Raw genomic sequence first — 144,179 nt, forward strand, 5'->3', positions numbered from 1 at the left:
TGTTTTAAAAAGTATGTTATTCTTTAGGCCTGTTTCATTGATGCAATAGTATTTTTAGCAATGGAGTATGAAGAACTTTTGTGTATGTTTTGGGGTTTTAGAAAACATTACTAGTGATGTATATATATATATATATATATATATATATATATATATATATATATATATATATATATATATATATATATATATATATTTATATATTCCTCCAGGTGCCCCAGAACATGAAGACGCCACTCCACGGAGGATGATTTACAAAACCTTTTATTGCAAACCACGGAAAGCAGCCCAGTCCTTGCTGTCCCTTACGCGTTTCAGTGTAACAAACACCTTAATCATAGGGGGAGGGGGAACTTGGCAAGATCCGGTGAGTACTTCACATCTTTTTATCCCATAGCGCAGTCACTTTCCAGTAAGTTGCATGCTGGGTAATGAAGTCAAAATTAAACCTTCCAGTAGGGTCCGTTTTCTTGCCAAAATGTTTTTAACCCCAATTTCTTTATCGTTTTGCACAGCCCTCCGGTGGGCTGCTGGGTTGCTTTCCTGATTCAAATTCCGCATCCCTCGTGCTGGCAGGCAATGAAGATTCACGGCCTCGCAGTCCTGTCATTTTCAGGTGGTGCATCTTCCGCGGCTTGGAGCCTGCCGCGTACAACATTCCTCCAGGTGCCCCAGAACATGAAGACGCCACTCCACGGAGGATGATTTACAAAACCTTTTATTGCAAACCACGGAAAGCAGCCCAGTCCTTGCTGTCCCTTACGCGTTTCAGTGTAACAAACACCTTAATCATAGGGGGAGGGGGAACTTGGCAAGATCCGGTGAGTACTTCACATCTTTTTATCCCATAGCGCAGTCACTTTCCAGTAAGTTGCATGCTGGGTAATGAAGTCAAAATTAAACCTTCCAGTAGGGTCCGTTTTCTTGCCAAAATGTTTTTAACCCCAATTTCTTTATCGTTTTGCACAGCCCTCCGGTGGGCTGCTGGGTTGCTTTCCTGATTCAAATTCCGCATCCCTCGTGCTGGCAGGCAATGAAGATTCACGGCCTCGCAGTCCTGTCATTTTCAGGTGGTGCATCTTCCGCGGCTTGGAGCCTGCCGCGTACAACATTCCTCCAGGTGCCCCAGAACATGAAGACGCCACTCCACGGAGGATGATTTACAAAACCTTTTATTGCAAACCACGGAAAGCAGCCCAGTCCTTGCTGTCCCTTACGCGTTTCAGTGTAACAAACACCTTAATCATAGGGGGAGGGGGAACTTGGCAAGATCCGGTGAGTACTTCACATCTTTTTATCCCATAGCGCAGTCACTTTCCAGTAAGTTGCATGCTGGGTAATGAAGTCAAAATTAAACCTTCCAGTAGGGTCCGTTTTCTTGCCAAAATGTTTTTAACCCCAATTTCTTTATCGTTTTGCACAGCCCTCCGGTGGGCTGCTGGGTTGCTTTCCTGATTCAAATTCCGCATCCCTCGTGCTGGCAGGCAATGAAGATTCACGGCCTCGCAGTCCTGTCATTTTCAGGTGGTGCATCTTCCGCGGCTTGGAGCCTGCCGCGTACAACATTCCTCCAGGTGCCCCAGAACATGAAGACGCCACTCCACGGAGGATGATTTACAAAACCTTTTATTGCAAACCACGGAAAGCAGCCCAGTCCTTGCTGTCCCTTACGTGTTTCAGTGTAACAAACACCTTAATCATAGGGGGAGGGGGAACTTGGCAAGATCCGGTGAGTACTTCACATCTTTTTATCCCATAGCGCAGTCACTTTCCAGTAAGTTGCATGCTGGGTAATGAAGTCAAAATTAAACCTTCCAGTAGGGTCCGTTTTCTTGCCAAAATGTTTTTAACCCCGATTTCTTTATCGTTTTGCACAGCCCTCCGGTGGGCTGCTGGGTTGCTTTCCTGATTCAAATTCCGCATCCCTCGTGCTGGCAGGCAATGAAGATTCACGGCCTCGCAGTCCTGTCATTTTCAGGTGGTGCATCTTCCGCGGCTTGGAGCCTGCCGCGTACAACATTCCTCCAGGTGCCCCAGAACATGAAGACGCCACTCCACGGAGGATGATTTACAAAACCTTTTATTGCAAACCACGGAAAGCAGCCCAGTCCTTGCTGTCCCTTACGCGTTTCAGTGTAACAAACACCTTAATCATTGGGGGAGGGGGAACTTGGCAAGATCCGGTGAGTACTTCACATCTTTTTATCCCATAGCGCAGTCACTTTCCAGTAAGTTGCATGCTGGGTAATGAAGTCAAAATTAAACCTTCCAGTAGGGTTCGTTTTCTTGCCAAAATGTTTTTAACCCCAATTTCTTTATCGTTTTGCACAGCCCTCCGGTGGGCTGCTGGGTTGCTTTCCTGATTCAAATTCCGCATCCCTCGTGCTGGCAGGCAATGAAGATTCACGGCCTCGCAGTCCTGTCATTTTCAGGTGGTGCATCTTCCGCGGCTTGGAGCCTGCCGCGTACAACATTCCTCCAGGTGCCCCAGAACATGAAGACGCCACTCCACGGAGGATGATTTACAAAACCTTTTATTGCAAACCACGGAAAGCAGCCCAGTCCTTGCTGTCCCTTACGCGTTTCAGTGTAACAAACACCTTAATCATAGGGGGAGGGGGAACTTGGCAAGATCCGGTGAGTACTTCACATCTTTTTATCCCATAGCGCAGTCACTTTCCAGTAAGTTGCATGCTGGGTAATGAAGTCAAAATTAAACCTTCCAGTAGGGTCCGTTTTCTTGTCAAAATGTTTTTAACCCCAATTTCTTTATCGTTTTGCACAGCCCTCCGGTGGGCTGCTGGGTTGCTTTCCTGATTCAAATTCCGCATCCCTCGTGCTGGCAGGCAATGAAGATTCACGGCCTCGCAGTCCTGTCATTTTCAGGTGGTGCATCTTCCGCGGCTTGGAGCCTGCCGCGTACAACATTCCTCCAGGTGCCCCAGAACATGAAGACGCCACTCCACGGAGGATGATTTACAAAACCTTTTATTGCAAACCACGGAAAGCAGCCCAGTCCTTGCTGTCCCTTACGCGTTTCAGTGTAACAAACACCTTAATCATAGGGGGAGGGGGAACTTGGCAAGATCCGGTGAGTACTTCACATCTTTTTATCCCATAGCGCAGTCACTTTCCAGTAAGTTGCATGCTGGGTAATGAAGTCAAAATTAAACCTTCCAGTAGGGTCCGTTTTCTTGCCAAAATGTTTTTAACCCCAATTTCTTTATCGTTTTGCACAGCCCTCCGGTGGGCTGCTGGGTTGCTTTCCTGATTCAAATTCCGCATCCCTCGTGCTGGCAGGCAATGAAGATTCACGGCCTCGCAGTCCTGTCATTTTCAGGTGGTGCATCTTCCGCGGCTTGGAGCCTGCCGCGTACAACATTCCTCCAGGTGCCCCAGAACATGAAGACGCCACTCCACGGAGGATGATTTACAAAACCTTTTATTGCAAACCACGGAAAGCAGCCCAGTCCTTGCTGTCCCTTACGCGTTTCAGTGTAACAAACACCTTAATCATAGGGGGAGGGGGAAGTTGGCAAGATCCGGTGAGTACTTCACATCTTTTTATCCCATAGCGCAGTCACTTTCCAGTAAGTTGCATGCTGGGTAATGAAGTCAAAATTAAACCTTCCAGTAGGGTCCGTTTTCTTGCCAAAATATTTTTAACCCCAATTTCTTTATCGTTTTGCACAGCCCTCCGGTGGGCTGCTGGGTTGCTTTCCTGATTCAAATTCCACATCCCTCGTGCTGGCAGGCAATGAAGATTCACGGCCTCGCAGTCCTGTCATTTTCAGGTGGTGCATCTTCCGCGGCTTGGAGCCTGCCGCGTACAACATTCCTCCAGGTGCCCCAGAACATATATATATCGCGCGACCGCCACTCTATCAAAAGGATGATGTCATCAGTGATGTCATGAGTGATGCCACTGACCATGTCATGAGTGATGTAATATGTGACGTCATGAGCAGTGGATTGTGGGCGCGCGAGTTATAGTTATCTGAACTAACTATAACGGGGGAATTTCATTCGTTTTTTACGAGTGAAATGTCCAGCTAACTATAACATGTGTGAAACTGATGGTTTGTGAAGTGAATTTGCAAGGTTTTTTAAAGGCTAATTCCTAACTATAACGTGTGTGAAACCTATGGTTTTTTATGTGAATATATATATATATATATATATATATATATATATATATATATATATATTCATTCAAACGAAGTCCCACTCGCGCTCTCGGATGGCAATTGGCAAAGAAACAGCGAACTTCAATCCAAACAAAGGGGGTTTATTCAATTCATAGACCCCCCGTGACGCGTTTCGCCACTGTCGTGGCTTGTTCACACAGCGATACACCGTGAAAGGCACCATTACATACTATTACCTATCATAAACATGAATGAAACTAAAAAAGTGGCACAAATTGAAGCCCCCAAAAAATAAAGAGACACTTCAAATATCACGTAATATACAGGAAGAGGCACTAACCATTGGTGATATTGATACTGTGATAATCTTGCATGAGCTCCAAAACAATCCAGATGGAACAGGTATGAGCTCAGACTCTCTAACCATCTTAAATGAATTAGAAGTACAACATGACAAAGTAGCATGTAGTAACTTCAAACCTCAATCCACTTTTGTCCCCAGAATGGGCCATGATAACATCGATACATTTCAGGAGCTAGTTAGTGCAGACATGTTGAAATTCAGAAAGAATAACTGGATGAAAAAAATGAAAAAATTCAAATACAACCTCACTGCAACCCAGAAGGAAGCAATCAAAGATCTAGCCTCTGATGATAGCATCATAATCAGACCTGCCGATAAAGGCGGTAACATTGTTATTCTGCCTAAAGATATGTATATTAACGAGGCCTTAAGACAATTGAATGATGGTAAAACATATACCAATGTAACACGGGCTGAGTATAATGAGAGCATCAACAAAGGGTGGGAATTGCTCAATGATTGGAAAGACAAAGGCCTGGTGGAGTGGGAGGAATTCTGTTTCCTGAAAAAAGATTGTCCCATCTTACCGGTTATGTACCTACTCCCAAAGGTTCACAAAAATAGGAACGATCCCCCAGGTAGGCCGATCGTTTCATCTAGAGGAAGTGCCCTTGAAAATATCTCACGATATGTAGACCATTTTTTACGAGAATTTGTCTTTACCCTCCTCTCCTACGTAAAGGATACAAAAGATTTTCTCAATAGAATCTCAGATCTTGTATGGTAAGAAGATTACATCCTTATAACTTTGGATGTAAACTCACTATACACGATAATAGATCATGAACAAGGGATCCAATCCTGTGCTGAATTTCTAAAACATAGGAGTCTTGATTTACTGGAACACACAGGTATGATTTTGGACATGATTAGATTCTGTCTCATGAACAATTTTTTCATGTTCAATGGCAGGATCTATAAACAGGAACACGGGACCGCGATGGGTACGTGTTTCGCGCCAAGTTACGCGAATCTATTCATGGGGGCATGGGAGAAAGAGACCCAAGCCAGAGCAGATCTACAACACTATCTCACTAGGGTCATATTGTGGCTTAGATATATCGACGATATATTTTTGGTATGGCAAGGAGAAGAAAAAGAAGCTGTACTCTTCATCGATAAGCTAAACCACAATAATAAGAACATCATCCTAACCAGCACTATTAGCAGAGAGAAAGTGGAATACTTAGACACATGTGTCCAAGTGAAGAACAACATTGTACATACGATTTTATATCGTAAATGTACAGCTGGGAACACTTTGCTCCATGCTCTGAGTAGTCATCCTGACAGTTTGAAGTGGAGCATCCCTTATGGGGAATTACTCAGAGCTAAGAGGAATTGTAGTTTAGCATCAGACTACCAGAAGGAAGAAAGAATAATGATGGAGAGATTCAAAGCAAGAGGGTATCCATCATGGGTTCTCAAAAAAGCAACAGAAAGAGTCAAATCAGTTGAAAGATCCAGTACTCTAGCACCTCCAGAAATGATTACAACACAAAAGGAAGAAGAGGAAACAGCTAGGCTGAATATGACGTAGAATGGACACTCTACCCAAGTCCGTAAGATTGTACAACGTCATTGGGAAATCTTAAAAAATGATTCCATCATAGGCAAAACTCTACCAACACAACCTATGATTACATACAGAAGGGGACGCAGCTTCAGGGACGTTCTAGTACACAGTGATCTCAATTCTAATCTAGAAAATAGAGGTATTGACTTACCAGGTTTTTACCCGTGTGGCCATTGCAAAGCCTGTGGGAATAGCAAAATGGTCAAAACATATTTGAACACCAGCACGGGGACTATGATGAGTATCTCACAATTCTTGACATGTACCAGCACTTTTGTCATTTACTTGTTGGAGTGTCCTTGCAAGCTCCGGTATGTGGGTAGCACCACGCATATGGCAAAAAAACGAGTGCTTGAACATATGCGTGCTATTACCAACCAGGACAGACAATATCCCATTGCCCGTCATTTTGCAAGTTATCATTTCTCAGATCCCTCAAAACTCACATACTATGCCATTGAACAGATCACACCCAAAGTCAGAGGGGGTAACAGGGTTTCAAGACTTAGACAACGTGAATCTAAGCATATAATAGGTATGTGTACCCTGTTTCCGAATGGCCATAACCTTGACGAAGAAATGGCAATACATCTTCAAAATGAATGAATGTATATATTGTTTGAATTTGATGTCAAATTTTCCCAATGACTTATTTACATTTGTATGTATTATCTTCTTAACAGGAAGAAAGGAAGGGTGGTATGGCTGACCCAGATTGAGATCTCTACCCCTTCTCCTCAGATCATCCGACGGTTCTCTCTGTGTGAGATAAGACCATATGGTTCTTAATTTTAATATACAGGTGAAATAAGGGACAAAAAGACACCATGCTATGATAGCCTTACATACATTAGAAAACCATAAATTTCGCAATCACCCACTAACAAGGGTCTAATTATAATTTGCCTGAGAAACAATGTGATCATAAAAAATTCCGCAATACCATGTGGAGTAAGGGGCATTCGTCACCAAAGGGCCACAGATACGAAATCAATACTGGACAGCAATGCTCTAATGTCGATTTAAATACTGAACGTCATAATTTTATTAAAGTTATGTTAAGTTTGTTCGTTGAAAATACAATGTATTTCGACATAGGTGAACGAATTATTTCCAATATACTGACACGAATTATTTCTTATGTACTGACATGTTCATGTATCGTATAGAAATGTTCATATAACTTTATTGACAATTTTGTCTATGTGTAAACGCCCGTTGCTACGTAAATACTGGTGCCATTTGACGTTTATACTTAGGTTGCAACCATGTATTTTGCACTTGCTAAAATGGCGACCGTTTTGCTCATGTGTTTCTTAGCCAATTTCAGAGGTAACAGTCCTCTTTCTTTGTTTATGATGGGTAATAGTATGTAATGGTGCCTTTCACGGTGTATCGCTGTGTGAACAAGCCACAACAGTGGCGAAACGCGTCACGGCGGGTCTATGAATTGAATAAACCCCCTTTGTTTGGATTGAAGTTCGCTGTTTCTTTGCCAATTGCCATCCGAGAGCGCGAGTGGGACTTCGTTTGAATGAATATTGAATTGCCGGTTTTGCTCCGCCGGTCTCGCGCCACCCTGTAATTGATTGAGGATACGGAAAGGAGGATCTTGGTTTATATATATATATATATATATATATATATATATATATATATATATATATATATATATATATATTATCTACTGGCAGTCGCCAGTAGATAGTTATAGTTAGGACCGTGTTTCCATAGGAAATCCGCAACATTCTATTTGGAATAACTTTGGCGCCGATCGACGAATCCTCGCGAAATTTTCAAAATAGGTGGGGCGCTCCGCTCCGGTTGTACCCTGAAAGTCTCGGGGGGATTCGTCAAGCAGGGGCTGAGAAAAAAGGGGGGTCACAAAACGCGTTTTTCCCATGCAATTTTCCATAGGGACCTTTAGTCCAAGGTACAGCCCAAACGGCTGAACAGAATTACTTGAAATTTGGCAAAGAGGTAGTCCTCAGGTCAGGGATGTGCCTTTTGCATATCTGGAGTCAATCTGTTCAGTAGTTCCTGAGAAAATCAAAAGTAAAATCATATACATATCTGGGCGGAGCCTAACCACACATGTCATCGTGAGATCTGATTGGCTGTCAGCACTTCATCAAAGAAGTGTTGGCAGCCATCTTGGGACCAATATACATGATAGCACCTCATTAAAAAGCCTTGCAGTTAATAGAAGGTTTTAAGACTTTAGTTACATTATAAATCATTTGTTGATGGTACCATACTCATTTTAGGAATTGTGGTGTGTTCTAAGGTGATTTTACCATGTGAAAAAGCCTTCTGCTGTGATATCATGAATCATGTTTGAGAGAAAACTATTTTCTCATGCTTTTCCCACAGAGGTTTGGAAGGTGATCTATAAGCTAAACTGAGAGCATACTTTCTGTAAATTCACATTATCTTTCTCAGTCATGGGAGAATGAAGTCTGACATTCTCAGTAAAACATGTACATCCAGCAAGGGCAGAGACTGTCAGTTGATTCCTTTGTGTTCTACTGCAGCTTCCCAGAGTGTTCTAAAGAACAACTAGAGCGCTAACAGTCCTACTTATTACAAAAGAATGGCACACCTGAAGCCATCTTGGTTGGAATAAAGTGGTAACTCTTAAAACATTTAATTTAAAAAGGAACAAAATGAGGGCGTTCATTTTGCCATAGAAAGTATGATTAGTGCTGCAGAAAGAAAAATTAGGGCACATTTTGAGTGACTTCTCAAATTCTCTTCTATTTCATTAAAAAATTCTGACATGCTGACTGAAACATGCACTTTCAATACCAGCAGCAGACTTCCCTGGTGAGCAGTAGCTTTACTACAGTGATCTAATAAGCAACTAGAGTGCTAACATTTTGAATTTATGACAAATGTGTGACACATCTGAATGCCTTCTTGATGGAATCAAAGTAAAAAACTGAAAGTATTTCCTACTGAGGAGGCTGTAGTAAATGAGGAAATTAGGAAACATCATAACAAATAAGTCTCCCAAAATGGCCACCAGAGACAAAAGAGCCCAAATGTAGCCCAAATATCACCGAGATGTAGCCCAAGTATAGCCCAATGACAGAATGTCCCAGAGTGTTCTAACGAACAACTAGAGCGCTAACAGTCTTACTTATGACAAAAGTATGGCACACCTGAAGCCATCTTGATTGGAATAAAGTGGTAACACTTAAAACATGTAATTTACAAAGGAACAAACTGGGGGGGTTCATTTTGCCATGGCAATTATGATTAGTGCTGCAGAAAGAAAAATTAGGGCACATTTTGACTTCTCAAATCCTCTTCTGTTTCATAAAAGAATTCTGACATGCTGACTGAAACATGCACTTTGAATACCAGCAGCAGACTTCCCTGGTGAGCAGTAGCTTTACTACAGTGATCTAATGAGCAACTAGAGTGCTAACATTCAGAATTTATGGCAAATGTGTGACACATCTGAATGTCTTCTTGATGGAACCAAACTAAAAAACTGAAAGTATTTCCTACTGAGGAGACTGCAGTAAATAAGGAAATTAGTAAACTTCATAACAAATAAATCTCCCAAGATGGCCACCAGAGACAAAAGAGACCAAATGTAGCCCAAATATCACCCAGATGTAGCCCACATGTAGCCCAATGACAAAAGTGTGCAAAACACTTATTTTTTGTGTATTTGCAGTTTTATATAGTGCAGACTTGTCAGGTAGTGGAGTGCTTTACATGAGCATTGGTTACATCACACAAGATCAAATTCATTTTGGTTGTAGACATGGGGAGATTAAGTGATTTGACCAGAATCACAGAATGTTGAGCTGAAGCAGAAACTCCAACCTGGTTCCCCAGTTGCAAAGTCTGCAGCTCTGGAAGTAACACCACATCATCTCCCCTAGGTGCAACATTTAATCAAGTGCTCAACTGGATAAAAAAACATAAAGATTACAAATAATTTAAAAGTTCTTTGTCGCTATTTGAAAACTCAGAAAATATGTCCTCATTTTAGTTTTTTAGAGCACTAACCATAATTTTGATGCAAATAAGACCCTCTCATATATCTAATTTCTAAAGGAAATACTCTAGGTATTACAGTTTTGATTACATCAAGATGACGTCAGGCATTCCACACTTTTGTAATAAATATAGAATGTTAGCAATCTAGTTGTTCATTGGGATACTGTTGAGAGGGAGAGGCCAGGGGCACGGACTCTGAAAATTGAAGGCAGGTAGGAGAGTGCAGAGGCAACAATTTGACCACACTGGGCAGGCAGGAAGGGCAGTGGCAGTACAACAGACTATGGAGGGCAGTGGAAGGGGGGCAGGGGCAACAAACCAACAATCCAGGACTGGCAAGAGAGGCTGTGGCAATATAATAGACCATTGAGGGCAGAAGGAAGAGGCAGTGGTAGTACAACCATACATGCCAACAGACCCGTTTCGTCCAAAAAACGTCCAATGTTTTTAAGCTCAAATGGGCTTTACTTGATCTGTCTCCTGTCTACAATCTCCTCTTTTTTAATGTAACTCAAAGGGGAAAATCAATACCCCAGTTTTTTTTCAAAATCTCCCTCTTACCGAGTTCAAAATGTTTGCAAGTATGGTACATTGGATCATGGTAGGCAGGAGGAATTGGGGTAGGGACAGGGACTCGGATAACCGAGGACAGGAGGGACATGGAGATGTGCACCAAACTGACCCTACAGGGCAGGCATCAGGGTTTACAGCAGCACAATACACCACACAGCGCATAGCGCATGCGGGACGGGAGTGCAGCACAACAATCTATAGAAAGCAATAGGGAGGGGGCAGGACCATGCACATGGACAACAGAGAACAGAGGGGAAAGAGGCAATGGTAGCTAGCTGACCATAATGGACAGACAGGAGAGAAAGCTGCAGCATAACAGACCATAAAGGGCAGGAGGGACGGATCAGGGGCATTACAATGGAACAGGCAAGCCAGGAGGGAGGGAAAAGGGGTCTGCACATGGAAACAGAGGGCTGGGGGCAAGGGAGCAGGGCAGGAGCAGCAAGATGACCATGGAGGTCAGGCAGGATGGGCACTAGAAACAAGACACACCATGGAGAGCAACAATGAGACTATGATGTCATACACACAGACCATGGAGGGAAGGTGGGAGGGGGTCAGGGGCAGCTAGCTGACCACACAGGGAAGGTGGGAGGGGCCATGGCAGCACAGAAGACCATGCATGGCAAGCAGGAGGGTTAGTGGCAGCACAATGGCTATGATGGGCAAGAAGGAGGGTGCAGGGGCATGCACAAAGGACCATGGAGGATAGAAGGGAGGGTCAGGACCTGGGCACAGACAAGAGAGTTCAGGGGAAGGGGCCTCACAACAGACCGCACGGGGCAGGCAGGAGGAGCAGTTGCAGCACAACAGACCCAGGAGGGCAGAAGGGTGTGGCAGTAACATGGACCATGGAGGACACGAGGAAGGGGATAGGGGCAAGGCATGTGGACAGGCAGGGTGGAGGTGGCAGGGACAGGTTACAGTCATCTGACAATGCTAGGCAGGTGGGATGGAAGTGGCAGCTCAACAGAACACTCAGAGTAGATAGGAGTGGCAGGTCCATGGAACATGGTGGGCAAAAAGGATGGAGCAGGGGCATGCACAAAGACATCGGAGGGCAGGGGGAAGGAGAATAGGGGCAGCAAGCTAAGCACAGAGGCTAAGCAGGAGGTCAATGATGGGCCATAGAATTGGGCAATGGAGGGCAGGAGGAGTGGACTGGTACATAATGCTAAATGGAGGGCAGTGGCAGCACATCAGACCATGCATGGCAGGAGGGAGGCGGCTAGTCCATGGATTCAGACAACAGAGGATAGGGAGGAGGTGGATGGCTCAGCAAGCTAACTGTTCAGAGAAGGTGGGTATTAGGAACTTTATTGTTTTTAAAATGTGTGTCTGTGCGAACTACTTAAAATATGAACAAGTATGCAGCATAATCTCACTTTTATTCAGGAAGAAGAGGACGTTTGTGACTGTGACTCCGGGCTCACTTGGCAGAAACACCCCCTGACCCTCCACCCCCCATCGCAAAATGTAATGTCCGTGAAAAGGGTAGGTGGACGCAGTGTTATATAGAGCATAGTCCTGAGAGCACGATTGAAAATGAAAACTAGATATAGTATATGGTCTAAACTATGCACCAAAAAGAGTGATATAAGATGAACCGGGGCGTGAAATATAATATGCAATACATTGTGCGCAATGACAGATTCATTGGAGAGCGCGAGATAGCACAGGCACTAGCTTGTGCTATGCGATATGCGCCTTGGAGTGTAATATGCACAGGGCAGTGTTGTGTAACCTAACTAGTCTCTAAAGTTGTAATATAAAATATGTGCTGGGGAGTGTAACGTTGCATATGCACTGTGACAAAGATATGGATCCCAGATTGTAAAATGTATGGCATAGCGATGTGCGTTATAACATAGGCATCGAGGAAGGCACGTTAGATGGGGCAATATAACCCGTGCGAAGGCAAGTGTGGCACAACATATTTACGGGGTGGTGTTACAGTGCACATGGGCTAGAGAGTGTCATAGCATACGCACTAGCTGGTGGAATACAACACAGAGGTGTGAGGCACTCGGCGGGCACTGGTGGGTGTAACACAGCATTGGGCTCAGCCAGGAGCACGCTGTGACTCTCAAGTGAGGTTCGTCTCCTTTCCAGAGAGTAAAATAAAAAGTATTACACATCCGGCGGTGGATGTGTGTTTTATTAACCGTGAGGGGGGTTTCTTGCATAGTTTGGTCGAATTTTTGTTGAATCCCCTTTGAATGGCTTGGTGTGCGTGTATATTAAATGTGCCCATCAATAGTTACCCATGTTTGTATAAATAAAAGACAAGGGTGTCTACTTGGAGAGTACCCACCGGCGGGGGCGCCGGGATTAGGCACGGTAGGGCGTCAGACACGTCAGAGCTTCACTAGCGGTGTAAATACATTCCATGTGGATTCATTCTATGCATAGTTGCCTTTTAATGATTATCACGCAAATCGTCATGGTGATAGGTACATACGGTTTGTCCAGCATGTCCTAAGTGTGTCTATAAATATATATTTTTTTAAATAATAAAAAACAAAGGCCGGCCCGGGGGGATGGGGTCCCCGGGGCCATAAGTGGCCTCAGGAGGGGGGCAACGCAGCCCCCTCCTAAAGAATAAAAAAAAAAAAAGGCCATGACCCGGGGGTTGGGGTCCCCGGGGCCGATTAAGGCCTTGGGGGGCCACATTTTTTTTTTTTTTTTAAACAAAAAAATTAGGGTGCAGGCCCTGGGGGATGGGGTCCCCAGGGCCAGTAAATTAGAAAAAGAAGGGGGGCTACACAGCCCTCCTTCTTAAAAAAATAAAATAAATAAAAGACCGGCATCGCGCCGGAGGCCACGCCCCCTCCTAGCAGCACTCTGCAAACGCACCCCCTGTCCAGTTGTAAGTTGGGGAACTAATTCCCCTTCAATACTGATGGTCCCTGAGGGCCAACTAGCCCAACAGGTATCTCCAGTGTGAGCCAGGGAGCTGCGTTGCAGACAGGTGTTCTGAGGCCACGCCCCTTTTTACACCTCTATGCAACACAGCTCTGTGGCGCTTACTGGAGGTACCTAGTGGGCTAGTTTAACCCTAGGGCCCCTTAGGATTCAAGGGGACTTAATCTCTCATTATAGAACGGCCACAAGGCGTGTTTACACAGTGGTGAAGGGAGGGGACGGGGCCTGAGGTGACGTGTGCAAACACGCCCTGTGGCACATTTTAAGTTGGGGAAATAATTCCCTTTCAATCCTGAGGGACCCTGGGGGCCAACTAGCCCACCAGGTGCTTCCAGTAAGCGCCACTGCTCTGCGTTGCAGAGAGGTGGTCCAGGCCCTGCCTCTTTTTACGCCTCTCTGCAATGCAGCTCTGTGGCGCTTACTGCAGGTACCTAGTGGGCTAGTTGGACCCTAGTGACACTCAGGATTCAAATGAACTTAATCTCCCAACTAAAAACGGCCACAGGGTGTGTTTACACAGTGGTGAAGGGAAAGGACGGGGCCTGAGTTAACGTGTGCAAACAAGCCCTGTGGCGCGTTTTAAGTTGGGGAAATAATTCCCCTTAAATCCTGAGGAACCCTGGGGGCCAACTAGCCCCCAGGTGCTTTCAGTAAGCGACACTGCGCTGCATTACAGAGAGGTGGTCTAGGCCGTGCCCCTTTTTACATCTCTCTGCAACGCAGCTCTGTGGCGCTTACTGGAGGTACCTAGTGGTCTAGTTGGATCCTAGGGACCCTCAGGATTCAAGGGGACTTAATCTCCCAACTTAAAACGGCCACAGGGCGTGTTTACACAGTGGGGAAGTGAGGAGACGGGGCCTGAGGTGACTTGTGCAAACACACCCTGTGGCGCGTTTTAAGAGGTAGTTTAATCACCTGCCCTATTATATACTAGGGGCTTACAGAGGAGGTCATGCTGATCACAGGGGGACCCCAACGCATAGTGTTCCCTCGTGTATGTAGGTGTTTTCACTGTATTCTGAGTGTCTTTTAACATAGCACTGGCTCTAGGACTGGTTAGTCAGACTCAGTTAACACCAGTATCCGTCTGAAAAAGTTGAGGGTACAGGATGATTTTGCGACAAGGCTTCTTTCTGTTCTTCTGTTTGTTCTTTCTGCACGTTATCCTTCTTCCTGCACTTTTCTTCGTCTTTGAGGACTTCTGTTGCTTCTTTCTGCATTTCTTTTTTTTCTTTCTGTGCATTTTTTCTTCTTTCTTCACATGTCCTATCTCTGTAGCCATAGTAAGAAATTAGCATTTAAAAAACCTTTGAAATTCACTGAAAATACCATAGGTTTCAGGCACGTTATAGTTAGGAATTAGCATTTAAAAAACCTTAGATATTCACTGAAAAAACCATAGGTTTCAGGGGCGTTATAGTTAGCTGGACTTTTCACTCGTACAAAAACATTGAAATTCCCCCGTTATAGTTAGTTCAGCTAACTATAACTCGTGCGCCCGCAATGCACTGCTGATGACGTCACATATTACATCACTCATGACATGGTCAGTGACATCACTCATGACATCACTGATGACATCTCAAATGACATCACTGATGACATCACTGATGACATCATCCAGTGAATGTGTGTTTTTCTGAAAAGTACATATGTTTTATATATGTATATCTCAAGGTCGATGGAAGAATAAATGGGTGTATAAGTGTCTAAATGGATGACTTGTTTTTGAAAAATAGATTGTATAACTGACTGATTAAGTGTATCTTAGTCAATACATGGCTTAGTGAGTAATGTTTAAATATGTAAATATCTGTATCAGTCTCTCACTTTGTGTATAAGTGGCTGCATGGGTTGGTGAGTAGTCTATATAGGTTATTAGTTGGTTTTTTGAATATCAGTATGAGTGTCTGAGTGTCTGTATGGTTCGGTGGGGGGTATTACGTAGTGCATAAGTGAATGAATGAGTGACTCACTGTTTGTATGTGTTGAAGACAGCATGTGTGCAGGACTGTATGGGTGGATGAGTGTGTGCATGGGTGTGTTAGTGAGTGAATGACTGTCTCAATAGTGTCTTTATGATTAACTACATATGTTTTAAACTAGTATATGTGACTATTGGTGTATATAAGTGAGTATATGTGAGAGTGAGAGATTGAAAGAGTTCCTGTATGAATAAGTATGTGTTTCTATAAGTGATTGTTTAAAAGACTAAGTATGTGTAAGTTTCTGTAGATGTAAGTGTGGTGGTGTGTGTATAACTGTATATGCAAGTAAATGGATGTTTGATTCTTTATTAGCATGAGTGACTATGTGTGTGAGTAACTCTATGGATGAGTGGCGTTGTGTAACAGGATGTATAGGTGTATGAGTACATATGATGAGTGAGTACATGTATGAGTGACTGTATAGGACTGTTGGTGAATGAGTGGATGTGTATGTGAATCTTAGAATTACTGAATAGGTTGTTGTAACTGATATTGGTATGTCCATTGTTTTGAAAATGTTAGTTTCGATTTTTGGATGTGTGTATCAAAGGTTATATTAGGGGGAGAGGAGGTCTGCCACTCTATCACAAAGATGATGTCATCAGTGATGTCATTTGAGATGTCATCAGTGATGTCATGAGTGATGTCACTGACCATGTCATGAGTGATGTAATATGTGACGTCATCAGCAGTGCATTGCGGGCGCGCGAGTTATAGTTAGCTGAACTAACTATAACGGGGGAATTTCAATGGTTTTGTACGAGTGAAAAGTCCAGCTAACTATAACGCCCCTGAAACCTATGGTTTTTTCAGTGAATATATATATATATATATTCTGCTCAAAAGGTTGTCCACCAGGTGAGTAGTACTCAATCAGCAGCTTTATATATGATAGGCAGGGGCGAGGATCCCCTTGTAGAAGCCGCTCCGTAATGGAATTGCCTGACGCGTTTCGAAGCTATATATATATGTATATATTACCTACTGGCAGTCGCCAGTAGGTAGTTATAGTTAGGACCTATTTTCCATAGGAAATCTGCAACATTCTATTTGGAATAACGTTGGCGTAGACTGATGAATCTTCGCGAAATTTTCCAAACTTTTGGCCAGCTCCGGTCCGCTCCTATCCTGAAAATTTCACGGTGATTCGTCAAGCAGGGGCCGAGAAAAAAGGGGGTTCCCAAAACACGTTTTCCCCATGCATTTTCCCATAGGACCTGTTGACGCAGCTACAGCCCGAAGTGCTAAACGGAATTACACCAAATTTGGCACAGAGGTAGTCCTTAGTTCAGACTCGTGACTTTTGCTTAAATGGTGTAAATCTGTTCAGTAGTTCCTGAGAAAATCAAAAGTAAAATCACATATATATCTGGGCGGAGCCTAACCACACATCTCATCGTGAGATCTGATTGGCTGTCAGCACTTCATCCAAGAAGTGTTGGCAGCCATCTTGGGACCAATATACAAGATAGCACCTCATTAAAAAGCATTGCAGTTAATAGAAGGTTTTAAGACTTTAGTTACATTATAAATCATTTGTTGATGGTACCATACTCATTTTAGGAATTGTGGTGTGTTCTAACGTGATTTTACCATGTGAAAAAGCCTTCTGCTGTGATATCATGAACCATGTTTGAGAGAAAACTATTTTCTCATGCTTTTCCCACAGAGGTTTGGAAGGTGATCTATAAGCTAAACTGAGAGCATATTTTCTGTAAATTCACATTATCTTTCTCAGTCATGTGAGAATGAAGTCTGACATTCTCAGTAAAACATGTACATCCAACAAGGGCAGAGACTGTCAGTTGATTCCTTTGTGTTCTACTGCAGCTTCCCAGAGTGTTCTAAAGAACAACTAGAGCGCTTACAGTCCTACTTATGACAAACGTATTGCACACCTGAAGCCATCTTGATTGGAATAAAGTGGTAACACTTAAAACATTTAATTTACAAAGGAACAAAATGAGGGGGTTCATTTTGCCATAGAAATGATGATTAGTTCTGCAGAAAGAAAAATTAGGGCACATTTTGACTTCTCAAATCCTCTTCTATTTCATAAAAAAATTCTGACATGCAGACTGAAACATGCACTTTGAATACCAGCAGCAGACTTCCCTGGTGACCAGTAGTTTTACTACAGTGATCTAATGAGCAACTAGAGTGCTAACATTCAGAATTTATGGCAAATGTGTGACACATCTTAATGCCTTCTTGATGGAACCAAAATAAAAAACTGAAAGTATTCCCACTGAGGAGACTGCAGTAAATGAGGAAATTAGGAAACATCATAACAAATAAGTCTCCCAAAATGGCCACCAGAGACAAAAGAGCCCAAATGTAGCCCAAATATCACCCAGATGTAGCCCAAGTATAGCCCAATGACAGAATGTCCCAGAGTGTTCTAACGAACAACTAGAGCGCTTACAGTCTTACTTATGACAAAAGTATGGCACACCTGTAGCCATCTTGATTGGAATAAAGTGGTAACACTTAAAACATTTAATTTACAAAGGAACAAAATGAGGGGGTTCATTTTGCCATAGAAATGATGATTAGTTCTGCAGAAAGAAAAATTAGGGCACATTTTGACTTCTCAAATCCTCTTCTATTTCATAAAAAAATTCTGACATGCAGACTGAAACATGCACTTTGAATACCAGCAGCAGACTTCCCTGGTGAGCAGTAGTTTTACTACAGTGATCTAATGAGCAACTAGAGTGCTAACATTCAGAATTTATGGCAAATGTGTGACACATCTGAATGCCTTCTTGATGGAACCAAAATAAAAAACTGAAAGTATTCCCACTGAGGAGACTGCAGTAAATGAGGAAATTAGGAAACTTCATAACAAATAAATCTCCCAAGATGGCCACCAGAGACAAAAGAGCCCAAATGTAGCCCAAATATCACCCAGATGTAGCCCAAGTATAGCCCAATGACAGAATGTCCCAGAGTGTTCTTAAGAACAACTAAAGCGCTTACTGTCTTACTTATGACAAAAGTATGGCACACCTGAAGCCATCTTGATTTGAATAAACTGGTAACACTTAAAACATTTCATTCAAAAAGGAACACAATGAGGGGGTTCATTTTGCCATAGAAATTATGATTAGTGCTAAATAAAGAAACATTAGGGCACATTTTGAGTGACTTCTCAAATCCTCTTCTATTTCATTAAAAACTTCTGATATGCAGACTGAAACATGCACTTTTAATACCAGCAGCAGACTTCCGTGGTGAGCAGTAGCTTTACTACAGTGATCTAATGAGCAACTAGAGTGCTAACATTCAGAATTTATGGCAAATGTGTGACATATCAGAATACCTTCTTGATGGAATCAAAGTAAAAAACTGAAAGCATTTCCTACTGAGAAGACTGCAGTAAATGAGGAAATTCATAACAAATAAATCTCCCAAGATGGCCACCAGAGACAAAAGAGCCCAAATGCAGCACAAATATCAACCAGATGTAGCCCACATGTAGCCCAATGACAGAAGTGTGCAAAACACTTATTTTTTGTGTATTTGCAGTTTTATATAGTGCAGACTTGTCAGGTATTGGAGTGCTTTACATGAGCATTGGTTACATCACACAAGATCAAATTCATTTTGGTTGTAGACATGGGGAGATTAAGTGATTTGACCAGAATCACAGAATTTTGAGCAGAAGCAGAAACTCCAACCTGGTTCCCCAGTTGCAAAGTCTGCAGCTCTGGAAGTAACACCACATCCTCTCCCCTAGGTGCAACATTTAATCAAGTGGTCAACTGGATAAAAAAACATAAAGATTACAAATAATTTAAAAGTTCTTTGTCGCTATTTGAAAACTCAGAAAATATGTCTTCATTTTAGTGTTTTAGAGCACTAACCATAATTTTGATGCAAATAAGACCCTCTCATATATGTAATTTCTAAAGGAAATACTCTAGGTATTACAGTTTTGATTACATCAAGATGACGTCAGGCGTTCCACAATTTTGTAATAAATATAGAATGTTAGAAATCTAGTTGTTCATTGGGATACTGTTGAGAGGCAGAGGGCAGGGGCACGGACTCGGAAAATTGAAGGCAGGTAGGAGAGTGCAGATGCAACAATTTGACCGCACTGGGCAGGCAGGAAGGGCAGTGGCAGCACAACAGATTATGGAGGGCAGTGGAAAGGGGGGCAGGGGCAACAAACCAACAATACAGGACTGGCAAGAGAGGCTGTGGCAATATAATAGACCATTGGGGGCAGAAGGAAGAGGCAGTGGTAGTACAACCATACATGCCAACAGACCCATTTCAGCCAGGAAACGTCCAATGTTTTTAAGCTCAAATGGGCTTTATTTGATCTGTCTCCTGTCTACAATCTCCTATTTTTCAATGTAACTCAAAGGGGAAAATAATTACCCCAGTTTTTTTTCAAAATCTCCCTCTTACCAAGTTCAAAATGTTCGCAAGTATGGTACATTGAATCATGGTAGGCAGGAGGAATTGGGGTAGGGACATGGACTCGGATAACAGAGGACAGGAGGGACATGGAGAGGTGCACCAAACTGACCCTACAGGGCAGTCATCAGGGTTTGCAGCAGCACAATACACCACACAGCGCATGCGGGATGGGAGTGCAGCACAGCAATCCATAGAAAGCAATAGGGAGGGGACAGGACCATCCACATGGACAACAGAGAACAGAGGGGAAATAGGCAATGGTAGCTAGCTGACCATAATGGACAGACAGGAGAGAAAGCTGCAGCATAACAGACCATAAAGGGCAGGAGGGACGGACCAGGGGAATTACAATGGAACAGACAAGCCTGGAGGGAGGGAATATGGGTCTGCACATGGAAACAGAGGGCTGGGGGCAAGGGGGCAGGGCAGGAGCAGCAAGATGACCATGGAGGACAGGCAGGATGGGCACTAGAAACAAGACACACACCATGGAGAGCAACAATGAGACTATGATGGCATACACACAGACCATGGAGGGAAGGTGGGAGGGGGTCAGGGGCAGCTAGCTGACCACACAGGGAAGGTGGGAGGGGCCGTGGCAGCACAGAAGACCATGCATGGCAAGCGGGAGGGTTAGTGGCAGCACAATGGCTATGATGGGCAAGAAGGAGGGTGCAGGGGCATGCACTAAGGACCATGGAGGATAGAAGGGAGGGTCAGGACCTGGGCACAGACAAGAGAGTTCAGGGGAAGGGGCCTCACAACAGACCGTGCGGGGCAGGCAGGAGGAGCAGTTGCAGCACAACAGACCAGGGAGGGCAGAAGGGTGTGGCAGTAAAATGGACCATGGAGGACAGGAGGAAGGGGATAGGGCATGGCAAGTGGATAGGCAGGGTGGAGGTGGCAGGGACAGGTTACAATCATCTGACAATGCTAGGCAGGTGGGAGGGGAGTGGCAGCTCAACAGAACACTCAGAGTAGATAGGAGTGCCAGGTCCATGGAACATGGTGGGCAAAAAAGATGGAGCAGAGCATGCACAAAGACATCGGAGGGCAGGGGGAAGGAGAATAGGGGCAGCAAGCTATTCACAGAGGCTAAGCAGGAGGTCAATGATGGGCCATAGAATTGGGCAATGGAGGGCAGGAGGAGTGGACTGGTACATCATGCTAAATGGAGGGCAGTGGCAGCACATCAGACCATGCATGGCAGGAGGGAGGAGGCTAGTCCATGGATTCAGACAACAGAGGATAGGGAGGAGGTGGATGGGGCAGCAAGCTAACTGTTCAGAGAAGGTGGGTATTAGGAACTTTATTGTTTTTAAAATGTGTGTCTGTGCGAACTACTTAAAATATGAACAAGTATGCAGCATAATCTCACTTTTATTCAGGAGGAAGAGGACGTTTGTGACTGTGACTCCGGGCTCACGTGGCAGAAACACCCCCTGACCCTCCACCCCCATCGCAAAATGTAATGCCCGTGAAAAGGGTAGGTGGACGCAGTGTTATATAGAACATAGTCCTGAGAGCACGAGTGAAAATGAAACTAGATATAGTATATGGTATAAACTATGCACCAAAAAGTGTGATATAAGATGAACAGGGCGTGAAATATAATATGCAATACATTGTGCGCAATGACAGATTCATTGGAGAGCGCAGGATAGCACAGGCACTAGCGCGTGCTATGCGATATGCGCCTTGGAGTGTAATATGCACAGGACAGTGTTGTGTAACCTAACAAGTCTCTAAAGTTGTAATATAAAATATGTGCTGGGGAGTGTAACGTTGCATATGCACTGTGACAAAGATATGGATCCCAGATTGTAATATGTATGGCATAGCGCTGTGCGTTATAACATAGGCATTGAGGAAGGCACGTTAGATGGGGCAATATAACCCGTGCGAAGGCAAGTGTGGCATGACATATTCACGGGGTGGTGTTACAGTGGACCTGGGCTAGAGAGTGTCATAGCATATGCACAAGCTGGTGGAATACAACACAGAGGTGTGAGGCACTTGGCAGGCACTGGTGGGTGTAACACAGCATTGGGCTCAGCCAGGAGCACGCTGTGACTCTCAAGTGAGGTTTGTCTCCTTTCCAGAGAGTAAAATAAAAAGTATTACACATCCGGCGGTGGATGTGTGTTTTATTAACCATGAGGGGGATTTCTTGCATAGTTTGGTCGAATTTTTGTCGAATCTCCTTTGAATGGCTTGGTGTGCGTGTATATTAAATGTGCCCATCAATAGCTACCCATGTTTGTATAAATAAACAACAAGGGTGTCTACTTGGAGAGTACCCACCGGCGGGGGCGCCGGGATTAGGCACGGTAGGGCGTCAGACACGTCAGAGCTACACTAGCGGTGTAAATACATTCCATGTGGATTCATTGTATGCATAGTCGCCTTTTAATGAATATCACGCAAATCATCATGGTGATAGGTACATACGGTTTGTCCAGCATGTCCTAGGTGTTTCTATAAATATATATATTTTTTAAATAATAAAAAACAAAGGCCGGCCCCGGGGGATGGGGTCCCTGGGGCCATAAGTGGCCTGAGGAGGGGGGCAACGCAGCCCCCTCCTAAAGAATTAAAAAAAAAAAAAAAGGCCATGACCCGGGTGTTGGCGTCCCCGGGGCTGATTAAGGCCTTGGGAGGGCCAAATTAATTTTTTTCAACAAAAAAAGTTAGGGTGCAGGCCCTGGGGGATGGGGTCCCCAGGGCCAGTAAATTAGAAAAAAAAGGGGGGGCCACACAGCCCTCCTTAAACAAATAAAAAAATAAAAGACCGGCATCGCGCCGGAGGCCACGCCCCCTCCTTGCAGCACTCTGCAAATGCGCCCCCTGGCCAGTTGTAAGTTGGGGAATTAATTCCCCTTCAATACTGAGGGTCCCTGAGGGCCAACTAGCCCAACAGGTATCTCCAGTATGCACCAGGGAGCTGCGTTGCAGACAGGTGTTCTGAGGCCACGCCCCTTTTTACACCTCTATGCAACGCAGCTCTGTGACGCTTACTGGAGGTACCTAGTGGGCTAGTTTGACCCTAGGGACCCTTAGGATTCAAGGGGACTTAATCTCTCAACTTAGAACGGCCACAGGGCGCGTTTACACAGTGGTGAAGGGAGGGGACAGGGCCTGAGGTGACGTGTGCAAACACGCCCTGTGGCGCATTTTAAGTTTGGGAAATAATTCCCTTTCAATCCTGAGGGACCCTGGGGGCCAACTAGCCCACCAGGTGCTTCCAGTAAGCGCCACTGCTCTGCGTTGCAGAGAGGTGGTGCAGGCCATGCCCCTTTCTACACCTCTCTGCAATGGCGCTTACTGGACGTACCTAATGGGCTATTTTGCCCCTAGGGATCCTTAGGATTCAAGGGGACTTAATCTCCCAACTTAAAAAACAGCCACTGGGCGTGTTTACACAGTGGTGAAGGGAGGGGACGGGGCCTGAGTTAACGTGTGCAAACAAGCCCTGCGGCGCGTTTTAAGTTGGGGAAATAATTCCCCTTCAATCCTGAGGGACCCTGGGGGCCAACTAGCCCACCAGGTGCTTCCAGTAAGCGCCACTGCGCTGCGTTGCAAAGAGGTGGTCTAGGCCGTGCCCCTTTTTACATCTCTCTGCAACGCAGCTCTGTGGCGCTTACTGGAGGTACCTAATGGTCTAGTTGGACCCTAGGGACCCTCAGGATTCAAGGGGACTTAATCTCCCAACTTAAAACGGCCACAGGGCGTGTTTACACAGTGGGGAAGTGAGGGGATGGGGCCTGAGGTGACGTGTGCAAACACGCCCTGTGGCGCGTTTTAAGAGGTAGTTTTAATCCCCTGCCCTATTATATACTAGGGGCTTACAGAGGAGGTCATGCTGATCACAGGGGGGCCCCAACGCATAGTGTTCCCTAGTGTATGTAGGTGTTTTCACTGTATTCTGAGTGTCTTTTAAAATAGCACTGGCTCTAGGACTGGTTAGTCAGACTCAGTTACACCAGTATCCGTCTGAAAAAGTTGAAGGGTACAGGATGATTTTGCAACAAGGCTTCTTTCTGCTCTTCTGTTTGTTCTTTCTGCATGTTATCCTTCTTCCTGCACTTTTCTTCGTCTTTGAGGACTTCTGTTGCTTCTTTCTGCATTTCTTTTTTTTTCTTTCTGTGTGTTTTTTCTTCTTTCTTCACATGTCCTATCTCTGTAGGCATAGTTAGACATTTGAATTTAAAAAACCTTTGAAATTCACAGAAAAAAACATAGGTTTCAGACACATTATAGTTAGGAATTAGCATTTAAAAAACCTTAGAAATTCACTGAAAAAACCATAGGTTTCAGGGGCGTTATAGTTAGCTGGACTTTTCACTCGTCCAAAACCATTGAAATTCCCGCGTTATAGTTAGTTCAGCTAACTATAACTCGCGCACCCACAATGCACTGCTGATGACGTCACATATTACATCACTTATGACATGGTCAGTGACATCACTCATGACATCTCAAATGACATCACTGATTACATCATCCTTGTGATAGAGTGGCAGACCTCCTCTCCCCCTAATATACCTTTGATACACACATTCAAAAATCGAAACTAAAATTTTCAAAACAATGGACATACCAATATCAGTTACAAAAACCTATTCAGTAATTCTAAGATCCACATACACATCCACTCATTCACCAACAGTCCTATACAGTCACTCATAAATGTACTCACTCATCATATGTACTCATACACCTATACATCCTGTTACACAACACCACTCATCCATAGAGTTACTCACACACATAGTCACTCATGCTAATAAAGAATCAAACATCCATTTACTTGCATTTACAGTTATACGCACACCACCACACTTACTTCTACAGAAACTTACACATACTTAGTCTTTTAAACAATCACTTATAGAAACACATTCTTATTCATACAGGAACTCTTTCAATCTCTCACTCTCACATATACTCACTTATATACACCAATAGTCACATATACTAGTTTAAAACATATGTAGTTACTCATAAAGACACTATTGAGACAGTCATTCACTCACTAACACACCCATGCACACACTCATCCACCCATACAGTCCTGCACACATGCTGTCTTCAACACATACAAACAGAGAGTCACTCATTCATGCACCTATGCACTATGTAATACCCCCCACCGAATCATACACTCAGACACTCATACTGATACTCAAAAAACCAACTAATAACCTATATAGATACTCATGTAGCTACTCACCAACCCATGCAGCCACTTATACACAAAGAGACTGATACAGATATTCACATATTTAAACATTACTCACTAAGTCATGTATTCACTAAGATACACTTAATCAGTCAGTTATACAATCAATTTTTAAAAAACAAATCATCCATTTAGACACTTATATAACCATTTATTCTTCCATCGACCTTGAGATTTTATTTATTTATTTATAGAGCGCGACATTCATCCCAAGAGATATCAAGGTGCTAACAGGACAAACTAGGGTATTAGGCTACTGGAACAGGCAGGAAGATGTTAGTTTATTGGGAACAAATGAGTTTTCATTTTTTTCCGGAACTCCGGATAGTTGGGTGTGAGTCGAAGGTCTGTGGGAAGATCGTTCCATTTTCTAGCTGCCAGATATGAGAAGGAGTGCCCTCTGGACCTTACTTTCTTTATACGTTTAGTTCTGGCCAGTTCCAGGTATGAGGACCGCAGGTTTCTTGTCGGGGCATAGAACTCTAGTCTTCCCTGTAGTATTTTGGGGCCATTTTTAAATAGTGCTCTATGGGCATGGCTGAGTAGTTTAAAAACCGCTCTTTGGCGCATGGGAAGCCAGTGCAGGTCTTTCATGCACTTTGATGCTGAACCTAATCTGTTTTTGTTGCATACCAGCTTGGCAGCGGCATTTTGGAGCACCTGTAACCGAGTGAAGAGAGACTCGTTCATGCCCACAAAAAGAGCATTGCCGTAGTCAAGCTGACTTATAAGCAAGCCCTGCGTGACTGTTCTTCTGCAGTCTAGTGGGATCCAGGGAAAAAGCCTGTGTAGCAGTTTCAAGGTGGCAAAACCCTTGCCACAAAGGGCCCGTACATGGTCCATCATGGATAGAGTATCATCAATGAAGATACCTAGGTTTTTTGCGCAGTGCTTAGGGGTTGGGGCAGTCCCGAGTGTTTGTGGCCACCATTTGGCGTCCCAGATCCCCTTGGCCCCTCCAAAAAGCAGGATTTCAGTTTTCCCTGCGTTTAATTTAAGGCAGTGCTTCTGCATCCACTGTGCCATTTCTGAGAGACAGTTATGTAGTTTTATTTTGGTGGTTTCAGGCCTTTCTTCGAGGGCTACCATTAGCTGTGTGTCATCAGCATAGGAGCAAATGCCAATACCCCATTTTCTGCTGATTTCTACCAGGGATGAGACGTAGGTGTTAAATAACGTGGGGCTTAGTGATGCTCCCTGAGGAACACCACAGCCGATGATCTTGGGTTTAGATTGGAGCTGACCTAGTCGAACTGTTTGTGTTCGGTTTTTGAGAAATGAGCCAAACCATTTTAACGCTGTGGAGTAGATTCCTTTTTTGTAGAGGGTTTCCAGTAGGCTGTTGTGGGAGACCGTGTTGAATGCCGCCGACAGGTCCAAAAGTATCAGAGTGATGGCTCCTCCTTGGTCGGTACAGGACCTAATGTTGTCTGATACTGCCAGTAGTGTAGCCTCAGTGCTGTTGGTAGCCCTGAAACCCGTCTGCGAGGGGTCCAGTAGGTCATTAGATTCAAGGAAGTTGGTTAATTGCTTGTTCACCAGTTTCTCCAGCACTTTGGATAAGTATGGAAGTTGGGAGATTGGACAGTAGTTTTCCGGATTGAGAACATCTGTCCCTGCCTTTTTTAACAGAGGAGTAATTACTGCCTGTTTCCAAATATCTGGGAAAGTGGCAGTGTTGAGAGATTTATTGAGAAGATGGGTAACATATGGGCAAAGAGTAGAGGCTGTCCGAGCAAAAATGAAGTGTGGGCAGGGATCCAGAGGGGATCCTGACTTAACTTCGCCCATTGCCTTCAACACCTCAGTTTCTGTGAGGGGAGCGAATTTCCTCATTTCAGACATTGCTTCTGGATGTGGGGTCTGAACATTCTGGTTCGTGATGTCTAATTCTGTAGTGGGATTAAAAGTGGAGTATATTTGACTAATTTTGTCTGAAAATAAATTGCAAAGGGAGGAATAGTTTGGGACATGCTGGTTGGTTTGCAAAGTTCTTTCACTATTTTATAGAGCTCTTTGGTTGAGTTACAGTTTTCATTTATTCGTAGCACAAAGTAGCTTTTTTTAGCATTTTTTATGGCGTGATTGTACCTTTTAAGTTCAGATTTGTACCGAGATCTATCAAATTCGAGTTTGGACAGTCTCCATTGATGTTCAGTGTGTTGGCACTTTTTTAAAGTATTTTGAGTTGAGGTGTATACCATTTCTCAGTGAGAGGTCTTTTTGAATGACTGGACTTAAGTTTGGGGGCAATTTGGTTCAAAGTAGTTGTGATTTCGGACTCCAGGTGTGCTGCGGCTAAATTTGTTGAGAGCACATTCAGGGATAGAGTGTTAGAAGGGGGAAAGTGTTGTAGGAATGTTGTTTCAGTAACTAGCCTACATGTTCTGTTATTTGTCCTTTCGGGCTTGCTTGGATGCGCTAGTTTGGTTGGCAGTTCCAATGAAAATGATATTAGTGAGTGATCTGTCCATACTAGTGGTTTGATTTCCTGGATGACAGTGGAGTTGTTGTTGGAGAAAAGCAGGTCAAGGGTGTGCCCTGCAACATGAGTGGGCTCCTTGATCCATTGCTTTAATTGGAGAATCTGCAGGTCGCTCTCCAATTGTGAGACCACCGGCTGATCGAGTTTTTCGCAATGGACATTGAAATCGCCTATTACTAGGTAGTTCTTGTGTCTCTTGCAGACAGGTAAGAGTTGGGTAAGTAGCTTGGTGCTTAGATTGGCTTGGCAACCAGGAGGGTTGTATATCACTGCGCCGGCGAACATAGTGAAACCCTTGTGGAGTATTTGGAAGGATAGTGTTTCGAGCTCATCTTGAGGGGTTACTTGTATGGGCAGGCAGGTCAGATGGTTTTTAAACAGTATCGCTACCCCTCCCCCTTTTCGATCTTTCCTGTCTTGGCTAACAATTTTGTAGTTGGCTGGTAGAGCATTAGCAACGTCCGGGGAGTTGTTTTTGTCCAGCCATGTTTCCGTGGTAAATACGAGATCAGGATTCTTTTCATTAAGAGTGTCCCAGATATTGATAGAATGCTTCGGGACGGACCTTGCATTAAAGTATATGCATGATAGTTTAAGAGTGTTGAGTTCTGACTGCTTTCTTATCTGGCTTTGTCCCAGACTACAACATTTACATGAATTGCAAGAGAATGGGCCATGTGTTTCTCCCGGACAAGTTTTAGGACAGTGAGAGCGGTCAAGGCCTGGGTGGTGCGAGAGAGCTAGTAGTGCATCTCTTGTATATCTCTGGGTGCTTAGGTCCGGTTTGTCCCTGGCAGGGTTTCTCGCCCCTAGCCCTGTCCGGTCGCGGACGGGTGCAGATGGGCTTGCCTTGGGCGTGCCTTCGGCGCACCGGCGGCGCGTCCGCTGCGCGCGTCCGCTGCACGCGGCTGCTGCACGCGCCCGCTGCGCGTTCGCTGGCACATCGGTCTGTTGTAGCGGAGAGCGCGGGAGCCTGGCTCCGCCCTCCCAGATACCGGAAATGCTGCGTGATTGGACCCGCTGTTCCCTGGTACGCCCTCCACTCAATCGGCACACAGCCGTGGTGGACCGGGGCAGGGGAGCTAGCGAGGAGCAAGAAGTCACAGATAGTAAGTTTTAAGTTTTAAATGTGCAAATGAGCAAATGAGCAAAGTGAGCACAGTGAGCGAGCAGCAGGATAAGAATAATTTTTTTTAAAACTTGTGAACTTTTCAAAGCAGCCAATAAAATTACCGCTTAGCGCTTGAGTGTACCGCTGTTTAGCAGCAGCTTTCCCCCACTAATGCTGTGCGTCCGCTGGCACATCGATCTGTTGTAGCGGAGAGCGCGGGAGCCTGGCTCCGCCCTCCTAGAGACCGGAAATGCTGCGCGATTGGACCCGCTGTTCCCTGGTACGCCCTCCACTCAATCGGCACACAGCCGTGGTGGACCGGGGCAGGGGAGCTAGCGAGGACCAAGAAGTCACAGATAGTAAGTTTCAAGTTTTAAATGTGCAAATGAGCAAATGAGCAAATGAGCAAAGTTAGCACAGTGAAACATATGTAATTTTCAGAAAAACACACATTCACCGGATGATGTCATCAGTGATGTCATCAGTGATGTCATTTGAGATGTCATCAGTGATGTCATGAGTGATGTCACTGACCATGTCATGAGTGATGTAATATGTGACGTCCTCAGCAGTGCATTGCGGGCGCGCGAGTTATAGTTAGCTGAACTAACTATAACGGGGGAATTTCAATGTTTTCGTACGAGTGAAAAGTCCAGCTAACTATAACGCCCCTGAAACCTATGGTTTTTTTATATTTGTACATGTATGTATATATATGTATAAGGCAAACACAAGGAGATGATGGACGGAGCGCTGAAACTTGTAACTTTTCAGACACTTACCCCCAGTCACATGTCTGGGCTGAATCCATCATCATTCTTTCGCTCACTTTGCCACCTCAGTAAAGACCCAGCTATATGCAAATCAGTCTTGACCCTGTGCCTCACGGGAACTATCCAGCCAAAACTGCCAAGCCAGGTCTTCCCTGAACCGCAAACAAGCATCCTGGGACTGGTTTCTGTGTAACACCCTTCATCAGTGTTATATTTGGGGGTATCTAGTTGGCACAGGTAGGTACCTTTGACCAAATAGGGACCCATGCGTCTAGTCAGGGTAAGGGGCTACACTCCTAAAATAACCCCTCCTCACCCCCTTGGTAGCTTGGAACGAGCAGGTAGGCTTATCTCAGAGGCAGTGTGTAAAGCATTTGTGAACACATACAGTAATACAGTGACAACACTACAAATGGACACCACACAGGTTGTATTATAAAAATAAGTATTTTTATATAGACTTATCACAAAACCAAACAACAAAAATCCACAATACTGTACTCAAAAATAGACTTTAAAATGGTAGGAAGTAGCTCAGTTCTCTTAAGATTATAAATGCGACACTTTAATCTCAAAGTACCTTGGATGTGTAAAGCAGAACAAACAAAAGGGTCGCAGGGAAGGTGATGCGTTGGTTCCTTGCGCTCAGGGGAGTGGATGTGTCGGTTCTTTACTGCTGCGCAGGGGAGTTGATGCTCACTTCCTTATTGTGTGGGGAGGTGATGCGTCAGTTTCTTACTGCTCTCCGGTACGATGCGAGAAGATGGCGATTCGATGCGATACTTCTCTCCGGTGTGATGCGACAAAATGGCGTCTTGGTTACGATGCAACAACATTGATGTGATGCGTGCACGTCCGATGGCCGCGCGGCAACTCGATGTTCTTCGGGGCCATGACAGGCCCTGCAACACGCTTCTCCGGTGATGCAACGGCAACCTCTGCGGCAGCGGCACGCTTCTCTGGTGATGTGCCGTGCTTCAGCGATGCGATGGTGACAGCGGCAGCTGCGACACGCTTCCTTGGCGATGCAACGCTTCTCGTTGTTGAGTCGCGCTTCCAGCTCCCAGCGACGCGCAGTCTCTCAGAAGGTCCAGCACAACAGCAGGCATTTCAATTCCCAGCAAGGGAAATCAGGGGGGAGCTGGTTGGTGAAGTCTTGTATCCCTGAGACTTCAGACAGGAATCAAACTCAAGTTCAAGCCCTTCAAGATCTTCTGCAAGTTGATGAAAAGCACACTCAGTCCTCTTCTCCTTTCTTTAGCAATGAAACAACCACTGAAGGCCAACCCCCAAACACAAAGCACAGGGGTAGTCTCCTCCTTCAACTTCCTGGTTCTTTTCTTCAGCAAAGGTTTGTCTTGATTCCCAGAAGTGATCTAAAGTTCTGGGGTCTGGCTCCCCCCTTTTATACACCAAAATCCTTTGTCTCTGAAGGCAAAGAGTGTCTGTACCTAGTCCAAACCAGTTCTGTGCAGTCCTGGAGCACTTTGTTTACAGGACTCCTTCTTTCCTTTGAAAGTGTGGGCCAGGGTCATCAGACGCACCACAGGAGGAAGAGCCAGCATTGTGGAAGGCAGGCACAGCCCTATTCAGGCCCAGGTGCTACTCCTCCCACCACCCCTCATGTACATAGGTCTATTCAGACTTGTGCTGACTCACCCTGTCTCCTGGAGCCCCCCAGCCCCTGTCACTCAGAAACCAGACATGAAATACACAACCTAGCAGAGGCAGGCTTGGACAGTTAAGCACGAAAATACCTACCTTGTAAAAGTGGTATTTTCAAACACAGAATGTTAAAACCAACTTCACTAAAAGATGTATTTTATCATTCTGAGTTCAGGCATACTAAACTCGAATTTCTACAATGTGCCCTTGGTCAGTTAGGATTATAAGGTGTTATGATCAAACTGCCCATTCTGGCCTATGGGGACAGGTAGCCTTGCAATAGTGAAAAAACTAAAATGGCTATAATTCACTATCAGGACAAGCCACACACATCATGGCATGTCCTACCTTTTACATACAATGCACCCTGCCCTTGGGCCTACCTTAGGAATGACTAATATGTAGAAAAGGGAAGGTTTAGTGACTGGCAAGTGGGTGCACTTGCCAAGTTACCATGGCAGTACCAGACTGCACACAGGCTCTGCAATGGCAGGCCTGAGACACACTTTACAAGCTGCTCCGGTCGGTGGGTGGCACAATTAGTGCTGCAAGCCCACCAGCTGCATTTGATTTACACGCCCGGGGCACACGCAGTGCACTGCACTAGGGTCTGATAGGTAAATCAAATAAGCCAATCATGGAGTCACCAATCCATACATCAATTTAACATAGGGAGCACTTGCACTGTGGCACTGAATGGCAGTGGCACAGTGCCCAAAGCATCTAAAACCAGCAAAAACATCAGTGGCAACAGCAAAAAATGGAAGGAAGACCCTCCAGCTGAAATGTGGGAAGAACTAACCTACCTCTTGGGAGTTCCCATTACTAATGCGGAAAAATCTGGACAGACCATCAGCATTGGCGTGTCCTGTAGGGAAATAGACAACCTCAACAGCTTTGGATTCTCACCCCTCATCTGCATCAACCATCTGAGGGGCCTGTGGTCTGTCTGAACCCGGAAATGAGTCCCAAACAAGTATGGTCTCAACTTCTTCAGTGCCCAGACCACATCAAATGCCTCACGCTCAGTCGCACTGCACCTCTGTTCCTGTGGAAGTCACCTCCTACTGATGAAGGCTACAGGTTGGTCTAGGCCCTCCTCATTCATCTGTGACAAAAGAGGCCCCACACTATGCTCTGAAGAGTCTGTTTGAACAATAAACTCTTTTGAGAAGTTGGGTGCCAGGAGCATGGGTGCCGTGCACATGGCAGTTTTCAGGGCATCAAAAGCTTTTTGACAGGTGTCAGTCCAGTTCACTTTCTTGGGCTGCTTCCTGGAAGTCAGCTCTGTCAAGGGTGCAACAATGCTGCCATACCCCTTGATTAACCTCCTGTAATACCCAGTGAATCCTAAAAAGGCTTTCACCTCTGTCTGGGTCTTGGGGGGTTCCCAAGCCAGGATGATCTCAATCTTGGGCTGTAGGGGCGCCACCTAGCCGCTCCCAACCTGTTGTCCTAAGTACACCACGGAACCCTGCCCAATCTGGCACTTACTCACCTTGATCGTGAAGCCTGCTCTCTGCAGTGCCATCAACACTTCCCAGAGGTGGCGCAGATGTTCTTCTCAACTGGTGCTGAACACTGCAATGTCATCCAGGTAGGTGGCAATGAACTCTTCCAGTCCAGTCAACATCTAGTTGACCAACCTCTGAAAGGTGGCAGGGGCATTCATCATCCCAAAGGGCATAACCCAAAATTGGTAGTGCCCATCTGGTGTGGAGTATGCTGACCTCTCTCTTACCCTATCAGTCAAGGCGATTTGCCAGTACCCAGACGTCAAGTCAAACGTGCTGATGTACCGGGCAGCCTCTAACCGATCAATGAGCTCATCAGCTCTGGGGATAGGGTGTGCGTCAGTCCTGGTGACTGAATTGAGCCCTCGGTAGTCCACACAGAACCGCAGTTCTGGTGTGACACCCGGTGCGGCAGCCTTTGGGACCAAGACCACTGGGCTGGCCCAAGGACTGTTAGAGGACTTGTTAGAACTGAGGGTCTCTAGTTGGCAGAGGTAGGTACCTTTGACCAAATAGGGACCCTTGCTTCTAAGTCAGGGAAAGGGGATTATATTACTGGATAACCCCTGCTCACCCCCTTGGTAGCTTGGCACGAGCAGACAGGCTTATCTCAGAGGCAGTGTGTTAAGCATTTGTGAACACATACAGTAATACAGTGAAAACACTACAGATGGACACCACACAGGTTTTATAAAAATAATTATTCTTTATATAGACTTAACACAAGACCACAAACGCCAACAATCCACAATACTGTACTCAAAATTGACTTAAAGATGGAAGAAGTAACTTAGTTCAAGTTGATGGTAAATGCAATAAAGTTCTCAGAAAAGTACCTGGATGCGCGACGCAAAATAAACAAAAGGCTTGCAGCATTGGAGATGCGTTGGTTCCTTGCTTCGGGGGAGACGAAGCGTCGTGCCTCATTGCTTGCGCAGAGTAGGGGATGCGTCTTGATCCTTACCGGAGAGGAGGTGATGCGCAGATTCTCATGCTGCCGCCCGGTTGCGATGCGGCAAGATGGCGCCTCAATGCGATGCAACAATCTGCTTCGATAAGATGGCCCTGGCAGCCTTGCGGCGACTCTGTACTTTGGAACCGCGACAGGCCCTGTGACGCTCTTCTCTGGTGATGCGCCGGCGACCCTCACAGTTGCGACACACTTCTCCGATGATGCGACAGCAGACAGCTGCGACGAAGACACGCTTCTGGGAAATGGGACGGCGGCACGCTTCTCGGGCGATGCGACGGCTACAGCTGTGGTGGTGACACACTTCTTCTTTTTGCGTCGCGATCCCAGCGACACGCAGGCTTCTGCAGATAGAATTCCCAGCAAGGAAATTCACAGGGGAGCTGGTGGTGAAGTCTTTTGTCTCTGAGACTTCAGCAGGAGGCAAGCACAAGTTCAAGTCCTTGGAGAAATATTCTGCAAGATGATGAAGTACATACAAAAGTTCCTTCTCCTCTCCTTGGCACTGAAGACACCACTGTAGGCCAACCCAGCAACACAGCACACTGGCAGGGGGGGCAGTCCCCTCCAACAGCTTCCTTTGATTCTTCTCCTTGGCAGAGGTTTCTTCTTGTTGTTCCAGAAGTGATCTAACGTCTTGGGTTCTGGGTCCCCATATTTATACTACTTTTCTCTTTGTTCTCTGAAGGCAGAGAGGCTAGTTCAGGTTAGTCCTGGAGCACTTTGTTTACATGACTCCTTCTTTCCTTTCACAGTGCAGGGCAGAGACATCAGACGCACCACAGGAGGTTGAGCCAGCATTGTGGAGGGAAGGCACAGCCCTATTCAGGTCCCAGGTGCAACTCCTCCCACCCATCTGCATGCAGATCTCTCTATTCAGCCCTGTGCTGACTCACCCACTTTTCTGGAATCCTCCAGCCCCTGTCACTCACAAAACCAGGCACACAATACACAACCTAGCAGAGGCAAGCTTGGACAGTTAAGCAAGAAATTTCCTACTTTCTAAAAGTGGTATTTTCAAACACAGAATGTTAAAACCAACTTCACTAAAAGATGTATTTTATCATTCTGAGTTCAGGCATACTAAACTCGAATTTCTACCATGTTCCCTGAGTCAGTTTGGATTATACGATGTAATAATCAAACTGCCCCTTCAGGCCTATGGGGAACAGGTAGCCTTGCAATAGTGAAAAACGAAAATGGCTGTAATTCACTATTAGGACATACAACACACACCAGGGCATGTCCTACCTCATACTTACAATGTACCCTGCCCTTTGGCCTACCATAGGGGAGTCTGATATGAAGAAAAGGGAAGGTTTAGGAACTGGCAAGTGGGTGCACTTGGCCAGTCAACATGGCAGTACCAGACTGCACGTAGGCTCTGCAATGGCAGACCTGAGACACACTTTGCAAGCTGCTTCTGTGGGTGGCACAACCAGTGCTGCAAGTCCACCAGCAGCATTTGATTGACAAGCCCTGGGCACACATGGTGCACTGTACTAGGGTCTGACAAGTCAATCAAATAACCCAATCATGGAGTCACTAATCAATACATCAATGTAACATAGGGAGCACTTGCACCGTGGCACTGAATGGCAGTGGCACAGTGCCCAAAGCATCTAAACCAGCAAAACATATCAAAAACAGAGGAGGCAATCAGAAAAAATGGAAGGGAGACTCATGCCAATGGTACCAGGTCTAACAGGACTCAATCACCCCCAACGCAAGCATCTTGGAGACCTCCTCCTTGATGCAAGCTCTCACCCTGTCAGTCACTCTGTAAGATTTGTGAGTAACAGGAGGACTGTCCCCAGTACATATTGGACGCACCAATCAGTGACACTAGGACTCAGGGAGAACATATCAGAAAACTGTCCCAGTAACTGGTGACAGTCATTCTATTGCTCAGGGGTCAAAGTGGAAGAGAGGTTCACACCGTCCACTGACCCATCTTGCTGTGTTGCAGACAGGAGGTCAGGAAGAGGCTCAGTCTCCTCCTTCATTCCAGGATCTGTCGCTAGGAGCATGCCCACTTCGGACCCCTCTAAGTGGGGCTTCAGGCGGTTCACATGTAGGACCCGGAAAGGGTTCCTTGGAGACCGCAAGTCCACCAAGTAGGTGACAGGACTCTTGCGCTCCACCACCTCAAATGGTCCGATCCACTTATCCTGGAGCGAACAGGGCTCCACCGGGGCCATGACCCACACTTTCTGACCAGGCTGAAGCTCAACCAGAGTGGCATTCTGGTCGGACCACCGCTTCATCTCCTCCTGGCTTGCTTCCAGATTCGCCTCAGTGAGTTGTCTGAATTGCCTAGTCTGGTTTGTGAAGGCCAGCATGTAGCTATTTACATCCTGGGGAGGTTTCCTGGGAGATTGCTCCCAGCCTTCCTTGACCAATCTCAGTGGCCCTCTCACTGGGTGACCATAGAGAAGTTCAAAGGGGCTGAACCCTAGGGACTTCTGTGGCACCTCACAGTAAGCAAAGAGAAGGCATGGTAAGAGGACATCCCATTTACACCTCATGGGTTCCTCAAGACCCATAATCATGCCTTTGAGGGTCCAGTTGAATCTCTCAACCAGCCCATTACCTTGGGGGTGGTAAGGAGTGGTGAACTTGTAAGTTACCCCACACTCCTGCCACAGGGACTTCATATACTTGGAAATGAAGCTTGTACCTCGGTCTGACACCACCCCTCTGTGAAACCCCATGCTGGAGAAAATCCCCGTCAGTGCATGTCCCACCCGGGGGTCGGCACTGTCCTGAGAGGGATGGCTTCCGGGTACCGGATGGCATGGTCCACCAAGACCAGGATGAACCCGTTGCCCAAGGCTGTCTTGGGATCCAGAGGCCCCACAATGTAAATGCCCACCTTTTCAAAGGGGGTGCTGGCCACAGGGAATGGCTGGAGAGAAACCTTGTGCTTCCTCCCACTCTTTCCACTTGCCTGGCAAGTCTGACAGGTCCTGCAATGAGTGTTTGAACTCTTGCGCATTTGGGGCCAATAAAAGTGGGTGACAAGCCTTTCAAAGGTCTTGTCCTGCCCCAAGTATCCTGCTAAAGGCACAACATGAGCCATCCCCAGTAGGAAGGCTCTGAAGCGCTGGGGTACCACCAGCACACGGGCTAACCCAGGCTCAGCAACCTTAGGCTCACTCCCAGTAGATCCAATGTGATCCATACTGATCACTTGATGCCTGGTTTGCAGGCTGTTTCGCAAACCCACAAGAGAAGGACACTTCCTCTTCTCCTCGCAGAACTCTTCCCTGGAGGGTCCTCCTTCCTGCTGCCAATGGGTCAGCTCACGCAGGTCTCCCAGTTCAGCTACCTCTTCCCCTGTAGGTTCCAGGGCATCCCCCTCAAGGTCTGCCTCCTCCTGGACCGTGGGAACTGTGGGGGTGAGTTTCCCGTGCCCCCGGCTTCTTCTCGTCAAGGCAGGCACCTTGCCCACTCTTTCAGGCTCCAGGTCCTCTTGAACACCCTTACTGGCTGCCATAGACTGAGTGGTCATGCATGCCCACTCAGGCAAACCCAACATCTCTAATGAGCTCTTCGCTCCACCTTAGCCCAAGAGGACCTCTCCAAAGCATTACCCAACAGACAATCAACTGGCATGGCTGGCCTCACATATACTTGAAGAGTCCCTGAGACCCCCCCACTTAAAGGGAACCTGAGCCACCTTGCAGTGGCTCTTTGTGTTGTCAGCGGCAGCAACTGGGTAAAATGCAATGGGGATTACCTGCTCTTCAGACACCAGCCGACAACTGACAGCTGTCACACTGGCTCCAGTGTCTCTAAGAGCTCCCACCCTATGGCCATTGATGGTCACCCACTGCCTGTATGTCTTAGTGTTATCAGGCAGCTGGGTCCAGGGTACCACCTGACAGTCTCCTAAAGTGACTAGGGACATCTCTGTGGGACCCCACCCACCTTGGGCACCCATCTCCTCCCCCATGGCTACCCTACCCATCTGCCAGGGTGGTGCACCAGTGGGTGCTGTCTTCCCATACAAGGGACATTTAGCATCATAAGAAAAGTCGCCCACTAGACCACACTTAAAACAGGTCTTGGGCCCCCTGTGAACAGGCTTATCTGTCGGGCCCCCTGCCTTTTTCTCAGGGGAGGCTGGGAACCTTTCCCTTGGGGATTACTTTGGGGCCCTTTCTGGAACTCCCTCTGTTTACCCTTGTCCCTCCCGCTCCTCTGCTGGGGACCCTGCCCACCTTTAGTGAAGTCTCCCACATGACCCTTGTGGACCCGGGTGCTCACCCAGCGGTCCGCCTCCTCAGCAAACTTCCTAGCATTAGTCAGCTTGCTGTCAATAAGGTGCTGGCGTAGCTCTGGAAAACAATTATTGGACAAGTGCTCCCATGCAAACAAATCATAGAGCGCCTCAAAATTATCCACTTTGCTATCCTTCACCCAACCATCCAATGCTCTGCAAAAGAAAGACATATATTCAACCCAAGTGGTAGACTCCAGTTTCCTGCAATTCCTAAACCTTTGTCTGTATAACTCTGGGGTCAAACCATATCTGGACATTAGGGCTTCCTTCATGTGGGCATAGGACACCTGTTCCTCTGTAGGTAGATCCAACAAAGTGTGCCTCCCATCACTAACAAAAGCGGCCCCCATACCCCGCTCCCCAATCCTCCTCAGGGACTCGGAGGGCCAGCTTTGCAGCTTCATAAGCCCTAAACCATCAACCAATATCCTCATTCTTGTGGAAATCTTTAACTACTTCTTTGGGGATGTAGACTCTTGCTTCTACTGGCACTGGCAGTATGCTGCCACCAGAGGGAGGAACCTCTAAACTTTTGGCTTTGAAATACAATTCCCTCAACACTCTCTCATGTTCAAAATGCAGTTTCTTTTCCTCTAAGGCTAGCTTCTTGGGGGCATATTATCAAGCATGGCGTTAAAATTATCACCGCTTTAGCAGCAGAAAACTGCAGCTAAAGCGGTGATAATGGGCTTGATAATATGCCGCAGAGAATTCCAATAGAAGCCCATGCTGACACCAGAACATGGGCTTCTATGGGAATTCTTAAGGGCATATTATCAAGCCCATTATCGCCACTTTAGGGGCAGTTTTCTGCCGCTAAAGCGGCGATAATTTTAACACCGTTTCTTGATAATATGCCCCTCAATTTCTAATTCCATCCTCAGCTCTATTTTCTTGCTCTCTATGTCTTTCTGACCATCCAGTTTGAGCTTAGCTAGCTCCAACTTGTGCACACTCTCTCTCTCTCTGTCCTCCAGCTCTCCTGGGGACAGACCCTTGGAAGAACCACTGCTGCCCTCCCTGGAAGGTACTTTCTCCCCGGTTGGGCCCACTGGCCTCTCAAGCTGCTCATCTAAATCCTCTGCCTCCACCACTGGCTCGTCAGGATGCTCACTGGGATTCCTAGATTCCAACCTGGCCCTCAGCGCCTTTTGGTAATCCTCTTTCCTGGTGAGGCCTTTCACAGAGATTTTAAATTTCTTGCACAAAGCAAGCGGTGTAGGCATCAATTCTCTCTTCTTCCAATTCAATGTCTACAGATGCAATGGATGCTGGTTTACTCATGGTAGAAAAGACTGGCAGTTCTCAAGGATCAAAAAGAGAAAAGGAGTTCCAAGGAAAAATAACTCTACCAAAATGTATGTGGTTGCGTTATGGTCTGCACTCACAAGTAGTGTATACCAATCACTGTATATGAGTCGTATATGAGTCCCAAATGCAAATAAAAATCCTCACCACTGACCACCAATGTTAGATTTGGGGGTCTCTAGTTGGCAGAGGTAGGTATCTTTGAGCAAATAGGGACCTGTATGTCTAGTCAGGGTAAGGGGCTACACTCCTAAAATAACCCCTGCTCACCCCCTTGGTAGCTTGGCACGAGCAGGCAGGCTTATCTCAGAGGCAGTGTGTAAAGCATTTGCGAATACATACAGTAATACAGTGACAACACTACAAATGAACACCACACAGGTTGTATTATAAAAATAAGTATTTTTATATAGACTTATCACAAGGCCAAACGACAAAAATCCACAATACTGTACTCAAAAATAGACTTTAAAATGGTAGGAAATAGCTCAGTTCTCTTAAGATTATAAATGCAACACTTTACTCTCAAAGTACCTTGGATGCGTAACGCAGAACAAACAAAAGGGTCGCAGGTAATATGATGCGTCGGTTCCCTACACTCAAGGGAGTGGATGCGTCGGTTCCTTATTGCTGTGCAAGAGAGTTGATGTTCACTTCCTTACTGTGAGAGGAGCTGATGCGTCGGTTTCTTTCTGCTCTCCGGTACGATGCGACAAGATGGCGACTCGATAAGATACTTCTCTCCGGTGCGATGCGACAAAATGGCGTCTCGGTTACAATGCGACAAGGTTGATGCGATGCGTGCACGCCCGACGGCCGTGCGGTGTCTCGATGATCTTTGGAGCCGCAACAGGCCCTGTGATGTGCTTCTCCAGTGATGCTACGGCGACCTCTGTGGTGGCGGCACGCTTCTCCAGTGATGCGCCGTGCTTCAGCGATGCAATGGCGGCGACACGCTTCCTTGGCAATGAAACGGCAACTGCTGCGGCGGCGACACACTTCTCGCCGTTGAGTCGCGCTTCCAGCGCCTAGCGACAAGCAGTCTCTCGGAAGGCCCAGCACAACAGCAGGCACTGCAATTCCCAGCAAAGGAATTTAGGGGGGAACTAGTTGGTGAAGTCTTGTACCCTGAGACTTCAGGCAGGAGGCAAGCTCAAGTTCAAGCTCTTGGAGATCTTCTGCAAGTTGATGAAAAGCACACTCAGTCTTCTTCTCCTTTCTCTGGCAATGAAGCAACCACTGCAGGCCTACCCCCAAACACACAGCACAGGGGTAGTCTCCTCCTTCAGCTTCCTGGTTCTTCTCCTTAGCAAAGGTTCATCTTGATTCCCAGAAGTGATCTAAAGTTCTGGGGCCTGGGTCCCCCCATTTATACACCAAAATAATTTGTCTCTGAAGGCAGAGAGTGTCTGTACCTAGTCCAAACCAGTTCTGTGCAGTCCTGGAGCACTTTGATTACAGGACTCCTTCTTTACTTTGACAGTGTGGGCCAGGGTCATTAGACGCACCACTGGAGGTGGAGCCTGCATTGTGGAAGGCAGGCACAGCCCTATTCAGGCCCAGGTGCTACTCCTCCCACCACCCCTCAAGCAGATAGATCTATTCAGCCTTGTTCTGGCTCACCCTGTCTCCTGGAGTCCCCCAGCCCCTGTCACTCAGAAACCAGACATGGAATACACAACCTAGCAGAGGCAGCCTTGGATAGTTAGGCAAGAAAATACCTACTTTCTAAAAGTGGTATTTTCAAACACAGAATGTCAAAACCAACTTCACTAAATGATGTATTTTATCATTCTGAGTTCAGGCATACTAAACTCTAATTTCTACCATGTTGCCTGGGTCAGTTAGGATTATAAGTTGTTATAATCAAACTGACCATTCCGGCCTATGGGGACAGGAAACCTTGCATTAGTGAAAAAACGGAAATGGCTGTAATTCACTATCAGGACATGCCACACACATCAGGGCATGTCCTATATTGTAAATACAATGCACCCTGTCCTTGGGCCTACCTTAGGGGTGGCTAACATGTAGAAAAGGGAAGGTTTAGGGACTGGCAAGTGGGTGCACTTGCCAAGTCAACATGGCAGTACCAGACTGCACACAGGCTCTGCAATGGCAGGCCTGAGACACACTTTACAAGCTGCTCCGGTGGGTGGCACAATCAGTGCTGCAAGCCCACCAGCAGCATTTGATTTACACTCCCTGAGCACATGCAGTGCACTGTACTAGGGTCTGACAGGTAAACCAAATAAGCGAATCATGGAGTCACTAATCCATACATCAATTTAACATAGGGAGCACTTGCACTGTGGCAATGCATAGCAGTGGCATAGTGCCTAAAGCATCTAAAACCAGCAAAAACATCAGAGGCAACAGCAAAAAATGGAAGGGAGACCCACGCCACTGGTGCCAGGTCTAACAATCAGCAAGGCTCGTTTGAATCCAGTGGCAAAGTGAGAAAGGGACCCACGTCTAGGCATACCCTGCCAACTTAGAGCAAACAAAGCAAACACAAGGAGATGATGAATGGAGTGCTGAAACATTTGAGACACTCACCCCCAGTCACAGATCTGGGTTGAATCATCATCATTCTTTAGCTCACTTCCCTACCTCAGTTCAGACCCAGCTATATGCAAATCAGATTTGACCCTGTGCCTCAAGCGAACAGGTCAGCCCGAACTGCCAAGCCAGGTCTTCCCTGAACCGGAAGCAAGCATACTGGGACCGGTTTCTGGGTAACATCCTTCATCAGCAAGGATAGCTGGAATCCAGTGGCAAAGTGAGCAAGTGACCCATGTCTGGGCATACCCTGCCAACTTAGGGCAAACAAACCAAACACAAGGAGATGATGGACGGAGCAATTGCACTTTTCAGACACTCACCCCCCAGTCACAGATCTGGGTGGAATCCATCATCCTTCTTTAGCTCACTTCGCTACCTCAGTTCAGACCCAGCTATATGCAAATCAGATTTGACCCTGTGCCTCATGGGAACAGTCAGAGCCTAAACTACCAAGCCAGGTCTTCCCTGAACTGGACTAAATATATATATATATTCACTGAAAAAAACATAGGTTTCAGGGACGTTAAAGTTAAAAATTAGCATTTCTACTCCAGATCGCTCGACGCGCGGTTGACGGGTCCGACACGGGTCGCGGTACGTGTGTGGCACGCGGCAAACTCGGCGATGGGGTGGAAGGATCGGTTGACCCGGGCGACGCCATTGTATGCTTCCGAGCGACTGGGTTGTTTGTGGACGACGAAAGGCTTTGAGAAGTGGGACACGATCGGCATTAGCAGGGTAGGGGATCTCTGGACGAAGGGGGGATTTAAAACGTTCGATGTGCTGAAAGCGGAGTACCAATTGCATGACAGGGAGTACTTTTGGTATGCGCAGGTTCGTCATGCGTTGCTCTCCGTATTCCCGGAGGTCGCGTCCATCCCGGAGTGCTCCCCATTGGAAGATAGAGTACTAGATGGGTATGTGCCGGATAGCACTATTTCTTTAATCTACAAAAAGCTCGTCAATGATCGCTCGGGGCTGCTGGCCGCCCTTCGTGAGGCATGGGTCGCTGATGGATTGGAGCTGGATGACGAGGATTGGGTGTCTGCGGTGGCCTCCCCGAAAGAGGTGGCCATACCGGCCCGCCTTCGGTTTGTCCAGCTCAAGATACTCCACAGGGTGTATGTTACGGGTCCTGGCCTGATGCGTATGGGATATGCGGTGGATGGGATGTGTAAACGTGGGTGTGGTATGATTGGGACCTTCCTCCATGTTTTGTGGGAATGTCCGGAGGTGACTCGGTTCTGGCGTGGCGTGCATGCAGTATTGCAGGTGGTCACGCATGTTGCGTTGTTCCCCGAGGCGAGGAGGTGTTTGTTGAATGTTTGGGAGCCGACTGATTACACGATGGCGCAAACGTGGTGGGTGACATTGGGATATATGGTGGCCAAGCGTGACATAGCACAATTGTGGGGCTCCCAGAGGTCACCCACGATCTCGGTGTGGAAGGAAAATATGGATTGGTGTATGTTCCGAGAAAAGACTGTGTATGTGGCGAGAGGCAAGCCTGGGAAATGGGTAAAGGTGTGGGGCCCCTGGAACTCCTATCGTGGCGGGATTTGCGCCCCGCCCCTAACGCGTGACTCTGCTGAGGCCCTGTCTCCCTAGTCTGCGCATCTCCATGATTCTGTGTTATCGGGATAACTTTGTCTCTGCCCCCTGCCCTTCCCCCCCTCCTTCCGTTGTAGTTTGGTAGGCCCCTCCCGAGGGGAGCGCATAATGTCACCTGGACTTTTGCCGCCTTGTGGGGTTTGTTTCCTTTTTTATTTAAAATGAAACCGTCATGTGGGATGTCAAGGCCTATAGCCGCAAATGATATTTCGGATCCTTGGGACCTACACTGCTTGCTGCTTGTGTTTATACCTATATACTTATGACCTTATTGTTTTCTAGCGGCCGGCCCGGAGGTTGTAGGCCCATACCTGTATATCTATTGAAATTTGTAATAAAGGTTTCAAAAAAAATTAGCATTTAAAAAACCTTAGAAATTCACTGAAAAAAACACAGGCTTCAGGGACTTTATAGTTAGTTGGACATTTCACTTGTACAAAACCAGAAAAATTCAGCCGTTATAGTTAGTTCAGCTAACTATAACTCGCGCCCCTGCAATGCACTGCTGATGATGTCATATATTGCATCAATCATGACATGGTCAGTGACATCACTGATGACATCACTGATGATATCTCAAATGACATCACTGATGACATCATCCAGTGACTGTTTGTTTTTATAAAGTTTAAATATATTTTATCTATATATAGGCCAAGATGTATTGAAGAATTAGTGGGTGTATAAGTGTCTGAATGGATGATTTAGTGGGTGTGTGGCTGACTGTATAAGTGAGTGATTTAATGTGCCTTACGGAATGCATGGGTTAGTGACTGATACAGACATTCACACAGTTTAGTTTCTCAGTTGGTGTGGAAGCGGTTGCATGGGATGGTAAGTAGCTAAATGAGGGTCTATATGGGTTATTGATTGGTTGTCTGAATATCTGTATGGGTGCCTGAGTGTCTGTGTGGGTGGGTGGGGGGTGTGACTCTGCATAGATGTGTGAGTGGGTGTTTCACTAGGTGCATGGAATCAAGAGTGCATCTGTGAAGGGCTGTATGGGTGGGTGAGTGTGTGTATGGGTGTGTTAGTGAGTAAATGGATGCCTCACTGGTACATGTGTGAGTAACTGCATGTGTGAAATACAGTACATGTGAGTGTTGGAGTATTTAAATGACTATATGTGAGAGTGAGTGATTGTGAGAGTGGGTGTATGGATGAGTGTGTGCTTGTATCAGTGATTGTTTAAGAGAGTAAGTATGTGTTAGTATTTGTATAAATAAGTGCGGTGGTGTGCGTATGACTGTATAGGTGAATAAATGAGAGTATGATTGATTCTTTGCATGACTGACTAGCTGTGTGAGTAACTCTATGGATGAGTAGCTGTGTGTGAGTGTCTGAATAGGTATGTGAGTGCATATGATAGTGCTGTATTGATGTTGACTGCATGTATAAGTGACTGTATGGGTGAATGAGTGGATGTGTGTGTAGACCTAGGAATTAGTGAGTGGGTATATACTAACTTGTATTGGTGTGTCTATGGTTCCAAAAATAATACTCTGTATTTTAGAGTGGGTGTATCAAAGGATATATTAAAATCTGAGGAGGTGCATCAGATTTTCACGTGGATGATGTCATCAGTGATGTCATCAGTGATGTCATTTTAGATGTCATCAGTGATGGCATCAGTGATGTCACTGACCATGTCTTGAATGATGTAATATGTGAGATAATCAGCATTGCATTGCGGGGGAATTTCTCTGGTTTTGTATGAGTGAAATGTCCAATTAACTATAACGTCCCTGAAGCATGTTGTTTTTTCAGTGAATTTCTAAGGTTTTTTAAATGCTAATTTCTAACTTTAACGTCCCTGAAACCCTGTTATAGTTAGTTCAGGTAGTTAACTATAACTCGCGCCCCCACAATGCACTGCTGATGACGTCACATATTACATCACTCATGACATGGTCAGTGACATCACTGATGACATCACTGATGACATCTCAAATGACATCACTGATGACATCACTGATTACATCATCCATGTGATAAATTACTGCATCTTCTCACACCCTAATTTAACCGTTGATACACGAACTCAAAATTTCAGACGTCCATTCTCAAAACCATAGATACTCCAATACCAATAACTACATACCCACTTATTAACTCTTAGGTCTACATACACCTCCACTCATTCACGTGTACAGTCACTCATACTTACAGTCACTCCGTACAAGACTATCATATGCATTTATACACCTACATAGATACTCACACACCACCAATCATCCATAGAGGTACTGTCACACCTAGTCAGTCATGCAAATAATTAATCAAACTCCCATTTTCTCAACTGTGCAGTTATACAAACTCAAGTTCACTTACTCATAAAAATAGTACCACATTCTTACGCTCTTATACAATCATTGATACAAGCACACACTCATCCATACAGCCACTCTCACAATCACACACTCTCACATATACCCACTTATATACTCTTACACACATATATACTGCCTTTCACATATGTAGTTAGTCACAAATGTACCACTGAGATATACATTCAATCCCTAACACACCCATACATACACTCACTCAACCATACAGTTCATCACAGATGCACTCTTAAAACCATGCACCCATAGAATCACCCACTCACACATCTATGCACAGAGTCACACACAGACTACCCACACAAACACTCAGGCACCCATACAGATACTCAGACAACCAATCGATAACCCATATAGACAATCATATAGCTATTCACAAAACCATGCAGCCACTTATACACCAACAGACAGAAACATACAGACATTCACACAGTTTAGTCACTAGTCTGCAGTAAGATACATTTAATGACTCACTTATAGAGTCAGTTACGCACCTAGAAAATCATCCATTCACACACTTGTACAGCCACTCATTCTTCCACAGGCCTTTAACTATAAATATATAAAACATATTTAAAATTTACAGAAACACGCAGTCACTGGATGATGTCATCAGTGATGTCATTTGAGATGTCATCAGTGATGTCATCAGTGATGTCATCAGTGATGTCACTGACCATGTCATGAGTGATGTAATATGTGACGTCATCAGCAGTGCATTGCGGGGGCGGGAGTCATAGTTAGCTGAACTAACTATAACAGGGAAATTTCAATGGTTTTGTACGAGGGAAATGTCCAGCTAACTATAACACCCCTGAAACCTATGTTTTTTTGAGTGAATTTCTAAGGTTTTTTAAATGCCAATTCCTAACTATAACGCCCCTGAAACCTTTGGTTTTTTCAGTGAATTTCAAAGGTTTTTTAAATGCCAATTCCTAACTATAACGTGCATGAAACCTATGGTTTTTTCAGTGAATTTCAAAGGTTTTTTAAATGCTAATTCCTATCTATAACTTATCTCTGAAGATATCATGAAAAGCATTCTTTTTTAAAAGTAGGGTGCACATTAGTTTTGTGGAAAAGCATCTTTGTGATTGGTTAAGAAAAAGCAGTTTCAACGTGGAGTACATATCATACGATAAAATTTGCTCAGCTCAACCACACCTGCTACTTGCATTTGGAAGGCACTGTTAGAACTTAAAACAATCGTCAAATTTTAACCTGCACGTGTCATTAAATGTTCAAGAAAATGTTACAAAAAAATATCGTCAAGTTTTAAAAAATTGATGAACTTTTAACCTGCACGTGTTTTAGAATGTTCTAGAAAGTGTGTTGATAGAATACGTTGCACTTCTGACTTCTATGTGTTGTTGAATATTTAAAAAAACAGTTCATATGGAAAATTATAAAGAAACCAACAGAGAAGTTTTGAAACCTAAAAGAATCAAGGAACTATTCTAATTTATTCTTTACATGTATTTATGTGTGCAGCAACAAAATTATAGACACAACAGCACCAGGAAGAGGAAGAAGCAGGTAGTGGGGGATGAGGGGAGATGGGCTGAATGGCACACATGCACAATTAAGTACAGCACAAGTATAGACAAACAATGGCCAAAATGAAACACACCAACAAGGAGCACAAGTCACACAACCCACCAACATCACACCACTGAACGAGCATAGAAGTGAAAACCACGCTGCATTCATACAGGATGTGTACAAAGGCCAGTCGTTGGTGTTGTGGGATGTCTGCGACCATGGTCATCATAAATGAGATGCCCAGCATGTGGCACATGGTCGAGTTCACTGTGTGTTATGTTGCGAAACGGCTGCTCCTCCCTCCCACGAGCTCCCACACTTTTGTACGGTGAGCTGTTGTATCTTGTGCACTCGTACGGCACGCCATTGTAATGCCTATTTGCGCATGTCCTGCTACATTCCAACAACAACATTACAGTGCCGTTTGGGGGTGGTACATGCCACTTTACAACATCGACTGCTGCGGCTCTTGTAACAGGCCACACCAGAACACAGAGACACACTTACAGCACTTCCTGTACACAGAGATGTCTGTGACACCCCGTTTCCCTTGCCGGATAGCCACACCCCTCCACTGACCTGTGAACCCCAGACCAGCACACGCCAGTTGTGCATGCTGGTGGATGCGTACGTAGCTACACATCCAGGCTCACTGCCAACGCTGAGGTGACAGCACACTGTGATGTTGCAGGGCTCGTGCCTATCATGCTAAGACAATGACCACAGGGACACACTTATTAAGATATGGGTTTGGGGGGCATTGGCGGTCATGGGTTCAGAAGTTGGTGCAAACTACAGATATCACTAGTATTCCAGCGATAAGTGCCCCAAAATTTAACACCATGGTGGACTCCATCAAATAACAGTAATACGAACAAGAAAGAGTCACACAGCAGTTAAGAGAACAACCAAAAACATTATTAATTTTTTTTTCAAACTTTATTTTTTTTATAATAATAAATATATACACGATAAACTACTCTCAAACTTTATATTTTTATTAACATAAATATAAACAATAAACTAATAAACAAAATGTAACAACAATAATACAAAACAACAAAGCAGAACACTCCAGTGGGAACCACGGATGACGACGACAGACCTGGAAATTCAAAAAGATTGTTAAAAAAAACCAACATGGTATTCTTAACAAAATACCACAAGAAACAAATCACAGATATATCAAATGTATACAGCTAACAAAATTTTATAAGTTTAACTTACAAAAACTGTAAATGTTGCCACATTTACCGAATCTGAGGAATTTTTTTTGCAGAAGGCACCACGCCCACAACGTTTTTCATCAGTGGTGAAGAAATTTTACATTTTTTCCAAGGGGCAAACAAAGACCAATGCCACCTTCTTCATTCGCAAGATTTGCCAAAGAGTTCTGGATCCTAACAAAAAATACTCGTGCGGCACAGCAAGTATGATGAAACACCTAAGGACCCTTCATCCAAACAATCTTGCACGAGAAGAGTGCAAACAGATGAGAAACACTCCTGTTCTGTATCTGTAAAAAAGAATCACAAATAAATGTATATTAATAAATTAGAAATTTATACTATTCCATTACTGTACAAACACATTTTATATAAAAACTGACTAAGAAACTATAGCCCTGAACCACAAGATTGACACTACATGCATAGGGCATACTACTTTGAAGCAGTTCATGCCCTAAAGCCTACCTCACTAAAAGACTACATGCTAACTGACTAAATGATTACAGTACTATAAGGAGACACACTGGGTGAGTGACAGGGTGTTTGCTAGAAGAGTATGAATACTAACTAGAGAATTGAAGGTGTGAAAGACAACTGTGTAGGTGATTAGAGGCCTGCATCAATACTGCATAGGCATTTAAAGCAGTCCATATGCTAAGGCCTGGCTCACTGCATGACTACTTGGGTACTGACTGAATGATTAGAGTACAGCAAGGAGAGTGCCTAGGCGAATTTATAAGTGCTAGGATTTTCGCACAGGGAATGGATTAGTACTTGGTACTGAATGAGTCACTAGAGGAGTGCAAAGGCAGTCACAAGTGCTGGACTGTATGGATACTGACTAGGAAATTGAAAGTGTGAAAAACAAGTGTCTAGGTGGTTAGAAGACTGCATGCATAGTGCATAGGGGTTTGAAGCAGTCAATGTGCTAAGGCCTGGCTTAGTGTATGAATACTTAGGCACTGACTGAATGATTAGAGTACTGCGAAGATAGTATCTTGGTGAATTTATAAGTGTTTGGGTTTTAGCACAGTGAATGGATTAGTACATGGTGCTGAATGGGTCACTAGAGGACTGAAAAGGGAGTGACAGGGTATTTCCTGGAAGTGTATGGATACTGACTAGGGAATTGAAGGTGAGAAAGACAATTGTGTAGGTGGTTAGAGGACTGCATGCATAGTGGATAAGGGTTTGAAGCAGTCCATATACTAAGGCCTGGGTCACTGGATGAGTACTTGGGTACTGACTGAATTATTAGAGTACTGTAAGGAGAGTGCCTGGGTGAATTTATTAGAGTTTGGCGCAGTAAATGGATTAGTATATGATGCCGAATGGGTCACTAGAGGAGTGCAAATGGAGTGACAGGGTGTTTGCTGGAAGTGAACGGATACTGACCGGGGAATTGAAGGTGTGAAATACAAGTGTGTAGGTGCTTAGAGGACTGCATGCATAGTGGATAGGGGTTTGAAGAAGTCCATATGCTAAGACCTGGCTCTGTGCATGAACACTTAGGCAGTGACTGAATCATTAGAGTATTGGAAAGGGAGTGTCTTGGTGAATGTATAAGTGTTTGGGTTTTGGCACAGTGAATGGATTAGTACATGCTGTTGAATGGGTCTCTAGAGGACTGCAAAGGAAGTGACGGGATATTTCCTGAAAGTGTATGGATACTGACTAGGGAATTAAAGATGTAAAAGACAAGTGTATAGTATGTTAGAACACTACATGCATACTGCATAGACATTTGAAGCAGTCTATTTGGTACTTAGAAACTGACTAAATAATCAGACTACTTCTAGGACAGTGCTTAGATAAAACTTTTACATTTTCAGTTCTGCCACTATGAACAGAATAGTACATGGTACTGCACCTTAGTGCCAAACCCTGACTCATTTTATCAATGCATAAGCAATGACTAGCTTCTAATGCTACTAAAACTTGACAACATGAGAGGTTTTAAATTAGTTATCTGTCAGCAAATACACAATGTTACCAAATGCTTCTCTCACAGTGGTTCTCAAATGCACACAGACTCACAGTGTGATTCTAGACAAGCACCACTATCCCTAGGAGTTTACCAAAACTCAGTCACTAGAGTGGAAGTGGTAAGCGAACTGCACACAATCTTCATATTTCAGGACTGCACTTTTATGTCAAAGCCTGACTCATATAATCAAAGCATAAGCAAAGACTGGCTTCTAATGCTACTAAAACTTCACAACATGACCGGTTTTAAAACAGGTATATGTCAGCAAATACACGATGTTACAAAATGCTTCTCTCACAATCCTTACCCAAATGCACACAGACTCACAGTGTGATTTTAGACAATCAACACTATCCTAGGACTGACTTTACCAAAACTCATTCACTACTGTGGAAGGGATAAGGGGACTGCACACAATCTACATATTTAAGTACACCACATCAGTGTCAAAGCATAACTCATTTAATCAACATATAAGCAAAGACTGGATTCTAATGCTACTAAAACTTCACAACATGACAGATTTTAAAACAGTTATCTGTCAACAAATACATGATGATACCAAATGATTCTCTCACACTGATCCCAAATACACACTAACTCACAGTGTGATTCTAGACAAGCACCACTATCCCTATGAGTTTACCAAAACTCATTCACTACTCTGGAAGAGTTAATGGTACTGCACACAATCTACATATTTAAGTACACCACATCAGTGTCAAATCATGACTCATTTAATCAACGCATAAGCAAAGACTGGATTCTAATCCTACTAAAATTTCACAACATGACAGGTTATAAAACAGTTATCTGTCAGCAAATACACGATGTTACCAAATGCTTCTCTCACAATGATCCCAAATACACACTAACTCACAGTGTGATTCTAGACAAGCACCACTATCCCTATGAGTTTACCAAAACTCATTCACTACAGTGCAAGTGGTAAGGGAACTGCACACAATCTACATATTTCAGAACTGCAATTTACTGTCAATGCCTGACTCATATAATGAAATCATAAGCCATAACTGTCTTCTAATGCTACTAAAACTTGAGAACATGACATGTTTTACAACACTTATCTGTCAGCAAATACACAATGTTACCAAACATTTCTCTCACAGTGGTTCCCAAATGCACACAGACTCACAGTGTGATTCTAGACAAACAACACTATCCTTAGGAGTTTACCAAAACTCATTCACTACAGTGGAATTGGTAAAGGAACTGCACACAATCTACATATTTCACGACTACACTTTAATGTCAATGCCTGACTAATTTAATCAACGCATAAGCAAAGGCTGGCTTCTAATGCTACTAAAACTTGACAACATGACAGTTTTTAAAACAGTTATCTGTCAGCAAATACACAATGTTACCAAATGCTTCTCTCACAATCCTTACCCAAATGCACACAGACTCACAGTGTGATTTTAGACAAGCAACACTATCCTAGGAGTTTACCAAAACTCATTCACTACTCTGGAAGAGTTAATGGTACTGTACACAGTCTACATATTTAAGTACACCACATCAGTGTCAAAGCATGACTCATTAAATCAACGCATAAGCATAGACTGGATTCTAATCCTACTAAAACTTCACAACATGATAGGTTTTAAAACAGTTATCTATCAGCAAATACATGATGTTACCAAATGCTTCTCTCACAGTGATCCCAAATACACACTAACTCACAGTGTGATTCTAGACAATCACCACTATCCCTATGAGTTTACAAAAACTCATTCACTACAGTGCAAGTGGTAAGGGAACTGCACACAATCTACATATTTCACAACTGCAATTTACTGTCAATGCCTGACTCATATAATGAAAGCATAAGTTATAACTGTCTTATAATGCTACTAAAACTTGACAACATAACATGTTTTACAACACTTATCTGTCAGCAATTACACGATCTTACCAAACACTTCTCTCACAGTGGTTCCCAAATGCACACAGACTCACAGTGTGATTCTAGACAAACAACACTATCCCTAGGAGTTTACCAAAACTCATTCACTACAGTGGAAGTGGTAAAGGAACTGCATACAATCTACATATTTCACAACTACACTTTAATGTCAATGCCTGACTAATTTAATCAACGCATAAGCAATGACTGGCTTCTAATGCTACTAAAACTTGACAACATGACAGGTTTTAAAACAGTTATCTGTCAGTAAATACACGATGTTACCAAATGTTTCTCTCACAATCCTTACCCAAATGCACACAGACTCACAGTGTGATTTTAGACAATCAACACTATCCTAGGACTTTACCAAAACTCATTCACTACTGTCGAAGGGGTAAGGGGACTGCACACAATCTACATATTTAAGTACAGCACATCAGTGTCAAGGCATGACTCATTTAATCAACATATAAGCAAAGATTGGATTCTAATGCTACTAAAACTTCACAACATGACAGATTTTAAAACAGTTATCTGTCAACAAATACATGATGTTACCAAATGATTCTCTCACACTGACCCCAAATACACACTAACTCACAGTGTGATTCTAGACAAGCACCACTATCCCTATGAGTTTACCAAAACTCATTCACTACTCTGGAAGAGTTAATGGTACTGCACACAATCTACATATTTAAGTACACCACATCAGTGTCAAAGCATGACTCATTTAATCAACGCATAAGCAAAGACTGTATTCTAATCCTACTAAAATTTCACAACATGACAGGCATGAGTTAGTGCCTGGGATATTACATGAGTACAAGGGGAGTGACTGGATGATTAGTGTACTGCAAGGAGAGTGCATGAAGATTATATAAGTGCTTGGGCTTTGGCGCCGTGATTGGATAAGGACATGGGACTGGCTAGCTAATTGGAGGAGTGCATAGGTAGTAACACTGAGATCACTGAACTGTATAGGTAGTGCTCTAGGGACTGTAGAGGTGCATGAGTTAGTGCCTTGGTCATTGCATGAGCATATGGGTAGTGGCTGGATGATTAGAGTACTGCAAGACGAGTGTATGGTTAATTTATAAGTGCTTGGGTATTGGTGCAGTGATTGGATAAGGACATAGGACTTGTTAGCTGATTGGAGGAGTGCATAGGTACTAACAGGGAGATTACTGAACTGTAGAGGTAGTGCTCAAGAGATTGTAGAAGTGCATGAGTTAGTGCCTTGGACACTGCATGAGTGCATGGACAGTGACTGGATGATTAGGGTCCTGTAAGGCTTGTGGATGGTGAATTCATAAGTGATTGGGTTTTGGCAAAGTGATTGGATAAGGACTTTGGACTGGCTAGCTGACTGGAGGAGTGCATAGGTTATAACAGGGAGAATACTGAACTGTATAGGTAGTGCTCAAGGGATTGTGGAAGTGCATGAGTTAATGTCTGGGTCATTGCATGAGTGCATGGGTAGTTAATGGATAATTAGAATACTGCAAGGAGAGTGCATAGTGAATTTATAAGTGCTTGGGTATTGGTGGAGCGATTGGATAAGTAGATGGTACTAGCTGAGTGATTGTAAGAGTGCACAGGGAGTGTCAGTGGTATTGCTAGACTGCATAGCTAGTCCTCTGGAGAATGCAGCAATGTATGCATTAGTGCATAGGTCTTTGCATGACTGTGTGGGTAGTGACTGGATGATTAAAGTGCTTCAAGGAGAGTGCATGGTGAATTTATAAGCGGTTGGGTTTTGGTGGATTGATTGGATAAGTACATGGTGCTGGCAGGGTGATTAGAAGAGTGCACAGGGAGTACCAGGGGTATTGGCGCCGTGATTAGATAAGGACATGGGACTGGCTAGCTGATTGGAGGAGTGCATAGGTAGTAACAGTGAGATTACTGAACTGTATAGGTAGTGCTCAAGGGCTTGTAGAGGTGCATGAGTTAGTGCCTGGGTCATTGCATGAGTGCATTGGTAGTGAGTGGATGATTAGAGTACTGCAAGGAGAGTGCATGGTAAATTTATAAGTGCTTTGGTTTTGGCACAGTGATTGGATAAGGACATTGGACTGGCTAGCTGATTGGATGAGTGCATAGGTAGTAACAGGGAGATTACTGAAATGTATAGGTAGTGCTCAAGGGATTATAGAAGTGCATGAGTTAGTGCCTGGGTCATTGCATAAGTACATGCGTAGTGACTTGATGATTAGAGTACAGGAAAGAGAGTGCTTGGTGAATTTATAAGTGCTTGGGTATTGTTGGAATGAATGCATAAGAACATGGTGCTGGCTAGGTGATTGGAAGAGTGCACAGGGAGTGACAGGAGGATTGCTGGACTGCATGGGTAGTGCTCTAGAGGTTGTACCACTGCGTGAGTTAGTGCCTGGGTCATTGCATGACTATATGGGTGGTGACTGGATGATTAGAGTACTGCAAGGAGAGTGCATGAAGATTTTATAATTGCTAGGGTTTTGGCGCCGTGATTAGATAAGGACATGGGACTGGCTAGGTCATTGGAGGAGTGCATATGTAGTAACAGGGAGATTACTGAACTGTAGAAGTAGTGCTCAAGAGATTGTAGAAGTGCATGAGTTAGTGCCTTGGACACTGCAAGAGTGCATGGGCAGTGACTGGATGATTAGAGTACTGTAAGGATTGTGCATGGTGAATTCATAAGTCATTGGGTGTTGGCAAAGTGATTGGATAAGGACTTTGGACTGGCTAGCTGACTGGAAGAGTGCATAGGTAGTAACAGGGAGAATACTGAACTGTATAGGTTGTGCTCAAAGAATTGTAAAAGTGCATGAGTTAGTGTCTGGGTCATTGCATGAGTACCTGGGTAGTGACTGGATGATTAGACTACTGCAAGGAGAGTACATGGTGATTTTAGAAGTGTTTGGGTTTTAGCGCAGTGACTGGATAAGGACATGGGACTGGCTAGGTGATTGGAGGAGTGCATAGGTAGTAACCAGGAGATTAGTGAACTGTATGGGTAGTGCTCAAGAGATTGTAGAAGTGCATGAGTTAGTGCCTGGATCATTGCATGAGTGCATGGGCAGTGACTGGATGATAAGAGTACTGCAAGGAGAGTGGATGATGATTTTAGAAGTGCTTGGGTTTTGGCGCAGTGATTGGATAAGGAGATGGAACTAGCTAGCTGACTGGAGGAGGGCATAGGTAGTAACAGGGAGATTACTGAACTGTATAGGTAGTGCTCAGGGGATTATAGAAGTGCATGAGTTAGTGCCTGGGTCTCCTTATGAGTGCATGGGTAGTGACTGGATGATTAGAGTACTGCAAGGAGAGTGCATGGCGAATTTATAAGTGCTTGGGTTTTGGCGCAGTGATTGGATAAGGACATGGGACTTGCTAGCTGATTGGAGGAGTGCATAGGTTCTAACGGGGAGAATACTCAACTCTATAGGTACTGCTCAAGGGATTGTTGAACTGCATAAGTTAGAGCCTGGGTCATTGCATGAGTGCATGGGTAGTGACTGCATGATTAGAGTACTGCAAGGAGAGTGCATGGTGAAATTATAAGTGCTTGGGTTTTGGTGCAGTGATTAGATAAAGACATGGGACTAGCTAGCTGATTGGAGGAGTGCATAGGTAGTAACAGGGAAATTACAGAACTGTATAGGTAGTGCTCAAGGGATTGTAGAAGTTCATGAGTTAGTGCCTGGGTCATTGCATGAGTGCATGGGTAGTGACTGGATGATAAGAGTACTGCCAGGAGAGTGCATGATGAATTTATAAGTCCTTGGGTTTTGGTGCAGTGATTGGATAAGGACATGGGACTGGCTAACTGATTAAAGGAGTGCATAGGTACTAACAGGGAGATTACTGAACTCTATAGGTAGTGCTCGAGGGATTGTAGAAGTGCATGAGTTAGTGCCTGGGTCATTGCATGAGTGCATGGGTAGTGACTGGATGATTAGAGTACTGCAAGGAGAGTGCATGGTGAATTTATAAGTGCTTGGGTTTTGGTGCAGTGATTGGATAGAGATATGGGATTGGATAGCTGATTGGAGGAGTGCATAGGTAGTAACAGGGAGAATACTGAACTGTATAGGTAGTGCTCAAGTGATTGTAGAAGTCTATGAGATAGTGCCTGGGTCATTGCGTGAGTGCATGGGTAGTGACTAGAGGATTAGAGTACTACAAGGAGATTGCATGGTGACTTTATAAGTGCTTGGGTTTTTCTTCAGTGATTGGATAAGGACATGGGACTGGCTAGCTGATTGTACGAGTGCGTAGGTATTAACAGGGAGATTACATAACTGTATAGGTAGTGCTCAAGGGATTGTAGAAGTGCATGAGTTAGTGCCTAGGTCATTGCATTTGTGCATGGGTAGTTACTGGATGATAAGAGTACTACCAGGAGAATGCATAATGTATTTATAAGTCCTTGGGTTTTGGTGCAGTGAATGGATAAGGACTTTGGACTGGCTAACTGATTAAAGGAGTGCATAAGTAGTAACACGGAGATTACTGAACTGTATAGGTAGTGCTCTAGGGATTGTTGAAGTGCATGAGTTAGTGCCTGGATCATTGCATGAGTGCATGGGTAGTTAGTGGATAATTAGAGCACTGCAAGGAGAGTGCAAGGTGAATTTATAAGTGCTTGGGTTTTGGTGGAGTGATTGGATAAGTAGATGGTGATGGCTGGTTGATTGGAAGAGTGCACAGGGAGTGACAGGGGGATTGCTGGACTGCATGGGTAGTGGTCTAGGGGTTGTACCACTGCATGAATTAGTGCCTGGGTCATTGCATGACTATATGGGTAGTGACTGGATGATTAGAGTGCTGCAAGGAGAGTGCATGGTGAATTTATAAGTGCTTTGGTTATGGTGAAGTGATTGGATAATGACATGGTACTGGCGAGGTGATTGTAAGAATGCACAGGAAGTGTCAGGGATATTGCTGGACTGCATCGGTAGTGCTCTCGAGATTGTAGGAGTACATGCATTAGTGCATAGGTCTTTCCATGCCTGCATGCGTAGTGACTGGATGATTAAAGTGCTGCAAGGAGAGTGCATGCTGAATGTATAAGTGCTTGGGTTTTTCTGCAGTGATTGGATAAGGACATATGACTGACTAGCTGATTGGAGAAGTGCATTGGTATTAACAGGGAGATTACAGAACTGTATAGGTAATGCTCAAGGAATTGTAGAAGTGCATGAGTTAGTGCCTGGGTCATTGCATGAGTGCATGGGTAGTGACTGGATGATAAGAGTACTGCCAGGAGAGTGCATGATGAATGTATATGTCCTTGGGTTTTGGTGCAGTGATTGGATAAGGACATGGGACTGGCTAACTGATTAAAGGAGTGCATAGGTACTATCAGGGAGATTACTGAACTCTATAGGTAGTGCTCGAGGGATTGTAGAAGTGCATGAGTTAATGCCTGGGTCATTGCATGAGAGTATGGGTAGTGACTGGATGATTAGAGTACTACAAGGAGAGTGCATGGTGAATTTATAAGTGCTTGGGTTATGGTGCAGTGATTGGATAAAGATATGGGATTGGCTAGCTGATTGGAGGAGTGCATAGGTAGTAACAGGGAGAATACTGAACTGTGTAGGTAGTGCTCAAGTGATTGTAGAAGTGCATGAGTTAGTGTCTGGGTCATTGCATGCGTGCATGGGTAGTGACTGGATGATAAGAGTGCTGCCAGGAGAGTGCATGATTAATTTATAAGTCCTTGGGTCTTGGTGCAGTGATTGGATAAGGACATGGGACTGGCTAACTGATTAAAGGAGTGCATAGGTACTAACAGGGAGATTTCTGAACTGTATAGGTAGTGCTCTAGGGATTGTTGAAGTGCATGAGTGAGTGCCTGGGTCATTGCATGAGTGCATGGGTATTGACTGGATGATTAGAGTACTGCAAGGGGTAGTGCATGGTGAATTTATAAGTGCTTGGGTTTTGGTGCAGTGATTGGATAAAGACATGGGATTGGCTAGCTGATTGGAGGAGTGCATAGGTAGTAACATGGAGAGTACTGAACTGTATAGGTAGTGCTCAAGTGATTGTAGAAGTGCATGAGTTAGTGCCTGGGTCATTGCTTGAGTGCATTGGTAGTGACTGGAGGATTAGAGTACTACAAGGAGATTGCACGGTGAATTTATAAGTGCTTGGGTTTTTCTGCAGTGATTGGATCAGGACATGGGACTGACCTAGCTGATTGGAGGAGTGCATAGGTATTAACATGGAGATTACAGAACTGTATAGGTAGTGCTCAAGGGATTGTAGAAGTGCATGAGTTAGTGCCTGGGTCATTGCATTTGTGAATGGGTAGTGACTGGATGATAAGAGTACTGCCAGGAGAGTGCATGATGTATTTATAAGTCCTTGGGTTTTGGTGCAGTGATTGGAAAAGCACATGGGACTGGCTAACTGATTAAAGGAGTGCATAGGTAGTAACAGGGACTTTACTGGACTGTATAGGTAGTGCTCTAGAAATTGTTGAAGTGCATGAGTTAGTGCCTGGGTCATTGCATGAGTGCATGGGTAGTTAGTGGATAATTAGAGTACTGCAAGGAGAGTGCATAGTGACTTTATAAGTGCTTGGGTATTGGTGGAGTGAATGGATAAGTAGATGGTGCTGGCTGGTTGATTGGAAGAGTGCACAGGGAGTGACAGGGGGATTGCTGGACTGCATGGGCAGTGCTCTAGGGGTTGTACCACTGCATGAATTAGTGCCTGGGACATTGCATCACTATATGGGTAGTAACTGGATGATTAGAGTGCTGCAAGGAGAGTGCATGGTGAATTTATAAGTGCTTTGGTTTTGGCGAAGTGATTGGATAATGACATGGTACCGGCGGGGTGATTGTAAGAATGCACAGGGAGGTTCTGGTATATTGCTGGACTGCATTGGTAGTGTTCTGGAGATTGTAGCAGTGCATGCATTAGTGCATAGGTCTTTGCATGCCTGCATGGGTAGTGACTGGATGATTAAAGTGCTGCAAGGAGAGTGCATGCTGAATGTATAAGTGCTTGGGTTTTTCTGCAGTGATTGGATAAGGACATGGGACTGACTAGCTGATTGGAGAAGTGCATTGGTATTAACAGGGAGATTACAGAACTGTATAGGTAGTGCCCAAGGGATTGTAGAAGTGCATGAGTTAGTGCCTGGGTCATTGCATGAGTGCATGGGTAGTGACTGGATGATAAGAGTACTGCCAGGAGAGTGCATGATGAATGTTTATGTCCGTGGGTTTTGGTGCAGTGATTGGATAAGGACATGGGACTGGCTAACTGATTAAAGGAGTGCATAGGTACTATCAGGGAGATTACTGAACTCTATAGGTAGTGCTCGAGGGATTGTAGAAGTGCATGAGTTAATGCCTGGGCCATTGCATGAGTGCATGGGTAGTGACTGGATGATTAGAGTACTGCAAGGAGAGTGCATGGTGAATTTATAAGTGCTTGGGTTTTGGTGCAGTGATTGGATAAATATATGGGATTGGCTAGCTGATTGGAGGAGTGCACAGGTAGTAACAGGGAGAATACTGAACTGTATAGGTAGTGCTCAAGTGATTGTAGAAGTGCATGAGTTAGTGCTTGGGTCATTGCATGAGTGCATGGGTAGTGACTGGATGATAAGAGTGCTGCCAGGAGAGTGCATGATTAATTTATAAGTCCTTGGGTCTTGGTGCAGTGATTGGATAAGGACATGGGACTGGCTAACTGATTAAAGGAGTCCATAGGTACTAACAGGAAGATTTCTGAACTGTATAGGTAGTGCTCTAGGGATTGTTGAAGTGCATGAGTTAGTGCCTGGGTCATTGCATGAGTGCATGGGTATTGACTGGATGATTAGAGTACTGCAAGGAGTAGTGCATTGTGAATTTATAAGTGCTTGGGTTTTGGTGCAGTGATTGGATAAAGATATGGGATTGGCTAGCTGATTGGAGGAGTGCATAGGTAGTAACAGGGAGAGTACTGAACTGTATAGGTAGTGCTCAAGTGATTGTAGAAGTGCATGAGTTAGTGCCTGGGTCATTGCTTGAGTGCATTGGTAGTGACTGGAGGATTAGAGTACTACAAGGAGATTGCATGGTGAATTTATAAGTGCTTGGGTTTTTCTGCAGTGATTGGATCAGGACATGGGACTGACCTAGCTGATTGGAGGAGTGCATAGGTATTAACATGGAGATTACAGAATTGTATAGGTAGTGCTCAAGGGATTGTAGAAGTACATGAGTTAGTGCCTGGGTCATTGCATTTGTGAATGGGTAGTGACTGGATGATAAGAGTACTGCCAGGAGAGTGCATGATGTATTTATAAGTCCTTGGGTTTTGGTGCAGTGATTGGAAAAGCACATGGGACTGGCTAACTGATTAAAGGAGTGCATAGGTAGTAACAGGGACTTTACTGGACTGTATAGGTAGTGCTCTAGAAATTGTTGAAGTGCATGAGTTAGTGCCTGGGTAATTGCATGAGTGCATGGGTAGTTAGTGGATAATTAGAGTACTGCAAGGAGAGTGCATAGTGAATTTATAAGTGCTTGGGTATTGGTGGAGTGAATAGATAAGTAGATGGTGCTGGCTGGTTGATTGGAAGAGTGCACAAGGAGTGACAGGGGGATTGCTGGACTGCATGGGCAGTGCTCTAGAGGTTGTACCACTGCATGAAGTAGTGCCTGGGTCATTGCATGACTATATGGGTAGTGACTGGATGATTAGAGTGCTGCAAGGAGAGTGCATGGTGAATTTATAAGCGCTTTGGTTTTGGCGAAGTGATTGGATAATGACATGGTACTGGCGGGGTGATTGTAAGAATGAACAGGGAGTGTCAGGGATATTGCTGGACTGCATCGGTAGTGCTCTGGAGATTGTAGCAGTGCATGCGTTAGTGCATAGGTCTTTGCATGCCTGCATGGGTAGTGACTGGATGATTAAAGTGCTGCAAGGAGAGTGCATGGTGAATTTATAAGTGCTTCGGTTTTGGCGGAGTGATTGGATGAGTACATGGTGCTGGCTGGTTGATTAGAAGAGTGTACAGGGAGTGACAGGGGGATTGCTGGACTAGATAGGTACTACCTGGGTAATTGGAGGAGTGAATGAGTAGTGTGTAGGTGGTTACAGGTCTGCATGGAAAGTGCACAGGGGATTGTAGCAGTGCATGAGTTAGTGCCTGGGTTATTACATGAGTACATGGGTAGTGACTGGATGATTAGAGTACTGCAAGGAGAGTGCATGAAGATTTTATAAGTGCTTGGGTTTTGGCGCCATGATTGGATAAGGACATGGGACTGGCTAGCTAATTGGAGGAGTGCATAGGTAGTAACAGTGAGATTACTGAACTGTATAGGTAATGCTCCAGGGATTGTAGAGGTGCATGAGTTAGTGCCGTGGTCATTGCTTGAGCGTATGGGTAGTGGTTGGATGATTAGAGTACTGCAAGGAGAGTGTATGGTGAATTTATAAGTGCTTGGGTATTGGTGCAGTGATTGGATAAGGACATAGGACTTGCTAGCTGATTGGAGGAGTGCATAGGTACTAACAGGGAGATTACTGAACTGTATAGGTAGTGCCCAAGGGATTTTAGAAATGCATGAGTTAGTGCCTAGGTCATTGCATGAGTGCATGGGTAGTGACTGGATGATTAGAGAATGGCAAGGAGAGTGCATGGTGAAATTATAAGTGCTTGGGTTTTGGCGCAGTGATTGTATAAGGACATGGGACTAGCTAGCTGATGGGAGGAGTCCATAGGTAGTAACAGGGAGATTACTGAACTGTATAGGTAGTGCTCAAGAGATTGTAGAAGTGCATGAGTTAGTGTATGGGTCTTTGCATGAGTGCATTGGTAGTGACTGGATGATTAGAGTACTGCAAGGAGAGTGCATGGTGATTTTATAATTGCTTGGGTTTTGGTGCAGTGATTGGATAAGGACATGGGTGCATAGGTAGTAACAGGGAGATGACTGAACTGTATAGGTGGTGCTCAAGGGATTGTAGAAGTGCATGAGTTAGTGCCTGGGTCGTTGCATGAGTGCATGGGTAGTGACTGGATGATTAGAGTACCTCAAGGATAGTGCATGACGATTTTATAAGTGCTTGGGTTTTGGCGCAGTAATTGGTTAAGGACAACGGACTGGCTAGGTGATTGGAGGAGTGCATAGGTAGTAACAGGGAGATTACTGAACTGCATAGGTAGTGCTCAAGGGATTGTAGAAGTGCATGAGTTAGTACTTGGGTCAATGCATGAGTACATACACAGTGACTGGATGATTAGAGTACTGCAAAGAGAATGCATGGTTTATTTATAAGTGCTTGGGTATTGGCGGAATGATTGCATAAGAACATGGTGCTGGTTGGGTGATTGGAAGAGTGCACAGGGAGTGACAGGGGATTGCTGGACTGCATGGGTAGTGCTCTAGGGATTGTACCACTGCATGAGTTAGTGCCTGTGTCATTGCATGATTACATGGGTAGTGACTGGATGATTAGAGTACTGCAAGGAGAGTGCATGGTGATTTTATAAGTGCTTGTGTTTTGGAGCAGTGATTGGATAAGGACATGGGACTGCCTAGGTGATTGGAGGAGTGTATAGGTAGTAACAGGGAGATTATTGATACTGGGTGTTGCAGAACCGCCACCTGTGTTGCTGAACCTTTCGGAGTCTGTAGGAGCTCAAGAAAAGCAGGCTAGTCAGCATTGTTGCGGTGCCTGCAGATACAGGGAAGTTACTCCTTCACTTCAAGGGAGACTCCCTCGGGTGTCAGGGATGTCCACAGGTCTATAGAAGAACCTGTATGGAGCATGGCACAGACGACACCAAAGACTGGCAGGACAACGAGGGCAGGACTAGCAGGAGTCTTACCAGTTGCATTCTCGGTTCCAAAAGCGAAGTCCAGTGAAGTCCAAAGTGCCCAGACAGTTGAAGATGAAGTGGTTTCAGATCGGATTCCATCCCACCAGGCTATCTTATACATAGGAAGGACCGTTCGGTAGGGAGGGGTGGAGGGCTGGCCATTATTCTGCGTGACTCTATTGTCTGTACTTTTTTTTAACCAGACACGATGGTAGAAGCCGAATGTTTAGGCTTCTGCCTCTCTTTAAATGCCACCTCATGTTTCTCAGGTGCCTTTTTTTACCGGCCCCCTGGCCAAAATACCAAATTTATTGACTCTCTTAGTGACTCCTTAAGCCACCTTACGCTTAAATACGCTAATTTCACTCTCTTAGGTGATTTCAACCTCCACTTAGAGGATAACGCTGAACCTGGGACAGGTAATTTTCTTCAAGTCCTAGACTTATTGTCGCTGCAACAAATAGTGAATGGTTCTACCCATCTAGCAGGACATACCCTAGATGGGGTCTGCTCTAACTTACCCTGGCTCGTTGCAGATACTCCCCTTCCCTTAATCTGGTCTGATCATTCCTTCATTCCCCTTAGAATCACCATGCCTCCGAAGACACAGATAGGGAAATTTTTTAATAAACCTCAGCAAGGGCCTCCATGGGCACAGATTGCTCAAAATTCTAATATACTGACGGTGGCTAACGATCTTGCTCCCACGTTGACAGGCATAACAGAGATAGATTCTCACCTGTTTCAGTCCTGGCTGACCAATATCGGCAAGGCTCTCATGCCTTCGGACATAAATAGCAAGCCGCTAAAATCAAAAAACCTAAACACTCCCTGGTTCACGCCCTTATTGGCCCGAGCACGTCTGCATTGCAGGCAACTGGAGCGACAGTGGAGAAAGGGGTATATGGAGAAACAAAAAAAAATGTTCAAGGAAGGCAGGAAAGCATATTTTTCTCAGGTCCAATTAGCAAAAAAGGAATCTTTCACAAAAAAAATTAATATTGCCAAAGATAATCAGAAATTGATATCCCAAATTGTGAAGTCTTTCACTAAACCTAGGGCGGAACAAAGGGAGCTTTTAGCTTCTCAGTCACTTTGTGATCAGATCTCCCTGTTTTTTGAGGAAAAAATCCTCAAAATTCAGAAAGACTTTCCAGATTGCAATCCCATCTCTGACACCCCGCTGATGGATAGCTCTGCCTCCATCTCTATATTTGAACCTGTTTCGCTATATATGACTCTCACAGCCATTGAAAAATGCAAATCAGGGTCTCCATTGGATGCCTGCCCCCCGTTAGTCCTACATAAACTACTAGAGGTAGTAAATCCTATGATAAACCAGATTGTCAACTCGTCTCTCAGGACGGGCATTGTACCACCTGATTGGAAATTACCGCTGGTCAAACCCTTAAAAAAAAAAAGACATATTGACTCGGCAGTACTCTCAAACCTTCGCCCCATTTCACTTCTCCCAATCTTGGGCAAAATTACGGAAATCTTTGTTTTAAAGGAGTTAACTAAATTTTTTGAAGAGCAACATACCCTTCATCCATGTCAAGCTGGATTTCGGCCCAGACACTCCACAGAGTCAGCCCTTATTGAGGTCTCTGAATCCTTGAAAATGATTGCAGATAGGGGCAGGAGGGCCGTCTTGATTCTTTTGGACTTATCAGCTGCATTCGATACGATCTCTCATGACATTCTTCTGAGGCGTCTCGAATGCAGCGGTATTTCTGGTATGGTGCTGAGGTGGATTAAATCCTTCCTGACCCTCCGGAGACAGGCGGTTACTCTAGGCCCCTTTCTCTCTTCTGAACGACCCATTACAGCAGGAGTTCCTCAGGGATCTTCCCTAAGCCCATTACTTTTTAATGTCTATATGGCTCCCCTTGTTACCCTGATTAATTATTTTGGGATTGAGGTTATGTCATACGCAGATGACACTCAAATGATTATCTCTTTGGAGAATGATTCCATACAGGCCGAGATGAACTTCAAACTTTGTTTGACTGCAGTTCTTCAATGGATGTCGATCAATCATTTAAAGTGTAATACGGAGAAAACAGAGATCCTCCCTATTGGGGCAGATACCCCCTTCCAGCCGTCCAATTGGTGGCCTGACGGAGCAACCCTACCACCGGAGGTTGTGAAAGTTGTCAGGAATTTAGGAGTCCAATTCGATAACTCCCTCTCTTTCATTCCCCACACTAAAGCGGTTGCAGGGATGTGTTTTAGTCTAATTAAAACTCTAAAAAAATTATTTCGGTTTCTTCCTCTGTCTGCAAGAAAGTCTGTAGCTGTGGCCCCGATACTCTCTTGTATTGATTATTGCAATGGCCTCTTGGCTGGAGTTAATAGGTCAGTCCTAAAGAAGCTTCTGGTGGTACAACATGCCGCAGCCCGCCTAGTGCTTAAACTCCCCAGAAAGTCTTCAGCCTCCGCAGCTTTGAATAAACTGCATTGGCTCTCGGTCCCTAAAAGAATCCTTTTTAAGATCCTTCCTTTTACGTTCAGGGCAAAAATGAGGGTCGGCCCCAAATTCCTGTCGGCACGTTTCACTCCATACATTACTACCAGATTGCTCAGATCCTCCTCGGCAAATCTTCTTAAACTTCCCAACTTTAGATATAAACGAAAAGGCGCAAGAACTCTAGCTTTCTTGGGTGCCAGAGCCTGGAACAAACTCCCAGCCCAGATCAAACTTTGCAACACTGAAATTTCATTCAGGAAAGATCTCAAAACCTGGATTTATGGCATCCCGGAGGATTGCTGTCTTGCTTTAATTTAGTTATTCTTAGTAAGTCAACATCTTGTTTCTTCTCATCACCGTATGACGTAAGCGCCAAGATACTCCTCGCAGAGTGACAGCCGCGCTCTATAAGTACAATCTCAATCAATCAATCAATCTTGTCCCACGACGAATCTAAGGAATGACCCAGAGGTAAGCCCGTACGTAGCCTAAGTAAAGGGTTGGGACGGTTTGAGGGTCCCTCCCACAGAAGGGGCTGAACAGTGGAGAGGATACTCCCATGTCATTTGTCCAGTTTCGCACCAGAACAGGAGCTAACGGCTCCCTGAACTGGTTCCAACTGGAGTATGCAAGGAAGGCACCAAATGTGTCATTTAAAGCAGCCTAGTGCCACTGGCAAACGCCCCCACCTTGACCCAATACAATAAATCCTGTCTGAGTGGTGGTCACACCTCCCTGTGGCACGAAGCCTGTTGTCCTGCCTTCCCCTGCTTGAGCTAGGATCTGCAAAAGACACACAAGTGATGGATGGAATGCAGAACAAATCAAAACATTCACCCCCAGTCAAGAGATCTGGGTTAAATCCAACGTTCTTTTGCTCACCATGCCACCCCAGTTTTGACCCAGCCACATGCAAATCAGTCTTGCCCAAGTTCCTCATGGAAAAAGTCAAGCCTGAACTGCCAAGCCAGGTCCTCCCTGGACCGGAAGCAGCAGCAGCAGCAGGAGGGCAGAATCGTGGTCGGCAGCAGTCACAGTTTGCCGTTCGGGCTAGAAGACTGGTACCAGGAGCACTGAGGGCCTTCCGGAGGAGATTTACAGTGCATAGAATCATACCTGCAACACCGTTTATGGTGTTGTGGTATGAGTCCAACATGTTTGATACCAAACTCGACAGGGTTCATTACAGCCAGTTTAGAGTTAGCCATCGCGTAATGACGCATGGCCACTCTATATATCCTAATGACTGATGCACTTCCAACCTGAGAGAATGGACTCCTCGGATTACAGGGGTGTCCCTCTCATGCAGGGGCACCTTCACACTTATCACCAAGCACCTTGCCTTTGGGATTGAAAGGCCTGCCTTAGGGTGACTTATAGGTTTCAAGTGTAGTGATTTCAGATGTAAGTAAACTTATATCTGTCATAGGTGGTGCTAGCACCAGCTTACACAGACTGCAATGGCAGGCAGTCACAATTTGAGTGGTCTCCCATGGGTGGCATGATACATGCTTCAGCCCTAGAGGGATCCCTGGTGTACCTATGCCCTGGGAACCTAATACCATATACTAGGGACTTACAAGGGTACACCAGTAGCCAATCCAGCGTGTACCTAAGTATTCACCATGTCTAATTTAGGGAAGAAGCACAGAGACTGGGGTCCTAATTATTAGGATCCCAGTCAGACTATTCAAAAACAGAGCAACACCAGGCAAAAGTGGGGGTAACCATGCTAGAAGGAACCTACCTTCCTGCAAGCTTCAATTCTTCAATAGACTTATGGACCTGTATATATTACAGAAGAACAACTGATGTGCTGCTCTGTTGCCAGAAGAACTGCCACTTTGCTGCCTGAAGGACTGCTACTCTGCTGCCCTGCTGCCCTGCTGCCTGCTGCTGCCCTGCTTGCTTCGAAGGAAGAATGGACCAGCACCCTTCATCCCAGGCTGGAGTGACTCCAAGGATCAGATGACTGACTGCCTGTTCTGAGCTACAGGGACATAACACGTCTCAGAGGGCTCCTTGCATCTGCCCTGCTGACCTGCTGCATTGATCTGCATCTAGACCTGCCTGAGCCCTGTAAGCCACAGCTAGAGGGAGTTCCTGAGCCCCAAAAGGTGCCCCTCAGGTCCTGGAACCTGGTTGTGGTATCAGTTGATGCTTCCTTTTCAAGAAAAGGAGGCACCCTGATGTTTTGGGATCTTCGCAACCATGAATGGGCCTGTTCATGCCAGGATCTTGTGGCTCAGGCTGCCCTGCAACACAAAGTTCCAGTGAACCTGACTCTTCATGCTGCGCTAAAGCGACCACCAGCAATGGCCAGTAAGGCAAAATATGTAGTATAAGCTACAGCATTGACAGCCTGCAGTGGCCGCCAACACGATTCTCCAGCAATGAGCATCATGACACCCAAGAAGATCTTCGCATTACAGCAATGACCGTCCACAATGCCCAATCCACTCTTCGTGCCCAAGCGAAAACTATCAACGACGTGCTCCCTAGTACTTGCAGCCCCCTCCTCCGCAAATGGAATTCATTGCGTTGAATTTTAAAAGAGTGCTGGACGAGGTCTCAGTAAAGCGGATGACAATGGTGGAAAAAGGCTCTGAGTGGGAGAAACTGGATTTCCAGGCCGAATAGGACGTCATTGTTGATGAGAAGCCAGATGAGACCTGTGAAGATTTATACCTGTGGACTTAGACAACCTTTTGGAAGTGGAAAACGTTCAGCGGGATGCAGCTGCAAGCTATAGCTGAAGAGGGTGCCATGAGGCAGGATACTGTCACTCAGAGGTCAGCTGATCAGGATTTGCTGCTGCAGAGAACAACAAAGCGGGATCTACTGCAAAGTCTGGCTGACCGGTGATGCACCTTGGGTAGATTGTCTGTCATGTAGATCCCTCTTCTGTTGATTCTTCTGGCACTTTTTTTTAACATTGATTCCAAGTACCAGCTTTTAGGTTTGGTGTAGGCAGGAGCAGTACCTCTACCACCACTTCAAAGAGCCGTGAATGTTGGCACACCACCTGGGGGTTATGATTCAGTCCAGAAGAGGCCAGGTGAACTGTTCAAGTTCTCTTGAGATATACCTAGGTTCAAGCCGCAAGGCAGGCTTCTAGTACAAGAGAAGTCCACTGGGGCGCAAGGAAGTCCTCAAGCAGCAGGGTAGTCATCTGGTAACAGAAGGGCAGTCTTCTGGAGAACAAAGTAGGCCTCAAGCGTCAGTGCAGTCCTCTGGAGATCCAGGCAGTCCTTCTGCAGTCTTCCAAAGGTCCAGGACTGTACTGAAGAAGAGTTCTGAGCGTCCTGAATTTACCACTGTTGCTGGTCTATGTAGTGGGTGAATCTTCTAGGCTTCCCCCACATCTGGTTCTGAAACATTCTTTCCTTCCCCTGCCTATGCTCCAAGAATCTGGGATGACAAGATACTAGGATCAGGTTCCTTTGTAAGTGTGCTGGAGGAAGCCCTTTGAAATGTAAGCAGGGTAGGGAATAGCTCCGCTCCAATGAATCCAGACAGAATGGCCCATTCTGCCAGCAACTAGTCCATTTATCTCACTGTCTGAGAGGAATACACAAACCCCAACAGCTTAGCTGTCACTCTCATGTGAGCTAGGACACTGGCAGATACACAAAATTGTTAGGTCAGGAAAGTGGCAACTTTTTTTCAGACTTGGATTTAAAATCTGACTGGACCACTAGAGAGGATTGTAAATGGAAAGCCATTTCTACCTGCACTCATACAAAAGTTAGCATTAAATGTAATAAGGTAGCGCAATAGTATCGTATGGGAAAAGGTAAGACTTAGAGTAGTGAAAAAATAATTTAGGAGTTATTCTCTACTAGGACATGTCAAACTTAAAAACATATGTCCTACTTTTTAGATACAATTCACCCTTGCTTTGGGCTGTTCACGGCCTACCTTAAGGGTGACTATATAAGTATGGGCCTGGAGAAAGATTTTTTTTGCCAAGTCGATAAGGTAATTTAAAACTGCACCACATGCTGGAATGGCAGGCCCAAGACATGTTTTAAAGTGCTCATGTTGTGTGTGGCACAACTAGTGCTGCAGGCCCACTAGAAACATTTAATTTACAGGCCCTGTGTACCAAGTAGTACCATGTATTAGGCTCTTACAAGTAAATTAAAAGTGCCGATCTGGTGTTTTCCAATGCTATCATGTTTTAGGGAGTGAGCAAAAGTGCTGTGCCACTGGTTAGCAGTGATAAAGAGCACAAATCCCTAATTCCAACAAAAACAGAATTCAGAAACCAGGTGGTCTGAAGACCAAATGTTTGGGGAAAGACCACAGTAAGGATGTCAGGTCTAACACATTTCTTAAATGTGCAAATCAAAACAGCTTAAATTGTAAAATATTTCTTTTAAAAAAAACAATTCTATTTCCCAAGGTAACTTACACTTTTTAGTAACCTTTCTACCTTTGGATTACCAGAAAATCTGAGTTTAAAGTTATTCAAAAGTGTATATTTACACATCCCCACCACCTGAAACAGGGAATGGAGCCAAATAACCAAGTATAAGTTACTACTGCCAAAAAGAAATAGCAGTAAGTCCGGTACCACACATGCCCAACCACAGATACAGCAACAACCTCCCCAAGAAAATAATGGCGGTAGGGACCTAAAATAAAACCCTATAGGAAATAATGTTACATTTAGTTATTTAAAATAGTTAAACTATAAATAAATATAATTTAGTGTTAAAAATATATTTTAAAACATTTATTATTTAAATATTAAATATTTTAACAACTTTTTTTATGAACAAATAAAGGCAGCATTACATTTTAATAAAAAATATAACTACATTTTTTTTAAATGTCTTCCATGCATCACTTGTCATAATTATTTATGCATAATAAATATTATGTTTTTACTTTTGGTGAGAATTTTTTTTATTTTTATTTTAAACTCGTAAAAATTAATGTAAGTTAACTTAATATTGTTAGAAATGGGGGTCTCTAGTTGGCAGAGCTATGTACCTTTGTCCAAATAGGGACCCTTGCTTCCAGTCAGTGTAAGGGTGATACACACTTGAGATAACCCCTGCACACTTCCTGGGTAGCTTGGCACAAGCAGACAGGCTTATCCCAAAGACAATGTGTAAAGTATTTGTACTCAAAACACACAGTAATACAGTGATACCACCACAAATGAACACCACACAAGTTTAGGAAAAATAAAGTATCTTTATCTAAACTCAACAAAACCAAAACGAGAAAAATCCAACATACGTGTAATAAGAATATGACTTTCAAAAGGTTTTAAACAACTTGGTCCATAGAAAACTATGGATGCAGGATTTCTCACAAAGTACCTGTAGATGCGTCAAAATTCACAAGGCCAAACAGCAGCGGAGACGGGAAATGCTGAAAACAAAAAGATACGTCAGTTCCTGAGACCTTGGGGAGACGATGCGACAGTTCTGCTGCACGCAGGATAAGTGATCCATCAAATCCGGTCCTTAAGGGGAAGGGATGCGTCGACTCCAAGACGATTCTGGGACGTGGGTAATGCGTCAGAAAAACTTGCCTCACAGGTACGATGAGTTGACAATCGATGCGGCAGCGTCGACCGGTGCTGCGTTGGTTTCTTCAGCTGCGATCCCTTGATGCGTTGGTTCTTGCAGCCGTGACAGGGGCTGCGTCGGTTCTGCAGCTGCGCTGCGATGCGTGGAGTTTCTTCTCGCACAGCGGTGCTGTGTCAGAAAAACACCTGCAAGAAGAGTGATGCATCGATTTCTTCAGTTCTTCTTTTCCTCCAGCTCCCAGCAGCAGGAACAACCTCCAGAGGTCCAGAACCAGAACAGGCACCTCCTGGCAGGTCAGAACTCTCAGCAGCAGAGTTCAGGGGAGCTGGGGTGAAGTCTTTGTGTCCCTTAGATTTCATAACAGGAGGCCAGCACACACACAGGCCCTTGGAGATCTTCCTAAAGCAAGTTCACAGCAAAGCTCCAGTCCTTTCCTTGGCAGAAACAGCAACTGCAGCCTAACCCCACACAGTCACAGCAAAGCGGCAGTACTCCTCTTCACAGCTCTTTAGCTCTTCTCCTTGGCAAAGGTGCCTCTTGAGTCCAGAAGTAATCTAAAGTTCTGGAGTTTAAGGTTTACTACGTATGCCCTATTTTATCTTTGTTCGCTTAGTGCAAGGGTCTCTGAGCCCAGTTCAAACCAGTTCTGTGCTCACAGGTGCAGTATGACCACAGGGGGTTGAGACAGCATTGTGCAAGGGAGACAATCCCTATTCAGGTGCAAGGAAATCTCCTCCCACTACTCTAAATGCAGCCATGCCCCATTCAGCTCAGCTCTGGGTCATCCAGGAAGGGCCAGGCACATCTCAGCCCCCCTAGTGGCTGTCTAAAGTGAATGCACATCCACAGACCCTGTCACTCCAAATCCAGACAGTCAATCCACAATCAGGCAGAGGCACAATCAACGGTTAAACACAAAAATGCCTACTTTCTAAAAGTATTAATTTCACAAAAGGGGGTTGCCACGTGCACACCATTTTAATTCACTTTACAGTTCGTTTCAATCATGTTTTCCGAAACATTATAGATACAAGAATATTCCTCAATAGTGGATGTCACAGACCCAATGCATTTCAGGCTGACCTTAGCCCTTCTTCAGGGGTTAACTAAAACGGTAAAATATTGACTTTAGTATATGTTTACAAATCACTGTATTGTAACCACACATTAAAGCTAAACAATCCATGCCATGCTCTGCTGTTCTTGGCCCTTAGTAACAACACGAGCGCACTCAATATCGGTGTGTGAGAGAAGCAGAGATGCCATGAAGGAAAACATTAGGTAGTTTTCTGAAGGGACTGATGACTGTTTCATGGGGGAGGTAGATTAGGTAAAGTTACCATTTAACAATGGACAGGGGGACCATTGGGAAAAGCGCAATAAGGAAGGGCGAACGTTATTGTTGGAGGCTTCTCAGGGCATAATGTGTTTGGCGTATATTGCGCGTGTAGAGGGAAAACGTTACGTTTCAGCAGAGCATGGCATTGATTGTTTAGCTTTAATGTGTGAGTACAATACAGTGATTGTTAAAAACATATACTAAAGTCAATATTTTACCGTTTTAGTGAACCCCTGATGAAGGGCTAAGGACAGTCTGAAATGAATTAGGTCTATGACATCCACTATCGAGGATGATTCTTGTATCTATCATGTTTCGGAAAAAGGCCTGGATAGGCATATCTGATTCAGAAGAAATTATAGTATACATATACTGCCCCACATGTGGCAGGAGAAATAAAGTGGTGAAAAGTATTGATTTATCTAAACAAATGGAATAAACATGATGAAATATGGATAAACTGAGGAGTACGATTTGTAATTCATTCACGTTGTATGCTGTGCGTCCGGATGGAGTGAAATGTTGCTCCAGTTTTTTGTTGTATCATTACATACGTGGCATTTGGGTAGGCCATGTTACCGAGGCTGCACGCGGAAGGACAAAAATTATTGAAAAAATGAATGAAATATGGTGTGCACGTGGCAACCTCCTTTTGTGAAATTGATGCATTTAGACTGCCCTGCAGCCAGGTTGCACCCACGGATAATGATCAAATTGAAATAATTGAAAAACTTGGAGAGAGCCACATGTGTTAAGGCAGCAACATCTAATCATCCCAACAACGGAGTTGTGATTATGCTGATGGTTAGTTTTAATTATCGGACTAAAAACAGCAGCACATTAGCGCTGTATATGAGCATGTAATCACATTAATTGTATCGCATGTTTTTAACCCTCTAATTGTGTATGTAGCAAATATCTATGAAACTGACATATAATTGACAGCTAAGGGTGGGCGGGGTACACAAGACTGTGGCGCAGAGAGGCAGAGAAGCCAGAGAGTTTGCAAGTGTTTTTTCGAGTGTCTTATGGGAATTGCAGTCATACAGGTGACTGTGGTGGCCTGCATGATGGGATTGGTTGGAGTAGAGGGGTGGAGTCAGTCGTTCGTTTATGAAACAGGTGTAACAACACAAGCGCACTCAATATCGGTGTCCGAAAGAAGCAGAGACGCCATGAAGGAGAACATTAGGTAGTTTTCTGAAGGGACGGATGACTGTTTCATGGGGGAGGTGTGAGAAGTTGGCCTGATATATGCTGTCCACTAGTTATAGTGAGCACCTTGTATCAGTCCAAAGAACCCCTTATTGGTTATAGGTTAAAAACAACCTTTATTGAAGCTATCCTAGTGGTAGCTATGGAGAGCAGCCTTCAGGCTAAGTCTTGAAGGAATGTAAAGCAGCTTCTTTTACCAGTCTATAATCTCTTGAGCCACTAAATGAAAGATATCCACACCAGGTATATATATAAATATATGCATTTATTACTAAAGACACCCTCCTATTCTCTCTCTTGCCATCTGTTGTGTGAGGTTTAGGCACCAGGACTACTGGACTAGCCCAAGGGCTAACTGAGGGTTCAATAACTCCCAAATCCAACATCTTTTGGACTTCTGTCCTTATACAGTCCCTGACATGGTCTGGTTGCCTGTAGATCTTATTCTTCACATGCAGACTGACCCCAGTGTCCATTTCATGCGTGCACCAGGTGGTCTGACTTGGAGTCAGAGAAAACATATGTCTGAACTGGCTGAGAAGTTTTCTGCAGTCAGTTTGCTGCTGGGCAGTGAGGCTGACTGCCAAGGCTACACCATCTACTGACCCATCATCAGGGTTCTGAGAAATCAGGCCAGGGAGTGGGTCACTCTCTTCCTCCTGTCCTTCATTAGGAGCCATGAGCAAGCCCATGTCTGCCCTGTCAACATATGGTTTTAGTCTGTTGACATGAAGTACCCTGTGGGGACTCCTAGGGGTTCCAAGGTCAACCAAGCAGGTGACCTCCCCTTTCTGTTCAACAATTGTATGGGGGCCACTCCATTTGCCCTGGAGGGCTGCTGGGGCCACAGGCTCCAACACCCACACTTTCTGTCCTGGCTGGTAGACAGTCAGAACAGCCTTTTGGTCATGCCAGGCTTTTTGCAATTCCTGGCTAGCTTCAAGGTTTTTGGTTGCCTTTTTCATATACTCAGCCATCCTGCAGCGGAGACCAAGTACATAGTCCACTATGTCCTGTTTGGGGGGCTTGAGAGGTAACTCCCATCCTTCCTTAACCAGACACAATGGACCCCTGACAGGGTGACCAATCAAAAGTTCAAAAGGGCTGTAGCCAACCCCCTTTTGAGGCACCCCCCTGTATGCAAATAAAAGGCAGAGCAAGAGTATGTCCCATCTTCGCCTAAGCTTTTCTGGGAGTCCTTTAATCATGCCCTTTAAGGTTTTGTTGAACCTTTCAACCAAACCATTGCATTGTGGGTGATAGGGTGTGGTGAACTTGTAGTTCACTCCACACTCCTTCCACATAGCAGTCAAGTGACTAGACATGAAGTTTGCCACTCTGTCAGATACTACCTCCTTAGGAAAGCCTACTATTGAGAATACACCCAGGAGAGGTCTTGCCACCACAGGTATTGTAGTGGCCCTTAGGGGAATTGCTTCTGGGTACCTGGTGGCAGGGTCCACCACCACCAGTATAAACCTGTGCCCAGATGCTGTTTGGGGATCCATGGGACCAACAATGTCAATCCCAACCCTCTCAAAGGAAACCCCCATCACAGGTAGTGGTATGAGGGGGACCTTTGTGGTTCCACCTGCCTTGCCACTAGCTTGGCAGGTCACACAGGAGCGACAAAACTCCTTAGTGTCTTCAGACATGTGGGGCCAGTGAAAGTGAGGGACAATTCTGTCCCAAGTCTTGTTCTGGCCCAGGTGTCCTGCTATGGGAATATTATGGGCTAGTGTCAATAGGAAACCCCTAAACTTCAGAGGTATAACCAACCTCCTGGATGCACCAGTCTTGGGGTCTCTACACTCTCAATAAAGGAGTCCATCATCCCAATAAACTTTATGGGTACCACTAGCATTGCCAGCAGCCTCATCAGCAGCTTGCTTTCTGAGGGGTTTAAGAGAGGGGCAGGTTTTCTGTTCCTGGCTCAGATCAGACCTGGAAGGGTCCCCTGTCCCAAAGAACTCAACCTGGTCAGGTTCAAGCTCCTCTGGTACAGTTCCTTCTTCAGGTTCAAGATCATCTCCCTGAGGAGACTGATCTGCATTCTGAGTCAGGTGGGAAGGCACTGCCTTAACCCTACTGCTACTCCTCTTGAGAGGCACCTGGTCCATTACTCCAGAATCAAGGGCCTGTTCAGTTTTAGACATTTTGGCCTGTGACCTAGTCACAGCAAAGACATGAGCAGGGATCCCTAACATTTCCGCATGTGTCCTGAGCTCCACTTCAGCCCATGCTGAAGTTTCTAGATCATTGTCAAGCAAGCACTGTACTGGTAGGTCTGCACTTACCACAATCTTCTTAAGGCCAGTTGCCCCTCCCCAGGAGAAGTTAACAACTGCCAGAGAATGGTTTGTTCTGACATTGCTAGCATTGGTCACTTGGTACATTTCACCAAGTATAAACTGCCCAGGATCCACAAGATCTTTTGTCACCATTGTGACACTTGCTCCTGTGTCCCTGAATGCCAAAGCCTCTATTCCATTTATTAAAGGCTGTTGTCTGTATTTGCACAGATTACTGGGACTCACAAAGGGGGACATATCCATGCCCCCATCACAGAATAACACAGCCTGAGTTGGAATTCTGACTAGGCCAGAGTCCATCTCAGAACCCAGGGTCAACCCTACTACACCCTTATTCTGAACATTACCACCACCAATTGTAGCTGTACTGGGGGAACAGTTGCCTTAGGGGCAATGGTGGCTGGAGTAGATTCTTTGGGCTTGGTGCAATCACTGGTCAAGTGAATTTTCTGTTTACAAATGTTGGCCTTTTCCCTTGTTAGACTGTGAATCCCCCCCTGAAGAAGATTTTTGGGGGCCTTGTGAAGACTTCTGGTCTTTACCCTTCTCCCCAACCTTGTCAGAGTTTTTAGGATCTTGCTTCTTGGGTTCGCCACCTTGGTTCTGTACCTTCTGCCTCACCCTGGTTCTGACCCACTTTTCTGCCTTCTTTGCCAATTCTTGGGGAGAGGTCAGATCTGAGTCTACCAGGTACTGGTGCAACAGCTGATTCTGATAATTATTAAGGATCTGCTCCCTCATAATTAAATTGTACAATCCTTGATAGTCATGCACTTTACTGCCAAGTAACCAACCTTCCAGAGCCTTAGTAGCACAATCTACAAAGTCTACCCAGTCCTTAGTCTGTGCCTTTTGGGTATCCCTGAACTTTAACCTGTATTGCTTAGTGATTAGGCCAAACCCATCAATTAAGGCACTCTTCAGACTGTTGTAATCATCTGACTCCTCCTCTCTAACTGTGAGGAGTTTATCTCTACCTTTGTCTGCAAAGGAGAGCCATAAGATTGCTGCCCACTGCTCCTGGGGGACCCTTTGAACTTTACAGGCCCTTTCCAGTGCAGTTATCCATTTGTGGATGTCATCCCCATTCTGGTAGGGAGGCAACATTTTAGTCAGGTTCCTATGGTCATAAGACCTCTCCCTATCTCTAGGGATGTTACTGCCACCATGGGACTCTAGTCCCACCTTTTTTCTAGCTCTGTAGAGCTCTAGGGCCTCCCTATCTAGGGCTACCTGCTTTCTTCTGATTTCAAGCTGAGCTTCCTCATACTTTCTCTCCTGAGAGGTTCCCTCCTATGAGAGGAGATTGAGGTCCCTACTGATGAGTTAGAAGGGTTAGACTCCCTAGAGGATGATCTTGACCTTCTAGTCCCACCACCAACTCTCCCAGGAGGGACAAAGAGGGGTCCATTTTGGTCCTCTCCATCACTGTCTAGGGAAATTGGATTTTCCAGGTCCAGATATCTGCCTGGCCAGCCTCAGAGGTCTGGTCATAGGGAATTACACCTCCAGGCCTTTCCTCAGGTGCTGTCTCACCCACTCTGCCTAGCCCTACAGATCCTAAAGATCTGCTAAGGTCATCCAGCCTCAGTACCTCTATGAGATGCTGGGTGGTTGGACTTTTGCCTGTCTTTAGTTTCCTAGTTGTACATAAAGCTCTCAGTTCCATGAATGGGAGTCTATCATACTGGGAATCTTGAAGCCCATTGGCTTCTGGCAAGGACCTACTGGTTCCTGGCCTTGAAGACATTACTAGTGTGGTGTGGTGTATTGCACTACCTACTCTAGTGTGGCCTACTAAACTTTCTTGCGTTGTAGAAAGGGTGTGCTATCCCTTAACACACAACTCTAAGTTCAGTAGAACTTACTGTATTCTACAGCTTGTATTATATGAACCTGGGGTACGTTTAGTGGTTTTCAGTTAGTTACTCAATTAAGATTATCTGGTAAAACAATAGCAAGCTGGAATCCCACCCGCTGCACACCAATGTGAGAAGTTGGCCTGATATATGCTGTCCACTAGTTATAGTAGGCTCCTTGTATCAGTCCAAACAACCCCTTATTGATTATAGGTTAAAGACAACCTTTATTAAAAGCTATCCTAGTGGTAGCTATGGAGAGCAGCCTTCAGGCTAAGTTTTGAAGGAATGTAAAGCAGCTTGTTTTACCAGTCTATAATCTCTTGAGTCACAAAATGAAAGATATACACACCAGGTATATATATAAAATATATGTATTTATTACTAAACACACCCTCCTAGTCTCTTTAGCAGACTAGAGGTCAAAACACATAAATTACACTTCAATAATCACAGTAAAATAGTACAAATACACGTCAGGCCCTAGGGGCGAGCCAAACCATATACTAAAATAGTGGTATAAGAACCACGACTTAACTAGACACAAGGCCTAGAGCCTGTAGAATCGCTGGGACCCCAAGGAACCACCCAAGGTAGTGACACAGGGGAGCCACGGGGGCCGTATGCAGTGTGTGAACACAGCCGCGAGCTCCTGTTAGCTTCTATGGGGAAAGTTGTGGCTAGATTTCTAAAGATTAGGGACACTTAGAAATGAGTCAGGACCAAACCCTTTTGGACTTAGGAAGTTCTAGGGCTAGCACCCATTGGAGCACTGGAGTACTCGTGTTACCTCACCCAGGGATGCCGGGTGCATAGGTGTCTTTTGGTGTCGGGTTGCGTCGTCGATATCAATGGGAGCTGGCGAAGAAGTGCTGCTGCTGTGAAGATGCGAAGTGTCCGAAGAGATCCAAGCCTGGATCGAAGATGATAAGAACCTGAAAGCAGAGGGGACAGAGTCTGGGTCACTAGCCAGTGACCAGGAAGGCAATGAGCAGATGCCCACCGATGTCGGGTGATTTCAGGTGAAAGAGATGAAGCTTGACTCTTCAGCCACAAGGTCCAGGAGGCATTGAGGACAACCAGGAGCTGGATTCGATCTGTCCCATAAAGGATGTCGAGTGCTGCAGTATCGGTGCCTGGATTGGACACAACAAGCCTTGGCAACAGCAACCCACGCAGAAACAAGAAAGATGCTTCGGTGCAGACCAGCAAGGTCTATGGGACTCACCACTTGGTTGGGAGTCAGGGCACGTCTGGAGCAACCAGAAAAGCCCAATGAAATGCAAAGTTACCCCCTCAGGGACCCACCAGTCAACGGACCAGGGATCGCAAAGGGACCTCAAGACGAAACACAAAAGGGTGGCCCACGGGTCTCTGGGAATGACCAGGCCAACAATCTTCGGTGGATTCAGTGCTCGAGTTGGGGGATACCAGTTAGCACAAGCACGACTTCAAAAGACTTCGAAAAGTCAATGCACTTTCAGAAATGCACGGTGACCAGGAGTTCCGGTTCCACACTACTCACAAGGGCTGTGGGTCTGTGCTTTGCTGGGTCTTGGGTCAGCCTCTAAGATGTCTGGAAATCCTCTTCCTGGGCTGCAAATACTTCGTAGTCCAACAGGAGCTTCAATAATGCAGACTGGCAAATTGCTTCATTGGTGCCTGCCAAGCAGGGGAGTCACTCCTTGACCCCAAGGGAGGTTTCTTCAGTCTTCTGGTCTTGAGCAGAGCACCAAAGGTCCAGGATTCAGCTTCAGGGTTTCGTCCAGGGTAATCTAAAGTCCTAAGGACTGGGGTCCCATACTTATACTAAGGTAGGGGGTTGGACATACTCTGGGGACCCACCTATGGAAGGGTTTGGAAAGAGTGGTGGCTACACCCATTTCCTTTGTCCAGTTTTGTGCCAGAGCAGGGGCTGGAAGCCCCTGAACCGGTTTGAGCTGGACTATGCACAGGGACACCAAATGTGCCCCAGTGCAGGACTTCAAAGCACTCAGAGAGTGCTCCCACCAAGCCCCAATACACATAAGCCTGTCTAGGAGGCAGTTACACCTCTCTGTGACAGGAAACGTATTGTCCAGGCCTCCCCTGCCGGAGTTTCGGTCAGCAGCGGGAGGCCAGACCCGTGTCTGTGGCTGCAGCATCCATTTTGTGATGCCAGGGCTCTATTAAGTTTCTACTGGGTACACCACTGCTGTCATATCTCTCCCTCTAGAAGGGTGGGATCATACTCCCACACCAGTAACTGGTGATTCCAAAGTGTTTGACACCAAACACAACATGTTTCTGTGCAGCCAGTCCAAAGTTAGCATTTACCATTTGGTTATAATGCACTTAAGAGTATATGGTCAGGATGCACTACTGACAACCCCGGAGAAGAGATCCCAAAGGCTACAGAGGGGCTCAGCTCTTGCCTGGGCACTCCCTCACATATAACCAAGCACCCTGCCTTCAGGATTGATAAGGCCTGCCATAGGGGTGACTGATAGGTTTGTATGTGCAGTATATGGTGAGATATAGTGAACCTATATCTCAGTAAGGGGTGCATGCACCACCTTACCCAGGCTGCAGTAGCAGACCTGTGGTGTCATTTTGGTCGGCTTTCCAGGGGTGGCATAATACATGCTTCAGCCCCTGGTAGGCCTCTGGGGTACCTATGCCCTGGGTACATAGTATACCATATACTAGGGACTTATAAGGGCACCTCAGATCCAATCTGAACTGTACCTAAAGAACATGCAATCATTTTAGAGAGGAAGCAGCTAGGCTGGGACCCTGAATAGCAGGGTCCCAGCCAGACTAAAGTCGAAAAACAGTGAAACACCAGCAAAAAGTGGGGGTAAACAGGTGAAGCAGATTATACTCTCCTACAGGAGGTAGATTGGGTAAAGTTACCATTGAACAATGGACAAGGGGAGCATTGGGAAAAGCGCAATAAGGAAGGGCGAATGTTATTGTTGGAGGTTTCTCAGGGCATAATGTGTTTGGCGTATATTGCACGTGTAGAGGGAAAACGCTACGTTTCAGCAGAGCATGGCATGGATTGTTTAGCTTTAATGTGTGAGTACAATACAGTGATTTGTAAACATATACTAAAGTCAATATTTTACAGTTTTAGTGAACCCCTGAAGAAGGGCTAAGGACAGCCTGAAATGCATTGGGTCTGGGACATCCACTATCGAGGATGATTCTTGTATCTATCATGTTTCGGAAACAGGCCTGGATAGGCATATCTGATTCAGAAGAAATTTTAGTATACATATACTGCCCCACATGTGGCAGGAGAAATAAAGTGGTGAAGACTATTGATTTATCGAAACAAATGAAATGAACATGATGAAATATGGACAAACTGAGGAGTACGATTTGTAATTCATTCACGTTGTATGCTGTGCGTCCGGATGGAGTGGAATGTTGCTCCAGTTTTTGTTGTACTTTCTAAAAGTGGCATTTTCAAACATACAATTTAAAAAACACCTTTCCTAAAAGATATGTCATTAAATTCTGAGTTCAGAGAGTCTAAACTTTATTTCTTCATCTTGTCCCAATGGGAAGTTATACTTGTAAGATGTTATGAACTATCTCCCATTCTATCCTATGGGGCAGATAGCCTTTCAATAGTGAAAAACTAAATTGGGATTATTTCACTATCAGGACAAGTCACACACACCAGTACATGTCCTACTTTTTACATACACTGCACCCTGCCCAGAGGGGGTACCTTGGGCGTACCATAGTGGTGTCTTACATGTAAGAAAAGGGTAGTTTAGGGCCTGGCAAGTGGGTGCACTTGTAAGGTCGATATGGCCGTTAAGAAACTGCACACAGACTCTGCAGTGGCAGGTCTGAAATACCTTTTCATGGCTACTCTGGTGGGTGGCACAATCAGTGCTGCAGGCCCACTAGTAGCATTTGATTTACAGGCCCTGGCACACTTAGTGCACTTTACTAGAGGCTTACCAGTAAATCAAATATGCCACTCATGGAAACACCAATCCATAATAATTTACACAGAGAGCATATGCACTTTAGCACTGATCAGCAGTGGTAAAGTGTCCACCGTCCTATTGCCAACAACAACAACAGGTCAGGAAGAAATAGGAGGAAGACGCAAAAAGGTTGGGGATAACCCTGCAAAAAGGGCCAAGTCTAACACATATATTTAGGGTGAACCACAAAGTCACCAAATTAACCTGTGCTTAACCCCCTGGTAGCTTGACACAAAAGCTGTCACGCTTAGGCGAGAGACAATGCGTAAAGTATTTTTGCAGCACTCAAACAGTAATAAAGTGAAAAAACAAAACAAAAAAATCCCAAACTAATTCAGGCCCAGTTAGGCCTGTTAATAATTGTACTTTATGTTCTTGATGTGGGGTATTGCGCTGCGCAGCTGTGGTTCCAAGGTGTGATGCAGGGTCCTGCTAGAAGATGAGTCAGACAGCATCAGTTCCGGTAAGCGATGCGGGGTCGTGTGTCCATTTGAGCTCCTCTGTATCCTTTCTGATGAGGACTTGTGAGGAATGCGAGGCGAGGTCCATGTTGACTTGTGTGGCACTGCTTCGGTTCCCATTGGAAACTGAAAGGGTGGCAGTGCGAGGTCCTGCATCCAGTTGGGTCGCGTCGCGTCGCGCCATGTTGGTTCTGATGGGGACAAGAGCTGGGCTGGCAAGGCACCTTTATTCCCATTTCCAAGTGTGCAGGGTATGCCCAGACGTGGGTCCAGGGATCACTGTGCCATTGAATTCAAGCTAACCTGGCTGATGAGGGGTGATGCCCCAAAACCGGTACCAGGATGCTTGTTTCCGGTCCTGGGAGGACCTGGCCTGGCAGTCCGTGCTGGACTGTTCCCATTGGGTGCACAGTCAAGACTGATTTGCATATGGCTGAGTTCAAACTGGAATGGCATGGGGAGCAAAAAAACTATGGATTTAGGCCCAGATCTCTGTACTGCGTGAATGTATGACATTGTTCTGCATTCTGTCCCTCAATTGTCTTTTTACATTTGTCACCCCTTGTTGGATGGGCATGCCCAGGAGTGGGTCCTGTGCTCTCCATGCCACTGGAGTCATGCTACCCTGGCTGATGTGGGGTGAAAACCCGAAACCGCTCCTAGGATGCTTGTTTCCAGTCCAGGGAGACCCTGACCTGGCAGTTCAGGCTGGACTGTTCCCATTGGGCGCAGGGTCAAGACTGTTCTGCATATGGCTGGGTTCAAACTGGAATGGCATGGGGAGCAAAAAAACGATGGATTTAGGCCCAGATCTCTGTACTGGGGAGAATGTATGACATTGTTCTGCATTTTGTTCATCAATTGTTCTTTTTGCATTAGTCACCCTGAGCAAACCCCGAAACCGGTCCTAGGATGCTTGTTTTCAGTCCAGGAAGGACCTGGCCAGACATTTCGGGCTGGACTGTTCCCATTGTGCGCACGGTCAAGACTGATTTGCATATGGCTGGGTTCAAACTGGAATGGCATGGGGAGCAAAACAAGGATGGATTTAGGCTCAGATCTCTGAACTGGGGTGAATGTATGACATTGTTCTTTATTCTGTCCATCAATTGTTGTTTGTGCCTGTGCCCCCAGAGGGCTGCCCTGTTGCTTGAGATCTGCCTTGCTGCTTGAAGCCAGGACTACCAGAGTGACTCCAAGGGCTAGTTGGCTGGTCTGCTTTTCAAAGTTACTGGGACATAACAAGCTCCAACAACTTGAATTCTAAACACGGACGCTGTCTAAAGTGAGTCCTACCTTCCACGAGGTGTTCACCAAGTTTGGGTCCTTGAAAGTGTTGCTAACGGTGTCCAAACAGCCTAAATACAAAACTTGGGACAGAAATATTTCTGCCAAAAAGTGCTCTGAGACTGAGAGGAGAACAGGACCTACCTGCATGCCAATCTGCTCAAGGTGCATTGCTGGTCAGCCTGACTTTGCTATAGCTCCCACTACGTTTTCGCCTAAGCAGCAAATCTGGTTCACCAGCTCCTCACAAAAGGTGTATCTGGAGTTGTAGATCTCTCAACTGCTACAGCCTCCATCTTCATCCTGCTGAAAATGTTCACCCTCCAAAAAAGAGGCTCAAGAGCTAATTGTCCTCGGTCCCCAACCAGAGGCGACACACCCAAGGGGGCCCTGCTGTGGGCCTACAAACACACTTTCCTGAAAACCATGCCGGAAACCGTGGATCACAATCCCAAGGGCGGAAAGGCCTGCGCTTTCGGATTAGAAGCCCATTCCGACTGGCCGACAAACTCCTTGAGTCCGTTGGAAGCCCACCAGAATGACAGTCCGGTTTACTTTCTGACCACCAGCACTGTAATGCAGAGGTTGGAAAGTGAACCGAGAGGCCGATTACGATGCGGTCTGGAAGGCTCTGACCGTCAATCGGAGCCTTTACAGGCTGCATCGTAATCGGCCCCTTAGTCCGAACATAGTAATCTTCAAAGTAACTTCTTCCAGCAGCTCTCCGATGACTCCGCTTCCTCTTCGGACACCGCCGACTGCTTTTGCCTGCTGAACTTTACCTCCTGAGACATTTTTCTTCGACATTTCCAAAGGTAAGATGTGACCTGGCCCAATCCACCTCATGTATCTAAACCATGCTCCATCGCTTTCTGCCATGACTTTCGCCTTGCCCTGGTGTCGTGCCTCTAGATGCCAGCTGTTGGAGTTTTGATCTTTAAGGTTTTACTAAAAACATTTAAAATTCATAGGTCCAGTTCAAATTATTGGATTTTTGTTGATTTGGCATCTATTGTTGTAAATTGTTGGGGGATTCTTCTTGTATTGTCTCAGCACTTTATTACTGGTTAAGTGCTGCATAAACACTTTACTCATTGCCTCTAAGTTAAGCCTGTCTGCTTTTGTGTCATTCTACCGGATCATTAAGCACAGGTTAATTTAGCAACATTTGTGGTTCCCCCAGAAAGGGATTCTGGTTGTTGCTTGAAAAGGGTCTTCACCCCGCTCAATCAAACACCCACTGTCTAACAGCCTGTTTCCACAGTCAATCATACACTCAGGGATTGACTCACAACAGTATTTATGAATAAGGGAAGTAGTGCTACACAGGTACTCTTACATGACTTTGGGAAACCGCCCTGAATTTTCAAACTCTCTTTCCTATCAGTGAAAGTGCAATGAGGACACAGTCTTTCCTAATTGTACCAATTTGTATATGAATATTTTCTGAATTTTCCCATTTAAAGGCATGTAAGAATGCATATAGGAGTACAACAAAAGTGCGGCTTTACGTACTGAAAAGTACCTTTGTGAAGAAGCGCCGCCCAATACATATCTGAGTTAAGCCAAAGCTGGGCTGCAGTTCTGCTCTCATTGTAGAAACATGCTAACTAGAAACCACTTATGCGAATTGGTGAGGCACTTATAAAACGCTATCCCTGATTCAACAAGACAACTCTGCTAACATATGGGATGCAGACTAGGACAAGCGCCCATGTGGCATCCAGACTACTTCATAAAATACATATGATCCTGCTTTACATGGTTGGGATGTCTAAACAACGCTTTGATGGCATTTTAAATAAGTTCCCCTGCAAGGTATAGAACTAATTCCCCCTTTCTTCTTTTCGAATCGAAGTAACCTTTGCATTGACATTTTTGTTCTAATGTTACCACAATAAACCTTTTGTTCTTTATCTTTTCCGCGTTCTCATTTGGCCACCTTTGCACTATTCAGGTGAGTGTCAACAAGGTTTTTCCTTCAAGGTGTGCAGAGCGGCAAGTGGGCACACGTGGAATTACGAGATGGAACGTGCACCCCGCGCCAGAGTTTCGAAGAGGAGTCATTCATGTGTTTTCAGAGCACGAGATGTCCGGGGCTTTCTAGAAAGCATTCAGATCCAACGCTCTGCGCTTTAAAGGAGGTCACATAAGGATATTTGAAATACAATACAACGGTTTATATTTTTGATGGACTGGTTTCAGTATTTTTCGCAAGACGTATGCAAGCAAGCTCTTGGGTATGGGAAAAATGTTAAATTGTATCTCTTGCAGGCATTTGACTGGTAAATGAGTCCCAAATTCAGCTTGGAAAATAAAAATGAATATATATGTTCACATTGCCATTTATGAACCGCTATACAGAGCAGCTACCTAAATAAATTAGTGATGCATTAATTAATCGCAGAATTAAATGCTTATGGGCTATACTACACAAATTAAGATAGGCGCAAGTGTGTTCGATGAAGTAACAGACGCTGCAAGGTTTAGAGCAGGCCTCCGCGTTTGAGGGATGACTGACCGTATTTCATTTCATAAACAATAATTGAACATTTAGGTTTTATGATCTGCTAATAGAAATGTGACCAATAATATCTGTTGGGAAAATCAAATTGCTACGCTCATTGCTGATCTGCTGATGTTTCCCTGTGGAATGTTGCAGTGTTCTACTAATACTGCACTTTTTCTATGTTCATAAAATACAGTGATGATTAGCTTAAAATATATAAGGTTTTAGTTCTTATTGCTCAACCACCACGCTCTTCGCTCCGCTGGCGATTGCCGCTGATCCCATGATCTCGAACACATCCGAGCCCATCTGGATTTCGTAGACTACACCCAACAATTATTCCTTTGATCCTCATAAGGAAACGCATTTCTCCTTGCTACACGCATTGTGTTGGTCCACCTCCCAGATGTGGTTCATTGAATACATTTTGGCATGTGATACCTCTCAGTATAATGCGCCGAATGCAGTTATTCATTCATTTTTACAGTTTGTTATATTCTTTAAAAGGTCCCAGCTCCTTTTGGTGGTAGACTAAAGACACAAATCACTATTTGGAAGGGGCATGCTTGGGGCATCTCTTATAAATAGTGATTTGTTAAGGGATGTATCAATGTTTTACGACTATAATCTGATTGCAAAATATTGAAAAGTTATCGTCTTCTGAGTTGGGGTTGTAACGCATTCGCAAAAGTGAATATAAATTGAAAACAGATGGGGAGTAGGCAGAGGTCCATGAGACAACTACCAATAAACTTTTCCTTTAAAAGGCAGTGTTGTTTACTTTTAGGAAAAAGAGGATGCATTTAAAAAAAATGTTTTCTTTTTCTAAAATGCAGCCACAGAAAAGGTGGTCTGAAGGCCACTATCCCTGTGATGGAATTCATGCACAGTGTTTCAATATTCTATTCACAACCTACCTCATGAATATTGAAGAAGTATTGCAGATTGCAACACATTCAGAATTTTGTGAACCGACCTATTAGAACATAGGTCAGTTGCCATTTTTTTTACATTCTCATAAACTCAGTGCGCAATTTGCTACCACTTTTTTGGAATGGAAATATTGTATATCAGACCACCTGTCTCCAAATTTGTACTTAACGACACACATGGTTCCTAATATATTTTTCCACTAAACTAAGCAGCAAAGCAAAATTAAGGCTGCACAGCCCAGAATGTCACTCAAATGTATAATGTGCTAAAGTAGTGTCAGAAAAGACTGTTGCACACCTCTAAAGTCCACTGCATACAGACCATACTATAATACAAGAAATACAACAACAGAAAGGCAACACACAATTTCAATTCAACCAGCAAGAGCACAAGATCTTGAGTCTTCGAGTGAAGTTTCAAATTCTTCTTTATTTGCTTGAACTAGACAAACAAGCAGCCAACGCATTTCTCCCTAAACAGGACTTCATCAGGGCTATCAGAACACCACGAACCAGTACTTATTTAAGGTGTACATAGTTGCTTTGTAACCACTGTCCCACTCGAACTGAGTAGTCTACTTTTAAGAGATCCGTAGTAGATCTGAAACACGCTACAATCAAATGGTGTCAGAAAGACGTCTAAAAAGGCGTTGTATACGAGTTAAGTTCCATGAGAACTTGCGTGGACACTCCGTACTCCCCCACATATGGGAGTCGTAAAATATTGTTGATAAGAGCCGTGTTCAGCTTGGATTTCAGTACCCGTGATTCAGTAAGAAGCCATCCGGCTCAGCTGGGTACCGAAATACAAGCTGAGCACGGCTCACACCAACATATCTTACGACTCCCATTTGTGGGGGAGTACGGAGTGTCCACACAAGTTCTCATGGAATTTAACTCGTATACGACGTCTCTTTAGACATCTTCCTGACACCATTTGATTGTAGCGTGTTTCAGATCTACTACGAATCTCCTAAAAGTAGACTACTCAGTTCGAGTGGGACAGTGGTTACCAAGCAACTATGTACACCTTCAATAAGTACCAGTTTGTGGTGTTGTGATAGCCCTGATGAAGCACTGTTTAGGGAGAAACGCATTGGCTGCTTGTTTGTCTGGTTCAAGCAAATAAAGAATTTAAAACTTCACTCGAAGACTCAAGATCTTGTGTTCTTGCTGGTTGAATTGAAATTGTGTGTTGCCTCTCTGTTGTTGTATTTCTTGGTTCATAATATCTGTTGCTTAGGTTGAGTTAAGTAATGACAATTAGCTTGAAAACAGGTTGGTTCAGTCCTAATGATGTCTCTCAGCAGGGGGAAAAGGCCAAATTGCATAGACCCCAGAATCTTTGAATTTAGGTGTTTCTCATTAAAACTCAGTTTCAATAGCAATGGAAGTGGGGTATGGCTATATTATTTTTTGTATCCACTTGGTTTCCCCAATAGAGACCTCTCTCACATTTGCACTAATTGCATTGCAAATGCATGACTAGTTAACATGCCACCAAAAAGCTAGACAAACCCACGTGTCTGTCTAGATAACAAATATTCAGTCAACCAGACTTGTATAATTGTTTAATTGCCCTTCTACATCCATGTTTAAGAATAGATGTTTGTATAATTTGTGCAAATCTATAATCTGCAATTTTATTAATTACTGTAACGCTTATCTATATAGCACACAAATACCAGAAGTTTAAAATGCTAGTGAAATAAAGGAACAAAGTATTTAATTGCTGTTATAATCTATGCCTCTTGCAAAAATGACAAAATACTATTAAGACAGCAAACACAAAGGGGAAAGACTACATGTAAAAGCTTTTATATGCATCTTTGCACCTTGGACACAACTCATTATCCATTCTGGAATAAAAAGAGACTAAAAGAGTTGCTCGCCAGGGGCCGTATTACAGAGTACTCTGGGGTGCAACGGACATGTGTGCTCACTTTGTGTGCCTCTGGGGGCATGTTGGTATTACAGAAGGGGCCGCAAATGCTTATGTGGCGTCTTCTGTAATACAGATAGCACTGGTGCACATGTAGCCAAAGTGCTATCGTTAGAGGGTGTTCCCTCATTTGCATGGAGGCGGGGCCCCATGCAAATGAGGGAATCACCCTGATTCTGTGCCCGCGCCACATTATGGATATGGGTGCAGAGGCAAAAAGATGTCACAGTTTCAGTGCACCTCCTAAAGGCAACCCTCTGGAGGGGATAAAGGGGGTCCCTTCAGACATCAGCTTTCAGGTGAGTGCACTCAGTCACTGCACCCACCTGCAAGGGGGTTCCCCTTGAAAGTACAGGCCGGTGCTACCTGCACATAGAAACACGATGTGGGTTTGAAGCAGCCACTCTGAATTTCATTTGAATGTGCTGCCCCAAGTGCAGCACGACTTTACAGCTGCCTTAAGGGCAGCACATTTACCATAATAGGGTGCTCTTTTCCGGTTTGAGTCCGGCGCACCTGTTTTAAGGTGCGCCGTGGCGCAAACATGGAAGGTGCACCCTTCTGGTAATACGGACCTTGGACATTTATTTATGTCCAAGTGCTATAAGATTACGGGGTTGCCAATGCTTATATCACTGTAATCAAATGTGGCATTTTATAAGATTCCCACTGTTCCTTATCCATGTCTCATATTGAATATTTACTTGTTACCACTCATGCATTTGTTATAGGACTTTGGCCTCTCCTACTACTCCCCTAACAATAAAACTCAGATTTAGCTGCACATCACTAGATTTCCATATCCCTTCACTGAGATTGCTATGGTATTAAGTACACTGGAGCAGGCTCTAACCTTAAGTGACCCCTGCCAAAATTGATGTAATGTTCCTGGATCCGAAATATCTGCTCAATGTAATAACTTTGTTGATACAAAGAGTTTGCGTACCCATTCAAGCGTCTCATGTTAGCCAACATTTTGAAAGTTATCCTTCATTTTTCATTTTGTTTTATATGTCTTTATTGGCATTTATATATCATGACAATCTGCATACAAATGACTGCAAATGCATTAGCACTGAAACTCTCACAAAGTACAGAGACCTGCAATTATAATGGCAATAAATATATATTAAACCGGTTCTCCTTATAGAACCGGTGCTTTAATGGTGTGGCGATTTGCCTGCTCAGCAGACTCCAGGCCCCTCTTGGGTATTTACAGCGACATATAGACATATGTAAAACATCCACACATTCAACAAAACTAGTTCCTGAGTGGAGACAGCACTGCTCATGAAGAATCTTCCTATTATGAACACAGTATAGTGAGGGAGCACCACGTTATGAGCAGTTTGCAGATCCTGAAAGCCCAGCAGGATTCCCTCCGCATATAGATCTCCTACTTGAGTCACCCCCACCTCGCACCACAGTGTCAGGTCATGAGCGGCCAACACGTCCCTTACCTCTGGTATGCTCCATAACAGCAGCTGCTGAGCTTGTGTCACCTGGCAGCACCTGGGTTGGAAATACTTGTTCCAACAGTGCTTAACCATCTGGGCCAATCTGCTCAGTCCTCTTGACAGGTCGCTACAAGTCAACAACCAATCCAGCACCATGGTGTCTCAGAGTTAGTCCCAAATCGCCCCACTCTCCGCTATTGCATCACCAGCCACCCATCGCATAGGCCACTGGAGTTGCACCGTGGCAAAATCTAGCTCTAGGCACCCCTAGAACCCCTCCAATAGCGACTTCTGGAGCGTGGTAATCGATACTCTTTTCTGATCACTCCCTTATATCAAATCAGACATCACTCTCCGCAAGTCCCGGAAGAAGGGCCATGCGGGCACCGCCGGAAGGACCATGAAGAAGTACAGAAGAAGTGGTAAAACTCATATCTTGGCTATGAAGCCCCGGCCCATTGGTGATAGGGGAAGACGCAGCCAGAATATCAGGGACTAACGCACTGCCGTAAGCGCTTTCCCATGGTTAGCATCCAAGAGGTCCCTGTCTGTGTGGTAGACATTGACCCCAAGATAATTGAAGGTCTCAAGATGCCAGGGCAACCTCACGGGCTCCAACCCCGCTCTCTCTGCCTGCCCTGACCTACACAAAGGGAACACACAAGACTTCCCCCAGTTGATCCTGAGGCCCTTCATCTCTCAAAAAAACTCCAGTTGTTCATATACGGCTGGCAACACCTGCCTATGATCACATATGTAAATAAGGGCATTGTGAGCATTTAGGGAAACAATATGCCAGTTTATCCATATCGCCACTCCCCAGTCTAGTTCCTGAGCTCACAGCAAACCGGCAATGGGCTTCATTGCCAGAGCAAAAATTATGTGCGAGAAGGAAGAGCCCTGCCGGGTACCCCTCTGATCTCAAATTGGCTCAACACATATTGAATGCAACTGAGAAACCCAAGTTCCATCCCCAGGTCCTCCATTACCAACAACAGGTAGGGCCAGCCCAGTGTATCGAATGCCTTCCCGATGTCTAGGGACACCGCTATCAGAAGGTCAGGGGATCAACATAATGCACCCATGATGGCACACTCTGAGTGATATAGAAAGAGGTCCTTTGGGAAATGAATCCACTCTGATCCGGGTGCACCAGTGTCTGTAACAACAGCAGTAGCTTTTATGCGAGCACCTTACTTGAGATCTTATAGTCAGCATTGAGCTTTGACAGTGGGTGATAGCAGATCAAGTCAAGGGGGTCTCTTCCAGGCTTAGGTAAACAACAATAAGGGCCTCTTGAAGAGAGGCTGGTAATATTCCTTGCCGGTGTGCCTCTAGATATACTTTGAGCAGTCTGGGTTTGATGGTCACACTGTATGTGGCATAAAATTCCGAAGGGAACTTTGCTCCGGGCCATTTGGCGGATCACTGCTCTCACCTCTTTTAACTGCAAAGGTTTCTCCAAATCCTGCATTAGTAGAGGCATCAAGGAGAGAGGGGAACTAAATGTGCATGTTCCTGGAAATGGCCTGGGGTCGGCCGGGGGGGAAGGGGGTTTATACGCCTCATAGTATTCCACAAACACCGTGTTTATGCCAGCCTGCATGTTTACTGTGTTACCAGTAGTATCACGGATCGCACTTATCAGAGTAAGCCGTGCTTGGGCCTTGACCGCTGTCACAGCAGCCTTCTCGGCACCACAGAATTGTGCCACCAGTGTCAACAGACTGCGGAGTAGGAATTACCTCACTCCCCAGTGTTTTTTATGCAGTGCCCTCTCATGACCACTTTCATTGAGTCCCATTCAGTCCCCTTTCTCCCTAGTGACCCCTCATTGCCCTCAAAGTAGTGAATCAAGTGTGAGCTGATGGTGTCTCAGAATGCCGTGTCAAGGAGAGCTTTTGACCATAGCCTCCATGTCGGGATCGGAGCATGCTCTCCCCCCCATCGGAATGTAGACCGGAGGGGCCTAGGATCAGATAAGTTCCATCCTAGGTATTCGAAACCGAACACCATGGGCCAGAATTTGGTATTACCAAAAATATAGTCTAGTCTATTGCTTATCGGATGTCCCAGGGCATAATACGAGTACTCTGCCTTCCCTTGGTTTCCCAGCCACCAGATGTCATGAGGCTGCACTACCTCCATTCCGCACTAGAAATGTCTCATCGCATGAATTCCCTGTCTACCAGGGAGGGAGGCCACTGAGTAATCCACTTCTGTGCAGTGTATGCAATTAAAATCCCCACCTCAGATACCCGGTGCCTGGGGATCTCTGAGCATAGTCGGGAACAAGGAGTCGAAGAACTCACCCTGAAGTGCATTTGGCACATATAGTGACACCACTGATAGAGGTCGGCCATCAAGCATACCTTCTTATAATACATACCGAAAATTGTATTTACAACCACTCTGTTGTGCACAGAGGGCACTCCCAAGGCTATCCAGAAGAGGACCCCTCTTGCGTATGCCGAGTACCCAGTCCCAATCACCTGCCCACTCCATCACTTGGACACCTTCTCCAGTTCTGCTTGTGTGCGATGTAACGCTTAAATACATGTAATATGTATGTGCCTGCATTTGAGATATGCATGTACCCTGTGACGCCTCACGGGTGTCACAATGCCCCTGATATTCCAGATCAGTACGTTATAGGTCACAGCCATGTCCTCCCATAGTACACTTCAGGCAAAACACCCATACACAAAATTCTACCCCATGACCATCTTCTCCCCACCCCCTCCCAGTGTTGCTCCACCCCCATCAAAACACAAGCCTGAAACTGCATCAAAACAATTACTCCCACACCCTTGGCTTGAATGCTAACATGCATCATGCCACAATGCCTTACACAGTGTGTCAATCAGCTACTTCTTGACCCAGTGCTAAAGGTGTCCTTGCAGAAGTCTATGGTAGAGCGGGCAAAGAGAAACACTTTGTAGTAAAGTCACCAGGCAGGCCACTTCGAGCCCAACTTCAAAATGCATGATCCAGTGAGTAATGTCCCTCACTACCAGGAATGTTCGGGGCCCACCAGACCCCCCCAATCTGTCCAAGCAGACATCTCCACTGTCACTCTCCACCACAGCACAGTCGCAGTTCTGGCATCACTCTTTGCGGTGATCTCTCTGGTGTGACATTGGTCTCCTCATCCAAGGCTTCTGAGTGGGCGCCCCATCACTGATTTCAGATCAGTTTCTGGGGTCCGGACCTCATTTCTTTTTGTGCCATGCATGAGACCTCTGCCATCACCTGAGCTTGTTCTTTTGCCACCTGCTCCTTGGAAATGCGGGACCGCGGGTGGTTGGGCCGTGGGGTGGTGGTGACAGTGCTTCCCCAGAACCGGCCCAGCAGTTCACCCTCCTTCGTGCCTGGTGGATCCTGCACCTGCTGGGATCTCAACCAGGCCTCCTCTAGCATGGGGTAGAAGTGGGTTACATCCGCATCCACTACTCAGACTGCACCAGCAAGAGCAGCACATAGATACTCCCATGGTGACGAGCTGCACCTTGACAGCCCCGAAAGTATCGCATTCTCTCTGAACTTCTGCAATGTAGTCTGAATATGCCATTATGGGGTTTCCATTATATTTCCAGCTGCCTTTTGCTTAAAACATTTGCAGCAGGAGATCTCGGTCTCTGTAGTTTTACAGTCACGTTATCACCAGGTGCAGTGGGGCCCCTAGGGGTGGGTTGGGGTCAGTCAGAGAGTCTATGCGCCCTTTCAATGGAAAAAAACTTTGGGATGTGAGCAGCCAAGATTGTGGATGTCAGCCAATTCTCTAAGAAGTGCCTCATAATGGGGCCCTCAGATCTCTCGGGGAAACCCAGAAAGTGGTTATTATTACATCTGGAGAATTCCTCTGCATCCTCCGCTCACACCCTAAGCTCCCACACCTACATTTGCAAGGTCTTCAGTTGGTCCTGCATGGACACCATGGAAAGCTGCATTGTTGTCAGGGAGGATTCCCCCATGTCCATTCTGTCCACCAGCTTGGTATGATGCACCCACAGCAGGCCAGTCTCTACTTGTATCAGTCCCCATCCCTGTGTGTTTTTCCAAGGTTGTTTCTAGCTGGCAGATCGGGTCCACCGGTGCAAAGGGGATGGCAACATGTCCATGATGGGTTTTGGAGGTGGAGGCTTGGGGACCTGAGGCCAAACTATGCCCCGACTGCGGCTGCCTACTGCATCGCCGTGTAGTAAGAGTGGGACTAAAGAGGGCAGGCCCTCCTCTTCACCAGTCAGGAGAACTCTAAGGGACCAGTAGAGAGCAAGGCCCCCCCAGCAACTGTGAAAAGTGAGTCAAAGCAGCGGATTCCTCTGCTTGTTGCAGCCTCCCTATTCCATCAGAGCAGTTCCTTTTTATTCCTGGGCCCCAACTGCTGATATTACTGCCAAGAGGATGCCTATGTTGGCCAACGACTCTTCCAGGCTGCTACAGCATACCCAACTGTCTGTGGCCTGTGCCGGCACTCCACCAACCATCTCTCAGGTCTACCAGGGCCCAACTATCATTGGTGCTCCCTGTCTAGAGGTTATTTCATATGTCTATCACAGCTGCACTCAAATGCAGTCCATGCCCCCAACCTCAGCCAGTCAAGGGAGATCAGGTTTGGGAGGGAGTTCACTTATCTCTCTCCTAAGGGGCTACCTGGCAGCAAGGAAACTCCTCAGGGCTCTGTGTCCTACTCACCGGCAGCCCCCGTTTCAAGGTCGGGATCACTCAGCACGGGCAGCAGGGCTCTCAATGCAGGCCTCCAGGCAGTCCCAGCCCCCTGCTTTCAAGTTGTGATGGCAGTGGGTCCCAGACCTTTTCCCACAGTAGGAGTCCCACCATGCACCTTATCCTGCTCCTGTACCAGCCAACAGGTCACGGCTTGATTGCCACACCTCACTCAACCTCCAGGGACACACCTCCTTCTCTGGCACAGTAGCCGCTCTCCTGGAGCACCGAGCCAGGAAGATGTGCAGCCCAGCCCCCTTCTCTTCGTAGGTGAGATCTGCTTCAGCATTTCACAATGCTGCCCTCCTCGCCAGGGCAAGCTACCCAGCTGTCAGGTACTCCCAGCTAGAAGTTGGGGCCCTGGTGTGCCTCAATAGGCCAGTATACTTACAGATGGGCATAAGCTGGAGCGAAGCCTCAAGGCAGAGTGACCACACTCGCCACCATCTTAGCCATGCCCCAAAAGTTATCCTTTATTAATTATGAGGTCTATATAACTCCACAAAATCATATGTATCCTTTGTTATCTCTCCTAATCAGCATACCTAGCTTGGCTCCCCTTTTTCCAGCCCGCCTGACTGCCAGCTGAATATTTGTTACCAGATACTCTTTCATATGACTAAGGCCCTGATTAATTAATTGATTATGAGAAAGAGTGACTATTCCAACAGCCTACAAATGGGACTTTCGATAAGAATATTTTATCCCTAAGAAAGGACTTTCAGTTTCACCACACTGGCAATATGGAACCTGCTCAGATTATCATTTACTTCACTTCATCAACACCAAGTATGTATGCCCAAATTAGAACATAATACAAGATTCCCAACTTGATTTTCAAGGTCATAAATGTGCACTGGGCCTCTAAGCCTCTCCATCTCAGTTTGAGAGCAATAGTAAAGTGTAACTACAATTAGTGGCGATTATAATTGGGTTGTGCTCGAGCCAGATTGCAATAGGAGGTTGGGATAGTAGAGTGAAGATTCAAAAATATTGCTTCAGTGCTATTTCTACTTGTCAAGGCATATGAAGTCTAGGAGTTTTCATGCCTCTACTTGTGATGTCAGAAGTTAGGTGTATTTGGTAAGGTTGTTTAAGGTTTCAAACTATGTAGATTTCGTTAAGGAATGGTGCTACCCATTGACATGTAGGCTCTTCTTTATTAGGTTTGTCACTCAAATGGATGCGCTGTCTATGTTCTTCCTTTTGTGATCCTGTCAAGTGAGTTACTGGGTGGTTTCTACAAATGTTTGATTTCATATTAACTGAGGTTTAACAAGAAAAACAGATCTCCCAAATGAAAAAGGACATCTCACACATATTTATGAAGAGATATTTATGCTTTTGTCTACTGCTTCCACAAGATCACTTTACTTTCACTACCCCATTTGAAGGAAGCTTGGTAGGAGAGGTGAACAGCTTAAAAATGGACCATAAAGTGCGCAATGCTGTGTAAGAACCGGGACAGGAATTCGATCTGCAGAATGACAGTAAAGCCCCCGCACCCCCCCCCCCCAAATCCCTCTACAGATCTCTGCCAGCTCTCATTGTAATGTAGTCAAAGCAACAGTTATGTTGCTCTCTATTGCAGACACACGCATATTTTACATTCACCTTGTGGCTTCAGTGGAGCTTGCAAGATGTGGTAAAGAACGGACGAGGAGAAATTGAACACCTGTTTGTTGGATCAGTCAGGACACTCATTAGCTGTCTGTGAAGCCCTTCCTATTCCCTCTACAAATCCCAGCTTAGCCTCAACCTGGTTATTGGGAAGAGACATTTAGGCATATGTGCATTTTAAATTCACTACATCATTTGAGGGGCGATTGGGTGGACTGGGGAACAGTCAGGAAAAGGAGCAGAAAGTTAAGCCTGCTGAGTAAGGTTTAGGCCAAGATACTTATTGGCTATCTCTGAAGCCTTTCCCATTCCTGCTATCACTCCCCACTGATCCTCGGCATTGTGTGTTCGAAGAGAAGTTTACGTGGGCTCTATTGTTGGCACAAGAACACTTCATTATCTCTGCAGCAGCTGAGGCAAGCTTGGGTGGAGCACTTATTAGCCAGAATAAGGAGTGGAAAGGAACCTATTGAGCTGGGACCATGTATGCCGACTGGATGGTAGGCCAAAGTATGGAGGATGGAAGCTATGGGCTCTCATCTTATTGACAGTCTTGTCTGATGAGCAGGACCATTGAGTCTCTCAAATCAATTTAAAAACTCTGCCTTCAATATGTCAGTGTGCCTCCTGATGGTATACCTCTGGAGGGGGCAAGAAGGTGCTCTGGAGTCCCAGACATCTCCTTGCAGTTGGGTGCAGTCACTCACTGCACTCTACTGCAAGGGGACTTCGAATCCCTCCTAAAAGTGGAAGGTTGCTGCCTGCCCAGTAAAACATGGAGCAGCTTTGAAGCAGCGGCTCCATATTTCCCTTGAATGCACTGCCCCCAGTGCAGCTCAAGTTCACGGCTGCCCTGAGGGCAGCACATTCTTCATGATAGGGAGCACTTTTCCTGTTTGCACACAGCGCACCTATATAAAAGTGCGCTGTGGCACTAACAGGAAAAATGCAACCTATCTGTAATAGGGCGCTTAGTGGGGCTTAAAGAACAAAAAGTAATCTGATAACTGGCCCAAGGCATTTCCGTTACCAACTGTAGCATAAATGATATAGACTTATTTTAACTAGGGGTGGGCCTACTTTCATAATTCTGTGTAGAGTAATCACGCAGAATTACCTAAGCATTCTGAGAGATTATGCTTAATTGTGTAAGAAGAGTAATTCTGTGTTTAGGGCTTTTTATTTGCTCAAAAACGCCTTCTAACATTCTAAATGTGCACGAGAATGCATTTTGCAGCATTAAATAGCACTAAATGCAACAGCGGTTTTAAGGAGCCACTTGCGCACCCTAAATATGCTCTTGGGGTAGGATTTCCCCCAACATAACTCTGCCATTTAGCACTATTTTCTTAGTGCAAAATCCCCCCTTGTGTCCAAATGGGCGAGAGAATGCACTTTGCGGTAAGAAATAGTGCTAAAGGTGCTCTTTGGGATGGCTTTTCCCCCAATTTACTCTCAGCATTTAATGCAATTTGCTTAGCACAAAATGCACCTCTACGTGCAAAATGTGCTAAGAAATTGAGCTAAATGCAGTAAAACACAGATATCGAGCACCAGCGGATGGTCATGCACACTAAGGGCTACATGCATCATTGTAAATTGTGGTTGCAAAGGTGCAGATTCGCAGAATCTGCCCCTTTGCAACCGCAATTTTTGCATTTGTGATGCATCATCCCAAATGCAAAAATCGCTATTTAAGTAATCATTAACATTGCGATTTCTCAAATTGCAATTGCATTTAGGGAATCACAAATTGCGATTCCCTAAATGCAATGCAACAAACAAAAAAGAATTGCAATTTCGCAATTTAGAAATGCAAAGTACCATCAATTCAAAGTTGATGGTGAGTTGCGAGAACTTTGAAAAATGCACAAAAGTGCATTTTTCAAAGTTCTATATTGCACACACACATGTCCTTGGGGCATGTGTGTGTGCAACATGTGTTGAAATTGCAAATTGAGGGCTACATCAGGGTGTCCTTTTGGCACCCTTGCACCCTTGAAAAGGCATGCACAATTTGCCAGTACCTATTTGGTAATCGCAAATTGCGCATGCAATTCCTATTGATTCCTATGGCCCTCTAGGCCCATAGGAATGAATGGGAAGCAATTCCTTATTTGCGATTCGCAATTTGCCAGTCGCAAATAAGGAATGTGTAGGAATCACACATTGTTTTGTGATTCCTACATGCACAAGCATTTGTGATTCCTAAATTGTGATTTCTTAAAAATCGCAATTTAGGAATCGCAAATCCACAGTTTGATGCATGTGGCACTAAATGTGCTCTCACGATAGAATCCCACACAGAGACCTGCCTTATTACCATTAATTGGACAAATCATTTTATACAAATAAAACATTTATTGAGATCCAACCCTTACATGGACTAAAGAGTCAAGCTTTCATTTTCAACGGGTCACTTTACCAGATTCTCAAATGACGCATTTCCTTTAAACTCACAAGACAGTGATACAGTGTAGCCTTGAATTATGCTTCTTAAATGACGCATATTCTGTAATCTCACGAGATAATTATACAGTGTAACCTTAAATAAAGCCTCATGCGGAACAATTTCTCTACAAATCACTGGACAGCTGACATTAAGTGTATTTACAAAATCTCTTTGGTTAGTGTAGTTTGCAAATATCGGGTTTAGCAAGCCTAATTAAATTATCCAAGCGGGGCTTTATTTCGAATCTAATACCTCTGTAATAAAAAGGAGCGCAAATGGTTTTATTGTGGTTGCTGAGTGCTTGTTTAAATGTTTTGATGGATGTGAAACATTAGATCGTGCTGTAAATGAGGATAATACTTAGATGATTATATCTACTTCTGAGTCATTTGAAGTTCTTAGCCTGTCTGGCCCGGAAGAATCCATTACAGAATGCTGTTGACTTTTTAATACATACCATATGCTTTTAGTGAAGTCATACAAATGAAATAAATACTTTGTGAAGCATACATAGCAAACGTATTTGTGCAATGTGGCATGCTGAATGATTTCGTGTGACATGGTTCAGGTTTCGCTGGCCTACCACAAGGTCCTAGTTGTGACGTGACTATGACGATATGAGCATCGTCATATTATCAATAATTCCTCGCTGACATTTGTTATGTTGAATTTAGAGCGTGTGCTGAAGGCATCAGAGTTCTATAAAATGAACATAGGCATTGTTATGCTGTTATCTTTTTCAAAATTTCGGTTCCCTCTTATGCCCTTGCTTTTGTCTGACAGTTATATATTAAATATACCTTTCTGTCCCATTAGATCGCTAGAACATAGCTCTGCAGTGTTTCCCAGTTTTGCTCTCAATTAGTGATCACCATAGCTTTTCTTACCCTCCCAGCTGGCTTTCTCCTACATTTCCAGTCATTAACCTCCACTGCACTCTTAGGACGTTCTTCTTTTCATTCAACTTTCTCACCGTGCCTTTCAATAGATAAAGCTGTTCACATCTCTATTCATTTACTGGAAACAAAAAATTAGTTATTCAAATTCTTATTAGTTCCTATTTTCTTCCTACTAACACCAGTCTCATCCCTTGTGAGTTCCTATCGTATTTTTCGACGTGTATTGAACAATTGTTTTTAATAATAGTTGACCTTTACTTGAATAATGTTCATGATATGGTTCTTCTGTACTTCTCAAGACTTCATGTAAGAGAGGTATTTTGCTCTCCTTGGTTTTGTTTATTGGAATATCTGCTGACAGAGTTTGTTTTAGTAACACTATAAAATAATGTAAGTACAATTCAATTCAATTATAAACTTTATTCGATATGTAAAAAACAATATCACAAAAGTACACGTATATTAAAAGAAATGAAGTAGAATAGTAAAATACCGTGAAGGCACATATAAAAACGTTAAAAATAATATAAGTAAATAAACAAATAGACAAGGTGCAAACAGCTGAGGCTTGAACAATAAACTATACAGCGTCCATGAGCAAGACTATGAAATACAGGAAATGGCCATTCAGCGGGTGCATCATTGTAACTGTCTTGAATTTATCACCACAATCAGCAAGTGGAGTGCATTCATAGTTACAGCAATTTTCTGGGCATTGGTGGGATGTGCTGATCAGCACAAAGAGTGACACGAGGTACGATTGTACACGCAAGTTGAAACCAAACCACTCTGCGCAAATGGCTTGTTTCCTGACCCTCCAACGAAAACTTCCATATTAACATTACAAGTTTAGAAATGTGGGTAAAGTGTGATCTACAACAGAAGGAAAATATGGATCTACCAACAGAAGCACAACATGAGGTGCCAATAACGCAAAACTCATTCTCTCCCTCATAGATAAGACCAGTACCCAGATCAAGTTCACTGCGTCCATCACTGAAATCCCCCACTATCTGAAGATCAGCGATCTGAAGCTTAAAATGAGAAGACCGAAATTGTGATCTTCGAGAAGCGCACTTCACCTTGGTAGTCCATCTAGTGGCCAACAGAGCTAGAACTGACACCCACCCGAACACCCAAGCCAAAAATCTTGGGATTGCCACCAACAGCAAACTCATCATGACTGCCCAGGTCAATGCAGTCACCACCTCATGCTTCATATCCCGTAGATGCTGAGGAAGATTTTCAAATGGTTCCCAATCAGCAGCCAGAAAAGCATCAGGCATGCCCTTGTCACAAGCAAACTGAACTACAGGAACACCCTCTATGTTGAGATCAACAAAAAACTCACCAGAAGGCAGTAGACTATTCAGAACATGGCAGCCAGAATCACTCTCAACCTTCCACGCTGCATTGACTTCACACCACACCTAACGGAGCTGCACTGGCTTCTCATACACTAACAGGAACAACTGAACCTCCTCATCACGATTCGCATGGTAAAAAGTCCATACGAACCGCAGTCGGAATATTTCCCCACACGTCCTCGGGTCGTAAAATGTGTCCGACACGTCCTCGGACGATTTACCATACAAATGTGAAAAGTCAAGTCCGACCGAGGAATCACGATCCAACCCGTGCGTCCGAACTCACAACCGTATGGTAAAAACACCGTCCGCACCGAACTCCCATTGCAACCATGGAGACATGTCCTCGCATACACGCCCAACACTCCCCCCAGCACCCATACGTTCGAGTCGCACTCCCCGTTAATGTACACACCCCCCCTGTATGTACACCCGTGTACGTGTCGAACCCCCACCCGTGCATGTACACCCCAGTACGTTCGCGTCGTACCCCCACCCGTGTACGTGTCGTACCCCCGTGTATGTACACCCCAGTACGTTCGTGTCGTACCCCCACCCCTGTACGTGTCCTACCCCCGTGCATGTACACCCCTGTACGTCCGAGTCATACCCCCACCCCTGTACGTGTCCTACCCCCGTGTATGTACACCCCAGTACGTTCGCGTCGTACCCCCACCCCTGTACGTGTCCTACCCCCGTGCATGTACACCCCTGTACGTCCGAGTCGTACCCCCACCCCTGTACGTGTCCTACCCCTGTGCATGTACACCCCTGTACGTTCGCGTCGTACCCCCACCCCTGTACGTGTCGTACCACCGTGTATGTACACCCCAGTACGTTCGCGTCGTACCCCCACCCGTGTACGTGTCGTACCCCCGTGTATGTACACCCCAGTACGTTCGAGTCGTACCCCCACCCCTGTACGTGTCCTACCCCCGTGCATGTACACCCCAGTACGTTCGAGTCGTACCCCCACCCCTGTACGTGTCCTACCCCCCTGTATGTACACCCGTGTACGTCAGAGTCGCACCCCCACCACAACCTCATAAGTACGGAGCGCACCCCAGGCCCCAACATCACAACCGCATGTACGAGTCGTACCAAGCCACACACAAGGACAGCACCGTACAACCAAATGGCCCATGTACACACCGTACACACGCTCAAAACGCACATACACAACCAGGACAAAACAAAACAACACAAGAATACACTATTCGAATGGCACAAAGCCACTAAACATGGCCAACAAACACTAAAAAAACACATTCACTGACCTGCAACTGCCAAAAACAAACAGAGGCCCAAAACACCACCACTCCTTATAACACACCCACCCAAACTTCAAACACAGCCACACCCACCAATGGACCAATAAAAAGGGCCCACACACACAAACCATGAGCCTTTGCAACAGACTCACTGCTGCCAGACACCACAGAACCATACTACAAGCTTCACCACACCTTACACTTGCACACTTGCACACCTTCACACAACCACCTTCGCAAACACCCCCTCATCACATTCACACACACACACCTGCACAACCACACCCACACACCCACAACCATCCACACACCCCCCCCACCATCCACACCCACACCCCTAACCATGCCCACTAACAAGAATCCAAAGTTCAGTAACCGAGAGTTGGAGGTCCTTGTTGATGAAATCCTCAGAGTCGAGCCACAGCTCTTTGGAACATTGGTCAGACAGACCAGCATGGCAGCAAAAACAGCCATGTGGCAGACCATCGTCGATGCTGTGAATGCTGTTGCGGACACCAGAAGGACCAGGCAGGAATGCCAAGCCAGGTGGTACGATCTGCGGAGGAGGGTCCGAGCCAAAATGCTGGAGGAACACAACCAGGCCAACGCCTTTGGAGGAGGGCCCTCCCGCAGACCCGTACACTACCAGCCCTGGGAGGAGAGGGTGATGGCCATACAGCCGGTGGAGGCAGTCGAAGGATTAGGAGGACTCCGAGACCCGGGTGAGTACACAAACAACGCACCTCACATGGGGGGAACGTCATCCACAACCAAAATCACTAACAGGCACGCAACCACCCCAAGCTATCGCATGACTCAACCACACTCCATGAACACGCACATGCCACTGGCGCCACCATGCCCCATGCACCCAGCTGGACAATGTCAAGTCACAGGCCACAGAAGACACCAACACATGACACGGTAGCCCGGATGGCGGGAGGGTGGGCCCCAAAATTCACATAGTGCAACTCAGAAGCAGACAACAATGCCCTCTGCCCATATGGCCTAGGTCACAGCCATACAAACACTGTGTCCCTACACAGGAAAGACCCGCCAGCAAATGGCGGACGCCTTGCATCAACACATGGGGGTGAAGGCACTGTTTTGCACATGACAGCAGCTAATGAACAGCCAACATTGTGAAAGAGTGGCAGCACACACCACCACAGCAGCAGCGCAGAGACACACACTACACCCAATGGGTGCCTGGAGATCAGAAACAAACTCACATCAACAAGCCAAGGGCCATTCAAAGATCTGCTAACAGTGTGTGCCCAGGAAGCTGGGCTGAGGTGACAGAGGGTGACACACAGAGGGAGGGAGAGGGGGACACAGAGGGAGGGAGAGGGGGACAGAGAGGGAGGGAGACACAGGGACACGGACAGAGGGAGGAGGCTGACACACGGAGGGAGGGAGAGGGGGACAGAGAGGGAGGGAGACACAGGGACACGGACAGAGGGAGGAGGCTGACACACGGAGGGAGGGAGAGGGGGACAGAGAGGGAGGGAGACACAGGGACACGGACAGAGGGAGGAGGCTGACACATGGAGGGAGGGAGAGGGGGACAGAGAGGGAGGGAGACACAGGGACACGGACAGAGGGAGGAGGCTGACACACGGAGGGAGGGAGAGGGGGACAGAGAGGGAGGGAGACACAGGGACATGGACAGAGGGAGGAGGCTGACACACGGAGGGAGGGAGAGGGGGACAGAGAGGGAGGGAGACACAGGGACACGGACAGAGGGAGGAGGCTGACACACGGAGGGAGGGAGAGGGGGACAGAGAGGGAGGGAGACACAGGGACACGGACAGAGGGAGGAGGCTGACACACGGAGGGAGGGAGAGGGGGACAGAGAGGGAGGGAGACACAGGGACACGGACAGAGGGAGGAGGCTGACACACGGAGGGAGGGAGAGGGGGACAGAGAGGGAGGGAGACACAGGGACACGGACAGAGGGAGGAGGCTGACACACGGAGGGAGGGAGAGGGGGACAGAGAGGGAGGGAGACACAGGGACACGGACAGAGGGAGGAGGCTGACACACGGAGGGAGGGCGAGGGGGACAGAGAGGGAGGGAGACACAGGGACATGGACAGAGGGAGGAGGCTGACACACGGAGGGAGGGAGAGGGGGACAGAGAGGGAGGGAGACACAGGGAGAGCAAATCAGCCGTGTGGTGTGTGGGAATGTCTGCTCGTCAGCAGGTAGACTGCGTGCATGTAGCCAAGGGTGGCCAGTGCCAGAACCCCCCCTCTTCCCCATGGCAAAACACAGGGCCATGTCACAACCTGTTCACGACCACAACGACAGCTACCTGCATTATATAAGTGTGTGGATCCACTCCATGTGCACATGTACAGTGCTACACGGAAGGCACCAATGCATGGCTCGCCACACCTGCCCACTCCACTGCTGACTGCAGTCACACTTGACGTAGCAAGTAAGACTGTGCCACACATAGTTAAAGGGGCCAAAGTGGTGCCCAAGGGACACACCCATGCACAAGTGCACTGTGAGTGGAATGCAAGACAGATCCTAATTGCAAGAGGAAATGTGCCAACATTGAAACTGATGAAACATGGATGTTGCATGGACCAAAATTAACATTGTCTCTCTCACACACAGGTCAACGTCGTGGTTCACCCCCCAACACTGGGGTGGAAGACTCACAGGACCCGGATCTGCGGGAGCCCGATCCCACCGGCAGCGACGACTCGCACCACTCTGTGGACGACCCCGACCAACCTGGCACCTCTGGTGTCCAACCACCTGCAGCACCTGCGTCAGGTACAACGGGGCCAACCACCACCCCCACTCCTGCCACATCCCAAGAGACACCCATGATCCCTGCCCCACCACCACAAAGCAGCCAGGCTGGCCAGGAGGGACACGGCGTCCCGGGCACCCAGGAGGAGGCAGGCGACAACGCCAATACCACCCCTCAGGGGTCCCGGAGACCCGATGTGCCCACAAGGGCAGGCCAGGTGCAAATGGGCAGAGGTGGTGGCTGTGGAGGACGGCGGAGGTGCCAGCCTGACCAGTTGGCTGGGGAACCGGTATATTCCCATGTCCGTAACATCCTGGACACATACCGGCAGGACACCACGGGCATGGCCCAGGTTGTGTCCACCCTCAATGAGATCAAGGGGACCCTCGATGAGATAAAGACCCAGCAGGCCCAGCAACATGCCTGTCTACTGCAACACCAACGGAGGATGGAGGACAGACAGGCTGAGCAAGTGACGGTGTTCCAGGGGATTCACGATACACTCCGTCGGATGGCCGACAACATGGGCAACCCTCCCTGTGCCAGAAGGCGTAGAACATCACCACCCACAGGGAGGGATCAGGAGGAGGAGGAAACATCCGATGGAGCATCCCAAACATCGTCACGGCCTGCTTCTGAGGGTCCCCGCAGGAGGCCGGGTCATCCACGGAAAGGACCGTGAGGGTCGGCGCTACATCACCATCTCCCAGGACACCTGGCCTGGCACCTGGCCCACTGGAGCAACAGCATCACAGCATCACGAGACATTCTCTGCCACATGGCCTTGCTGGTCACTGTCTGACCAATGTGGACCAAGACTGTGGCATGGACTCTGAGGATTTCCAATGGCAAGGACACCAACTCCCCTACTGAACTTTGGATTCCAAACTCCCGGAAAGCCCCTCATGTCATACCCCCCCACCCCCCCACAAAAATAAAAATTCACACCATTAAGAGAAGATGCCTGCTGGTTGCATTATTACCTTACATGTGTCTTGTAAAGTCTAAACATGCCTGAGTTCTCTTTTGACTTCAACCATCCACACCCTGGGGCCTGAGTCTGGCACAGGACACACGGGCCACAGTGTATTAGGCAAGACAGACATGGAGCACCATACATACCCGTGATGGGCCCAACCAGCTGAGGGGGTGGCCGCACAACCGTGCTGACAGACACATTGAGTACAGCAACAGTCATGCGCAGAGGTCAGGGATCCAGTCCAGTGTCCTGGGGGGCACCCAGGTATGTGTAGACAGGTGGCAGAACCATGTCCTGCAAGCTTGAGTCCGGTGGGTGCAGAGAATGGGGGCCTGGCCAACGTTGGATGCATGGGGATGACACATGTCACAATACCCACACAGTCATGGACATCATGCATAATACACAGTCTCAGCCCACACACACAGCTTGCATCTTGCTACTCGACACATAGACACATAGCCACTATCAGGGGAAACCCTGCCAGACATGCTGGATGCACCGTGGCAACACACCAGCATTGACTGAGAAGAGGCACCTTGGAGGCATAGGTACACCTTTATTAGTCATGTATTCGGGATTGCAGAGGCAACTTGAAGTACACATGAACACCTCATGTGGAGTAACATGTGGGTCCAACACTGGCACCCCCCTTCTGCAGCAAAAATGCGTGATAGCCATGGAACTGGCACACAATTGTCGGCCAACAGCTAAACACCCACAGCTGCTCACGGAGAGACTGCCATACACCATTGATCCGCTGATGTAGAAGTCCCACACCATGTCAAGCCAATGCAAACCGTATGTGTCAGAGGGCAGTGTTACACACATTGATGCCATCATCACAATCCACTATCCCATCACTGATGACTGTCAACCAGTCAGACCATCTATTCAGGTGTACACAGCTGCATGTCGTGTCCCATGGTGATGCTACATGGCTGCAGAGGAACCAAACATCGACAGGGGCAGTGTGCATACATCGTGAACAACTGCCACACCCAATACACCCCTGATGCATCCCTTACCCTAAGGAGACTTCCAAACTTGTCCGTGCCTGTAACGCTGAGTCAGCACACGATGACGTGTCCATGAGGAATAGCAGTGCCACAACAATGCAACCAGCAGACGGCATGTACCTGGGGATGAGAGACACACAAGAAGTCAGCCACAAAAAGCACAGCCACTTGCATGTGCATGTACTCGACACATGTATGGATGACAACATGCTAGGTCACAATTATGACCGTGGAAATACAACCATTACTGCCACCATCACTCCAGTGACACACCCACACACACATCTGACTCACGTGCCATACATGCAGGTGGAGACACACATCACAACACATGCCACACGTGGAGCAATGTGTGCACACTCAGACACTGGTACTCACCACTAAGCAAAGAAGTCGCGTATGAGCCGAGTCCGGATGTCCTCTTGCGGCTTCACATCCTCCACATCACTAGCCCCATTGCCAAGCCCTTCGTCCTCCACGGGTGGATGGTCCTCGTCATGTTGATCCAGGATGAGTGGCACAGCTTTCTCAACTGCCATGTTGTGCAGCATGCAGCAGACCATGAAGATTTTGCAGACCTTCGCAGGGGCATATGGGAGCGTGCCGCCGGTCTTGTGGAGTCACCGAAATCAGCTCTTCAGCAGGCCAAACGTCCTCTCTATCACTCGCCTTGTCCGGCCATGGGCGGTGTTGTAGCGGAGCTGGGCCGGCGTGATGGGGTTGCGGAGAGGTGTGAGCAGCCATGGCATGTTGGGATAGCCAGCGTCCCCTACATGGGAAGCACATGGACATCGTTAGAAGTGGTGAAGCGGTCGTGCTGGTAGGCTATGCAAAATACAGGACAGACAGACTGTACCCACCAACAACACATGCTCGTTCGTTGCGCAGCTGCATCATCATTTCAGGCATCCTGCTACGCTTCATGATGTAGGCATCGTGTGCTGATCCTGGAAAACGAGCACAGACATGTGAAATCACCATGTTGGACAGACACACCACAAGGGCATTGATGGAGTGGTAGTGCTTCCGATTGCGGTACGCTACCTCCCGTGCGTGTGGTGGTACCAAAGCTACATGTGTCCCATCTATGGACCCAATGACATGGGACATCCCTCCCAGGGCATAGAATCCGCGCTTGACCCCAGTCATCTGTTCAGGGGTTGGGAACTTGATGAAGTCATCCAGGTGAATCAACATGGCCTCTAAGAAATCATGCAGCACACGGCAGAACATGCTCTGGGACATGCCACCAACATGAGCTATGGTATTTTGAAAGGTACCCGTGGCTAGAAAATGTAGGGCTGCCATTACCTTCAGCTTGGGTGTCAGTGCCGTAGGATACCTGTGCAGCGGTTGCAGGTGTGGTGCCAGTCTCGCCGTCAACTCCAGAATCAACCGTCGTGGGAAGCGGTAGCACCGGATCCGATCATTCTCCCGCATGGCAGCCAAGTCCGGCATTGCTCGGGGAAGAGGCGGCGCTCTGCAGTAATTTGGAAGTGACAAGGAAGAGTGAGTGCACCACAACAACAAATCATTTGTACTGAGCACATGTTAATCTGTCTATACACATATGCTACATACGGAGTTAGGTATGTGCCACATGCCCTGGACACGTATGCCTGCCAGGTGACACTCCTACCAAGACCCAGCTACACACGGAGATTGAGAACCTCCCCATGCCATGCCATGGGATTAGCTGTGTCCCAGTGCAAGTGAACAGCCAGACGCAAAACAGGAGTGACATACACCCACACATCAGCAGAAGTAGGAGGCCGATTGCAGAGACTGGTAGCGGAACACTAGAGCCACAGGTCACATGACATTACACTAGGACAGCCCACACACCTTGCCATGAAGGTGCACATGTCATGACTCACCACACATTCATTGAGAGGATGCAGACATGTCCTTGTCACGCTACTCCGTGTCCCATGCATACATGCGCACCTCACATCCGAAACCACATGTGGCATGGTGTGCGGAACAGTTTGCAATGTCAATCTACACACAGACACATGTTGGTTGCTGCAACAGCTGCAGCTTTTGAGGGTGCTCCAACATCAACCAAATGGGAAGCCCCCACACATACATGACATAGTCACATCGTGCACCGTGGGTAGTGACAAGTCAGGTGTGGTAACCCCTGTAACGGGCATCAGGGGACACTTCCGTGTGTTGGTGTCCGTGCCATGCCAGTGTCGGTCATCCCAAGTGTGCAGTACGACATGCACACATGTCCAAGGAGTCAAGGGCATGCCTGGCACACATTGCACCGTCACACATTACATCTGTACACATCTCATCATACATCTGGTGCCTTCTCGACTCAGGAGTAATGTGCCACATCACAGCCTGTCACACCTGTGCCCCACACATGTAGTAATGCACAGACAATGCCTTGATGTCCATTCATGGACAAGTATGTCCATCCATGGACAAGTATGTCCGCCCTATTCCTTCCTGTGTGTTGCCTGTCACCACTGTGATGTGTGAAAACCACCGTACTGCTGCTAAGAGGGCCTGTGTACGTTCCCATATCACTATGGGAGTGCTGCCGTATGTGTACCCATCGTGATGGCGAGCGTACAGGCATGTGTACGGTCCGTACCACTACGAGTACGCATACGCAAGAACACCCATAGTGGTACGGGCTGTACACACGCCTGTACTCTCCCTATCACTATGGGTGTCCTCGCGTATGCGTACACGTAGTGGTACGGGCCGTACACACGCCTGTACTCTCCCTATCACTATGGGTGTCCTCGCGTATGCGTACACATAGTGGTACGGGCCGTACACACGCCTGTACTCTCCCTATCACTATGGGTGTCCTCGCGTATGCGTACACGTAGTGATAGTGAGCGTACAGGCGTGTGTACAGCCCGTACCACTACGAGTACGCATACACGAGGACACCCATAGTGATAGTGAGCGTACAGGCGTGTGTACGGCCCGTACAACTACGAGTACGCATACGCAAGAACACCCATAGTGGTACGGGCCGTACACACGCCTGTACTCTCCCTATCACTATGGGTGTCCTCGCGTATGCGTACACGTAGTTGTACGGGCCGTACACACGCCTGTACTCTCCCTATCACTATGGGTGTCCTCGCGTATGCGTACATGTAGTTGTACAGGCCGTACACACGCCTGTACTCTCCCCATCACTATGGGTGTCCTCGCATATGCGTACACTTAGTGATAGTGAGCGTACAGGCGTGTGTACGGTCCGTACCACTACGAGTACGCATACGCGAGGACACCCATAGTGATAGGGAGAGTACAGGCGTGTGTACGGCCCGTACAACTACGTGTACGCATACGCGAGGACACCCATAGTGATAGTGAACGTAGGCACGCGTGTACGGGCCGTTGCTATGCATTTGGGGTGCCCTAGGGCCCCGGAACGCACCGTACCTATGTGTGAAGCTCCAAATTACATAGGGGACACATGAGGGGCAAGTATTAAGGCCTACATGCATGCTGGTTGTCATGGAGACCAAGTTCAAATTTTGATTTTGTTCAGGAAGGTGCACAGCAGAAGCCAGTTGGAATGAATCTACTTTGTTGCAATGTGTTTGTGGGGCTGACATCATGCAGGAGAAAAAAACAGATAGAGAACCCACGGACTGCTAGGTTTGTAGGGATTGGAGAAAACATAGGATGCATATGTGAGTGACCAATCACTCTGTACTCCTGTGCATGAGATGGGCCAGCAAGGCAGATATAAGGCAGCCAGGTCCCATGAGGGAGCACTTGCCTGCACATCTCTGTATTCCACGACCCAGCTGCTGCTACTGATTCCCTGGAACCATGTCAAGGGCTGTGGAGAGGTCACAGCCATTCACCCTGGAGGAGAACATGGCTTTGGTGGATGTGATCCTCCCACGGTACCCCATGCTGTATGGGCGACCAGGTTATCAGGTGAGTTCAGTGTCCACTGGCACAGACTGTGTCCCTTTTTTGTGACTGTGACTTCTGCCATTGTGTCCAGGTGTGACACACATACTATGTACTGTAGGGGGGTTCCCAGGGGGGGGAATGCCTGATGTCTCCCAGCAGTGCCCAGAGACAGGAGGGGTGGGGGCCTATCACTCCCAGCAGTGCCCAGAGACAGGAGGGGTGGGTGCCTAACACTCCCAGCAGTGCCCAGAGACAGGAGGGGTGGGGGCCTATCACTCCCAGCAGTGCCCTGAGACAGGAGGGGTGTGTGCAGAGTCCTCCCAGCAGTGCCCTGAGACAGGAGGGGTGTGTGCAGAGTCCTCCCAGCAGTGCCCTGAGACAGGAGGGGTGTGTGCAGAGTCCTCCCAGCAGTGCCCTGAGACAGGAGGGGTGTGTGCAGAGTCCTCCCAGCAGTGCCCAGAGACAGGAGGGGTAGGGGCCTATCACTCCCAGCAGTGCCCAGAGACAGGAGGGGTGGGTGCAGAGTCCTCCCAGCAGTGCCCTGAGACAGGAGGGGTGGGTGCCTAACACTCCCAGCAGTGCCCAGAGACAGGAGGGGTGGGTGTGATGCACAGTGTGAGCCTGGATCATTGCTTGTGTAGTTGCCCTCATTCCACCTGTGTCCTTTAAATGGCACATACTGCTTTTGGCCTTCCCCCAGAGGATCATGTCCCTATGACAAAGGTGCAATGCGTTGGATGCATACTATGCCTTGTTGGAAACAGCAAATGTGTTATGATCTGTGTCCCTGTGACATGTGCCAGGTGTATTGAGGTAGTGTCACTTGTCCATCCTCACAGGTAGACGCCTCTGCCAAGGAGAAGATATGGCTGGACGCCGTCAGCGCCGTGAGGAGTGCGGATGGTCGGAAGCGGCGCCTGCCCCAGGTGAGGAAACGCTGGCAGGATATCCGGTGCTGGACGCGGAGGATCGTACGGGTCCTGCTGGGGGACTCACCTGAGAGCCATAAGAACCGCGGGCGCCGCCGTCTCTCCCACATCCAGAAACGTGTGCTGGCGGTGGTCTTTCCTGACTTGGACAGGCGCCTACAGGAGATGCAGCAGCCGGAAGGGGGTAGGTACATGTGTGTGTTTGTTGTGTTTCACCAGCATTTGTAAGTGCACTGTTCCATGGATACACTTCCAGGGTTTATGGTGCTGTGCAGATCCTGTTACCCACAGTGTTGCAGGCCTCTCCTGCCTCCCTTCCCCACCTTGCAATGTGTTCACTGGTCTCTGTGTAGTCACTCCATCACAAAGTTATATAGCCTGACACATTCTCCAAGTGTACAATGCCTGCAGCATCATGTGTGGGGGGGGTGTGTAACAGGTTTAGTGACCTTGCCTGTGCCCTGTCCAGGTCTGGACTTGTGGGTTCCATGTAAGTTGGCACTAATGCTGATTGCAGACATGGGAGTTAATCTCTTGAGTGCGAGGCCTTCCAGCAGGCATGTCCCATGTGGTGGCCTGTGACATGATGTGCATGAGTGTGCGTTACGCATAGTGCAGGGATGTTAGCGTGTGTTGCAGTCATTTCCATTCAGGAGCATGGAGTTGTGTGGCCACTACTGTCCCCAGGGGCATCTTTTCCTAGGTATCATGTGTGTAATCCGAGAATGTCGACAATCTCTGTGTCTGCTCTGTGCCATTGTCCCCTGGCACCATGTTTATTGACGTGAGATGTATTACAAGTGTCCAGCCTGACCTGATTTTCCAAGTACATACTCACGGTGGCCATTGCCTGTGTGTCTTGTAACAATCATCTGATGATGCCCATTTGTACATGATTATTTGGACAGGCGCACCTTGGGTATTTGGTGTGCAATCTTGAATTATTGCATCCCATGTGTATTTCACCCAGACTAAGAGATGTAAGTGCTTCCTGTGTCTCCACAGATTTGTCTCATGTAGGGGGTGGGTGGTGCGGCCATGGCCTACATGTCAAGACCTGTAATCTCCTTGCTCGGACTGGCCAGTGTGTGATCTTTGTCTGGACATACACTCAAGGTGCAGCGTGCCAGTCAGGGTGGGCATGTTATCAGTATTACCTATGCTGCATGTGCCTCTAATTCCAGGATATGGTCCCTGCTCATCCCAATTTCCTGCCATGCTGTGTGGTGCAGATGCAGTGCTGTATTGTCCCCAGGGCCTTGCTCCTCAGTCAAAATTCCATGTCATCTCATTTGCTATTGTGTCATGCTCTCCATAGTTTTTCCATGGCATGGTGGGTCACACAACTGTGTCTTGAAGGGCCTACATATGTACCTTGTTTTGTAGTTGTAACTCATCCTTTGTTTCAGGCTATGCACTGTAACCTAAGTAGATTTGACTCATGTGACATATGTATACAGGTGTATGATTAATTTCTGTCTCTTCACCCTGCCCACAGCATCGTCGGGGGACACGGAGGGAGACATGGACACAGACGGCACGGAGGGACCGAGCACCAGTGCCAGCGGTGACTTCGGGGCTGGCACTTCGAGTGGGACTGAGGCGGAGGAGAGTGAACCCGGGGACCTGTCGACTGGCACAACAGAGTATGAAGCTGACGGGTCCGAGGATGATCTCTCCGAGTGGGCGGTGGCTGCACCACGATCTGACAGCAGCCCTACATCTGGCACCACCCCCTCCATTGGCATCAGCCACCTCCCACGTGCTCGTGTCCCTTCCCAACGTGCCCGGTCACCACATGTCTCCTTCCTGCCAGGCACCGCACCCCCTGCCCCTGTCTCCACTGCTGCCGCCAATGCTGAGTCTGTGGACATCCAGCGGCAGTTGCAGATTGGTCAGACTGCGATCCTTAATGTCCTCCATGCCCACAGCCAGGTCCTCAACAACATGGAGGCATACTTGGAGGGCATTCATTCATCGCAGGCTGACCAACGCAACTTGCTGAGGTCCATAGACTCCACACTGACTGCAGCAGTGGGTCTCCTGCAGCGCTACGTCCCACCCCCTACCCCTGCTCCTTCCACACTTCCCACTCCCATGCCTGTCCCACATACACCCAGACGTAAGCATGCACCCACCACAACAGACACAGGCACCACACCAGCAGGGAAGGTCCGCCGCACACCTCCTGACACGCACACACAGGGTGAAGTAGGCACACCCACTGGGTCGGGGGGCAAATGTGTGACACGCAGCCAGAGTGGGAGTCCGCATTCCACCCAATCCACTCCCTCCAAATCCCCTCCCCTCAGCTCTCCTGGCCACATCTCCCCCAAAGACTCCTTCATGGCCGCTCTGTCCCTGAGCCCCACAGTGACACCACCCCGCAAGCGGTCAAGGAGGTCCACGGTCAGGGTGCTTGAGTCCCCCCCCCTGTCCACACCCTCCCCCAGTGGCGCTGCGACCCATCCCTCTGACCCCCCCCCTCCTTGGGGCCTGTGGTTCCTTCGGGTGCAGGGGAGTCCCTGGAGGACCTTGCCGAGGTGTGCAGCGCGCTCCTAGAATCCACCTTTGGCCCTGCCCCACCCCCTGTGGTGGAGTCCTCCATCCCTGCACCCACGTCGCCTACCCTTCGCCCTCCTGTCCCTGCGGTGCCTGTTCCTTCCCCCCAACATGATGCCCTGACCCCTGTGGAAGACAATGGCTTGTAACTGTGCAGGCAAGCTAGGGGACACGCATCCCACTGTGTCCCCCATCCAGCTGGGACTCCTGGACTGCCCTATGGGCTTTGTTAATAGTGGACTTACTTCATACTAGTTTTTTGCTCATGCTGAATAAAGCTATTTATTTTTTGCCCTTGGAACACTCCTGCATTGCTGGCATTGCTGTTGGTGGGGCTGCTACATGGTTGTGTGTGTTGGTCATGTGTTGGGTGTGTGGGAAATGTAGTAGTGTGCTGCTCATAGGGGGGACCCTGGGATCTGTGTGCCATCACATGGTGTTAGCTACCTTTCTCCATTCATGTAAGCAGTTGCTGCATGTTGCAATTGTCCCAAGGTGTATTCCTTCCTCTGTGTACCCTGACTTCTTCCCTGCAGGGTGTCCCCTGACTTTAGCGCAGAGCTGTGTGTCGATTAGCTGGGTGTGTGACGTAGTCCTTCACCTTTGCACATGCATGCTGAGCCATTTTCCACCTGCATCATTCGTGGCATCCTTGGTAGTCATTGTACTTGTGTATGTGGCCTATTGACATGACTTCATGTGGACATGTTTTCTTTTTGGCCCTATGCATGCGTATACTCCCAGCCTCGCACACATGTGGTACATGTACTGCAGGGTCTTTGTGCACCTGACTGACATTTGCGGGCATGGTATCTGTGGCTACTCCACCCTTTGCGTTCCATGGGCACTGCTGGGAGTGATGGGCACCCACCCCTCCTGTGTCTGGGCACTGCTGGGAGGACTCTGCACACACCCCTCCTGTGTCTGGGCACTGCTGGGAGGACTCTGCACACACCCCTCCTCTGTCTGGGCACTGCTGGGAGGACTCTGCACACACCCCTCCTGTCTCAGGGCACTGCTGGGAGGACTCTGCACCCACCCCTCCTGTCGCAGGGCACTGCTGGGAGGACTCTGCACACACCCCTCCTGTGTCTGGGCACTGCTGGGAGGACTCTGCACACACCCCTCCTGTGTCTGGGCACTGCTGGGAGGACTCTGCACACACCCCTCCTGTGTCTGGGCACTGCTGGGAGGACTCTGCACACACCCCTCCTGTCTCTGGGCACTGCTGGGAGGACTCTGCACACACCCCTCCTGTGTCTGGGCACTGCTGGGAGGACTCTGCACACACCCCTCCTGTCTCAGGGCACTGCTGGGAGGACTCTGCACACACCCCTCCTGTCTCAGGGCACTGCTGGGAGGACTCTGCACCCACCCCTCCTGTCGCAGGGCACTGCTGGGAGGACTCTGCACACACCCCTCCTGTGTCTGGGCACTGCTGGGAGGACTCTGCACACACCCCTCCTGTGTCTGGGCACTGCTGGGAGGACTCTGCACACACCCCTCCTGTGTCTGGGCACTGCTGGGAGGACTCTGCACACACCCCTCCTGTCTCTGGGCACTGCTGGGAGGACTCTGCACACACCCCTCCTGTGTCTGGGCACTGCTGGGAGGACTCTGCACACACCCCTCCTGTCTCAGGGCACTGCTGGGAGGACTCTGCACCCACCCCTCCTGTCGCAGGGCACTGCTGGGAGGACTCTGCACACACCCCTCCTGTGTCTGGGCACTGCTGGGAGGACTCTGCACACACCCCTCCTGTGTCTGGGCACTGCTGGGAGGACTCTGCACACACCCCTCCTGTCTCTGGGCACTGCTGGGAGGACTCTGCACACACCCCTCCTGTGTCTGGGCACTGCTGGGAGGACTCTGCACACACCCCTCCTGTCTCAGGGCACTGCTGGGAGGACTCTGCACACACCCCTCCTGTCTCAGGGCACTGCTGGGAGGACTCTGCACCCACCCCTCCTGTCGCAGGGCACTGCTGGGAGGACTCTGCACACACCCCTCCTGTGTCTGGGCACTGCTGGGAGGACTCTGCACACACCCCTCCTGTGTCTGGGCACTGCTGGGAGGACTCTGCACACACCCCTCCTGTGTCTGGGCACTGCTGGGAGGACTCTGCACACACCCCTCCTGTCTCTGGGCACTGCTGGGAGGACTCTGCACACACCCCTCCTGTGTCTGGGCACTGCTGGGAGGACTCTGCACACACCCCTCCTGTCTCAGGGCACTGCTGGGAGGACTCTGCACCCACCCCTCCTGTCGCAGGGCACTGCTGGGAGGACTCTGCACACACCCCTCCTGTGTCTGGGCACTGCTGGGAGGACTCTGCACACACCCCTCCTGTGTCTGGGCACTGCTGGGAGGACTCTGCACACACCCCTCCTGTCTCTGGGCACTGCTGGGAGGACTCTGCACACACCCCTCCTGTGTCTGGGCACTGCTGGGAGGACTCTGCACACACCCCTCCTGTCTCTGGGCACTTCTGGGAGTGATAGGCACCCACCCCTCCTGTGTCTGGGCACTGCTGGGAGGACTCTGCACACACCCCTCCTATTTCACAATATGTACGCTCATGACATACACGGATGTGGGTACGCTCCATGCATTCGAGGTGGGGGTACGTGTCGTACTTACACTGTTGGGGTGGGGGTACGCTCCATACGTATGCGGGTGGGGGTACAGGTCATACTTACACTGTTGGGGTGGGGGTATGCTCCATACGTACACGGGTGGGGGTACGGGTCGTACTTACACTGTTGGGGTGGGGGTACGCTCCATACGTACGCGGATGGGGTACGGGTCGTACTTACACTGTTGGGGTGGGGGTACGCTCCATACGTACACGGGTGGGGGTACGGGTCGTACTTACACTGTTGGGGTGGGGGTACGCTCCATACGTACGCGGGTGGGGGTACGGGTCGTACTTACACTGTTGGGGTGGGGGTACGCTCCATACGTACGCGGGTGGGGTTACGGGTCGTACTTACACTGTTGGGGTGGGGGTATGCTCCATACGTACGCGGGTGGGGGTATGGGTCGTACTTACACTGTTGGGGTGGGGGTAGGCTCCATACGTACGCGGGTGGGGGTACGTGTCGTACTTACACTGTTGGGGTGGGGGTACGCTCCATACGTACGCGGGTGGGGGTACGGGTCGTACTTACACTGTTGGGGTGGGGGTACACTCCATACGTATGCGGGTGGGGGTACGGGTCGTACTTACACTGTTGGGGTGGGGGTACGCTCCATGCATTCGAGGTGAGGGTACGGGTCATACTTACACTGTTGGGGTGGGGGTACGCTCCATACATACGCGGGTGGGGGTACGGGTCGTACTTACACTGTTGGGGTGGGGGTACGCTCCATGCATTCGAGGTGAGGGTACGGGTCGTACTTACACTGTTGGGGTGGGGGTACGCTCCATGCATACGGGGTGGGGGTACGATCCGTACATATCCGTCCCCACGCTATGTGATGCTTGTGCGGCCCGTACCCAGGCCTTTGCCATGTGGGTACGAGCCGTCCCGCCATTGTTGGGGTGACGTGGGTGTGGGCGTGGTACGACTCGTACCCACGCTCTTCAGGCGTGGGTACGGAACGTACCTGTCTGGTTGTGTTGCCGGTTCACGTCGTGAAGGACTTCCGTTGTGGCGGTCGCTGGCTTAGCTGGACACGCCCCCACCCCCTCGTAGTGACCAGGGCCTGGGAGTCAGGTATGTCCAGGGCATGTGTGCTGTGTGACTTTGGTGGGGGGTTTGCGGCCTGCCCTGGTCCTGCCACCCCCCCCCCACTTTCCCCCCTCCCTTAGTTGTTCTGACCTTCTGCGGCGTCTGCGTCCGAACCTGTAGAGGAGGTCGACAGCTATGAGGGCCGGGATGACACGTAGGTTCGGGTCCATGTCTGTCCGTCGCGTACGGGTACTCCTTGTTCGCGTCGTCCTGTCTGTCCGTCGCGTACTGGTCCTCCTTGTTCGCATCGTCCTGTCTGTCCGTCGCGTACTGGTCCTCCTTGTTCGCGTCGTCCTGTCTGTCCGTCGCGTACTGGTACTCCTTATTCGCGTCGTGCTGTCTGTCCGTCGCGTACTGGTAGTCCTTGTTCGCGTCGTCCTGATTTCCCGGCAGTTTTTGGCAGCCGGAAAATATTCACCGTGCGGGATGACGTCGGTGCGAATCGTCATTCCTGGTTCATGAATGGCAGGCTGCGAGCGTCCCGACGTCAGGTCGGCGCTTTCCCGGATCGCATTTGTAGGTTTATTTTGTTCGGTCGGGGTTTTTTACGATTCGTACGGAAATGGTGTTCCCGTGCGAATCGTAATTCCATGTTTGTATATTTTGACGACCGGGTACGCGTCGGACGGAGAATATGCTCCGTCCGACGGTTCGTACCCGGTTTTTACAGGATCGTGATCGGCGCCTCAATGTCTTGTCACTGAAAGTTGAAATGTTAGATGGAATTCCATTAATGTATCTCCTTATGACAACATGGACAATTTTAATTCGATTCATAGAGCATAGAAAAGGGTTTTTAATTTGAATGATGTGTTCCTGTTTGTAAAACACATGCAATAATTATTCCCGTTCCCTAGTCTCAAAAATATTACTTAGACACAAAATATTGCAATAAAAGGAGATTGTTATGATTTTGAATATCATTTGCATATAATCAACGTGTTGTAATTGTGATGATTTAATTATGAATTAGATGGTGCCCACAAACAACCATGCCAGTTTCTCTCCTCCTTACGGTAATAATTGAATGGAATTAAACAACTGCTTGTGGAAAATGGAGTCTCATATCATTGACTGGTCCCATTAGCATGAGTTGAAAGGAATCTCTTTACTGTTGAGTGCAATATCAATATGTATGTGGTAGATATGTGAACACAATTAATATTGTGACAGAATGATGATTGTTTATTCTTTTAACGAGGGTCGCCATATGTATATATTGGATTCAGTGGGGCTTGACCATGGAACTGTAGCCACTAAAGGCCAATCTGTTTACTTATTACTCAATATAGGCTTGGTAATGCTTCATACATAAATTTCCATTTTCAGAGCTTTTTTGCTTCTGTTCTGATAGCATGCTGTCCGAACACGTGGTTCGGTTTATAATAGAGATAGTGTATTTATGAGGCAATTACAGTTATTTCTCTTTATGTGCTCAGTACTCAAATATCTTTATCTGTTTATGTATTTATGTTTTGAACCACTTATCTGGACCAAGGTGCTTGCTGTGCAATGGAACTCTTACACAGGAATATTGGGCACTCTCAATAATGAAGTAATGGCGATTTGATATTGTTAGAAATGGGGGTCTTTAGTTGGCAGAGGTAGATACCTTTTTCCAAATAGGGACCTTTGCTTCTAGTCAGGGTAAGGGGGATACACACTTTAGATAACCTCTGCTCACCCCCTGGGTAGCTTTGCACATGCAGACAGGCCTATCCCAAAGACAATATGTAAAGTATTTGTACTCAAAACACACAGTAACACAGTGAAACCACCACAAATGAACACCACACCAGTTTAGAAATATAAAGTATTTTTATCTAAACTCAACAAGACCAAAACGACAAAACTCCAAAATACAAGTATTAAGAATATGAATTTAAAAAGGTTTTAAGCAACTGGGTCCATAGAAAACTATTGATGCGTGATTTCTCTCCAAGTACCTTTAGTTGGGACAAAATTCACAAGGCCAGACAGCCGCAGAGATGGGAAGCGTCGAGAACACAAAGGGATGCATCATTTCCTGAGACCATCGGGAGTCGATGCAACAGTTCGGTTCCAGACAGGCGAAGTAATGCTTTGTGTCTGGTCTGTAGGGAGAAGTGCTGCGTCGACTCCAGGATGATTCTGGTCTGCAGATGATGCATCAGGAAAACTTGCAGCACAGGTATGATGCGTGGAAATCCAGGATGTGTCGGTGATCGATGCCACGGCGCTGAGTGGCCATGCATTGGTTTCTTCAGCCGCAATACCTCAATGAGTTGGTTATTGCAGTGGCGACAGGTGCTGCATCTGTTTTGGCAGCAACACAGCGATGCGTGGAGATTCTTCTCGCACAGTGGTGCTGCGTCGAGAAAATGACAGCAAGATGAGTGAATCGTCAATTTTCTTGCAGTTGCGTTGCTTTTCCCGCTCCCAACAGCAGGAACAACCTTGCGATGCCCAATACAATCACAGGCACCTCTTGGCAGGTCAGAACTCCCAGCAAGGAAGTTCAGGGGAGCTGGGGGTGAAGTCTTTGGGTCCCTGACACTTTAGAACAGGAGGCAAGCTCTACTCAAGCCCCTTGGAGATCTTCCTCAAGCAGGGGAACACAGCACACAGCTAAGACCTTGTCCTTTCCATGGCAGAAACAGCTACTGCCAACCCCAGATAGCACACAGCATAGAGGCAGTACTTCACCTCCAAATTCTCCAGCTCTTCTCCTTGGCAAAGGTTTCTCTTGATTCCAGAAGTAGTTTAAAGTTCTGCGGTTTTAGGTCTAATACCTATTCCCCAAAATGTCTTTGTTCTCTTTAAGCAAGGGTCTTTGAACCCAGTCCAAACCAGTTATGCCCTCACTGGTGTAGTATGATTGCAGGGGGTGGAGACAGCATTGTGCAAGGAAGACGGGCCCTATTCAGGTGCAAGAAAATTTCCTCCCACTACTCTAAATTCAGGTTCTATTCAGCCCAGCTCTGAGTCAACCAGGAAGGGCCACCTCAACCCCTCCCCCCAAGTGGCTGTCTACAGTGAATGCACATCCCTCAGCCAGAATGGCCAAACAAGAAAATGCCTACTTTCTAAAAATGGCATTTTCAAACACATAATTTACAAACCATAGTTACTAAAAGATGTGTAATTAAAGTCTGCGTTCAGTGAGCCTAAACTTTATTTTTCTATCTTGTCCCAATGGGAAGTTATACTTGTAAAATGTTACAAAGCATTTCCCATTCTATCCTATGGTGCAAGATAGCCTTTCAATAGTGAAAAACTAAATTGGCATTATTTCACTATCAGGACATGTTACACACACCAGTAGATGTTCTACCTTTAACATACACTGCACAATGCCCAGGGGGGTACCTTGGGCCTGCCATAGGGGTGCATTATATGTAAGAAAAGGGAAGGTTAGCACCTGGCAAGTGGGTGCACCTGCCAAGTTGACATGGCAGTTAGCAACTGCGCACAGCCACTGCAGTGGCAGGGAGATACCTTTTCAGGGCTACTCATGTGGGTGGCACAATCAGTGCTGCAGGTCCACTTGTAGCATTTGATTTACAGGCCCTGGCACACTTCAGCGCACTTTACTAGGAACTTACCAGTAAATCAAATATGCCTATCAGGGAGAACCAATTTACACAGGGAGCACTTGCACTTTAACACTGATCAGCAGTGGCAAAGTGCCCAAAGCATCTAAGCCAGCAGAAACGAAATACGGCACAGCATCAAAAATACAGGCGGTAGAGGTAGAAAGTCAGGGGAAACCTGGCCAAAGATGCCAAGTCTAACAGATACATCACCTTGATGGGATGGTTCTGAACAGGAAGTAACAACTTTTATAAATAAAATGAATGTGAATGACTTACATTTAGATTGCACATCAAAATTAATTTCCAAATCTTCGGACTTCTTGGATGTGCCTTTAACAGTTATTGACAATCCAATAAGAAACCTCAATTCATGGGAAAACAACCAGGAATATGACATTTCTTGATACCAGTTTTCATCCCAAACCACTTAAAAAAATCCCATTTTGAGAATTGCTTGGGGTGAAACAAAGATGTAGTAATATCAAAGAGCATAAGGAAGAGGAAAAACGAATTGGAATGGATTGCACAAAAGAGGGTACACTGAAAACAGCTTTAAATAAAATGTAGCATATCAATAGAGAAGAATTGCTCTTTAAGTCCCAGAAGAAAATTAAGGTAGATCAAGGGCCCAGATAGTTGGTACATTAGTTCCCAAGAAACCCCCCATTACAGAGAGAACAGTTAGGTGACTGAACGACGAATTATAAAAAAAAGTATGTTTGTAGCCACAAAAAATGATGGGTTAAACCTGCCAAAAGGATTTAAAGGCTGACATAAACATCTTGCTTGTAAATGTAGCCATGATTGCACTACACTCCATATTCCTTTCTCTAACAGAATCCAGAAACTAAACTACCATTTAACCTGTAGAACCTAGTTTGCAGTCTACATGTTGATCTGCCCATGTAATAAAAAAATATATCAGAAGTACAAATCTGAGGGTACATAAACGAATATTACAACAAGATACGTGCTATCAGCAATGTGGACACAGCTATCCCATAGCAATTCCATCTAAGTGATGTATCCAGTCTCTGCTGTCCAAGCGTTGCCACGGGAAGCTGATAGAATATTCTGTGAAAAGTGGAATCAAAATAGGTCATCCTTCTCAACACTGAAGAACCAAATGGATTAAACATTAAAGAGAATCTGCATATGTTATTATACATTATCAGTTCCTGTAATTTACCGTACAAGAGGTTTTTTTTAGCAGTCACAAATGAGTTTTTGTTTTTCTTTTAGGTTTTTTGATTCATTATCCTTGAAGATGACGCAGTGGACAAATTGTATTATGTATTTCTTTTATATCTTTAACAAAGTTGTGAGAGTTTATGACATAATTTAGAGACTCAGCCCACTTGGATTTACCAACGGATAATATCTGATTACGATACTCTCTATGGGTCTATTTGATCATGAGCATGAAATTAGTATAGCGGTTATGTAGGAGCCAACCCGCATATTATTTATTGCACACTTGGGTGGGTGATTAATGTCCTAACATTCCGCTACCCCGAATAGAGTCATCCTGGCAACGTATTACCAGTATGTATGAACTGGAAGAATGCATTTGCGTCATTAATATCAGCTTTATTATCGTTTTCTTTCTGTGTGGACAACATGATGTTTTATTGTTGCACATGATAACATTTGAACCATATTTTTATCTCTATTACTTTAACAGTATTGATGATAAATTGAATGTAAACCATTGTAATAACTATTTGAGGTTTTTTTTGGTCATTGATCATGTTTATGTGAGTTGCATGTAAAATAATGGTAAAAGTAAATGAATGTAATTAGTATTTCCTTGATTTTCATCATGCTGATGTGGACATGTGACAGATTGTTTAAAAATTTACGAAAGATGGGGGGGGCTTGGCTTGTGCGCCGCTGCGAGATGGCGGATCGCGCTTGAGCTCCGTGACGAGCGAGGGCCGCCGGAGGCTTCTCCACTGCTTCGATGTGCCCCATTGCTGCCAAAATGTGGCTTCATGCTTCTGAGGATGTCGTGTGCTGCCTGAGAGTCTTTCCTGCGCTCTGAAATTATCGGTGTCTGTATTTATGCCATTTATGGTGGAGCTCAGTGTTTTTACGAGCGGCCGCCATTTTGTTTTTCTTCACTGACGGAGATGTTTGTTTTTCCACTTCACGACGACGTTTTTTCTTCGAACTGGTCAGGAATGGTGGCAAACAGGTGCTGGTGACTTTTTTCCTTACTTATAAAGTGTATATTGGATATTTTTTTTTTTCCTTTCCTCATTTACTTTGCTGCCTATGGTTTCTCTTTTGGGTCTCATCAGAGAAAAACAGCTGCTTATGCGGATGATGTTCTTATTTTTTCTGACGATATTGCACTGGCCATTCCTGCTATCTCTGATACGATTTCTCTTTTCTCAAGGGTTTCAGGTTATACCCTGAACAAAGATAAGACAGAGATGTTCCCATTAAATGCTTATTGTTTCTCTTCTCATATGGGTTCAGCGGGTTTTAAGTGGCAATCTAAACAACTAAAATATCTGGGTATTTATTTTTGTTCCACCCTTTATGCTACGGCTACTTATAATGAATCTCAAACTATTCTTAAGGTGCGACGTCTTTTAGAAACTTGGTCTCCGAAGCATATTTCCTGGTGGGGTTGATTGCAGACTCTCAAAATGATGATAACACCTATTATTAATTTTGTTTCCTCTATGCTGCCGGTAAAGCTCTCTGATTCCTTCTTTCACGAACTTGATTTACTCACCTCCAAATTTCTATGGGATGACAAAAGGGCTAGAATTGCTTATAAATTCTTACGGAAATCTTACGATATGGGTGGCTGTAATCTTCCTGATTGGGAGAAATATCAAATTGCCTTTCTGGCGTCTCAGAGTGCTCTCTGGTTTTCTTCTCCCTCTACTCATGTTCCATCTTGGTTGCTAATAGAACAAGAATTAGCCTCCCCTCTGCCGACTGCCTCTTTTTTAACCACGAATACCCTTTCTATTCCATTCTCTCGATCTATTATTTTAGACACTATTGCTGCAGTTCGCAAGGTGGATAGGAAAGTGGCAATTCCACTGCATAAAACTAGATGGTCGTCGATTTGGCGGAATTCTAAAATCAAAATTAATATTGATCCAGAGTTGATGTCTTATTGGGCTGGTAAAGGTATCTCACTTGTTAAACATCTCTATGACTCCAATAATGATCCTTTTCCTTTCTCCTCCCTAGCTCCACAATTTTCCCTCTCTAACTTAGACTTTTATACCTTTCTTAAGATAAAGGTAGCACTTGCTAAAGTGCACCTTCATCCTTCTTCCCCTACGATTACGCTGCTTCAATTATGGATCAGGACTGGTCATGTAGCGTCTAGGATTTACAAATTCTTATCGTCCTCTACACTTTCTTCCCATACTGTCGCACAGCAAAAATGGCTACATCATTTTGATCATAGTGTTACCGATCATATCTCTTCAGACACATGGCAAGATATTGGTAAACTTTCTCTTCGTAATAAAATCGCCCCCTCATTAATGCAGTCTAAGTTTTTCTCTATTAATCTTCTTCACTGGACTCCCATTCGTTTGTATTCGCTAAATCTCAAAGAAGACAATCTGTGTTGGAGTTGTGGTCTTGTACCAGGCGACTTTCAACTTATGTTCTTTGAGTGTTCCCTTCTCCAACCCTTTTGGGATTTAATTCACAAACACCTTATGATTATCTTTAATATTGAGTTTCAACGTTCTTTTCCTTTAAATCTTTTAGGTCCGTTGGTGGCCCAGGTCCCTCTGCCTTTAGATTCCTTGGAATTACAATTGCTGGATCTTTTATTGACTATTGCAGTCAAAGTAATTCTTATGGAGTGGAAATCGTTCTCTTCAGTTTCTTACCATACTTGGTGGGCTTGGGTTTCCTTTTTACGAAGTGCTCACACGTCACTGGATCATGCTCATCTCTCTCCTTCTATATCTGCAGGTGTTAGATACGTATATGGACTTGGCCTCAGAGGGGTTGATGGATCAATATCCTTTTGATTTGTCTGGTTAATGTTGTCTGGTTATTGTTGCCTTGTGTGTTGGATGAATCCTTTGGAAATCTTCTCCTCTTCCTTCACTCCTCCCTGTCTTTCTTTCTCTTTCTTCATCTCTTTCCTATTTCCTCCGTCTTTTCTTCTTTCCTTTCTTTCTTCCTCTCATCCATATTTTCCTATCGGTTGGTGATACTTTTGATAATTACTTCTGCAGGATATCAATTTTTCTTCCTAATTAATTTATTTATATGATATCTGCAGATTAATGAATGTTAATGTTATATTTCTTCTGATTTAATTTCATTCTATCATATTATTCATCCTTGTCTGATATCAATTGTATCACTTTTGCCTGTATCTTATGTCCTTATTTGCTCCTTTAAAATAATAAAATTCTCTTGAAATAAAAATTTACGAAAGATGGCCTGTCGCTGTGAAATGGCCACATTTGGCCGAAACGTGTGGGGCTGTCTGTGACAATACGTTACCAAGCACAAGCTACAGTTGAGTTCCCAAGAGTGAGACCTGTGCTTTTTTTCAATGGCTGATTGGTATGGGAGATGTGTTTTCACTAGTGCTTAATTTGAACCAGTGGTTTCCTGTGCTCGGCACCTGCACTTAATTGGCAGCTCCAGCACTTATGACAGCCGCCACATGGTGGCTGTTTGCCTGATTTAAGAGTAAGCACAACAGTTCTTTACAAATTCAATATACTTTAAAAATGACTATTACCTGCAGCCCTTGCTAACCTTATAGATTTTGGGCCTGGAATAGTTTGAAGAGTCACACTTGTAGGAGTGTGATGGTCAGTAGCTGGTTTAGTGCTGTCATTCCTAGCGCTAGCAGGGGCAATGGGTGGTGTAGGCTGCAGTGGTCCCCTGAAAAGGGCCCTGGCCCTTACGTTTAATACGAATTGAGCACTGGTTTTCACGGCCCTGACGGAGCACGTGCTAGTGTGCACCCATCGAGTTCAGGCACCCGACTGTGCCCGCTTGACTGCAGAGCATGGTGGATCAGTGTATAACTATCAGTGCATGGTGAATCTGTTTAAACTGGCGAAACAGTTTATAACTATCAGTGCATGGTGAATCAGTTTATACCAACGCACCGACACCTTCCTTTGCTTAGCTGCTCGCACTTTTTGTGCACGTGCAGCTGCGAGCTCACTGACACGTAGGCAGACTAAGATGCTAAAATGATGCACCCTGTGATATTCACTGGTTATTTATGTCACCAAATGCCTATTTAATACCTATAAAAAATGTCTCGAATAGATGCAGCTTAAAAGCGGAGACACTCTCACAAACAAATCTAATTAAAACAAGAATAAATGTTTGCTTTCGTGCACGTCGATTACCTTAACGGGTCATTATTCCCAAAATGATTAAGCGGCATCCGCATGTTCGATGCCAGTAATAAAGTATGATAGAAGCTCCAGACGTAATGCCATATTAAGATACAGCAGAAACACTGTGAAAAGAGCTCGTTTCTTTTGAGTAGTTCGGTGCTGTGCCCTGAAGGAACACATTTTTAACATACTGCTGATGCATTAGTTGCCGAAGAGGCGCCGCTACTTTATTAATTTCAAGGTGTCAAGGCAAGTTAGGTGAGCGGTAGAAGCGTGCTTTGATGTAACAGGTAAGCACCTATCATCTATGTTTCATAAAGATTCTAATCTACGCAATCAATCTCCCATGTGTCTTCCCTGGATGTATATGTGTGCTCAACATGCATTTGTCAAAATAAAAAAAATAAAAATTGCGCAGCCATTAAAACTTCTTTTTCTTTTTGAACACAAAGCTTTAGGTGCGGCCCTCTATATAACTGGATAATGCTTGTTTTTGCACAGTGATTCTGACCCATGGGTGATTATGAAACTGAATTACATTAACAGTTGTTATTTACCTACATTAGCGAAAGGTTGATCATTTTTACAAGAAACCTAGGTTATATGAAAGGTGTTCATGATTTGCATGCTGCTCTTATCGACAGGCACATCATTCATTTGCTATTTTAGCAAACTGAGGGTGAACATGTATTACGTTCAGAATCAAATCGGACCCACCTGGTCGTGACTAAATAAACTAGTTGTGGTAAATGTTGAGATTTACTACCGTAATTTACAGTGTTTTCTGCACGTGGGTCTTACTGTTAAAAACGGGTCTTTCGGTCCCCCTTTGACATTGTTTTGAGAAAAAATACATGGCCAGTATCGATCTGATTTCAAACCCACGTGGAAAACTCTTTCATTATCCGTAGGATCGGGGCAAAAGTCCTATAAAAAGAAGTGGGGGGACTGACAATATGCAAGTGACCTCATGACGTCACGTGCTGAACGTGTCTCGGTGTCTGAAAATTACACCGGGACACGTTCAGCATATTTCTGTGGGGCCCAGCTTCTTGGCAGGGTTGACGGCGTCCACCCTGTGTAAAGAGTGGGGGGACGCTGTGTACCTGCGTGTACTCCTGACTCGAGCCCTGAGTAGGATGTATTGCCTGGTGCCAAGAAAAACAAGGATTTGCAATGCGATAGGTATCGCCTTTGGGACCGTGTATGTATTTAGCTATGCAGCACATTAGCCTGGGTGCTGAAACATCTACTGTTCTTTAACATGGAGGAAGAGTAAGTGCCAAACTGCGTGATACATGGAGAGAAATATTGCCTTTCAGCGGTAAATGGTATAGTCCAAAGCTCTCTTTTTAATATAAAAGCAGGGCCTTCGGTGGTCATATCACTAAAAATACAAGATTTGAAAAAAATATTATTGTTTACGGGTGCTCAGGAAAGACAATTTCTATGGACTGGAATCTAGAGAATGCTAAAGTGATTCTGGTATTTTACTAACCTCTACTGGTCTTTTTCTATCAAGAAAGTTAAATAGAGGCAGTTGCCAGAAAAATTAAAAAAAAGAAAGTCCCTAAGCAGAAAGCAATTCTGGTGTTTTACTGACCTCTGCTGGTCGTTTTCTATCAAGACATTTAAATAGAGGCAGTTGAACAGAAAAAAAAGTCCCTAAGAGGAAGCAGACAAGTCCTAGGGCTGATCCCCAGAGCCCACAAAGTACATACACATATCAGTATATTCTAAAGTATATATACTAAAGTATATACTAAAGTATCCACAAGAGGTCTCAAATGCTTGACCTAAAAAGCAAGAATAAAGAAAGTCAGTTGTTGGAGGCATTGGGATGAAGAGGCTGGCAGGGATGTTACCTGCAGGAGCGGATCTATATTCTAACATTGTTGAACTGTCCTTTCTAGGCAAAACGGGAATGGGGAGGGTGGGAGGGGGGATGCAGGGGATGCGTTTGCCACGTGGCCAGATGGAGACACTGCATTTGTGGAACAACCTTTAACCTTTATGGCTGGCTCGTGTGAGAATCAGACTGGCGCCCAGGATCACCGGTTTCTGCAGGAGATGGCTTAGGATGCATTTGTTCCACTGATAGCTAGTTTTGTGACAAGGTCACATTTTAGAAAGGCTGATTGAAGACGGAACGGATATATTTGATTATTTTTGTTGTCCAAGTTGAAGGAGAAGACCATTGAAAAAAGGTGGGGTGCAGAAAATATGTACAATTCTGTACTAAATGTAAAATTATATAAAACATGAAGATTACAAGTATGGCTTTTCCAAAATGTGATAAAATACAACAATCGTGTGAAAAATATGTTTTAGTCTGAAGTATCATATTCATGGTAAGGTATGTTGTATATAAATTATCTTTGTAGGAACAGAAACTGTTTTGGTATCAGTACTACTCTTGTCCGTCCTAGGTAGTAGCCATGGACAATGCTGTGGATGCTGCCATTGTACGTGCTGTGCTGGTTACTGTTGTTACCCTTGCAGTTGTGGTTGCTGCTGTGATAACGTATCTTGCAGCAGCAGTGGTTGCTGCTATAATAAAAGCTTTTGCTTTGGTCCTAATAGCGGTAGTGGGTATGGTTGCTGATGTATTCGCTTGTCTTCATGCATGCTGACACCACAAGGAGGTGCTGGAGGTATAATTGTGCTAGTTATACTTTGTGAGCGACTACCTTGTTTTGGCCCTCTCCAACCCAAAAACACAAAGCAAAAAAAAAAAGAACACATAACCGTTCAAATTTGCATTGACCCCCCTCCACCCCCCCCCATACTCATTTTTTGCTATCACATGAGTTCAGGCATACACCTATAGTTATCAGAAAGGAACTGTAGCAGTGAGAGACCTACATTCTTCAAACTTCTACCCCAGTTCCCATTGTCTCGCCTGATCGAATAGTGAAAGTCAGCAACTTGAATTAATTTCAGTTTAAACTCTTCCGAAAGAATCCCCTCCTTAACAGTGAAGCAAGGGAAATTCCCTACAACTCTTCAAGGCTTAGTTCTCCTTGGGTTAAGGTGAAAAGTGTCTCTGTGACCTCAATGAATTTCCATATGAATGATTTGATCAGTCTCTAAAATATGGCAATAGATGAGATTTATTCTAAAATATTTCATCTTCTGCCAAGTCAACTCTGGAATATTAATAAAACGCAAAATTATTCCAATATGGGCTGATTTTCAAGTTTTCAAATCTGTCTTACATACCATAGTAGGAGTATTTTGACTACAAAATAGTTTTAATGTAATACCTAGCCATTAAGTTTGTTTCCAAAGCCTGTGTTCTGGCCTTACATTGCATTTTTCTTGAAATAATTAAAGACACGATCGGTGCATTTTTCTTTGCTGAGTGATAGGGTTCTAGAACCTAACAAGAATTTTCTCTTTCTTGGGGGCATATTATCAAGAAACGGCATTAAAATTATCGCTGTTTTAGCGGCAGAAAACTGCCGCTAAAGCGACGATAATGGGCTTGATAATATGCCCTTGAGAAATCCCATAGAAGCCCATGTTCTGGTGTGAACATGGACTTCTATGGGAATTCTCTGCGGCATATTATCAAGCCCATTATCGCCGCTTTAGCGGGCGTTTTCTGCCGCTAAAGCGTCGATAATTTTAACGCAGTGCTTGATAATCTGCCCCTTGGTTTTAAATGTGCTCTAGACTACTGTGTCTGCTCCTGCCTCATTTCAACGTTCCAAGAAGTTTTTGGTGCCTTCTACTCCTGGCTGAATTGGATAGAGCTTTGCTTATGCCTCTTGTAATGGAGTTCCTGGCTTTCCAGTAAATTAATCTGCAGTCCTATCTGTATTTTCTCTGCTGAGACATGAGTGGAAATCTTTTGGAACTGGCTATCTCTTTTAAAGGGTAGCACTGTGCCACTGACATATGGGTAGAGGTGGCTAATGCCACTGGCTGGGCATTGCGAAGGGGGAAGGAAAACATGGTTAGAGTAAAGGATTAGATTAAGAGTAGCATATACTGCTGGCTGAGCACATTCTACCTCTAGAAAGAGCACCAGGCTTCCTCTTTACTGTCAAGGACAGCCTCAGCTATAAACGCCCAAGGTATTCATTTGATAATATGCCCTAGTTTTTGGAGGACAAAAATTGAGACTTATATCAGTCCTGATTATATTCAAGGTTTAGTTCTATCTTCAACATTGAGCTAGGAGACTTTTTCTTGCATTGCAAGGTGTGTTTTATTGGTTTAATTGGGTTAACGTTGGGTTAAAATTACTGGGGCATATTATCAAGAAACGGCGTTAAAATTATCGCCGCTTTAGCGGCAGAAAACTGCAGCTAAAGCGGCGATAATGGGCTTGATAATATGCCCTGGAGAATTCCCATAGAAGCCCATGTTCTGGTGTCAACATGGGCTTCTATTGGAATTCTCTGCGACATATTATCAAGCCCATTATCGCCGCTTTAGCGGCAGTTTTCTGCCGCTAAAGCGGCGATAATTTTAACGCCGTGCTTGATAATATGCCACTCTGTTCCTTAAATTCTGCTTTTCACTCTGCCAGATACTTAAATCTGTTTGAAAGGAGCTCTATACATAAGGTGAAAATCTGACCCTGTAGAGCACTGTTGTTCATCCACTTCTCTTCTTGGACTAGAAGATAGGTCTCTGTAGGGCTATCACTTCTTCAGTTTTTTGCCATGCAAGGTGTAGCTTAGAGCACCAGTTTTATTACGAGGAAGGCTTAGTGCAGTTGGGAAAACCTACAGATGAATAACTGTCAAAGGCATTGATCATTCACAATAATTAAATGTCTTCATTGGAGTGCCTAGGCCTCTTTACTCTCGTCTGTGAGAAATGAATGAGAGTATTCCTAACGTTGAGTTAAAAAAACGAGGTTGGTGTTGCTCATACCAATCCATACTTCACAACAGTTGATCAGGCAACTTAGGACAGAACAATATACCTGACTCAAACCAGGAAGTGTGTGAGATTCTGAGTTAAACAACTTTTGCCAGTTTTATCAAGACTATGACTTCTTTTAGTTGGTTCACTGCCATTGAGGAGAAAATTGTCATTTTATTGTGGGGGATATGTCAAGTTTTGAGTCTTTAACATGGAACAATTTGTGTATATGAAGATATTCACTGGCTGCAAGATCAGTGTAGACTGCTAAGGATGATGCAAAAGCAATAGATGAACTGTTCCTACCGTATCTGCAGTATGTCTGCAGAGATTCAGACGGTACGGTCATTGAATTGCATGTCCCAAAGAACAAGTTGTGTCTCACCCTCCCACAGCAGTCACTTCTGATCCTGCATCATGTCACGTTTTCTAGACTCCCAATGACTTTGTCCTGGGTCTCAAAGCTGACCTTCTCTACCATCCTATAACCTTTGTTGTGCACAGACACCTGCTTCATTCACCAATGTATCATTTAATTGTTTTATTTATTTGTATTTACTATTAAAGCGCCTGAATCACCCCCAGAGGGGTATATCCACGCTGGGGAGGTGCAGCAGTCAGACCAGATTAGATGCGGGCAGTTTAGAAAAGCTCAGCTTTAAGAAGCTTCCTAAATAAAAGGTATTCTGGGCATTTCTGGAGATGAATTGGAAGCTGATTCCAGTAATAGTGGGCTAGCTGGAAGAAGGATTTCCCACCCATGCGAGATTTCTTGAAGCGGGGGACAAGGAGCAAGGATTTTTCTCCTGAGCGGAGGAGTCTGTGTGGTTGGTATTGAATGAGTTTTTCTGCTATATAATCAGGACCTTTACCATTTAGTGCTTTATGCAAAATACAACATATCTTAAATCTAACCTGCTTACGTATCGGCAGCCAATGCAAACATTGTAATTGCTGAAAAGAGGCTGTTCTGGCTGGTGACTTCATGACAAGACGAGCCGTGGTGTTTTGAACTACCTGAAGTCTATTTAGGGAAGTCTCACATGCCGCAATCAAAAGGGCATTGCAGTAGTCCAGGCGACTTATCACCATTGCTTGGATGAGTGTTTTATGTACGGTAAGGGGGAGAAAGGGAAATACCTTGCGTAAAAGGCTTAACATATGAAAGCATGAACCCACGGTAGTTGTAACTTGCTCTTTCATGGTGAGTTTCTGGTCCAGACGTATGCCTAGGTTCTTGACCACTGTCTTGAGGACCGGGGCAGTGCCTAATTTCGGTGGCCACCACTCTAGGGACCAGAGCAGAGGCGCATCTCCGAACAGCATGATCTTAGTTTTCCCAGCATTTAGCTGTAGGAGGTTATTCCTCATCCAGGCAGCAATAGCAGTCATGCCTTCTGAGAAAGTGGTCTGAGTGTTATTCGAGTTTTTATTAAATGACAGTAAGAGCTGGATGTCATCAGCATACAAAATAAGTGTAAAGCCAAGCTTTCTGAGTAAGCCTGCTTGCGGGGCCACATAGATACTGAAAAAGTTTGGCTAAGGCAAGATCCCTTAGGCACTTATTTGGTAAGTTCCATGGTCTGCGAGTGGAAAGAGCCAAGATTAATGGTCTGTGTCCGATGGGTAAGAAAACACGAGATCCATTGAAAGGCCTGTCCACGAATCCCAATTTGTGTGAGTCTCCTGAGTAGAATGGAATAGGATACCGTGTCGAAAGCCACTGACAAATCCAGCAGCACTAATAGTACTGCCTGCCAATGTTAAGGGAGTTTCTTATATTATCAGTGACGGCAATCAGTGCTGACTCCGTGCTGTACATTGGCCTAAACCCAGACTGTGAGGAGTCATGGCATCCAGTGGATTCATGTTATCAGAAAGTTGTTTATTAATATGTTTTACAATAGCTTACCCAGAAGAGATTAAGAGAGAAATTGGGCGGTAGTTAGATAGATCCTCCAATGGGGCATTAGCTTTCTTTCGGATGGGAATTATTTGTGCGGTCTTCCACCCTAGTGGTAGTTGGCCCTCTCTCATAGAGAGATTCAGAATTGAACAGATAGATGGAGCCAAATGTTTGTAAAGTAGAGAGAAGATTGTAGCTGGAATAATATCCATAGGTGAACCAGATTTAGCTGTTTTCAACAGTGTCTCCACTGTATCTACTGTAAGAGGAGTACAACTTTCCAAAGGGTGCCCGTTGGTCAAAGATGGAGGGTAGAGGATTAAACTGTCATTTGAAGGGCTCCTGTCTTTAGGGATTTTGTCATAGATGAGTTCGATTTTCTGTTCAAAATGATTAGCAATCGTATTGCAAAGTTCTTGAGATGGCGAAACTTCATTGTTGCAGGCCTTCTGGTTGGTAAAAGATTTGTGGATTTGTTATAATTCTTTAGGAGCATTCCCTGCTTGGTTGAGTTGTGACGCAATACTGGCTCTACACGCTTTTTTTAAGTCCTTATGATGACGGGCTATAGAGATCTTATACCTTTCTTTGTCATTTAAATCATGGAAGTGACGCCAACTTCTTTCCAGATTTTTCCAGAGACATTTCTATTTATGCAGTTCCTGAGAATACCACACTGCATGTGATTGTCTGAGCGAACTAGGGTATTGTTTCAAAGGCGCCAGCTGATCTATGGTTGTTTTTAATATGGTGTGGTAGCTGGCTAAACAATCCTCAATATTCCCTGGTTCCTGGTTAACAGTTGCCGGTAATGTATTCATAAAAAGCTCAGGTGTAATCTTATGCCACTGTCTCCTGAAACTATAGGGGGCCATGTAGGGGGCAGGGTTGACTCTAGGCCCTCTGATTTGGAAGCCAATTAGAGAATGATCTGACCAAATGAGAGGACGTGGAGCCTCACAAAGGATGTTTGGGGAGTTGGTCAGGATAAGATCTAACGTATGTCCCGCCAGATGAGTCCCTCATTGATCTTTCTTAATCCTAAAGTGGCCAAGTCAGCGAGAAACATAGAGGCATCCAAATTAGACGTTATCTCACTATGTATGTTGAAGTCCCCTATGAACAGTAAGTGTTTAGTGGAGATGATATGGGAGGCAATTAGTTCCATCAATTGAACCGAAAAATCCTGGATGGGATCCGGAAGCCAGTATACAAGGGCACCTTGCCAGCAGTAGTGTGGTAGAAAATCAATTCTAAAAATAGAGATTTCTATTTTATCATTACAACATTGCTCAAGCACTGATACCTAGGGGTGGGTGGAATTTGCGAAAGCGACTTTCGCAAATTATCGCGAAAATGTTAAAAATCTCCGCAAACAAGCGGAAATATCGCGAAGATGAGGAAGTTTTTTTCCGGCATGTTCGCGAGATTTTCTGCATGGTTGCGGGTCGCCAACTTACCCATGTGGTTGCTTGCGGGCGCGGCCATCTTGTTTTCAGTTGTCTCGCGGTGCATGATCGCGAGAAAAAAGACGTGATCGCATGACGTCACTGCGGACGCGAACTGTCGCGAGACAGCGCAAATGGCTAAAACAATACAACATCTCATGGAGAACGCGACCGGATCGGGAAAACTTGTCGGCGAACGCGGGGATTCAGGTAAGGCGATCGCGTGCGTGCGAGAATGTATTATTTTACAGCGCAAGCAAGAACCAAATTATCGCAAAGCTGCGGAATGCGGAAATTTTGACATTTCCGCGCTCTCCGCGGAACGCGGAAATGCCAAATTATTGCAAATTCCACGAACGGAACGGAAATTTAGCCCAAGCCTACTGATACCTTAATAGTGTCTTTATGGATAATGGCTATACCTCCACCGACCTTAGCTAATCAAACATTCACCCCCAGTCAAAAGATCTGGGTGAAATCCATCGTTCTTTTGCTCACCATGCCACCCCAGTTTAGACCCAGCCATATGGAAATCAGTCATGACCCTGTTTCTCATGGTAATAGTCTAGCCCGAACTGCCAAGCCAGGTCCTTCCTGGGCTGGAAACAAGCATCCTGGGACCAGTTTCAGGGCATCACCCCTCATCAGCCAGGCTAGCTTGAATCCAGTGGCACAGTGAGCCCGGGACCCACATCTGGGCATACCTGGCACACTTACGGCGAGAAAGCAAAAGACACACAGATGATGGACGGAATGCAGACCAAATCAAACATTCACCCCCAGTCAAAAGATCTGGGTTAAATCCATTGTTCTTTTGCTCACGATGCCACCCCATTTCATTTTGGGTCGCCTTCGGTGCACCGGTGGCACTCCCACTGCGTGCGTCCTCTGCTCGTCGGGGCAGGCATGTGTTTAAATAACACTGGGTAGCAGCTAGACTGCTAACCCCATGGCTCCACCCTAGCTCGGAAGTATGACAAAGTTATGTCTGCTTGCTCTCTCCACACAATCGGGAACACCTGTGATGGACCGGGGAGCAGACGCAGTACTGCCGCAGCATGTAGGGGAAAAGTGCAAGTAAAAAGATTAAAAGGTTATACTAAATTTTAATCAATATTGGGCCATAAAATAACCAACAGATCAGCCAAAATAGCCCATAAAATCAGCAGCATAAAACGAAATATAGCAACTAAAACAGCTTTACTGCAAAGCACGTCTGCTGCATATCAGGGAAGGCATGTGTTTAAATAACGTTGGGTAGCAGCTAGACTGCTAACCCCATGGCCCCACCCCAGCCCGGAAGTAAGAAAAATGTAAGTCCGCTTGCTCTCTCCACACAATTGGGAAATCCCGTGGTGGACCGGGGAAAAGACGCGATACTGTCGCAGCAGGTAGGGGAAAAGTGCAAGCAAAAAGATTAAAAGATAAGATAATATTTTAATCAATATTGGGTTCTAAAATAACCAACAGACCGGATGAGATAGCTGATAAAATCAGCAGCATAAAATGAAAAATAGGAACTAAAACAGCCTTACTGCAAAGCGCATTCTGACAGAGCCCCACAGGGTCCAGTGGCGACCTCAAGAAGTCACCACAGGCACTCAAAAGCTAATTTCAACCTTGCATCCTGAACCATCCAGCCACAGCTCTCCTGCTAAGAGGCCCACAGAGCTACTCCAAGCACACACTGGGCACTGAAAGCATTAAGGATGTTTGCAGAATACTGGGGAAATTACCTAATTCTGCACTCTGGTCTGAATTCTCTTGATACTCATTACAGTTGGTCATGGTCGTGCTCTGAGACTGCCTCAGAGACTGCCAAAATGTAAAAAAAGCAAATGGAAGAGGAGGGCCCCCTGCAGAATGCTACTCTATCGAACTTACTGATTTGATAACTATGAATGAATACCTACTTACAGCAATTCTTTTTGTGCTCTACAATCTACAATCTCAGACTGCAGCACAGTCCATGCCATATGTGCCCAGTCTTATTGTTCTCTGTCAGTATTCATAAGCAAGGGCTGAGCTTAACCTCTGTAACAATTCCTTTGAGGATATACCCACCTAGGATGAGAACCCTGTTGCTACCCCTCGGGCCATTATGCACTTGTTCGATGACAAAGAAACTCACGAGGGAGTAGTTGGATAGATGATGGTCCTGGAAATGCCTGGCTATCGTGAGTATAGTGAGTGTCTCTGTTATTGATGGCTCGCATATGTTCTAACACCCTTTTCTTAACCATGAATGTGGTGCTCCCCACATATCTCAGCTTGCACGGCCATTCAAGGACATATATCACGAAGGTGGAACTGTAAGTCAGAAATTGGGAGATTTTTCTTTTGTTGTCAGGGTGTGGTGTATTCTTTTTTCATGTAGCTGTTGCAACATGCCTTGTAGTGCCCACATGGGAGAAAACCTTGTAGTTTGTGTTCCCTAGAGTGGTGTGTAAGGGATATGTCACCACGGACAATGATGTACCTTAGGCTGGGACCCTTTCTGTATGTGACCCTAGGTCTTTCTTGCAATGGGTGATCAATAACCGGGGACTCGAGTAAGGATATCCCAGTTCCGTGTTAGGATTTTATGTATCTCATGTGAATTCACGTTATATGTCAGTTTAGCCCCAGTGTCCAAGGAACCATTTCTGCTGTCCTTCTTGGTTTGTTCAATGAGAGTTTGCAGTCTATTAACCTTACTTGCTTTAAGGATGGCTTGTTTCAAAACCCAAATGGGATACCCTCCCTCTTTAAATCTGGAAATCATGTTCTGTTGTTTACTCATGAAAGCTTCATCGGTGCTGCAGTTCTCCATGCCCTTAGCAATTCCACATTTGGAATGCTCCATTTCAGATTTTCAGCGTGGCTGCTAAGAGCATGGAGAAGACTGTTGCCAGCCGTGGCCTTGCAGAACAGGCACGTGTGTAATGATCTGTGGCTCTCCACCGCTCTAATGTCCAGAAAATCTATAGTTTCCCTGCTCAAATTGTGAGAAAGCTCTATGTAATACTTATTGTGATTCAATTAATCAATGAATGCTATGGCGTTCTCTTTAGTGCCATTCCAAACTATGAACAAGTCATCTATGTAGCATAGCCACAGGACTACCCTACTGAAGTGTGCAAGTGTGTCTGTATCTTTGTGAATTTCCTCCTCTCACACCCCCAAGCACAGGTTAGTAAAGCTTGGGTCGAAGAACAGTATTCGTGACCATTGATATGCACAAATCAGACCACCCATATATTCGATGTCTGCTTTACATTGGGTTATAGGGCCCAATTCACAGAAGTAATATGAGTCAAAATCCCAAACTTACTACTTTTGGTATTCACAGAAGGTATTTACTAGTAGTAAAGTTAGGATTTTGTCTTAAATCTGTCTTAAGTCTGCCTTAAGCCTTTCTTAAGTATGTCTTAAGTCTGTACTAAGTTTGTCTTAAGTTTGTCTTAAGTCTGTCTTAAGTCTGTCTTAAGTTTGTCTTAAGTCTGTCTTAAGTCTGTCTTAAGTCAAATATAAGACAAAATCCTAACTCTACTACTACTAAATGCCTTCTGTGAATACCAAAAGTAGTACGTTTATGATTTTGTCTCAGATTAGTTCTGTGAATCGGCCCCAGTGCCACTAGTGCACTTTTATGTCCATTATGCAGTAGTGTCATTGACACGATCCCGCAATCACGATTTCGTGATGGTATGCAATTGTATATATTTTACAGTGTCCTGGGGTTGTTATAATAACATTCCACATAAAGGCATTTGAGCATTGCAGTTGTTGTTGTGATCCACTTTGTCAATTACAATTCTGTACTATGAACATGTTACAAGCCACCAACTGATGCATGCATTAGCCTAAGTCCTTTGTTTATTGCACAATAAGACTATGTAATGAACCTGATCTTTTAGTCTGTGTGTGATCAAGACAGCTTACTGTCGAAACGCGTAACGGGACTCATTAAACTTGCACTTCACCTTATTCCCTGTGTGTGCGCATCATTTTGGACTCTCTGTGTGAACAAAATATTAGCTCAGGCCAAAAAGAAACTTCAGGGCGTAGCACAAGATCAAGTTTTGTTTGGAAAAAAAATATATACATTTATATAACCAAAAATTCAACTACCCCCAGACTACCACATATAACAAAAGAGCCAACCAGTTGAGAAGAACTTTAGGATGTCATTGGAGTCTACTAAAAACTGACCCGGTGATAGGTGGGCCAATTGGTGATTCGCCTCTTATCATATAGGAGACCAAGATCATTGCAATACCCTTTGGTACACAGTTATCTAGAAAAATCCACATTTGCCTCGTGGCTAGGGGGCCAAAGAGGGTTTTTCAAATACAATATGTGCAAAGCCTGCAAGAGTAGTCATAGCCACAAGAGTTATACCACCTATAATGGGAGGTCCAAACAGATAAACAAATTCATCACATTCACTACTGAATTTTCAGTATATGTTTTGAAGTGTCCTTGCGGTTCTATATATGTAGGGAGCACGAAATTGCAACTAAAAATAAGAATTCTTCAGCACAAGCGAGCTGTAACCAATCAAGACTTTAGTTATTCTGTAGCCAGACACTTCTGGGAGAGGCACAACAGTGACCATAGCGTGCTACAATTTTTGGGAATTGATTGAATCACTAAACACATTCGGGGAGGCGACAGAGAGAAGCAGCTTCACATTTTGGAAACACGATTCATAATAGATCTCAACAGCAAAATACAGAATGGTCTTAATAGCTCAGAGGAACTAGCCACACACATTGGACTATAATCCAAGAAGTGCAGGGCTTTTGTTACAGCCATACATACTAATTTCAATTGTCTCTCAGCATATATATAGCTCATCACTCATGATAAAAGAGAACATTTTAGTCACTTAAACATTTTAATCACACTTTATGCACTTTTAATATAAGAATTCAACTACCTTATGGGTCCATGTGAATGAAATAATGGACCATAAAGTGTTGGTATATTGGAGTTATATCAAGATAGATCAATATTATCATTATTGAAGCCCTGGGAGATGTTCAATCGCATTTAGATTGTCAACATACAAAGGTGTGTGTTCATTTATCTTCCCACTCACATAAAAGTATGGGAGATTTGAGGAACTTGCCCTTGAGCACCCTTTCGCCTTCCAACATCTGCAATAGTATGAGAGATGAGGGGCACTGGCCTGTTTATCGATTATATCCCACCAACATAATAGGTAGCTGGAATACTATTGTTCATATCATTATTAGGCAATATGTTTCATTATACTTTATTTCTTCATTTTGAGCACTTAATGCACTTTAGTGGGTGTCACACACACTGAATATATGAGATATATATATATAGTGAGAGATTAACTGTGTAACTCTGTAAATGATATGTCCATTGAATAAGACAATTAATTACATTTTAAGTACTTATTGTGACCAGTATGATCCTTTGAATGTGGTATCTTTATTGTTTATGATCAGGAATGACATTGAATGGATTTTGAATGTGGTATCTTAATTACGATTATTATGGTATTTTATCATGAGCAAAAGAAACAACATTGATTGATTTGAGGAGATATTTTGTTGCATATGAAATTCTGAATTTACATTTACTGTGACAAGAATCTGGTCGATATTGAATCTGCAGTATTTTGTTGATGTTCATGGACACACAGATATTATTTCTATAGGAGATGGGGCGTGCACTCACTTGCTTGACAAAGGCTTTAGCTGAATGTGCTTTCTTCAGGTGTGCAACATTCTTCATTTCCTATCAGATTGGGACTTACTCAGCATACTTAGATGCAAGCTACCGCCGCCGCTGGCACCGGCACTGTTCGGCAGGTAGAACTTCTAACTAGCAGCAATTGGAGTGGAATATATATATATGTGTGTGTGTGCGTGTGTGTGTGTTTGCGTGCGTGCGTGCGTGCATGCGTGCGTGTGTGTGTGTGTGTGTAAAACAAAAATACCCAGCACATATATATATGCTTAGGATTACATGTATAAGATATATAGGTAGTCTATGTTTAGTATGATATAGATGCTGTTTGTATTGAACTGATCTATGTTTATTTAGGGGAGGTGGGGGGCTAATGTTTAACTTGTCATGTTTGTATAGTACTTAAGATAGTTTAAGATAGGTTAAGATAGTTTAGGATAGTGTTAGGTTAGTTAGTGTAGGCTGGGTAGGTGTACGTAGTTTTAAGAGTTTTGGGAGGATATTCTCAAGAACATGTGATAATCATCGCTTAAATCGGTTAACGCAATCTCTCATATCGCTGTCTATCGCGGGAAAACGTCATATTCAAAACACGGTGGTAACATGCGATAGTATCCCGATAACGCGTTAAATGTCCGCAATAAAAGTCCCTGGACGGCGATAAAAATCTAAACCTCAATACAAAAAACGTTTTTAAAAAAAATAACTTTATTTATTGATTGTATGAGGGCAGACACAACATTACAGCAATGACAACGATCTCACAGCATAAACACAGAAGAATTACATAAACCCGCACCAGGGTTCAGAGCTTGGAGGCCTTTAAACAGAACATAATGACACTTACATGAACATGTCCTCATTTGCGGAACGTCATTTGGGAGGCAACGTAAAGCGGGACCGTTAGCGCCGCAGCACCTTCACAGTGGGTATTCGCAGCATGCAGCAGCCACTGTAGACGCCTGAGGACCCCCGTCCACTACAAGGCCGGCCACAGCAGATATGCTCACCATGGGTTAGAAGTATAGCATGCATGTAAACATTTCAAAGTCAGGAAATTACAATTAACGGTGACACATGAAAAATACCCCACACTATACAGCGTGACACGATGCCGTACGGCCATCAAACATGAATATAGCACCTTTACATGGACAAGTAACCAATGAGGAGAGAGCAGCCATGAGCCTGTGTATATCAGGAAAAAGTGGGCCTGTGAGACCGGCCTCACGGCGTGGCCCTCTCCATCATCCAGTCAACCTGCAACCCCTTCAAGACACGACACCTCCGACTCCGGCCGCCCCAGCCACCCCCGATCCGCGGGCCGGCCAGAGGCCTGACAGACTCAACACCCTACCATGCATGCCCAACCGACGGAGCGGGAACCCTCGAGCCAGACCCAGAGGCGCCAGCCCAGTCACACCTCGGGTCGCCTTCCCCGGGAGGACTCAATCGGCCACCAGGCCCCTGGGGAGCAGGCGCCTCCCCTACTGAGCGTCTGGGGTCCCTCCCAGACCCACCTGAAAAGACCAAAGAAGTGAGCGGCAGGAAATCCCGCCGAACCCCCTCCGTCACCCCAGTCCCCCCTCTGCGAGCACTCCGGACTTCAAAGAACCAGCGGAGTATAACAAGGGGTGCCGGAGAAACAAGGACAGAGAAGACCTGGAACCATCTGAGCCTGCTGACACTGTCGCGGCTCCTGAACGCTGAAGTCACCTGGGCCTGCTGAGTGACTCGCGGCCTCTTGCTATTGAACCATCTGAGCCCTGCGGACGAGGTCGCGGCTCCCGAACACTGAACCACCTAGGCCTGCTGAGTGACTCGCGGCCCCCAGCTATTGAACCATCTGAGCCCTGCTGACGGAATCGCGGCTCCCGAACTCCGACCACCTGTGCCTGCTGAGAGACTCGCGGCGCTCCCCTTGAGGACGACTCGGTAAGAGATCGCCCAGAGACACGACACCCTCCAGCTCGAGGATTGTGAGCTTCCGCAGGGTATTTCGCAGAGACACTATCTTGAATGACTGTTCCGCTACCCCCATTCCCCCCGACTGATTTGTGGTACGTTGTGCCACTGCTGTACTACTTGCCTTTTGGATCATAAAGATCCCTTGAAATCATCGATAAAAGAACCTATCGTCCTAAAAAGAATACGTGTGGTGTCACTCTGTTCGTAGTGCATCTCAGGGTGTGCGCGCCTGGTTCGGCTTACTTGGGAGAGGTGGGTCAAAGGGGTGGGCAAGACGTGTATCGAACCCCCCTCCGGCGAACGCCTTTCCAACATTTGGTGGCAGACGACGGGATCCAAGCCGACACCGAAA

The sequence above is a fragment of the Triturus cristatus genome, chromosome 6, assembly GCF_964204655.1.
Source record: "Triturus cristatus chromosome 6, aTriCri1.1, whole genome shotgun sequence".
Lineage (NCBI taxonomy): Eukaryota > Metazoa > Chordata > Amphibia > Caudata > Salamandridae > Triturus > Triturus cristatus.